Source organism: Argentina anserina, chromosome 4, assembly GCF_933775445.1.
Source record: "Argentina anserina chromosome 4, drPotAnse1.1, whole genome shotgun sequence".
NCBI classification, from domain to species: Eukaryota; Viridiplantae; Streptophyta; class Magnoliopsida; order Rosales; family Rosaceae; genus Argentina; species Argentina anserina.
The window spans coordinates 676,434-819,075 of record NC_065875.1 but is presented as its reverse complement, the minus strand read 5'-3'; the positions used below and the strand labels follow the sequence as shown (position 1 = coordinate 819,075).

The following is a 142,642-nucleotide window of genomic DNA, read 5'->3' as shown; positions in this document are numbered from 1 at the left end:
TGTAGAGTCAGATATCGTACAATGGATCGAAATCGACGAAATGTACTAAACCACCATTAAAAGCCTCCGTATAAAATCCCTACCTTCCATGAGATTACTACTCCATTAACCCAAATGCTATATATTGATCGATATCTCCCACGTACATCTCTCCTTCTCTGATTCCTCCGTTCTAGAATCTAGACTCATTCATTGGAGGCTGATACAAAGATATTTTTCATTCTTATGTGTTCATATCTCTCTTCAACAGTCATTTCTTTGTATAACTAAATACATGGTGGGCCGAATGCAAGATCTTCTAGAGCGAGTATAAATGGAAGCCTAGGAAGAAACCGGAATCAAGCCATGGACGTTTTTCCAAACACTTGGCGATGCCGTGCGGATTCTCAATCGCGCAGGCTTTTTATCAAGAGGGACACTTGAAGTCTTGCATGGCAATGTGTGCTTTGTACGATTGAAGGATTTTACACACCCACCTACCAAAGATAGGGATAATGATTGTTCATGGCACATAACCTTCAAATCCCTGATCTCTTCAGTGTATGCATGGGATCGATGGACATTTATTTTCAGCATAATCTTCAAATCCCTTATCTTTGAGTGTATGCATGGGATGAACTTCTATTTTCATCTCTCATATCGCATTCTGCAACACTTTATACAATTCTCACCTCTACTCTAAGTAGATTTAGGGAGTTTTCAGACGCGCAGACAATGATAGCCGGCCAATTTTCCTAGCAATGCTCTAGCTAGCAGCTTTTTGAGTTATCTGTGTGTAAAACAGTAGTACTGTAATGGACGACGTAATTATGCGTATATATCTTGAGAAGTTATACATTTGTAACCGTTATAAATTGTTTATGCTTATAATTTAACTAGCTTTTATGCATGCCTGAACGTAAGGGTCACGCTCACGCGCGTGTTTGATAATCTTCACTCTTTCAGAGCATCTCTAACAGTTTCTTTATAACCCAAATAATCTCTATCATACAGAAAAAATTTGAATTTTTAGCTCCAACAAGTCATCTAAACCGTCATCTATAATAGAGAAAAGTGAGAAGAGAGAGATACAAAATATCTAAATTTGTAGAATTCTTAAAATCTATATAATTTTGAAAACAATCTCTAAATTTAATTTCTTACAAAACAAAACACTCTCCATCCTAAAAAATAACAAAAAAATAATAATTTATCATTATTTATGTGGTCTTAATATAAATTATAACATTATATGATTTGATTTGATTTTTATTTAATTATACACATTTACATTTAATTTTATACAATAGAGGAGTTGGAGCTGTTGGAGTTGAGGTTTTTTTATTGTTTTTTTAGAGATTTGATGTTGTCATCATCTATAATAGAAAATTAATAGAAAATTTTAAGAGGAGTAACCTAACCCTAATAGACCTCATGATCAGCAACTTATAGATCGAATTCCGTAGAATAAAGTTGTTCCCGTTCCTAACAATCCTCGTCAAAAGACTCCTTATAAATCCTTACCTTCCATGATATTAATTACTACTGTCTACTGATAGAGGAGAATCCTTTGCGCTAACCGCTAGCTCTATCATGGAGGCAGATATAAGGATAGTACTCATTCTTGTGTATTCCAGTTCTCTCCAACAGTTATCTCTTTGTATAATTAAGTACGTGATGATTCGAATGCAAGATGTGCCGATGCATAAGAGAACATCAGAGCAGAGACTTGGACATGTGTGTCCCCAAAAACTATGTCTATTCCTGCAGCCTCTCTAGACTCGAAGAGAGGCTTCGAGTCTTGCATGGAAGTAGGCCACATGAAGAAGAATTGCAGTGCAGCGGCTTTGCTTGATGGATGATAAAGAAGGGTGAGTCTTTTTCAAATTTTATTTTTTAATTGTTTGAAGTTAATTTTGTCGTTGTACTTCACAAATTGAACTTGTAAGATTGAAGCTCACGTATCACTGCTACCTCTTCGCAGGGTATAACAAAGCCTCCTCCGGCCAATGCCAAGTGAAGCTCCAACTCGGTGTTTTTCATTAGTTTGCATTAATGGAAAACATACCCAACATTAACGTGGATTTATATTAATATAGGTCAATGTATTGAATATTGAATTTCTTCTAATTTTATTTGGACTCCAACTAATTGATGACATAGTAGAGTTTTTTTTCTTTATACAGACATCATAGTTGAAATGAGATGTTGGGTTTGTAGACTTCACTACTGATTAATACGTTCATATATATATATATATATATTGGAAGGATTAAGATATGAAATCTTTACTTTAAGAATTTGAGGATTTTTCTTATTCTACAATAGTTACGACTTAATTCGATGATTTCAACTATTCATCATCTAGAGTCTCATGTAAGAATGATACCTAAAAAAAATCAACTAATTCTATAATCATTTAGTTGTTCAAAATTGTGCAAACAAATCTAGACCGTTCGATAAAATATAAAAAAGATTGTGCTAATTAAATGGTTAAACATTTTCGTTTTGACTAATTTTTTATATGATTCATATGTGTATAGGTATCTAGTGAATAGTGGGTTTAAATTGTTGAATTACATTATATAAATAAAAACATCCTCACTTTAGGAGTTTAAGGACATCCTCTCTTGATCCTTCCTACATATATATGATGTCAAACTTTTCTATCAAAAAATGAAAAAATTGAATAAGATTTATATTAGTTAAATTATAATTATACTATATAATAAAATATTTCATATTATATAGATACATGCTAATTTTGGTACTTTGGGGTCTGCATTTAAAGAAGAATTGACATGAAATTTTAGATCAGTAGTGCATTAAGAAGTTGGTGTGTATTTTAAAACTTCTCCTTACTAATTTCATTGCAGGATTGGGTATGCCATTAAGATAAATTGTTACCTAGCCATTAAACTAGGGCTGTCAATTCCGACACGACCCGATAACACGACCCGAAACTCCCACGAAATAAAACGGGTTGAACCCGCATGATTAAATTGCGGGTCAGCGGCGGGTCAACCCGTCATAACACATTTAATAAAGGGTCAACAACGGGTTAACCCACTAACACGAAATAAACCCAAATGACACGTTTAATAAAAAGGTTGAACTAAATTCTATATAAAATATGTATACACAAGCTATATAAAATAACATTATATGTATATAAGGGTTTAGTAAGCCTATCTGATTTTAAACTAGAATTTTGGGTAATAAATTGAAAGTTTTTTGTTTGATTCTTGCTTCAGTTGGTTATTTTATTTAAAACAATATGATATATTTATTAAATGGGTTAAACGGGTAACCCGTTTAATAAATAGGTTGTATTTGTGTTTAAATTTCTGACACGATTATTAAATAGGTTGGGTTTACATTTTATGACACGCCAAACACTTTGACCCGACACGACCCATTAAGAGCCCTACATTAGACTCCATCATAAACTCGTCAAGAAGTACGAGGAAAAATTACAACAAATTGTTAAGGGTGCTGTTAAATGTACCTGGCAAATATCTAAGTATACCCAGCAATATGGCTCATTATTTAGCCCGCGGAGGCCCGCAAGCCAGTTGTGCTTTTACCCGGCCCGGCCCGCGAGTAAGCCCACTTCTGTGGGTCGAGGGCCGAGCTTAGTTTAGAGGTGTGAAACCAGGCCCGGTTCGTGGGCCCGGCCCGTAAAATCCCTCCAAATAAAAAAAATATTATACATACATATTTTATTAATTTTAGAATAAAACTATGGTATTATGAAGCAACTATATGAAAGAAATTTTTCAGGATCGATCGACACTAACCGATATGATCGGTATATATATTTACTGATCCTGTAACAATTTCATCTAGTTCAGACCTCGTATAACCGTCAAAATTTCCGGTAAATCGAAAGCAACACTAATATGTTGTAAGGGATGACCCATTACCAAGATGTGAACGCCAAAAGTCGTTTGCATATCTAAAATCACCTAATTTTTATCACCAATCGTGCATGGTCGCACCGAAAAAACCATTTGGTGAAGCCCCGGTTAATATGGGTTTTAATATGTCAAAATGCATATTTTGTAGTTAACCGTAGGTATAGACGGTCAAACCATGTCCAAAACGGACGAAATGTTTACGGGTTTCCTAAATATATATACCGATCACATCTGCTGGTGTTGATCGACCATAATTCGAATTGGACTTGTCGATTGCCGAAGTGTTAACTAATGTATCATAACGTTTATATTAGGTTTATAAAACTATCGCATTATGAAGCGACTATATGATGGAAACTTCTCGAGATCGATCGACACCATCCGATGTGATCGGTATATATATTTAGTGATCCTATAAAAATTTCATCCAATTCGGACCTCATTTGACCGTTGGAATATTCGGTAAACCAAAAACACCACTAATATGTCCTAAGGGAAGACCCATTACCAAGATGCGAACACCGAAAGCCATTTGCATATCTGTTTTTTTTTTAATCATCTAATTTTTGTTATCGATCGTGCGCGGTCGCACCAAAGAAACCCATTTGACAACGTCCCGGTTAATGGGGGTTTTAATATGTCAAAACGCCTTTTTTTTAATTCACCATAGGTACAGACGGTCAAACCATGTCCAAAACGGGCAAAATTGTTAAGGGTTTCCTAAATATATATACCGATCACATATGCTGGTGTTGATCGACCATATTTCTAAATGGAGTTGTCATTCGTCGAAGTGTCTACTAATGTATCATAACCTTTAATATTATGTTTATAATAAAACTATCGCATTATGAAGCGATTATATGAAGAAAACTTCCGGGGATCAATCAACACTATCCGATGTGATCGGTATATATATATTTAGTGATTCTATAAAAATTTAATTCAATTCGGACCTCGTTTGACTGTCAAAATTTCCAGTAAATCAAAACAGCACTAATATGCCATAAGGGAGGACCCATCAAGATGCCAAGATGCCAATGTCGAAAGCCGTTTACATATTTGAAATCGCGTAAATTTTGTCACCGATCGTGCGCGGTCGCAACAAGGAAACCCATTTTGTAAAGCCCCTTAATGAGGTTTTAATATGTCAAAATGCATTTTTTTATTGACTGTAGGTACGGACAGTCAAACCAAGTTCAAAACGAACGAAATTTTTACATGGTCCCTAAATATATATATCAATCACATCTATTAGTGTCGATCGACAATATTTCGAAACTATAATTTATTTGTGACATTTTTTAGAATGTTTATAATAATTCTTTTATTGTTTCAAACTCTTAAATAAGAGTGTTATTTTTTTTCTAAAACAAGCCCGCAAGGCCCGGCTCGTAAAAGCCCGTAAGACCCGATCCGCAAAAGCACGCAAGACCCGCTTTAGGTGGGCGGCTTGGATGTTCATATTTATGAAAATACCCGGTCCGACCCGTCACTTATTTAAATTTACTAAGTCTCAGCCCGTTGACGAGCCCTGTCCAGTAGAATAAAATTGTTTTACATCTCCATTTTTATCCCTACCATCTTTAATTACTTTCAACTATACCCAGCGTCCTATCCAGTATCCACATTCGTCCCTTCAATGTCCAATATTGCAACTGGTCAAGTTTTGAACTACCATAGCTTCAAGCTTTTAAACAAGATTATTGACGCATCATAAAAAAATGATTCAATGTGTTGGAATCGAAATCAATGAGGCAATGTAAATACGTTATCAGTAGCAAGGCAATAACTTTGGGTGGTTATAGGATGAGTGAACTGAGATCTACGTCCAAGGAATTATGATACAAGTAAGATCCCAAGTAATCCAAATGAAGTAAAAGAGCCCAGTATTATGACATATTAATTGATGCTATTGTAGAACCTCTCAGATGTATTTTGACGCAAAAATGTAGAATTAATCGAAGATTTAAAAAAAAAACAGGGAATATTGCTTCGTGTTTGAGATTGGATGCATGAGCACAGAGCCACATAAGAAGGAATCATATGATAACTATGCAAGAGCCCTCAAAATCTCAGATTCGACATTTCTACTTGTAGTCGTGCCATGGACGCTAGTGACGCTTGATGAACGAAACCTTATAACTGGGTTTTGATAATTAAGGGTAATGTCAGAATTAACTAAATAAATATGTTGTGCTGGGTACTCTTAGATATTTGCCGGATACATTTAGGGGGGTGTATTCAACTAGGATTTCAAATAATTCTGATTGATTTATTATAATCAATGGATTCTGAAAATCCATAGATTATTTCAACTCCATATAGATTCAGCCAGATTTCATTGTATTGTATTTACCAGATTTGTCTTGATTTACTTGGATTTCACAAGTGCATGTATGATTTTTATATTATTATTAAATAATAAAATATAGAACCTAGAGAATTAATAAGTTAGTTTTCTTTTTTAACAAATTACAAAATAATAATGTATTTTACAAAGTAATAAAAATATGGAAAAAAATTATGAATAGTACATGAACTTTGAGTTACTACTAACATATATACATCACATTTAAAAATATATATTTAGGTACACAAATACCAATCTCAACCCCAAATAAGTACAAGACGTTATTGACCCCGTTAAAGAGTGTGCCATTATGAATTTAAAGAAGGATATAATCGGTTTTTTACAGAAAACCCTTGCCCTCAGACCTAATTGGCACCCTATATAACGATAAAGACTTCTAACAATTCATTTCTCTCAGCCTTATCCTAACAGCAGCCACAACTTTGTAAAAAGTAGTTCTCAGATCTGAGAGATCTACTGGAACAGATAAGGCAGAGAAAATACAAAACTTACCATTGTTCCTTTACCCCTCTTAACCCGAAACTGTAGGAGCATATGGCAACCTACTGGAGATATTTCAGGTTGGGTGGAGATCCTGCTGGATTTGGAGGTATCAGATAAAATATTCCTTCCTTTTTACAGATCTCATTATTGTTAGTTGTTTTCATGCAAATAATGTGTTGAATGTGGTCCAACATATTCGTTTGTTTATCTTAGTCAAATAAGAGACTTTTTAGGGTTTGTAGTTATTGTTTATTTATGTATTTTCCTTTTGTCGTCATCTCGAATTTGATAAAAGAAAAACTCTATTGTCGGTGATATTAAATAGAAAATTGGTTGAGAATTGAATATACATGTGATTAAGGTTTTTATTTCGTGGCTGTGAACTGATATTGAAGTTAATGAATTTGTTCACCAACCTAAATGGGTGAAAAGACCTAGCACAATTAATAGAAGTCTTAATGACGCCGAAAAATGAATTTAAGTTTTTATCATGTTTGATGTGATTTTTTTTTACTTGCTCTTTGGTGTATTTATAGCAGCTAACATACAACCTCTTTTGTTTGACAGATCCAAATATGTTTACCGTGAGGATTCATCACGGAGGGAGATTTTATAGTGATGGTGGAGTTAATAGGCAGTACAAAGGTGGTCAAGGAGTTGTGTATGTGGATGAGGTTGATCCAGATAGACTTTCTGTTACAGGGTTTAACCAATGGGCTCATGATTTGGGATACACTCATGGACTTGTCACGTATTGGTATCTAATTCCTGGGAGTGAAGAGGGAAGTGGGTACCTACCAGTAGTTACAGATCTTGATGCTATGGATATGGTGCAGTTTGTTCCCCGTACAACAAGGACACTTGATGTATACATTGTTTGTGTAAGTGGAAGGAAAGAGTTTCAAGAGTGGGAGTTGAATGTATATGATGATGAAGTGGACCACCAAATTTATTGTGGGCATATCATTGATGACTTGCCATTATCACCACTTAGAGAACAACCAAAAGAAGCAGATGGGGTACACAATCCTATCGAGAGAGCTGTTGTGCCAAGTGGACCCGTTCTTGGAAGCTGTGGGCCTAAAGTTACTCACAACAATGGGCCAAGGGTGGATGCAAGTAATAGGCCCAAAAGCATGTCAAATAATCATCCGAGAAGGCAGGCAGGATATCAGAGACCAACAGTTGGGATTTCAATTAGGGAGCCTATTGCCACTCAAGGTTCTCAAGTTCATTCACGACAAACCTCCAACTTTGCAAAAGATAAAGGCAAGCAAAAGGTGGATGAGGCATCATATAAGAAGGCTGGAAAACCTAAAAAGAGTATTCCAAGGAGGTATCAAACAAGAAGGAATGGAGAAAGCTCACATCCTGTCACCAATGATTGTTGGAGCTCTGAGACTTCAGATTCTGATGATCCTAATTTCAATGGCTTTGTTGATAGTGACTATGAGTTATTTGACCAAGATGATGAAACTGAGTTTGAAAGACATGTGGATGGTGATCCTAGTTTGGTAGCTAAGTTTGATCAAATGGGTTATGAAGGTAACATAAGCGATGGAGCATCTGATGGATCAGATGGTTTTGCAAGTTTACATGGTTTTGATAGCGATGATGAAGATCTGGGGCAATTTAGAGTTGGAGGCAAAAAGAGATTTTCTGAGTGGGAAGAGTTCAACCCGAAAACTGACATGAGTAACCCGAAATTTGAGCTTGGAATGGTGTTTCCAAACTCTGTGGTTTTAAAAATGCTGTTCGAAAACATGCTGTATTGACAAGAAAATAGTTGAGGTTTGAAAGAAACACAAAGCACAAGGTGCTCGTTAGATGTAGGACGTCACCAGACTGTCCCTTTTGGCTTTACGCAAGTTCACCTGATGAAGAGACTGCTTCATTAATGGTCAAGGTTTACAAACCAGAGCATAAATGTTCATCGATCGAAGGAAGGGTTTATCACTGCCATGCTCCATTTATCGCTGAAGAGTACATGGATCAATTTATGGCAGATGGAAATTGGTCAAGGGAGGGAATTCAAAATGCTGTTAATAGGGATTTCGGGATGGATATTGGATACCAAATGGCTTACAGGGCTAGGAGAATGGCAAAGCTAAAAGCTCAAGGGACTTATAAAGATCAATACAACTTGTTAGAGAGTTATGCAAGGGAGTTGAAGAAGACGAATCCAGGAACTTCTATTTGGATTCAGACTGAGTTAGATGGCGATGTTGCTGTGTTTAAACGAATTTACATTTGCTTCGATGCTTTAAAGAAGGGTTGGAAGGCAGGATGCCGACCTATAATAGGTTTGGATGGATGTCATCTGAAAGGGGTACACAATGGGCAGTTGTTGTCTGCTATTGGTATTGATGGAAATAATGGTATGTACCCTATTGCTTGGGCAATTGTTGAGACAGAAAATAGGGATTCTTGGACTTGGTTTCTTACAAATTTGAGAGAAGACTTAGACATTTGGGCATCTGTGCATTATGCCTTCATTTCTGACAAGCAAAAAGGTTTAGAGCAGGCAATGAAGGACCTCTTCCCTTATGCTGAGCATAGGCATTGTGTAAGGCACTTACACAATAATTTCAAGGATGATGGTCACACCGGATTGGCATTGAAGCAACTTTTATGGGCAGTGGCAAGGGCTAATACTATAGCTAAGTACAACAAGGAAATAGAGAATTTGCAAAATGCCTCTTATAATGCATGGAAGTGGTGTGTTGACAGACCAGCTTCCCATTGGTCTAGGTCACACTTTAATGACAAGTTTAAGTGTGACATTCTCCTTAATAACCACACTGAGTCATGGAACAAAAGTGCACTAAACGCAAGGAAAAAGCCCATTTTGCCATGTTTGGAGGACCTTAGGATTGCAACAATGGTGAGGATAAACCAAAGGAGGAACTCTGCTGCCAATTGGAAATGCAAAGTAGGACCTAGAATTGAGAAGTTGTTGAAGAAAAACGCTAGTTGGAGCTATGATTACAGAGCACTTGAGTCAAATTCCATGACTTTTGAGTTACAAGGAAGGGGTGCAGCTTGTGAAAGTGGAGTTGTGAGTCAACATTCTGTGCGTCTAGATGCTATGTCATGCACATGCCGAAGATGGGATTTATGTGGACTACCTTGTGGACATGCCATTGCTGCAATTTACAGCAAAGGATGGAGCCCCGATGACTTTGTTTCAGAATGGTACACCCTAAAGAGATATTTGGAGGCTTATGAGGTAGCAATCAATCCCATAGCAGGTGTTGCTGAATGGGATATCATTGAAAGGCCAATAGCACCTCCATTGTATAGGAGGCAACCAGGGAGGCCTAAAACTAAGAGAACAAAGGAACCAGGTGAATTAATTGATATTAGAGTTATGTTATTTAACTTATTTTCAATTACTTTTTGTATTAACCACATTTTATGATAGGTGAAGAGCCCCCAGCAGCTGGAAGTGCTAGGCTTCCTAAGAGCTACTATTCTCAGATCACATGTGGTTTATGTCACAACAAAGGGCATAACAAGAGAACTTGTCTTAGAAGAAACCAGGTATAGTAGCTAAGTTTCAAAGAAGCGTAATTTAAGAAAGTTTTTCGAGACTATTGGTATACTGAATTTTTGTGTGTAATAAAATTGTCTGTATAATGAAATGCAGGGGGTGAATGAAGAGGGTGACCATGCCCAAGCTCAGCCTCAAGCTATTGTGCCTCAAGCTATTGTGAATCAAGAGGCTGCACCTCCAACTGATGCTTTTGCACCAAACCCTCAAGTTGTGCATGAAACAATTGAGAACATTGCCAACTCTCAAGCATCATCTGTTCACCCTAACATGGTTCATAATAATACCAACCAAAATGTGAATTTGAGGTTTAATGCCAATGTCAATCTCAATATTGACTCTAATTCTGTCGAAGGGAATGAAACTCTTCTTGAAAACAATACCAATCTGGTGCATAATGCTTTAGAGGTAACTTTTACTAGTCCATCTACATATGTGATTAATAATTAAGAGGAGTTGTTTGCATCATGAATTTTATACATGCCACCACTAACACACGATCTATTCAATTAATTGCTAGTTCTGCACTTCTACAATTATGTGATTACTAATTAAGATGAGTTGTTTGCATCATGCATTTTATACAGGCCACCACTAACACACTATCTATTTAATTAATTGCTAGTTTGAACCAATGTATGAGACAACATCTAGAAGTGCAAAAGGTTCAAGGAAGAGATCAAAGAAGCCTACTGGAAATGACCTTAGGAAATCACCCAGACTTGATGCAGCATCTAGAACTTCATCAGCATCTGTTCAGGGTCCCAAATCCAAGCTTCATAGGGCTTTGTGGAAACATTAAATCCTACTTAATAGGAACCAAAATATGGTATGTAGAAGGGGCATGGAACACTACCTGTTAATGTGGCATTTGTTTTGTTTTGTTTCTATCTAGGACAAATGCCATGCTATTATAGCTTTTGTGTAACATGTAGTTTTTATTAGACTTTTGATTATGTAATAGCCCTTGAAACAATTCAGCTACCATTATTTGGTCATGTATTTTATGTTATTGAACCACTAATTAAGTACTTAATTATTATTCCTATGATGGTTGTTGCCTGAGAAATTTTTCTCTCATTGTGATGCTTATGATTATGCCGAGATTATATGTCCTTACCATTTTCATTTCATTCAGTTCTTCTTCCCCAGGCCTCATCATTAATCGGCCTTCTTTTTCTATTTTTTCTTAGAAGTCATTTTTGGCGGGAACTAGTGTTACTTAGGGTTGAAAGTCTTGAGTTGGAGGGAAATTCCGTACAGTCTATTTTACCCCTGACAATATGGAAGCAATCCTATCAACTAACGGTGTTAGTAACATCGTGTGCTTATTTTCAATCGAGGATCGAATATGATGTACGGAAATTTATGTTTTTAAACATTGTGTATGGATGTTAGTAGTGGCACAAAATTCATGTACATGTACCAGATTTCCCCCTAAAAATATAAAAACAACTAAATATTATATATTAATAACACCCGTTTTAGGGTTAGAGTAGTGTTACAGCGTTGTAAAAAAAAGTAGTGTTACAGTAAAAAAGTAAATAAAAAAATTGGATTAAAAGTGTAAAACACAACAGTCTTGTATGTGTGGTTGACTGGCTGATGGTTGCTCATTGGAGACTGGGGTTGGTGGAGTAGATGATGATGGAGAGTATCAATGAGATACGGTTAAAAAGAAGAAAAGGAAAGCCAGATAAACCTCCAAGAAGCTTCTCACCCTTTTCCTTTTTCTTATCCAATACAAGTCCCCTGTTCTCATCTTGATAAATAACACAGGTCTGAGTCCTTAGAATCCAGATGGTGAGGGAGGGAGATTAAGGGGACAAAGTGGGTAAGAGATTGAGCCCTTGAGGAAGTTTCTGTCATGGGAAGTTTGGAAAGAAATAACTTTGTTTGTTTTATGAACATCAATTTCTTTCCGATTCCTCCCATGCCTGAGATGTCCCAAGTTCCTCTCTTTCCCTTGTTCCTTGTATCATCAGCCTAATGCCTACTGAAAAGGGTGATGCTTTAACTTCACTGGAGGGAGAGGGAATGGGATAGAAGAGGTGGGAAATAGTGGGGTTGGGTGGTTTTTGGGAAAGGTAAGATCTTGATGTCTTTCGTTTCCAATTCCACCCATACATCTCATTTTCCAGCAATTTCTCCCATTCCTGTTCTTTCTTCCACTGCTTTTCTCCGCTTGTTAATTCTGCACGTATCTGTAATTTTGGTAACTGAGCTTCCCCTCTGTTTTGCTCGTGTCTATAAAAGTTGTGCTCAATTCAAAGTTGAAAGATTTATTCTTGATCTGGTAGCTGCTTAAGTTGGCATTATAGTCTGATTTTCCTCTATCTCTTTTTGTATATACACTTGTAGATCTATGGGAAGTAGGCTGATTTAGTTGCTCAACATTTTGTTAAGATTTCAGATAGACGGACTCAAGCAATGTAGTGCTCTTTTATGTGGAGGGAGCAAACTCTAACTAGATATTAAGATTGGTGTGGAGTTTGGATGAGTATAATCAATGAGAAAAGTGTATTGCTCCAACTGGTTCTATTTCACAAGTAGTAGAGTGATCTTTTTTGTTGTTTTTTGTTACACATACATGACTATATATCGACTTTCCTGTAAGGATGATGCTAATGCTAGGGGTGGCACTTAAGACCGAAAAACCGAAAACCGAACCGAAAAAATCGGACCGAAACCAAAAAAAACTGAACCGAACACAAACCGAACCGAACACACGAAAAACCGAACCGAACCGAATTAATCGGTTTGGTTTCAGTTTGGGCACATAAGAAACCGAACTGAACCGAAAAACCGAATTATTTATAAAATAATGTCGTTTTACGTTTATCTTACCGAATATTTATTTTGATTAATGTGATTTTAGGTTTATATTATATGTTTCTCTTTTGTAGTGTTATATATGTATATATAATCATCTATGTTTTTATGTATGCTCATATATGTATGTTTCAAATAAGTTTGCTAAAACAAACACACATATATATATACAAGCGGATGTGTAATTATTAAATCCGCCTCAATATGAAGCAACTATATGAAGGAAACTTCTCAAGATCGATCGACACCAGTCGATATGATTGATATGTATATATAGTCACCTTGTAAAAATTTCATCCAATTCGGACCTCGTTTAACCGTCGGAATTTTCGGTAAACTGAAAACACTAATATACCCTAAGAGAGGACCCATTACCAAGATGCGAATGAGAAAAGTTGTTTACATATTTGAAGTCACATAATTTTTGTCATCGATCGTGCGTGGTCGAAACAAGGAAACTCATTTGGCAAAGTCCCGTCAATGGGGGTTTTATTATGTGAAAACACATGTTTTTTTGGTTGACCGTTGGTACGGACGGTCAAACCATGTTCAAAACGGATGAAATTTTTACGGGTTCCCTAAATATATATACCGATCACATCTACTGGTGTCGATCGACCATTTTTCAAACTGGAGTTGTCGATCGCTGAAGTGTTCACTAATGTACCATAACCTTTATAGTAGGGTTATAATAAAACTATCACATTATGAAGCGACTATATGAATGAAACTTATCGGAATTGATCGACACCATCCGATGTGATCAGTATATATATTTAGTGACCATTTTAAAATTTCATCCAATTCGGACCTCGTTTGACCGTCGGAATTTCCGGTAAACCGAAAACAACACTAATATACCCTAAGGGAGGACCCATTACCAAGATGCGAATGAGAAAAGTTGTTTACATATTTGAAGTCACATAATTTTTGTCATCGATCGTGCGTGGTCGAAATAAGGAAACTCATTTGGCAAAGTCCCGGTCAATGGGGGTTTTATTATGTGAAAACGCATGTTTTTTTGGTTGACCGTTGGTACGGACGGTCAAACCATGTTCAAAACGGACGAAATTTTTACGGGTTCCCTAAATATATATACCGATCACATCTACTGGTGTTGATCGACCATATTTCAAACTGGAGTTGTCGATCGCCGAAGTGTCCACTAATGTACCATAACCTTTTATATTATGGTTATAATAAAACTATCACATTATGAAACGACTATATGAAAGAAACTTATCGGAATTGATCGACACCATCCGATGTGATCAGTATATATATTTAGTGACCATTTTAAAATTTCATCTAATTCGGACCTCGTTTGACCGTCGGAATTTCCGGTAAACCAAAAACAACACTAATATACCCTAAGGGAGGACCCATTACCAATATGCAAATGAGAAAAGTTATTTACATATTTGAAGTCACATAATTTTTGTCATCGATCGTGCGTGGTCGAAACAAGGAAACTCATTTGGCAAAGTCCCGGTCAATAGGGTTTTATTATGTGAAAACGCCTCTTTTTTGGTTAATCGTTAGTATAGACGATCAAACTATGTTCAAAATGGATGAAATTTTTACATGGTCCCTAAATATATATGTTGATCACATCTATTGGTGTCGATCGACAATATTTTGAAACTAGAATTTTTTAAAAATAAAAAAAAAAATTCAAAAATTTTTTTTTTCAAAAAAAAAAAAACCGAAAAAAACCGAACCGAACCGAACCGTTCGATTCGGTTTTCAGTTTGCATTATTGAAAAACCGAATAGTAAACCGAACCGAACCGAACCGAAATTGAATTTCAGTTTGGTTTACGGTTTGACCCCAAAACCGAACCGTTTAAACCGAATGCCACCCCTAGATGATGCATCATGCACGTGTATACTGTGTAATGTATGAGGTACTTGTATTGTTATTGAAGAACGGTAGTGTGCTTAGCAGACTCATGATAATATAGTAAAGATCTGACAGAATAGATGATCTGTAATTCTGTAAACAGCATTTTCAGTTTGGAGATTTGTGATGGATTAAGTGAGACTTCCTATAGATGATCTATGTTTATTGGAGATTGAATTCTAAGTTTTAGCTGAAATTCACCGCCTCTAACATGAACTAATCCATAAAATTACCATATAAATCCAAATCTGCTTCCATATGTAAAGGATTTGTGAACGTTTATTAATCCAGAGTTATTGTTTAAAATTTTGTATCTTCCTAATCTAAACTCATAATTGGTGATACAAAAGCTTATAGACCTTAGCAGCTTATTCATCTTTGGCTCTCTCATATTGCTTTCTCCTCAATAATTTCCTTCGTTTGCTGTGAGCTGGATATGCATTGAAATTGTAGTAAAAAACTCAGTCTATAGCTTCCGTATAGCTTCCCTACCTTCTATGAGAACTACTCCATTAACCCCTAAAAATCCCCCACATTGATTTCTCACTCCAATCATTCATTCATTTTTCGTTCTTGCTTGTTCCTATATATCTACATTCAGAAGTCATTTCTTTGTATATCTAAGTACATGGTGGATTGAATGGAAGATCTTCATGAGCAAGAAAGGAAGCTCAAGAAATCTTGCGATTCGAGTCCAATCATGCAGGCTCTCTATCAAGAAAGAAAAACTTGGGGTCTTGGGTACTTTTGTTTGACTGAAAATTCACCGCAGCCCCACACCAACGTTAAGGCTAGTGGAGACAAATTGGAGGTGAAAAAATGATTGTTTATGTGACATTCACGCTGAATCAAATATCCATTCGTGAAGAGAGTTCAGCTTCTAAAAGTTTGAGAATTCTTATAAAATCCTCTCATTTGATTATCTTTGGTAGGAGTTCTGTGTGTTGTAGATGTGTTCTCAAATTTTAGCATAATTCTTCTTCATGAATTGTCTAAACTACAAAGAGATGTTTAGTTAAGAGACAGAAGTATTTAACTATTTATTAATAATAAAATTTCAATAATCCAATGATCAAGGAGGAGGCACATTACATAAGCAAGTAGCATCTTATTTTTACTTAAGCTAAGTTTGTGTTGTATAATATGTGGGATATATGGCCATGGTAATACAATTGTTAGCTTGTTCTTAATTGTTGTCATACCAGAACTGTTTCTGGAGATACTGAACGACATTGTTGTCAACCTGGAAGGCCTTAGTGAGAACATCAAGGTTGATTGGAGGTGTGGAGCCGAACACATTATTAGCTATGATGATGAGACCTGGGTTCTGGCTGCTCAGTCCGGCAAAAGCCACAGCTTTGCCCTTTCCTATGTTGAACTGGAAGTGAATAAGACCAACTGGGAAGACAAACACATCTCCCGCGTTCAACACTTTGGTGATGAGGCGGTTTTCAGGGTTGGATGTGACGAAGCCAACCAATAGTGTGCCTTCCATGACCACAAGGATTTCGGAGGCCCGAGGGTGGGTGTGAGGAGGGTTAAGTCCACCATATGGTGCGTAGTCTATGCGAGCAAGGGAGATACCAAGAGTGTTCAGCCCTTCTATTTGCTCCACATTTGCTGGGGTGACCTTGGAACCAAGCGGATTTGTTGTGTTTCCGGGAATCTGGAACCCGGACAAGAAGAAATCATCTGCTTTTACAAGCTTTGGGTCCTTGCAGAATTTCCCATTCACAAACACTGCAATATGCATGGAACAAACACGATATCAGAACATGCATTCATGCAAATACCAACAAGAATCATACATAAAACGTATACATATACTAGTGAGTAGATGCTAGTCTCTACCAGCAGAATCAGTTTCGGTGGTTTTAAGTGCTACACAGAAATCTTGGAGAGAACTAGGATCAGAGGCAGAGACAAGGTGGAAGGTAGCCAGTGCCAGTAGGGCAAAAGCAGCAGCAGCAGCGAAATGAGCACCCTTCATCATCGTGATCTCAATACGCGTATATGTAAAGTGTTTTGTATAAGAGAGAATTGGAGGTGGATGAAAATATTGTCTGGACCAAATGCGTATTTATAGATGGAAGAGATGGAGAGAAATACATATGAACTGGTCTTGATTTGCTTTGTCTGTGGAGGCAGGTAGTAACTTCGAATAATTAATCCCCTTGGTATTCAGATTTCAGAAGCAGGTAAAGACTTGGATTGTGTATCAATTCTTGAGAGCCTAGCTAATTGACCCGCTCCATGTTTTAAAAATATGAACATATTAGAAAAGAGTATATCCATTTTGGAAATATCATTAAGTTTGACCTGATACTTTCAAGGTGATCAAGTGTGAACCGAGGCTAATTGTGACTATATCTCTGAAGCTACAGGAGAAGAGTGGAGGAGCAAGAAATGATCAAAGAAACTGAGTGATACAAGTTAGCTGGTGTACATGGAGTGGAGCTGTTGTGGTTCATATATACATGTGTTAATATCAGCTTCATAGCTTGGTATATTGAAAATGAATGAGAAAGCTGTTGTCAACTTTCCATCACAGAAATTTTTAATTCTCAATGTCTCTCTCATTTGTATTGCAGAATTTCTCTTGCATTTGTTTTCTCATACTGCATTTAGTATTTAAGAATTTCTGCTTACAGAAAGCGGCATAAATAAAAGTCTCCATCTTCTGGTGGCATATAGTAATAGTGGACTTGAGAATCCGAACACGTTGATAACATTTTGAATGAACAAATGATAGATGAGTATTATCAAAGAATAATGAAAATCATATACTCAGGATACTTCAACATATTGTTGATGTTACCATTATGTTTCGTCTGTGTGAAAATGTTAATTTAGGGATGAACAAGAAGAGATACCCAAACATAGGATTCCAATATTAAGAGAGAATGAGGCACAACGAATTTCCAGCTATTCCTTGCTCTCCCTTCATGCTAAGTCTGGTACCCTATTTGCATCAGGTACTGAGGCTTCTCTACATTACTTTAATTATTTGTACGACTGTTATTAAAACTTGTTATGATAGATTCTGGTATTAGCAGGCAGGTTGTAATTGTAGTTTGTTTGCTGATATAACCTGAAGGCTAGTTCCTGGCCCCAATATTGGCATATACATTTGCATAGGTTGCACATTATTGTAATTATGTAGCATTCTTACTTTGCAGATTACACATCTCAAATTGGCTCTGGTTAAGACAACAACGAATACTACACCATTCTAAACAACTTTCATTTTTTTTTTTACCAATCATACAATATCATTTACTATGATTTACTAAATTCATAGTCAACAATATGTTAAGACTTCAGATCGACAGATGACAATGTGTAGTACTCTTCTATGTAGATGGAGCTTGATTTAACTAGATAATGGAAGTATTTTTGTTCACCGAAATTAATATTATACTTTGGATAACCACAATCAATGAGAAACGTGTTTTTGTTCATAGAACAAGTTGATCTCTAGTAGTGTTCAAAATACACACTGACATACATGTAGAACAAGGTGATCTCTAGTTGTGTTTTATTACACATACTGACATACATGTATATCCTTTACTTCGGGGATGCATCGAGTATTCAGACCAGAAAAAAAAAAGGATGCATTTGAGTACCTTAGAGTAGTATGATGCAAATCTTTCAGGCACTTGGAAAGAGATAGTAAAGATAGGTAGTGTGGTGTTCTCAGTTTATTAGTTAGGAGCAATACATGATCTTCAGCGGTCTCAATTAGGAAATTTCATCTATCTCAATTCAATGGAAATCTTATGAAAACCCTGACTTTAACGACCCCAAAATTTCGAGCTTTAAAACTCAAAATTCTAAAGTCGTTAAACACCAAATAATCTCAAATAACTCGAAATCATTAAAGTGTAACAGCGGATCAATTCTGAGTTCTCAATACAACTCAGTCAACCAATTATTACAAACCAAATTTATAATCCATACATAAAATGGAAATGTAATAATCCTCACAAATCACTCACAAATCTCACAAATGAAATTACACAACATCTCACACACAAACCCGGGCTAAAACCTCACCACAAGTAGGATAAGAACGACTTCAAGCCTCTGTAGTCGTCACTCAACTCCCACTAATCAGCACCTGCAGAATGATCCCCTACACCATCGAATTGGTGCACCGGGATTGTAAACACAAACCCGGTAAGCTTATAGCTCGTATGAGTAAAATCACAATACAGTTCGCATATCAAAATATACGAAAGATCACAAAACAACAAATATAAATGCCCCCATGAGCCAATGGTCAGCCCATCTGGTTGACCCAAAGAAATATGAAATAAAAAGCTCATGAGGAAATTAAGTAACCCTTCTGGTTACCCAATGCATTTATAATACGGGTACCAAGAACGCTGGTACACATCTGTTACCCCTCTCGTAATACACCGTTGATATTGGATAGCCACCCGCTACCCAACATCCAAATACACCGAGTACCCATGAGCAGATAACCACCCGTTACCTCGCATGCAGTACTAAGGCAGACAGACTAGAGCTCTAACTGTATCGTAACTTTCGCCCGGCCAAAGGCTAGGTTTCGACTTGCCAAACACGTACAATAATCTCACATCATATTGTACCAAAATCAGGTCCGAAGACAATTCACATTTTAACAATCACAATGTTAAAAATCACGTACAATAATCACACATCATATTGTACGTTTTAAAACTTTCACGATATCACCACAATAAAAATCATAACAGTATATTATATAGCAAACTATATATATTCGTATTTATTACCATTTATACAATATATATATATAGTTCACTATATCCTATACATGTCATATTTCATAAACAACTGAAGAATTACGTACAATATTCTCACATACTCATGCTCAATTTTCCGTCACCGAAATGACTATTTTTAATGCATTAATAACAGTACGTAATTTAATGAACTATATATATATTATGTACCTATTACCATTATACTATATATATGTAGTCCACTAAATTACATACATGTTATAATTCATTTGATAAACACACTTGCAAAATGTTGAATCACCACGAGGGTAGATTCGTAAATTCAGTGAGATTTTACTCACCTTATTGACTTGAGCGTAATCCCACAATTCCGAATATAATTCCGAATATAATTCCTTTCCTCGATTTAACGATCACCTTGAAAAGATAAGAAAAGAATTTAGAATCGTTTCGTAAACCTTTAAATGCCAAAACAGTAATAAACGGTTACTGTTCAGCAATTTGGTTTATACGAAGTTACTGTTTACTGTTCACTATTCACGGTTACTGTACAATACTCAATTAATACGTATTTCTGTACGTATAAATATTATATACGTATTTTTGTACGTATAAATATTAATACGTATTTCTGTATGTATAAATATTAATACGTATTTCTGTACGTATAAATCTTAATACGTATTTCTGTACGTATAAATATTAATACGTATTTCTGTACGTATAAATATTAATACGTATTTCTGTACGTATACGTACGATTTAAATGTAAATACAAATTCAGTAAATAAAATTTACTAAATTACCCTTTTACAAAATTACTTTTTACATTTACTGAAAGTAATTTATATTTACATTTACCGAAGGTAAAATTTAATTACATTTACCGTAGTAAATAAAAATTACATTTACATTTACCGTACACAGTAAATTACCAAAATACCCCTTTCAGTCAAAACTAATTACACCGCCTCACACGGCGGCGCGTGTGGCACACGCACCACCTCCGGCCGGCAGCGCGTGGGGCCCACGCGCCGACGCCAACCAAGGCGCGTGTGATGCCACCGCCGCCGTGATTCTCTCCTCCTCCTCTTCCTCTTCCCTCCCACCACCATAGACCCCTCCTAAACTCGCCCACGCACTCCCACGCGCCGCCTCTAGGCGGCGGTAACCATCTATTCTAACCACCTCCGATTCCACTTCAAAACCTTCCCAATACAAACACAAATACACAACCAACAAATCCAACAATCGAATTTAACCAACCCATACCTAAAACACGATTTGAATCGTTGATTGGATCGGATCGACTGTGTTTGGATCCCGAGAGCCACGCCGAGCTTCACGGTGTCGCCGGGACTGCGCCTTGCTTGTGGGGTGGTCGCATCGTGGTAGTGAAGTCACAGCTGTCGTCGGTGAGGAGCACCGTACTCGGAGGGCGGCGAATCGCAGGTGAGCCGAGAGGATGAGCGAGTGAGCAAATCGGTGTGAGGGAGAGGGAGGAAGTGACAGTGAGAGGGAGAGGGAGAGAGCGATCAGTGAGAGGGAGAGGGAGAGAGCGATCAGTGAGGGGGAGAGGGAGAGCGATCGGCGAGGGCGAGAGAGAACCGAGTGAGGGAGAGAGAAAGAGAAGTCGAGAGAGTGAGAGAGACGAGAGAGCGGCGGGTTGAGAGGGTGAAAGGGTTTCCAAATATGGGAACCCTAGTTGCAACCATTTACTTATATACCCCCTCCCAAAATCGGGAACCAACTCCCGTCGTTAATAACTTTTACGTACGTCGTCCGATTAGAACGCGTCACATATCCACGAACTCGTATCGACGAGCTCTACAACTTTCGTGAAGAAAGTTTTCGCAACCGAGCTACGAAATAAAAGTCGATAAATTCGTTCGGAAACGTAACGTTTTCTTATTAAACGTTCTCGGAACGTTTCCGTTCCCGTTTCGTAACGTTTGCAAGCAATCATATTCGGTTTAAATCAAACTTCACAACTTAATAGAATTTAATTCAATTCAAATAATGTTTGAAAACGAGGGTTATTACAATATACCCCCCTTAAAGGAATTTCGTCCCGAAATTCAAGCTCACTCAACAAACAACTGTGGATATCTGGTCATCATGTCTGACTCTAGCTCCCAAGATGCATCACCCTCATCATGGTGACTCCACAACACCTTGACTAGCCCAACTTCTCTCCTCCGTAGCTTCTTTGTGGATCTATCCAGGATACGAACCGGTTCGACCACAAATGTAGCATTTTCCTTCACCTCAATGGTGCTATGATCAATCACATGTGACTCATCTGGTACATACTTCCTCAACATGGAAATGTGAAAGACATTGTGAACACCCGACATACTAGTAGGCAAGGCTAGTCGATAAGCTAGTTCGCCCACCTTGTCAAGTATCTCAAAGGGCCCAACGTACCTCGGTGCCAACTTTCCTTTCTTGCCGAATCTCACTACACCTCTCATAGGTGAAACTTTCAAGAACACATGATCACCGACCTCAAATTCCACATGTCTCCTCTTCAAGTCTGCATAGCTCTTCTGTCTACTCTGAGCGGTCCGGATTCTATCTCGAATGATCGAGATCTTCTCCGTGGTTTCCTGAACCACCTCTGGACCCATCAGTGCCTCATCACCCACTTCGGCCCAACAGATCGGAGATCGACATGGTCTACCATAAAGTGCCTCATAAGGTGCCATGCCGATGCTAGAATGGTAGCTGTTGTTGTAGGCAAACTCAATCAATCTCAAATGATCTTCCCAGCTACCCTTGAAATCCAACACACATGCTCTCAACATGTCTTCCATCACCTGATTCACCCTCTCTGTCTGTCCATCCGTCTGAGGGTGAAAAGCTGTACTCATATCCAAGGTAGTGCCCATCGCCTTCTGCAAACCACCCCAGAACTTCGAAGTGAAACGTGCATCTCTATCGGAAACAATATAAACTGGAGCACCATGGAGTCTCACTACCTCATCCACATATAGTTTCCCAAGCACGTCCACTGAGTACTTCATCGACACTGGGAGAAAATGAGCCGACTTCGTCAATCGATCGACAATCACCCATATGGCATCGTGACCCTTCTTCGATCTAGGCAACCCGGTCACAAAATCCATAGATATCTGCTCCCACTTCCAAAGAGGAATAGTCAGTGGTTTCAACATGCCAGCTGGTCGTTGATGTTCTGCTTTCACTTGCTGACATGTAAGGCACTTCGATACAAACTCTGCTACATCTTTCTTCATACCGTTCCACCAGAATTGTCTGCATAGGTCCTTGTACATCTTGGTGTTCCCTGGATGGACGGTATAGCGTGAACGATGTGCCATACGAAGAACCTCCTCCCGAAGATCATCACAATCTGGGACACACAATCTTGCCCCAAACCTCAACCCTCCATCGGGTCCAACTCTCCACTCAGAAGGACACCCATCAAGCGTATCAACTACAAGATCCGCCAACTTAGCTCGTGAGAGTCTATCTTGCGCCTGACCCTGTATGATCCTCGTGATCAATGTGGGTTGCACTATGACACTACCAAGAAAGACCCTTGGTTCTCCTCCCGATGGTACCAAGTCAAACTCTGATGCAGCTTCTAGCATGAACCATTCCTGGACCATAAGTGAAGCTACTACGCCTCTCGGTTTTCTGCTCAAGGCATCAGCCACCACATTTGCCTTCCCCGGGTGGTACTCTAATGTGAAGTCATAGTCCTTGAGGAGTTCCATCCATCTCCTCTGCCTCATATTCAGCTCCTTCTGTGAGAACAAGTACTTCAAACTCTTATGATCTGAAAAGAGTTGAAATTTCTCACCATACAAGTAATGTCTCCAAATCTTCAGAGCAAATACAACTGCCGCAAGCTCTAAGTCGTGTGTCGGATAATTCCTCTCATGAATCTTCAGTTGTCTCGAGCCATAAGCAACAACTCCTCCATGCTGCATCAACACACAACCCAACCCTTGGAGCGAAGCATCACTGTAAATGACATAACTACCACCACTAGAAGGAATTGTCAACACTGGAGTTGTGGTCAGTTTAGTCTTCAGTTTGCTGAATGCTTCCTCACATGCATCCGTCCACACGAACGGAGTATCTTTCTTGGTCAACTTGGTCAATGGAGATGCAATACTAGAAAACCCCTCGATAAACCTCCTGTAGTAACCTGCCAACCCGAGGAAACTACGTATCTCTGTAGGGTTCTTTGGACGACTCCAATTCTTCACTGCCTCTACCTTTGCCGGGTCCACTAGTACTCCATCCTTTGAGACAACATGACCAAGGAATTTAACCTCTTCTTTCCAGAACTCACACTTCTCTAGCTTGGCATACAGTCTCGCCTCCTTCAAGGTCTGCAACACTGTTCTCAGATGCACCACATGTTCTTCTTGTGTCTTGGAGTATATCAGAATGTCATCCACAAACACCACAACAAACTCATCCAAGTACGGGCTAAATACTTGGTTCATCAAACTCATGAAGACAGCTGGTGCATTCGTTAGACCAAATGGCATGACGACAAACTCATAATGTCCATACCGGGTCCTGAAGGCTGTCTTCGATATATCTTCTTCCTTCACTCTGAGTTGATGATAACCGGATCTCAAATCAATCTTAGAGAACACCGTAGCACCTATGAGCTGATCGAACAAGTCATCAATCCTAGGTAAGGGATACCTATTCTTGATGGTCACCTTGTTCAGCTCTCTGTAGTCCACACATAACCGCAGAGAACCATCTTTCTTCTTTACGAACAAGACAGGTGCTCCCCAAGGTGAAACACTAGGTCTAATGAACCCTTGGTCTAATAGCTCATCAATCTGCACTTTCAACTCCTTAAGTTCATTCTGCCCCATTCTATATGGCGCCTTTGACACAGGTGCTGTACCGGGTACTACGTCAATGCAGAAATCTACCACTCTTCGAGGAGGTAGCCCCGGTATCTCTTGGAACACTTCACCAAACTCAGATACTACCACAATGTCTGCGATAGTCACCTTCTGATCCACTGACTCCACATGTGCCAAAACTCCTGATCTCATGGCGTTGTCGGACTTGAGGCAACGATAACGAAACACTGGCTCTCCAGGTCTATGAAAGGACACCACCATGTCAAAACAATCAATCACAGCATGCTGTGGTCTCAACCAATCAATCCCCAAGATCACATCATAAGTGTGGTCCGGAATCACAATCAACGAAGCAGAGAACTCTCTACTTCCAATCAATATAGGACAAGCTTTGCAGATTGTCTCTAACTCAAGTGACACTCCAAGGGGTGAAGTGACACATAAGGCGTCCCCGAGAGGTGTAGGAATCAATCCTAGCATCTCCACTACTGAACTAGCAATGAATGAATGCGATGCTCCCGTATCAAACAACACTCTAGCAAGGTAGTCAAAAAGTGATAATGTACCTTCCACCCCTGTGTCTCGCTGACCCACTGCGAACACTCTAGCTTGGCCCGCTGGTAGCTGTCTCTGCGGCCGTTCCTGTCTACCCGGAAGTGGTCGGGTACAATCTCGAGCTATGTGTCCCACTTGCCCGCACCGGTGGCAGCCTGCTCTCTTCGGTTTCGGACATGCTGAGGCGTAATGTCCCATCTCATTGCAGCTATAACACCTTACTGCTGCTAATGGTCTGACTGGTGCTGCTCTGATGGCTAGGGGTGGCGCCCTTGTCGGGGCCTGATAGTGGGGTCTTGGCCTCTTCCATGACCTATCCTTCGGCCCTGAGTGCTCGCTGCCTGCATAGACTGCCTTGCCTTTCCCCTTCGCATCTCTGTTCCCCACATCACCTGCTCGAGTCTTCTCTGCTTGCTCCAGACTCATAGCACTCTCAAATATCTGCTCCCGTGAAGTCAGGCAAAGGACTGATATCATGGTCTTGTACTCTTGTTTCAGCCCACGTAGATACTTCTGAGCTAAAGCAGTCGCACCCATAGGCCTGACATACCGATACAGTTGCGAGAATCGAGCATCATACTCTCTAATGGTCATGTCTCCCTGTACCAATGCCAGAAACTCCAACTCTAAGTCCTCCTGTACTGAGGCTGGAAAATACTTCTCTTGGAATATGGTGGTGAAATCTTCCCATGTGAATGTAGACACATCCACAGTCTGTCTCATGCTCTTCCGCCAATCTAGAGCATCACCCTTGAGAAAGAATGTAGCTATATTTCTCTTCTCAATCTCTGTGCACTCTATCATCTCAAAATAAGTCTCCATACCCTCGATCCAATGGTCAGCTACCATATGATCTAGTCCCCCATGAAATGTCGGAGCTGACAGTGCACTAATATCCTTGATCAGCTTCAACACTCGACCGTCATCTCTAACCGCAGGAGCTGGCTCATCCTGCTCCTCCTGCGGAGCAGCCTCCTCATAGAGGTTCTCCACGTTGCGGACTCGACCTGTGGCCCTACCTCGACCTCGGCCTACCCGCTCTACCTGTGGAACAGCCTCCTCATAAAGATTCTCCACGTTGCGGACTCGGCCCGTGGTCCTACCTCGACCACGTCCTCTCGCCCGTCCTCGGCCCTTATCAGCGTTCATCACCTTCAAACAACGAAACACTTAGTCAATACTTGTGAAATCTCGAATTCAACTAAAACAGATTCAATAGGTATTAACATGAAATTTCAGGATATGATGAATCATCGAAGTATCATCACGATACTTCTCGGAGGACCAAACCATTAGGTATGGCTCCTAAAACACTCTCGCGTACCCGACGACATATCAATACCGAGGAGCATGTGATGGGGGCCCGCCTGCAGTCGGATCATCGCTCCCGGATGATATTGATAATCGCCAAATACGCAACTAGGCTCTGATACCAACTGTAACGACCCCAAAATTTCGAGCTTTAAAACTCAAAATTCTAAAGTCGTTAAACACCAAATAATCTCAAATAACTCGAAATCATTAAAGTGTAACAGCGGATCAATTCTGAGTTCTCAATACAACTCAGTCAACCAATTATTACAAACCAAATTTATAATCCATACATAAAATGGAAATGTAATAATCCTCACAAATCACTCACAAATCTCACAAATGAAATTACACAACATCTCACACACAAACCCGGGCTAAAACCTCACCACAAGTAGGATAAGAACGACTTCAAGCCTCTGTAGTCGTCACTCAACTCCCACTAATCAGCACCTGCAGAATGATCCCCTACACCATCGAATTGGTGCACCGGGATTGTAAACACAAACCCGGTAAGCTTATAGCTCGTATGAGTAAAATCACAATACAGTTCGCATATCAAAATATACGAAAGATCACAAAACAACAAATATAAATGCCCCCATGAGCCAATGGTCAGCCCATCTGGTTGACCCAAAGAAATATGAAATAAAAAGCTCATGAGGAAATTAAGTAACCCTTCTGGTTACCCAATGCATTTATAATACGGGTACCAAGAACGCTGGTACACATCTGTTACCCCTCTCGTAATACACCGTTGATATTGGATAGCCACCCGCTACCCAACATCCAAATACACCGAGTACCCATGAGCAGATAACCACCCGTTACCTCGCATGCAGTACTAAGGCAGACAGACTAGAGCTCTAACTGTATCGTAACTTTCGCCCGGCCAAAGGCTATGTTTCGACTTGCCAAACACGTACAATAATCTCACATCATATTGTACCAAAATCAGGTCCGAAGACAATTCACATTTTAACAATCACAATGTTAAAAATCACGTACAATAATCACACATCATATTGTACGTTTTAAAACTTTCACGATATCACCACAATAAAAATCATAACAGTATATTATATAGCAAACTATATATATTCATATTTATTACCATTTATACAATATATATATATAGTTCACTATATCCTATACATGTCATATTTCATAAACAACTGAAGAATTACGTACAATATTCTCACATACTCATGCTCAATTTTCCGTCACCGAAATGACTATTTTTAATACATTAATAACAGTACGTAATTTAATGAACTATATATATATTATGTACCTATTACCATTATACTATATATATGTAGTCCACTAAATTACATACATGTTATAATTCATTTGATAAACACACTTGCAAAATGTTGAATCACCACGAGGGTAGATTCGTAAATTCAGTGAGATTTTACTCACCTTATTGACTTGAGCGTAATCCCACAATTACGAATATAATTCCTTTCCTCGATTTAACGATCACCTTGAAAAGATAAGAAAAGAATTTAGAATCGTTTCGTAAACCTTTAAATGCCAAAACAGTAATAAACGGTTACTGTTCAGCAATTTGGTTTATACGAAGTTACTGTTCACTGTTCACTATTCACGGTTACTGTACAATACTCAATTAATACGTATTTCTGTATGTATAAATATTATATACGTATTTCTGTACGTATAAATATTAATACGTATTTCTGTATGTATAAATATTAATACGTATTTCTGTACGTATAAATCTTAATACGTATTTCTGTACGTATAAATATTAATACGTATTTCTGTACGTATAAATATTAATACGTATTTCTGTACGTATACGTACGATTTAAATGTAAATACAAATTCAGTAAATAAAATTTACTAAATTACCCTTTTACAAAATTACTTTTTACATTTACTGAAAGTAATTTATATTTACATTTACCGAAGGTAAAATTTAATTACATTTACCGTAGTAAATAAAAATTACATTTACATTTACCGTACACAGTAAATTACCAAAATACCCCTTTCAGTCAAAACTAATTACACCGCCTCACACGGCGGCGCGTGTGGCACACGCACCACCTCCGGCCGGCAGCGCGTGGGGCCCACGCGCCGACGCCAACCAAGGCGCGTGTGATGCCACCGCCGCCGTGATTCTCTCCTCCTCCTCTTCCTCTTCCCTCCCACCACCATAGACCCCTCCTAAACTCGCCCACACACTCCCACGCGCCGCCTCTAGGCGGCGGTAACCATCTATTCTAACCACCTCCGATTCCACTTCAAAACCTTCCCAATACAAACACAAATACACAACCAACAAATCCAACAATCGAATTTAACCAACCCATACCTAAAACACGATTTGAATCGTTGATTGGATCGGATCGACTGTGTTTGGATCCCGAGAGCCACGCCGAGCTTCACGGTGTCGCCGGGACTGCGCCTTGCTTGTGGGGTGGTCGCATCGTGGTAGTGAAGTCACAGCTGTCGTCGGTGAGGAGCATCGTACTCGGAGGGCGGCGAATCGCAGGTGAGCCGAGAGGATGAGCGAGTGAGCAAATCGGTGTGAGGGAGAGGGAGGAAGTGACAGTGAGAGGGAGAGGGAGAGAGCGATCAGTGAGGGGGAGAGGGAGAGCGATCGGCGAGGGCGAGAGAGAACCGAGTGAGGGAGAGAGAAAGAGAAGTCGAGAGAGTGAGAGAGACGAGAGAGCGGCGGGTTGAGAGGGTGAAAGGGTTTCCAAATATGGGAACCCTAGTTGCAACCATTTACTTATATACCCCCTCCCAAAATCGGGAACCAACTCCCGTCGTTAATAACTTTTACGTACGTCGTCCGATTAGAACGCGTCACATATCCACGAACTCGTATCGACGAGCTCTACAACTTTCGTGAAGAAAGTTTTCGCAACCGAGCTACGAAATAAAAGTCGATAAATTCGTTCGGAAACGTAACGTTTTCTTATTAAACGTTCTCGGAACGTTTCCGTTCCCGTTTCGTAACGTTTGCAAGCAATCATATTCGGTTTAAATCAAACTTCACAACTTAATAGAATTTAATTCAATTCAAATAATGTTTGAAAACGAGGGTTATTACACTGACATGTGATTATCTTTGGTAGAAGTTCAATGTTTATTGTAGAATGAATTCTAAATATTAGCCCAAGTCTTCTTTATGAATTGTCTAGACTACAGAAAAATTAGAGACAAAACGCACTTCTATATATATGATGCATAATCAAATTCCAATAATTCACTGATCAATAAAGGAGATTACACAACACACTGACATTTTATGTGTACTCAAACTAAGTTTGAGTTGTATGGTATGGGATATATATGGCCATCGTACGTAATACATTTGTTAGGATGTTGCAATGTTCTTAATTGTTGTCATACCAGAACTGCTTCTGGAGATACTGAACGACATTGTTGTCAACCTGGAAGGCCTTAGTGAGAACATCAAGGTTGATTGGAGGTGTGGAGCCGAACACATTATTAGCTATGATGATGAGACCTGGGTTCTGGCTGCTCAGTCCGGCAAAAGCCACAGCTTTGCCCTTTCCTATGTTGAACTGGAAGTGAATAAGACCAACTGGGAAGACAAACACATCTCCCGCGTTCAACACTTTGGTGATTAGGCGGTTTTCAGGGTTGGATGTGACGAAGCCAACCAATAGTGTGCCTTCCATGACCACAAGGATTTCCGAGCCCCGGGGGTGGGTGTGAGGAGGGTTAAGTCCATATGGTGCGTAGTCTATGCGAGCAAGGGAGATACCAAGAGTGTTCAGTCCTCCTATCTGCTCCACATTCACCGGGGTGACCCTGGAACCAAGCGGGCCTGATGTGTTTCCAGGATTCTGGAGCCCGAAAAAGAAGAAATCATTTGCTGTTACAAGCTTAGGGTCCTTGCAGACTATCCCATTCACAAACACTGCAATATGCATGGAAAAAACACGATATCAGAACATGCATTCATACATATACATATACATATACATATACATATACATATACTAGTGAGTAGACGCTAGTCTCTACCAGCAGTTTCGTTGGGTTTGAGTGCTACACAGAAATCTTGAAGAGAACTAGGATCAGAGGCAGAGACAAGGTGGAAGGTAGCCAGTGCCAGTAGGGCAAAAGCAGCAGCAGCAGGGAAATGAGCACCCTTCATCATCGTGATCTCAATACGCGTATATGTTAAGTGTTTTGTATAAGAGAGAATTGGAGGTGGATGAAAATATTGTCTGGAGCAAATGCGTATTTATAGATGGAAGAGATGGAGAGAAATACATATGAACTGGTCTTCACTTGCTTTGTCTGTGGAGGCAGGTAGTAACTTCGAATAATTAATTCCCTTGGTATTCAGATTTCAGAAGCAGTTAAAGACTTGGATTGTGTACCAATTCTTGAGAGCCTAGCTAATTGACCCGCTCCATGTCTTAAAATAGAGTATATCCATTTTTGAAATATTATTAAGTTTGAGCTGATACTATTCAAGGTAATCAAGTGTGAACCGAGGCTAATTGTGACTATATCTCTGAAGCTACAGGAGAAGAGTGGAGGAGCAAGAAATGATCAGAGAAAACCGAGTGATACAACTCATACAAGTTAGCTGGTGTACATTTGTGTTACCACCATGTTTCGTCTGGTGAAAATGTTGGTGTTACCACCATGTTAGCAAGAAATGACTATATTGTTGATGTTACCATGACTATATTGTTGATGTTACCACGACTATATTGTTGATGTTACCACCATGTTTCGTCTGTGTGAAAAACTGAAAATGTTGATTTAGGGGTGAACAAGACAAATTACCCAAACTTAGGATTCTAATATTAAGAGAGAATGAGGCCTACCGAATGTGTTTGAACAGTAAAAATCAGTTCCTACTTCCTACATAGAAGTCTGAGAAGTCCTTTGTAATTTATAATCCAGCAAATTGCTTTGACTTTCCCAACTGTCACAAACCCTCTGCATAGTAGTAGTAGTAGTATATATATATACACACACAAATGATAATACCAGTTTCATTCACTAGTCATTTATAAAGAAAGAAATCGAGGATGGGTAGAAATCAAGTGACTAGAACAAAGGGAGAGAGAGCCTTGCAGAAAATCTGGGGCGGGAGGTCAAGGAAATTGGAAAGGATACCCACTTAACACTTAATTGGATATTAATCAAGTACATCAAAGGTATCATTCTTTCCTAGACCTCCCGTTCCAATGATTTCCAACGACTCCTTCCTCTCCCTTCGTGCTAAGTCTAGTTTATTTGCATCAGGTACTGAGGCTTCTCTACATCAGTGTTTTAAAACGCGAAGGCGTACCTCAAGGCGTTTTTGCGAGAGCCTTGAGTTTTAACGCTTAAGGCGTAAAAAGCGTAAGCCTTACGACATAAAAATAATAAACAAACCTATTTAAATGTAACAATTACTCTTATACATGTCACTTGAAGAATAATTGTCATGCATAAGAATTGACCTATTTAAATGTTATCTACTCATCATGCATGATAAAAATAATTGTCATCCATGATAAGTGGATAACAAAGATAAAAATAATAAACAAACCTATTTAAAACATAAGAATTGTCATGCATACATATAATAAGTAAAGTAACAAAAGTCTAGAACTATATAATCCAACAAATGCACCAATATAGCTTGAAATCAAAGTTCTAAAGTCTAAAATGTAACAACCAAATATTAAGAACAATTGTTAAACTATGCTTCATGCTTCATGCTTCAAAATCAGCATCCTCATCAACTAGGAGATCTTCATCCAAATTATCATCTTCACCACCATCAACCTCATCAACACCATCACCACCATTACTATCATCATCGCTTTAATTCTTTGTAGGACTTTGTTAACAAAACTTGATATGATAGATTCTGGTATTAGCAGGCAGGTCGTAATTGTAGTTTGTTTGCTGATATAACCTGAAGGCTAGTTCCTGGCCCCAATATTGGCATATACATTTGCATAGGTTGCACATAATTGTAATTATGTAGCATTCTTACTTTGCAGATTACACATCTCAAATTGGCTCTGGTTAAGACAACAACGAATTCAGAATTCTACACCATTCTAAATAACTTTCCTTTTTTTTTTTTTTGACCAACCATACAATATCATTTACTAGGATTTACTAAATTCAGTCAACAATTTATTAAGACTTCAGATCGACAGATCAAAAGTAATGTGCAGTACTCTTCTATGTAGATGAAGCTTTATTTAACTAGATAATGGAAGTATTTTTGTTCACCGAAATTAATATTATGCTTTGGATAACCACAATCAATGAGAAAAGTGTTTTTGTTCATAGAACAAGTTGATCTCTAGTAGTGTTCAAAATACGTACTGACATACATGTAGAACAAGTTGATCTCTAGTTGTGTTTTATTACACATACTGACATACATGTAAATCCTTTACTTCCGGGATGCATCGAGTATTCAGACCAACAAAAAAAAAAAAGGAAGCATTTGAGAATTATGCAGGTTGGTTTGTACTTTGTACTGCTTTGTTTCGATAAATAAACAAGGCAACCATGCCAATTTGCCCACTTTTCTCTTCTTTGGCTTACAAAGAAAGAAAACAAAGTTCCAACAGTGGTCAGCAATTAGAACGATTTTCAAAATATCTCATCTCAATAGCTAGAAGTTCATCTGTACAATAAGATCAAACCCGGAAAAGAAATTAGCATACAATTACCAACTTTGAATCACCAGCTTCTACTTCTCCTTTAGCCATTGGGCCAAAACTTGGCAACACTTCATCGCCATGTTACATATCCTACTACATTCTCACAATACAATCAAAAATGCAATGAAGACAATAAAATTGGCTTCAGAATTTTCACCTGCATCGGGAGTATCTGGAAATTAAAGAAGATAAATAATATGATCTACAATCGAAATAAACAAAGAACTAAAACTGAACTAAATTAGCTTTCCAGTTCACTTCGTATCCAGTCTTGTGCGCACATCAATGCTTGGATAGTAGCAGGTTTCTGTGAACCCCAATCACGATCAAGCACTCTTCCACTGGTGTTGAATGCTGAATCCAATGAAGCTTTCGACATAGGCATTCCCAACACGTTGCGCGCCACCATAGATAAAATAGGATATCTAGGAGTGTGAACTTTCCACCAATTTAACACGTTAAATCCAGGGGCATTACGAGGAAAATGAGGTTCCTCCAAGTACTTGTCCAAATCTGACTTCGAGCCATCACTTTGAGTAGTTTCCTGCAGGTAAGTATCAAAGCCAGTCAGCCTATCCCTTGAGTCCCTTCCAAAACTGGGCAAGCGAGAACCACCACCTACTTGCCAAGCCAACCCTTGATCCAAGGAAGCTAAGCTGATGGAATGTTCGTCATAGAGCTGTTTGACGCACTCATAAACATCAGCAATCCGAGCCGGGGCACCAGTTCCAAAAATTTGCGCATAATAATACTCAACCAATTTCATCTTAAACTGTGGATCTAATACAGCCGCAACTGCTAATCCCAAGCTGCATCTCTGCCAATATTCTTCAAATTTGCTCCTCATCTTAAAGGCTAAAGAACTTATATAATCATCTGGATTCTTGCACCACTCATTCAAGTGCACGTATACACCACAGAGCTCATGAAAATAAAGATTTGCAGTTGGAGACTTGAATCTTGTAAAAGCATTAGTAACCTCAAGAAAGTGCTTCAAATAGCTCGTGATGACAGTGGCTCTATCCCATTCAGTATCAGATGGGCACATTGTGTAGACAGGGTCATTCTCTTGCAACATAGCAAATACAGCTCGGTGCTCCAACACAATTTCAACCATAGCATATGTGGAGTTCCATTGTAATGGATTGTCTAGACATATGCACCTCTCACCCTGGATTCCAACTTCACGAGCTAACTCATCAAATTTTGATTGAATTACTTGCGAACTTCTGACATACCGTACACTTCCTCGAAGCTTAGATGTCATCTCACCTAGAGCTTCAAGAGAATCCTGAACCATCATATTGATAACATTTACTGCACAGCGTACATCAAATAATTGGCCATTGCAATAAAGGAACTTATTTTGGCACTGCCTGTCTCTGACTTTCAAGGCTATATTGTCATTGGTGGAAAAGCTATCAAATGTCATGGAGAACAACTTCCGATCGATATCCCAATCCATAAGAGATCTTATGATAGTCTCTGAAAGCATGTCTTCTGTATGAGAAGAGTCAACCATGATGAAACTCAAAATCTTCTTATTCAACTGCCAAGATTCATCAATGTAGTGTGCAGTCAAACACAAAAACTCAGAACCATCCAAGGAAGCCCACATATCAGCAGCAAGGCTGATTTTACCAGGCAACTTATCCAAGACTTCACTCACCTTCTGCTTCTCTTTGGCATAGATCTCCAGACAATCAGCCTCCACTACTTCAGAAGACACAAGCTCAAAGAATGGCTGTAGATTTTTGACAAATACTCTGAATCCAACCTGCTCAACCATAGCCAATGGATAACCATGTAAAACTATCATTCGAGCAAGATCAAATCTACTTCTTGTTTGATTAAAGTTACTACTCCCATAGTTACCGATGTCATCTTTTGTTTGCTCTTGCTCAAACCTAATATTCACGAGGTTAATAGCTTCATCCTTCTGCTGTTCTTGATCGAAACTTGCAATAGTAAGAGCTCCATCCTTTTTCTTTTCTCTTGTTGTATAAAGAGGAGGTAAGTTGGCTCTTCTCTGACACCTTATCAAATGATTCCTCAAATGTGATGTCCCACTAGTACTTGACCCACTGAGTTTCTTTTTACAATGTCTACAAACAGCAATACATGTATCGCCTTTCTTAATCCTATCAAAGTCATTCCAGACAACAGATTTTAATCTGGTTGACTTCACAATTACAGCATCTGACATATCCATTGCATTGACCTAGTGATTCAACAGAATCTGCACATAACAAACATGCAAACAGATTCATCAATAATGATCACTAACCCATAAGTATACAGGATCACGTCCAAGTTTGGACATGCACAAACAAGACACAAGGATATGACTTCTCTGTACGGCTGAAAACAATGTAGAGGAACGAAAAATAACAAGCACACCAAACTCAAAGATTTTCTAGTAAATCTGCTAACAGATAATCCATGACTAGGCAATTTGCTCTGCTAACAGATAATCCATGACTAGGCAATTTGCCCGCGCTCCGCTGCGGGGTTAATACTGCTAACAAAATAAGAACGGAGCAAAACATGAAGATAGAAATTTGATAGCAAAAGTGAAACCAAAATGACAATTTAAATTAGAAGGATAAATGTACATACAAAGAATATAATAATAAATTGATGTTTACTTCCGTCCCTTCTGGCCTTTTCACATTTAAATTTACGGACAACTTAGGGACCATATCAAGCTTCTTGTTACATACTAAACTCTAGACAGTGAGAACAATGTAACAAATACACTTACAGAATCCTAAAAAGACATGTTTAGACAACTTAACAAGATTAGAAGCTCACAGACAGACAGATTGTAAACCAGACACAATAGTGGAACTCCTTGGGCCATTGACATTCAATTCTTTAAGCAAAAATAAAAACAAAAACAAATGCAGAGAAGGGCAATCAAAAGAAATTCACGCTTGGTGGTAATTGTCAATCGAGGAAGTCCCAGATGCGCAGAAGCTGAGGATTAAGGAAACAAGTAGTAGTGAGAAATGGGATCTGAATGGAAACAGGAGAGGGAGGAGTGTACGGTAAGAATCGTGCAGGTTTTGATTTTGGGGGAAATCTCGGAGATGGGTTTTGCCCCAATTCCTAGTTATATATGTAGTTCAAAACAAAGCAAGAAGAATCCAGAGCAAAGCAGAACAATTCCTAGTGCAGGTGATTCTTGCTAGTTCTTAACCAATTCATCAATGTCAAACTAAATACAGAGCACACTAATCAAAGGAAACTCAATCAAACTACTGAAGAGATGAGTCGTACCTTTTTTTGGTGACGGGAAGAGAGAGAGAGAGAGAGGGAGAGAGAGGGAGGGAGAGAATATGGGGTTTTTCTCGGATTCGAAGACCTGCGAGGGAAGGTATAGAAGATTGCAGATGATTTCGTCTGGGTTCACCTCCCTCGGTCTCCTTCAAAGCAACGAAAGAGATTGTGTGGCTTATACATTTAGCCATTTAGGTTTTATCAACATTAAAAGGATAATTGTACCCTAAAACGTATATAAATCGTATCCCGACAGTATCGTTGAGTTGACTTTGCACTACATAGTTATGATATGTTTTTTCATCCATGGATATACACGTATTCATACCGTATCCGAATCCGACACGGGTATAATACAGACATACTCAATTTTTCTCGTATCCATGTTATATAGATAAATATCAGGCAATTTGCCCGCACTTTACTACGGGGTTAATATTGCTAAAACGGAGCTAAATATGAACATAGAATCCAAAAAAAAAAGATAATGCAAGTTAGATTTCTCTTTAGGTTGTACCTAAATAATAACATTCCAAAAGTGGAATCATAACAATCCAACTTGAGACCAATAGATTTAGGAGGTGTACCAAAAGATTTGAGGCCATTCAGGTTGTATCTTTTCCCTTTAGGATTGAAATTAAAATCACCGTTTTACATTCACAATTAATCTCATAATAAGTATCTATGAAACATGATTCATATATAGAGGTCATTTCGTGTGTTGCAAGGAAATAAAATTATGTGTTGCGAAGAATTAAGATCATGGAAGAATTATTGTAAGCACTATGAAACTTTGCGGTACATAATAGCCTAGAGCTACAAAATTGGCTTGCATATTATGTTTCTATAACATTAATCTCCCACATTCTTACAAAATAACGAACAAAACATTCCTCGTTTTGAATCTTAAAAGTACAAAAACCATGCAAGTTTGAGACGGATATGAGTGATCTTCCGTGGTATGTGCCTCATCAAGAACCACTCTAAACTAACTAACTGAGTAAAGTCCCCCACTTTCCATAGAATTCTAGATGCAGAGGCAAGGAGAAATGAAAAGATGCACAAACTCAGCTTGCATACACAAGAACAGAACTCAAAAACAATGTCAAATAGGAAGTTTTTATACTACCTCTATAGAATATTCTGATGCTAAAACTCCATATGTAGAGTGATCACAACATCGGTTTGAGCTAAAAGATTTGCATCCTTAGATCTACTTGGTCCATAATGAACATACACTGATACGGATCCAGGTTGCACATGAGATTCAGTCTCTGCCTGTAAACACACTCAATTTGTTAAAAGAAGCTCTCATGGAGAGAAATCTTATCCACTGTGTACATGACATCCTGATATTACCAGAACTACCAACCTATAGAAAATGCAGAATACGAACAATATTCATGAAATAGCTTTGATTACCTGAGTGATCTATTCATTATATTCTAAGACATATATATGGTAGAGATAAATTTGACTGAAAAGTGAGTCAAATAACAAAATTTACTCGTAATTTCAAGGTGATTTATAGAGTGAACCTTCATTCTGGATAGAAACTCTTCGAGCTTGCTCTCGTTAGTTAATCTCTCGAAATATCAGATCTTGCATGTCCAAAACAACAAAACTCTAAATCAGCAGAGGCATTGCTCGAATGACATTATATATGTCTCAACGTACGTGTACGTCATCAGTTTCCATGTCAATTTCAACCATTTTATTTCACACTCTATAGATCGAACTCAAGATGAAATTGAGCTCTATTTATGATGGAGTAATAAATTTCATTGTATATTTATATACATATGATCTAATAATGAGCGCATACATGATATATGGCTCGATACCGATTTCCACCTTGTACAGTTGTACGCATAGTGGCATGGATATATATATATATATATATATGCCGTCCAACTATTAACAGTCAGATTTGCATGAAACGTACATAAAATTGAAAAACTAGTGTTACACGTTAGTGACGAATAGAATAATTAAGATCTCTTTCACCTTTCTACTCTTCATCGTCGGCAACGAAATCGTATTATTAAGATCCATAATGATGTTGATAAATGGCTAGTTGGGGATGGTCAGATCAGAGGTGAGTTTGAGCAGCAATTTCAGTTGATGTTTACTAGTAGGGGTAGTAGGGATTGGGGGGATTCCCTATCTGGAGTGTCTCCGATTGTTACCCCAGAGATGAATCTTGATCTTTGTCGATCTGTTACCCTTGAGGAGGTGAAGCTGGCTGCTTTTCAGCTTGGAGCAATCAAGGCTCCAGGACCGGATGGCTTCCCAGGTATTTTTTATCACAAGTATTAGGAGATAGTTAAAGAAATTGTTTGTAGTACTTCCAGGGATTTTACTGTTGGTCGTGTTTCTCTCCAAGATATTAACCAGAGTCATATTGTGCTCATCCCGAAGATTGAAAATCCAGAAAGGACTACTCACTTCCGGCCTATCAGTTTGTGTAACAACTCTTACAAAATTCTCTCCAAGCTCTTGTCCAACAGATTAAAGCCATATTTATCTCAGATTATTTCCCCACACCAAAATGCTTTTGTTCCTGAAAGATTGATACAAGACAATATTTTGTTGGCACATGAGGGGTTTCATTACTTGAGAATGAGAAGAGATGGTGATAAACAGGATATGGGGTTGAAGCTTGACATGAATAAGGCGTATGATAGGGTGGAGTGGGATTTTCTTAAAGCTGTATTGGTTCGTTTTGGTTTCTCTTGTGAGTGGATTTATCTCATTATGGCTTGTATTACTACAGTCTCGTTCTCTATTGTGCTAAATGGATATCCTGGTAAGTTTTTCTTTCCTAGCCGAGGGCTTAGGCAGGGAGATCCACTCTCCCCCTACCTTTTCTTGTTGATTAGTGAGGTTCTTTCCCTCAGACTTACTAAAGCTGTGAGGGAGAAACTCATTATTGGTGTAAAACTCACCCCCACTTGCCCTCCTTTATCCCATCTCTTTTTTGCTGATGATTCCTTGTTTTTCATGAAAGTTACTCTGCTGAATTGTACCAGGCTCTCAAAGTTATTTGTAGAGTACTGTAGAGCTTCTGGTCAAGTGATTAGTGTGGAGAAGTCTAGCATCTATTTTACACTCAACACTCCTGTTCAAATGAGGAGATTAATGTGTCTTATTCTTGGTATTAGTGGTACTACTTCTCCTGGAATTTATTTGGGATTATCTACTATATGGGCTAGATCCAAAAAATGGTGCTTTGGCTTATATTAAAGATCGACTGGGGAGGAAGATTGAAGGGTGGAAACAAAAAATACTATCTCATGCAGGGAAGGAAATACTTATTAAATCAGTGGCTCTGGCTGTTCCTACCTATCCCATGTCATGTTTTAGATTTCCTAAAGGTATTTGTGACGATATGAACTCTATTTTTGGGAAATTCTGGTGGGGGAAGAGTGGCTGTGACAAGAGTATTCATTGGAAGAGCTGGCAATATTTGTGTATGCCTAAGGAAAAATGAGGGTTGGGTTTTAGAGACCTTCATCAATTTAACCTAGCTCTAGTGGCTAAGCAGGCTTAGAGACTCATCACCGAACATGACTCTCTATGGGCTCAAGTTATGAAGACTAGATATTTTCCGAAGTGCTCTTTTTTACAGGCCAAGAAAGGATATCGTGCTTCATGGGGATGGTCGAGTTTGATTGAGGCAAGAGATTTTGTGGCTAATAATGGTCATTGGCAGATCATTAATGGTTCTTATGTTAATATATGGAGAGATAGGTGGATTCCTCTTATGTCCACCACCGGGGGAGTGTCTCATGTTCTACCTATTGGACCAATTCCTTCAGAGGTTCCCTTACTTGTTAATGATTTGATTAATTGGGGTGATCGATCTTGGAGGTTGGATGAGATTACTCAGTACCTACAACCGGAGCTGAAAACTCGTATTCTTCAGATTCCTATTGGGAGAGGGGTTGGCCGAGACAAATTCATTTGGCCACTTACTAAGAATGGTGCCTTCACTGTTAAGAGTGCCTATCATCATCTCCATCTTATTTCCAATACTTATGATGCTAATAAGAGTCATTCCTCTCACATCATCAACAAAGCAACATGGAAGACTATTTGGAAAATGCCCACTCTCCCAAAGATTAGACATTTTCTCTGGAGGGCTATCAACTGTGCTACTCCTACTTTTCTCAACCTATCAATCAAAATGAAATCCAACCCCAAGTGCCCTGTGTGTGGTGGTGAAGATGAATCAATTGAACATGCTCTTTTATTATGTCCGTGGGTCAAGTTAGTGTGGTTTGGTTCCCCATTGGGTATGAAGATCAATATGCAAGCCATTACTACATTTGATTGTTGGTTATTACATAACTATCAATCATATAAGGGGAAGGAGGATCGTGATTGGGCTCTTACCATGATCAGCTTCATTTGTTGGTTTATATGGAAAGCTAGGTGCCGTTTTGTCTACAGGGCCACTCCATGTTCCCCTGAACTTGTGATTTCTCTTAGCTCAGCTGCTGCCTTTGAGTTTCTGAGTACCAAAATTCATATCCATGCATCTATGATTACTTTCTCTGAATCTCCAACCCTCCCTGGTACAGTTGTGGTGTGTACTGATGCTTGTTGGGTAGATGAATTGAAAGGTGGTGTTGGGGTTGTGATATTTGATCATTTGGGTCATCATTTGGGGGGTTTAGCTGTTGTTTTGAAGGCAGAGAACGCTGAGATTGTTGAAGCCTGTGCTGTCTTGACTGGTGTGGACCTTGCCTTACAAAGAGGCTATAAATCAGTGAGATTCCGCTCTGATTCTCAGAATGTTATATCTGAGTTGCAGACAAATCGCACTTGTAATAATTGGAAAACATCAATCATCATGGAAGAAATTACCTGGAGGTGCCGGTTTTTGGATCGGATTGATTGGGAATGGATTCCCCGGGAAGCTAATCGTGCTGCACATGAGGCAGCCAAGCTTGGTTTTCGGACGGTGGGTCTTCGCTGCTGGTCGGAGACTCCCCCACCGTCTCTAACAATGGTACTGAGAAACGATAGACTCCCCTGTCCTCATTGATTTTATTTGTGTCGGAGCATATGCTCCTCTTTTTGTGCGTTGCTTGTCCTGCTTCCTCTCTCATCTGTTGAGCTGAGAATTAGACAACAATGCTTACTGGTTATTTGTATTGGGCTACAGATTATGGCTGAACCTCTGTTTGGGCGTTTGCCCCTTTTCTTATCTTTGAATATTCAGCTTTAACAAAAAAAACGAATAGAATAATTCTTTGGTAGAAGTTCTGTTTTTACTGTAGAATGAATCCTAATTTTCAACCGAATTTTCTAAATATTTATTGTAGAATGAATTCTAAATATTAGCCGAAGTCTTCTTCATGAATTGTCTAGACAGCAAGAAATTTAGAGACAAAACGCACTTCTATATATATGATGAATAATCAAATTCCAATAATCCACTAATCAAGGAAGAGGCACATTACATAAGAAACTACCATTTTATTTTTACTCAAACTAAGTTTGTGTTGTATGGTATGGGATGTATATGGCCATCGTACGTAATACATTTATTAGGATGTTGCGATGTTCTTAATTGTTGTCAAACCAGAACTGTTTCTGGAGATACTGAACGACATTGTTGTCAACCTGGAAGGCCTTAGTGAGAACATCAAGGTTGATTGGAGGTGTGGAGCCGAACACATTATTAGCTATGATGATGAGACCTGGGTTCTGGCTGCTCAGTCCGGCAAAAGCCACAGCTTTGCCCTTTCCTACGTTGAACTGGAAGTGAATAAGACCAACTGGGAAGACAAACACATCTCCCGCGTTCAACACTTTGGTGATGAGGCGGTTTTCAGGGTTGGATGTGACGAAGCCAACCAATAGTGTGCCTTCCATGACCACAAGGATTTCGGAGGCCCGAGGGTGGGTGTGAGGAGGGTTAAGTCCACCATATGGTGCGTAGTCTATGCGAGCAAGGGAGATACCAAGAGTGTTCAGCCCTTCTATTTGCTCCACATTTGCTGGGGTGACCTTGGAACCAAGCGGATTTGTTGTGTTTCCGGGAATCTGGAACCCGGACAAGAAGAAATCATCTGCTTTTACAAGCTTTGGGTCCTTGCAGAATTTCCCATTCACAAACACTGCAATATTCATGGAACAAACACGATATCAGAACATGCATTCATGCAAATACCAACAAGAATCATACATAAAACGTATACATATACTAGTGAGTAGATGCTAGTCTCTACCAGCAGAATCATATTCGGTGGTTTTAAGTGCTACACAGAAATCTTGGAGAGAACTAGGATCAGAGGCAGAGACAAGGTGGAAAGTAGCCAGTGCCAGTAGGGCAAAAGCTGCAGCAGCAGGGAAATGAGCACCCTTCATCATCGTGATTGCAATATTCGTATATGTTACTCTTTTGTATAACAGATAGTTGGAGGTGGATGAAAATCTTGTCTGGAGCAAATGCCTACTTATAGATGGAAGAGACGGACAGAGATACATATGAACTGGTCTTCGATATTGTAACGACCCCAAAATTTCAAGCTTAAAAACTCAAAATTTCAAAGTCGTTAAACACCAAACAATTTCAACGAATCGAAATCATTAAAAATGCCACAGCGGATCATCTCTGAGTTCAAAATACAACTCAGTTAAACCGATTATTACAACCCAAATTATAATTCAATATTATAACAAATGGAATTGCGTAATCCTCACAACAAACTCACAAGATACTCACACAAAATCCACACACAAGCTGGAGATAAATAACTTCAAATCCTCTGAGCGGTCCGTCAATTCCCGCTAATCCACACCTGCGGAGTTATCCACTACACCATCGAATTGGTGCACCGGGATTGTAAACACAAACCCGGTAAGCTTTACAGCTCGTATGAGTAAAATGAAAATATAACTCGCATATTAATATATATACGAAAATCCACAAATCAAACAAATATAAATGCACTCATGAGTCAATGGACGGCCCATCTGGTTGTCCCAAAGAAATATGAAAAGAAGCGCTCATGAGAAATTAAGTAACCCTTCTGGTTACCCAAATGCATTTATAATACGGGTACCAAGAACGCTGGTACACATCTGTTACCCCGCTCGTAATACACCCCCGATATTGGATAGCCACCCGCTACCCAACATCCAAAAAATCTGAGTACTCATGAGCAGATAACCACCCGTTACCTCACATGCAGTACTATGGCAGACAGACTAGAGCTCTAACTGTATCGTAACTTTCGCCCGGCCAAAGGCTAGGTTCCGACTTGCCAAACACGTACAATAATCTCACATCATATTGTACCAATCACGTCCGAAGACAAATCAACATTTTAACAATCTCAATGTTAAAAATCACGTACAATAATCTCACATCATATTGTACCAAAAATCATGTCCGAAGACAAATCAACATTTTAACAATCTCAATGTTAAAATCACGTACAATAATCTCACATCATATTGTACCAAAATCATGTCCGAAGACAAATCAACATTTTAACAAACTCAATGTTAAAATCACGTACAATAATCTCACATCATATTGTACAAATCAAAATCACATGCTCGATATTTAAATCTCGTCATCGAAATGACATAAATCACGATAAAATCATAACAGTATATTATATAGCAAACTATATATATATGTACATATTTACCATTTATACAATATATATATATATATATATAATCCATTATATCGTATACATGTCATATTTCATAAACACGTCCGAAGACAAAAACTCGTCCGAAGACAAAACTCGTCCGAAGATAAAACATTTTAACAAACTCATGTTAAAACCACGTACAATAATCACACCTCATATTGTACAAAAATCACATCACATGCTCAACATTTAATTCTCGTCATTCGAAATGACCAATTCCAATGAATTCATAACAGTATACAATATAGCAAACTATATATATATGTATTTATTACCATTTATACGATATATACGTAATCCACTATATTTTATACGTGTCGTAATTCAATATTAAAAACATTGCAAAAATCTTGAAATCACCGCAAGTTTAGATTCGTAAATAAGTGAGATTTTACTCACCTTCTTTCCTGCGTGCAACTTCCACGACCCTGAAAGTAATTTCCTCACTCGTTTCGTCAGTCACCTAATAGCACGATAAATGCTTAGAAAATGATACTTAAAATATCAGGTGACGAGTTCAGCACAGCTAAATGTTGTTCATAAAACATTGTTCACAGAACACTGTTCATGTTTACAAATCACTGTTTTTACTAAACCACTGTTCACAGTTACGGTTTTACCAAAACACTGTTCACAGTTACTGTTTTACCAAAACACTGTTCACAGTTACTGTTTTACCATGCCACTGTTTACAGTTACTGTTACAGATCACTATTCACAGTCACTGTTACATATCACTATTCATGCGGAGTTACTATTCACAGCCACTATTCATTCGGCGTTACTGTTCACCAACCGCCACCAATCATCACCAAATTTCACCACCACAACCTAAACAACATTTCCAACAACTTCCTAGTTGACACCAAGGTCTAAATCTGAGTCTAAACAGTCCAAACAACGAAGAACACAAAATTGGCACTATTCACAAACCCTAGAAATTGAAATTTTGATTCGGGTACTTACACTTCGATTTGGCTCGATTCCTTTTGTGGGAATGTTGCTGGGACTGAGACAAGCAAAACCCCCCAAGAATCTTGAGCCATGGTGGCCGGAGGAGGCGGCGCCGCCACAGCAGTAACTTCCGGCGGTTGCTACACCGTGTGTGGTTGTCGCCGGAGTGCAAGGCATAGCCCAAAAGATGGAGCTCGTCGAGCCCGTCAGTTTGATAGGTGGCACGACACGAGGCGACGTCGGATGGTGGAGAAATCGGCCGGAGAAGTTTTTTGGGTCGGGTGAACAGTACCGAGCTCGGGTGAACAGTAACCCGAGCTGATTTTTAGAAAAATCTGATTTTTAATCTCCTTTCCTTCATTTTATACTATTTCCAAAATCGGAAACGAACTTCCGACTTTAATAACTTTCGCGTCCGACGTCCGATTCGAACGTGTGACGTGTCCACGAACTCGTATCGATGAGCTCTACGACTTTCGTGAAGGAAGTTTTCGCAACCGAGCGACGGAATAAAAGTCGATCTATACGTTGCGGTAACGTTACGTTTTCTAATTAAACGATCTGAGAACGTTTCCGTTTTCGTTTCGAAATGTCGCAAACCTCCAATTGTCGTCTTGAATTAATTTCACAAGTTTAACACTTTGAAAATACTCGATATTTAGTTTCTAAAAATTCGGGTTATTACAGATATGCCATGTCTATGGGGGCAGGTAGTAACTTCGAACAATTAACTCCCTTGGTATTTCGAAGCAGGTAAAGACTTGGATATTTTTTGTTTTGTTTTAGAGTAGCTAAAGACTTAGATTGTGTACCAATTCTTGAGAGCTTAGCTAATTGACCTGCTCCATGTCTTAATAAAATTAACATAGTATCAAGAGTATATCCGTTTTAGGAAACATTTTTAAGTATGAGCTGCTACTATTCTAGTTAATCAAGTGTGAACAGAGGCTAGTTGTGACTCTACGTCTCTGAAGCTACAAGAGAAGAGTGGAAGAGCAAGAAATGATCAAAGAAACCGGGTGATACAAGTTAGCTGGTATACATTAATTGACCATTTGTCACAGTCAACAGACTTGAGCAGTCTCTATAGTCACTCCGTATCCATTTTCAGCTACAAACTGAAGTTTGACATGGTGAGGAGCTGTTCTGGTTCATACATGTGTTAATTATCAGCTTGGTATATTGAAAAGGTTTGAGAAAGCTGTTGTCATCACAGAAATTTTTAAGTCCTCAATTTTTCTCTTGCATTTGTTTTCTCATACTGCGTTTTTCCATGTATCTGCATTTAGTTTTTTTTTTTTTGTATCTTCATAGCACTGATCTACCAATTTCCATGACTTAGAGTATTTACGGAATTCTGCAAACAGAAGCAGCATAAATAAAAGTCTCCATCTTCTGGTGGTACATAGTAAGTGGACAAGAGAATTCGACCACGTTGACCACATTTTGAATGAACAATGCTTAATGAGTATTCGACATACTGTTGATGTTACCAGAAGGTTTCCTCCGTGTGAAAATGTTGATATCTATGGGTGAACAAGAAAAGATACCCAAACTTATGATTCCAATATTAAGAGAGAAACACGTCTTACACTCTTGAGACTGAGAATGAGGCACAACGAATGTGTGTTTGAACAGTAAAAATTAGTTCCTACTCCCTACAGAGAAGACTGATTGGTAAGTCCCTTGTAATTTGTAATCCAGCAAATTACTTTGACTGTCCCAACTGTCACAAACTCAAAATACACAAACCCTCTGCATAGTAGCAGTATATACACAGATGATAATACCAGTTTCATTCACAAGCCACTCATAAAGAAAGAAATCCAGGATGGGTAGAAAATGAAGTGACTAGAACGGAGGGAGAGAGAAAGAATTTTGCTGGAAATCTTGGGCGGGAGGTCATGGAAAGGATACCTACTTAATACTTTGAATATTTTGATATTAATCAAGTTAATAAGCAGGGTAGCATGCTTTCCTAGACCTCCCCCTCCAATGATTTCTAGATATTCCTTCATCTAATTCTAGTTTATTTGCATCAGCTATTGCTTCAGTTCTTTGTATAGTCGTTAACAAAATTTGATATGATAGTTTGCTGATATAACCTGAAGGCTAGCTCCTGGTCGCAATATATATTCAGGAGTGCCAATACCATATTGGCACATGCATTGCATAGATTGCACATTTTATGTAATTATGTACGTAGCCTTTTTACTTTGCCGATCTCACAACTCAAGTTGGCTCTGGGTAAGACGACAACGAATCCTACACCCTTCTATATAATTTGCATTCTTTCTTGACCAACCGTGCAATATCATTTACTAAGATCTACTAAATTCATAGTCAACAATGTTAAGACTTCAGATCGACAGATCACAAGCAATGTATAGTACTCTTCTATGTAGATGGAACTAACTTTAACTAGATATTGGAAGTATTTTGTTCACCAGAATATTATGCTTTGAATAGATGGGTATAAGTGTGCAACCACAATCAATTTATGAGAAAAATGTTTTTGATCATAGAACAAGTTGATCACTAGTAAATTAAAGGAGTAAAGTATCTTTTTCGTAGTGTTTCATTACACGTACTGACATACATGTATGTATATCCTTTACTACCAGAATGCATTTGACTGATTTGAGTACGTACCTTAGAGGCTTAGAATATAATGCAGCTCTTTCTCAGTGATTTGGAAAGAGAGGTAGTGTGGTGGTATCAGTTTAGCAGCCTCCTGATCGAGAATGATATTACAGAACACATGCTGGTCTGTTCACGACGATCTCCGTTAGAAGATTATAATCTATCTCAATTTATATGATGCATAATCAAATTCCAATAATCCACTAATCAAGGAAGACGCACATTACATTAGAAACTACCATCTTATTTGTACTCAAAGTTTGTATTGTATGCAAAGGCGGATTCAAGAATTAAATTTTGTCGAGGTTAATTTACTCCTTTGTAAGAATTTTTTTTACCAATGTTGTTTTTGGTGTTTACTTGATGATGAAAATGATATATCAGATGGGATGAAGAAAACAAGAAGGTAATAAACTACGAAGCACGAAAGCTTCACCAAACCTCCGATTCCCGCTCCGGAATCTGAATCGGAAGCGGAAGCGTGAGGAAACGCGTTGGAAGCGCGATTCCGGAAAAGTTATTTTTTGGAGCGCATCGGAAGCGCACGTTTCCAATTTGGAAGCGTGTTATCGCAATTAAAGAAGAAGTGTGAGGATAGTTTACTAACTTTATCTCACTTAATTTTCAAACCTTACAATTCAATCACAGAAGTGAGAGAACTCATCTTTCTCACTTTCTTCAAGCCTCCTTTAGTCCCCAAGTCCGAATAGTCGAATAGGAGCCAATTTACCCAAATCCTATCAATGATCCACCAAAACCGAAGAACAATTTGCCATCAATCTTGAAGAATTTCTTTCTGAAGGTATGCTAGTCATTGTTTCTCTTTCTAGTTCTTAAATTTGCATAATGTTGTTTTCTGGGCACTTTCTGCTTAGAATGCTCTACAAACTTCAATACTGATGCGATTGTGCTGATTTGTTTACATGGTTTAGCCGAGACAAGGGCAAACAAGTTTGTTGAACAATGTTTTTCGATTAGAGACTCCGATCAGGGTGTTTTGAGGCTTGCAATCTGACTGACGTGCACAAGACTGAGGTCCTAGTGATGTTTTTGGTCTGTTTTCTAGTGATGTTTAACTGTTTAAGTACTAATTAGGTACTGATAAAGATGAAATGTGGGTTTATTTATGTTGTAAGAAAGCAATAGATTACCCAGTTAAGAACTTAAGATGGCTTCCCCCAAAATAAGCTTTCTAGGCAGTTTTAGCTAGTCATTGTTTCTCTTTCTAGTTCTTAAATTCGCATAGTGTTGTTTTCTGGGCATTTTTTGCTTAGAATGATCTACAAACTTCCATAATGATGCGATTGTGCTGATATTTTACATGTTTTAGAAGAGATAAGGGCGAATAAGTTTGCTGAACAATGTTTTTCGATCAGAGACTCCGATCAAACTGTTTTGAGGCTTGCAATCAGCCTGACGTGCACAAGACTAAGGTACTAGTGATGTTTAACTGTTTAAGTACTAATTAGGTACTGATAAAGATGAAATGTGGGTTTAGTTATGTTGTAAGAAATCAATAGATTACCCAGTTAAGATGGCTTCCCCCAAAATAAGCTTTCTAGGCAGTTTTAGCTAGTCATTGTTTCTCTTTCTAGTTCTTAAATTCGCATAATGTTGTTTTCTGGGCAGTTTCTGCTTATAATGATCTACAAACTTTCATACTGATGCGATTGTGCTGATGTTTTTACATGTTTTAGAAGAGACAAGGGCGAACAAGTTTACTGAACAATGTTTTTCGATTAGAGACTCCGATCAAGGTGTTTTGAGGCTTGCAATCTGACTGACGTGCACAAGACTGAGGTACTAGTGATGTTTTTGGTTTGTTTTCTAGTGATGTTTAATGATAGGAGCACTTTGTGCGACGTTCTTAACATGTTTTTACCTCAATTTGTATTTTTCTTAGCCTTTATTGTTGTACTATTGAGTCATTAAGTCGTAGTAAGAGTCTTGAGCGGTATTTGATGCATTTTTGTGCTTACATGAGTTAAAAATGCATAATTTGTCTAGAGTCCTAGTTTGACTAGGAATCCTTGTTAGGTTTTGAAACTAATTATCTCTTACTTATAATTTTATTTTCTTATTTTCAGATTTGATTGAAGAGATAATTAAAGAAAAAGAGATGGAACCAAGTCATACAACAATTAAAGATGATCATTAAAGGCATAAAACATTGCATGTTTTAGGGAACAAAACATGGCATGTTTTAGGAAACAAAACATGGCATGTTTTAGGAAACAAAACATGGCATGTTTTAAGGAACAAAACATGGCATGATTTAATGGATTAAATCATTGTATTATAATATGAGGAAAGATGCAACTACCCTCATTCTTTCCTCTATATATACATGGCTTCATCTCTCAAATAAGAAGACTTCTGATTAGCATTCAAGAGTCAAAACTCTACCAAAACACCACCATAAATTTCCCTCACAAATTAGTCAAGCCGTCCACCCCAAAACTATCATCATCTCCACCGAGTTTCACTATTGAAGACACACCTCCAAGGTTCCTACAACGTGTGATTCTCGCAACTCATCTTCATGGCTTTGTCTATTTGTGTTAATCTACAATTCTTTATCTATGAAGATTGTAAGTTGTTATTTATGTGGAAATATTGGTTTTGTATTTGTTTTAGAATTTTCAGATTTTATTTGATTTTTTTTAGACTATACCGAATTTATGTTCTTATAATTATTGAAGTTTGTATTTCTATTGTTGTGTTCTAATCATCTTTCTCATACTTTTAGATAATTTTCATATATGTGCATATGAATTTAGTGCTTGTATGTAGTCCCTAAGATTGTGTTTGAGTGCTAGATTCATCAACCATATTGACACATATCGAATCATGCCCTAAGTAGGTTCAGTTTGTGTTGATTAAAAGTGGTAAAAAATTCTGGAAATTTGCATGTGAAACCATGGTGGGTGATGCCACACATGAAACATGTCTCCAACAAAGATTTGGTGCTTAAATGTAATCTTGTTTGATTTCTACTCTAAGTGTTATTGAATTCGATTGCATGCAAATTTAGATTAGGCCCTAAGTCAATCTAAATGTTAATTGAAATCTTGCATGATTAGATGATCCCTTAAGGCTCTAATTGTATTGGTGTCTAAAAAGTATGTAATTGGTCGAATTAGAATGCATGATAGGTTCGAACTTGTAATTATGTGGTGTAATGGTAAATTTGGTTTAAGTTTGTTAAAGAGAAGTCGAACATGTAAATAGTAATTTAGGTTTTATTTTAGTAGTTAATAATCAATCTCAAACCCCCCATTATTTGTTAACACTAAAAGTTTAGAGTTCCCTTCAATTCCCCGGAAAGAACGATCCATGCTTATTCTATACTAACGATGATGTTTTACAGGGTTTATTATAGACGTTTTAACCAACGCTCTATTATTTAACTGTTTAAGTACTAATTAGGTACTGATAAAGATGAAATGTGGGTTTAGTTATGTTGTAAGAAATCAATAGATTACCCAGTTAAGATGGCTTCCCCCAAAATAAGCTTTCTGGGCAGTTTTAGCTAGTCATTGTTTCTCTTTCTAGTTCTTAAATTCGCATAATGTTGTTTTCTAGGAAGTTTCTGCTTATAATGATCTACAAACTTCAATACTGATGTGATTGTGCTGATTGTTTTACATGTTTTAGAAGAGACAAGGGCGAACAAGTTTGCTGAACAATGTTTTTCGATTAGAAACTCCGATCGAGATGTTTTGAGGCTTGCAATCTGACTAACGTGCACAAGACTGAGGTACTAGTGATGTTTTTGGTCTGTTTTGATATTGTTAGTTTGAAATGAGAGGTTTGTGTCACTAGAAATAACTCTTGTTTCTTTGCTAACTCTATAGTACTGAGCATTGGGTTAAATAGTTTAATGAATTTACTTAAAAATTGGGTGGTTAAAGTGTTTTAATTCATTTAGTTGAGAATTGAATTTACTTGGTTATGCGTCTGTTTTTTTTTTTTTGTAGAAATGAGTCAATCTACTACGCCTTTACATAGTTCTGAAAGTAGTGTAAATTCGGCTGAACCATCCAATGTGGATGATAAAGCTCCTTTGTGGATGTATGTTAATAAGATTGCTCCACAAAGAGCGGAAGATGTAACACCAAATCTTCGTCTCTTATCTTGAAAGAGTCAATCTTACAAAGATGGTCCGGAGCAAATGTGGGATATTGAAGGTGATCAATTTGATTCATTGGATGAGACTAATCTTAGGAGGCTTGAGTTTGAGGATCTATCTCTTGACGAACCTGAGTTGGAGGCCGTTTTGTTTGCTGGTGTTGAGGACAATGAGAATGTAGATGATATCCCTAATCTTTGAGTATAATTGTCTTTAATTATATTTGTGTTGTTTAAGATTAAATTATTTGCATTTAAGTTGTATGAGAGAGTATATGAGACTATTTCAATCTTGAACATAAAAGTATTGAGATAATAACTTTGAATTTATTGTGATATTTCATATTTGTTAAATATATTATATATATATTATTTTATTTAAACGTTTCCAATACGCACCCACTTCCAAAATAAATCGAAAAAAACGCTTCTGCGTTTCCAAACGCTTCGCTTTCACGTACCCGTACCCGATTCCATGCAGCTTAGGTAATAAATGCTAATAGAAATTTTCCTACTAGGGGGAAAAAGAAAAAGTAGAAAAAAGAATGTAATAAATGCCTTCTATGACCACAAGGATTTCTGAGGCCTTCTATTTGCTCCACATTTGCCGGGGTGACCTTGGAGGGTTTAGTCCGCCATAAGGTGCATAGTCTATGCGAGCAAGGGAGATACCAGGAGTGTTCAGCCCTTCTATTTGCTCCACATTTGCCGGGGTGACCTTGGAACAAACTGGATTTGATGTGTTTCGGGGAATCTGGAGGCCGGACAAGAAGAAAACATCTGTTGTTACAAGCTTTGGGTCCTTGCAGACTTTCCCATTCAATAATTTTGTTACATCAATAATTAAAATAATGACAAAATGTCATTTTTAAATTGAAAGACAATCATATCCATGTTAATTTAATGACTCTAAATTATTATAAAATGTAATTTTTTTTCTTTATTGTTCCGGGAGAATCACTATTCCACCATTGTGTGTGTCTTAGCCTTATTAGGTTTCCTGTTAGAGATAGATTAACATCTATGTAATAGATTATGACTCTGAATCATACGGGATTGTAGTTTTATAATGTCTATATATAGGGTCTCATATCATTCAATAAAGATACAGTTATTTCATCATGCATCACATTATTACGCACTTTACTCTAAAACCCTGAACTTTTAGAGCCCTATAAATCTTTTTTTTTTCTTCCGCCGGCTGCCCTTGTCTCTGGCTTCTGACAACCTTCCCGTTTATGCTCCTCGTTGGCGACAGTCCCTGCCCGCAGCCCCGCCTGTCACTCCTGCAGTCGGTGAAGACCCTCGCAGCCCCACAGCTCTGTAGGGCCTCATCTGCATTCGCCCCACAAAATCGATTTTTTGCCCCGTAAGACCCCGCATCAAAGCATTCAAGATTGCTCCTCCAGCATATTCACGCAATCAACGTGAACTTAACAAGCAAAGTCTTCACTCAAGAGAAGCTACTCCTGTCTTTTCCACACCTTTAAAGGTAATTTTTCATTAACGTTCCCGTTTTTGAACATATAGATATATTATATCGGGCAATATTCGCCTTACTTCAATCTCCCACCGTTCTTATACCGCGGATGAGACCAAACGAGGGAACTCGCCACTCTTCTCTTTGGTCGATGTTTTTCGTGTGACGGTCCTAGAGGAGTCACGATTGTTTTGAAAAGGAAATTAATCAATTTCGTGTGGTCGCCTGAGTGCACCACTATTTTGGGTGCAATCGTGAGTATCGTCGTTTGCATAGATTTTTCTTGTGACCATATATGTCACCCCTTCTAATTCTTGTTATACTTGAATCTAATCGATTCTGTATTCGTTGATGCATTGATACGTTGGTCACATGTCGCTTTGCTCTCCACACGGATGCTGCAGTTGCTAAGTTATTAGCTGAGATCATCAAACTTAGGGCTCACCACCCTGACTATCATATCAAATCCATTTATTTGGATAATGCTGGAGAATTCACCTCCAAAACTTTTGATGATTACTGCATGTCTATTGGGATCGAAGTTGAACATCTTGTTCCTTAAGTTCATTCACATAACGGTCTAGCAGAGGCTACCATCAAGCGTATTCAGCTTGTTGCTCGGGCTATGGTTATGGGTACTAACATGCCGGTCTCTGCATGGGGATATGGAGTATTGCATGTAGCGACACTTATTCGTTTCAGACCCACGGCTAACCAAGCGCTTAGTGTATACCAGATGATAACTGGTTACGAACCCAATATTTCACACTTATGCATATTTGGTTGCACCGTCTATGTGCCTATTACACCTCCACTGCGTACTAAAATGTTTCCTCAGAGACGGTTAGGTATATATGTTGCCTATAATTCCCCAACGATTGTCCGCTACGTAGAACCAACCACCGGAGATCTCTTTACTGCAAGATTTGCAGATTGTCACTTTGATGAAACATGTTTCCCGTCGTTTGGGGGAGATGGGAATGTTATCATTCCAAATGAACGTCAGGAATTGACGTGGTGTGTCCCCACTATGTCTCATTATGATCCCCGCACTGCTCAAAGTGAGTTAGAAGGCAACGCATTATCGACCTCCAGAAAGTCGCGGATTCGATGCCCGCAGCTTTGTAGATATTGCTAAAGTGACGAGATCAAAAATACCCGCTCCAAATGTACCGGCACGGTTGGATGTCCCAAAATACGGGAGTGAAAGACAAGCTCCTGGACCTAGCAACGTTGGCACCGTCCCTGACAGTGGTCTCGGCTCCTTAAAGAAAAAGGGGGAGAGCAATAAACTCTAAGGATTTAAAGCCTAGAAAGTAGCGAATGAGCAAGGCACAATGCATCATCAACAATGCATCTCCATCGTATGAAGTTGTCTCTAATTACACCTATGTCCATGAATCAACTCAAGTGTTACCGTGGGACGCTATGGAACCTTAGTGAACTACATAAGTGAGCAATTGGTCCAAAACTGAGCCACTACATGCATTGATGACGTTTTCGCTTATTCCGTCGCACATGAGATCATATCTGAAGACAACGTTGAATCTCGCTCTGTAGCTGAATGCAAATGCATAGCAGATTGGCCGAAGTGGAAGGAAGCAATCCAAGCATAACTTGACTCATTAATGAAGAGAGAAGTCTTCAAAAATGTTGAATTGACTCCAAGAGATGTCAAACTAGTTGGACATAAATGGGTCTTTGTTCATAAGCGTAATGAGATGAACAGGATCATACATTATAAGGCAAGACTCGTGGCGCAAGGATTCTCACAACGACCTAGAATTGACTATGAAGAGACTTATTCTCCTGTTATGGACATCATTTCCTTCCGCTACCTCATTAGTTTGGTAGTGTCCGAAAGACTAAACATGCAGCTTATGGATGTGGTCACAACTTATCTCTATTCGGATCTTGACGCAGAAATATACATGAAAGCTCCAGAGGGACTACTTTTACCTCCATCAAGTGCCTCCCATACCACAGAGTGCTCATGTAGTCAAATTACATCATTCGTTGTACGGGTTGAAGCAATCTAGAAGAATGTGGTACAATCGGTTGCACAAGTACTTGAAAGAGAGAGGTTATAAGAATGATGAACTATGCCCATGCGTGTTCATACAAAAGATAAATTTTGGATTCCTCATCGTTACAGTCTACGTTGATGACATGAACATAATTGGTACTCTTGATGAGATTGAAGAGAATGTGTCTCATATAAAGTAAGAATTTGAGATGAAAGATCTAGGGAGGACGAAATTTTATATCGGCCTTGAGCTTGTGCAGAGGGTCGACAACATCTTAGTCCACCAGTCGAATTACACGCAGAAAATGCTTCAACGTTTCAATATGGATCTATGCATTCCATTGTCTACTCCCATGGTCGTCCGAAGTCTAGATATCAAGAATGATCCATTCCGTCTTAAAAAGGATAATGAAGAAGTTCTTGGTCCTAAAGTTCCATATTTTAGTGCAATTGGGGCACTATTGTATCTTGCTCAATGCACTAGACCAGACATATATTTCACAGTGAACTTATTAGCTAGATTTAGCTCTGCGCCTACGCTACATCATTGGAATGGTATCAAGCACTTGTTTCGATACTTGAAAGGTTCCCTTGACATGAGATTGTTCTATCCTTACAACAGAGAGAACACCATGGCCGTGCCACCTCACACCGGCGCCACAAGCAGCCACGACCTGGGAGCAAACCACTGTGCCGAGAGCATTATTCGGTCTCGTCTTGCTCCTTCCCCCGATGCAAAGACTCCAAACAACTCATTAGTTGGTTATACCAACGTAGGGTAAGTCTCTGACCCTCACAAGGCTCGTTCTCAAACCGGTTATGTATTTATCATTGGGAATACAACGATATCTTGGAGATCCACGAAGCAATCTCTTGTTGCTATTTCTTCGAATCATGCGAAGATCATTGCTCTCCATGAAGTAGTTAAAGAATGTATTTGGCTACGGTCACTCGTTCATCAGATTCGTGATTCTTGTGGATTAGTCTCTACAACTGATCAACCTATGTGCATTTATGAAGATAATATTGCTTGCAAAGAGCAGACTAAGTTAGGTTTCATCAAGGGAGACAACAACAAGTATATTTCGGCCAAGTTCTTCTACAATGTTCAACAACAGAAGTTCTTGAATGTTCAGATCAATCAAGTGAGTTCAGAATCCAATGTTGCGGATTTGTTCACTAAGTCTTTGTCTAAATCTACTTTTGTGAAACATGTGAAGCGCATTGGCATGCGTCGCTTATTAGAACTTTAAAGTTTGGTAGACTTCTGGGGGAGTCTACATCACATGTTAAAATCATTAAGTAGTTGGTGCGTTGTGCTCTTTTTCCCTTCGATCAAGCCTTTGTTTTACCCAAGAGGTTTTTGTTTTGCTTGACAAGGTTTTTACCAAGGCCACGTTGTACACCATGTAACCTAGGCATGCAACACAATGTAGAGTATTCCGGGACAATTACTATTCTACATTTGTGTGTGTTTTAGCCTTGTTGGGTTTGTTGTTAAAGATAGATTAGCATCTCTGTAATAAATTATAACTCCGAATCCTACGGGATTGTGGTTTTGTAATACCTATATATAGGCCCACATATCATTCAATAAAGATACAGTTATTTCATTATGCATCATCTATCATTTATTTTTATTTTTTCAGGACAATAATGCTTTCAAAATGTAATTAATTTTTTTTATATTTATGAAAGTATGCTTGTGTGTGTATATATACATATATATATATATACGTGTGTGTGTGCGCGCGCACGCGCGCGTAAAATATATTTTCAAAATAAAATTATTCCATCAGTGTAAAATATAGACGTGTTTGTGTGAAAAATGTTTTAAAATAAAACTATTTCGTTCTAAATAATTTTGTAAGAGCTTTTTCATAAATTCAAATACATGGAAAAAATAATTTGTTACCATACATGTCCCATAAAATCTAATAAATTGTCATAAGATTATAATCTTATTTTCATTACTTGTAAGGTAACTTTTTGAACAAATATCGTAAAATAATTTTTGAATAAATGTAATAAGGTAACTAAATCGTCTAGAGTTTAATTTTTATTTACTAAATATGGTATCCGAATTATGTCCATGAAATATTTTCTTTTTTTATTAAACGAAAATATTTCTTAATTTAATAATCATAATGAATAAATATTAAACAATGATAATATTGTCTTTTTAATTAAAAATGACATTTTATGACTTTTTTAATTACTTACATGACACGATTATGTGGCATGCCACATATGATTGTAGCGCCGAATCTGACGTCATATTATGACGCCCTAACAGTGCTCAAGTGAGAATTGGAGGTGGATGAAAAATATTGTCCGGAGCAAATGCCTATGGAAGAGAAGGATAGAATTTCATATGAACTGGTCTTGGATTTGCCATGTCTATGGAAGCAGGTAGTAACTTCGAATAATTAACTCCCTTGGTATTCAGATGCAGGTAAATACTTAATTTGTATGTACCAATTCTTGAGAGCCAAGCTAATTGACCCGCTCCTTGTCTTAAAAATAGTAACATATTTCTAAAGAGTATATCCGTTTAGGAAACATTTTTTAAGTTTGAGCTGCTACTAGTCAAGTTAATCAAGTGTGAACAGAGGCTAATTGTGACTCTACATCTCTGAAGCTACATGAGAAGAGTGAAGGAGCAAGAAATAATCAAGTTAGCCGGTGAACATTTGTCACAGTCAACAGAACTTGAGCAGTCTCTATAGTCACTCCCTATCCATTTTTAGCTACATGGAGGGGAGCTGTTGTGGTTCATACTTGTTAATATCAGCTTGGTAATTTTCAATAGAGAAAGCTGTTGTCATCACATAAATTTTTTAAGGTGCCAATGTGTCTCTTGCATTTGTTTATTCATACTGCGTTTCCATATTTAGTTTTTTTTTTTCTCGGTATCTTCATGGCACTGATCTATCAACTTCCATTACTTAAAGAGTATTTATGAACTTCTGCAAACAGAAGCAGCATAAATAAAAGTCTGCATCTTCTGGTGGCACATAGTAAGTGGACAAGAGAATTCAAACACGTTGACCACATTTTGAATGAACAATGATAGATGAGTATTATGACTATTATCACAGAATAATGAAGATCATATACTCAGGATATTTCGACATATTGTTGATGTTACCACTAGGTTTCGTCTGTGTGAAAATGTTGATTTAGGGGTCAAAAAGAAAAGATACCCAAACTTAGGATTCCCATATTAAATAGAGAAACTCTTGAGACTGAAAATGAGGCACACCGAATTTGTGTTTGAACAGTAAAAATCAGTTCCTACTTCCTACAGAGAAACTGAGAAGTCCTTTGTAATTTATAATCCAGCAAATTGCTTTGACTTTCCCAACTGTCACAAACCCTCTGCATAGTAGTAGTATATATACAATGATAATACCAGTTTCATTCACAACTCATTTATAAAGAATGAGATCGAGGATGGGTAGAAATGAAGTAACTAGAACAGAGGGGGAGAGAGAGTATTGCAGGAAATCTTGGGCGGGAGGTCATGGAAAGGATACCCACTTAATACTTAATTGGATATTAATCAAGTACATCAAAGGTATCATTCTTTCCTAGACCTCCCGTTCCAATGATTTCCAGCTATTCCTTCCTCTCCCTTCATGCTAAGTCTAGTACCCTATTTGCATATCAGGTACTGAGGCTTCTCTACATTGCTTTAATTCTTTGTATGACTTTGTTAACAAAACTTGATATGATAGATTCTGGTAATTGTAGTTTGTTTACTACTATAACCTGAAGGCTAGCTCCTGGCCCCAATATTGACATATACATTTGCATAGGTTGCACATTAATGTAATTTTGTAGCATTTGTACTTTGCAGATCACACATCTCAAATTGGCTCTGGTTAAGACAACAACGAATTCTACACCATTCTAAATAACTTTCCTTTTTTTTTTACCAACCATACAATATCATTTACTATGATTTACTAAGTTCATAGTCAACAATTTGTTAAGACTTCAGATCGACAGATCACAAGTAATGTGTAGTACTCTTCTATGTAGATGGAGCTTGATTTAACTAGATAATGGAAGTATTTTTGTTCACCGAAATTAATATTATGCTTTGGATAACCACAATCAATGAGAAAAGTGTTTTTGTTCATAGAACAAGTTGATCTCTAGTAGTGTTAAAATACATACAGACATACATGTAGAAAAAGTTAATCTCTAGTTGTGTTTTATTACACATACTGACATACATGTATATCCTTTACTTCCGGGATGCATCGAGTATTCAGACCAAAAAAAAGGATGCATTTGAGTACCTTAGAGTAGTATGATGTAAATCTTTCAGGCACTTGGAAAGAGATAGTAAAGATAGGTAGTGTGGTGTTCTCAGTTTATTAGTTAGCAGCAATACATGATCTACAGCGGTCTCAATTAGGAAATTTCATTCATCTCAATTCAATGAGAATCTTATGAAAACCCTTACATGTGATTATCTTTGGTAGAAATTCTATGTTTATTGGAGAATGAATTCTATATATTAGCCGAAGTCTTCTTCATGAATTGTCTAGACAACAAGAAATTTAGAGACAAAACACACTTCTATATATATGATGAATAATCAAATTCTATTAATCCACTAATCACGGAAGAGGCACATTACATAAGAAACTACCATTTTATTTTTACTCAAACTAAGTTTGTGTTGTATGGTATGGGATGTATATGGCCATCGTACGTAATACATTTATTAGGATGTTGCGATGTTCTTAATTGTTGTCATACCAGAACTGCTTCTGGAGATACTGAACGACATTGTTGTCAACCTGGAAGGCCTTAGTGAGAACATCAAGGTTGATTGGAGGTGTGGAGCCGAACACATTATTAGCTATGATGATGAGACCTGGGTTCTGGCTGCTCAGTCCGGCAAAAGCCACAGCTTTGCCCTTTCCTATGTTGAACTGGAAGTGAATAAGACCAACTGGGAAGACAAACACATCTCCCGCGTTCAACACTTTGGTGATGAGGCGGTTTTCAGGGTTGGATGTGACGAAGCCAACCAATAGTGTGCCTTCCATGACCACAAGGATTTCTGAGCCCCGAGGGTGGGTGTGAGGAGGGTTAAGTCCATATGGTGCGTAGTCTATGCGAGCAAGGGAGATACCAAGAGTGTTCAGTCCTCCTATCTGCTCCACATTCACCGGGGTGACCCTGGAACCAAGCGGACCTGATGTGTTTCCGGGATTCTGGAGCCCGAAAAAGAAGAAATCATTTGCTGTTACAAGCTTAGGGTCCTTGCAGACTTTCCCATTCACAAACACTGCAATATGCATGGAAAAAAACACGATATCAGAACATGCATTCATGCAAATACCAAAAGAAATCATATAGAAAACATATACATATACTAGTGAGTAGATGCTAGTCTCTACCAGCAGTTTCGTTGGGTTTGAGTGCTACACAGAAATCTTGGAGAGAACTAGGATCAGAGGCAGAGACAAGGTGGATGGTAGCCAGTGCCAGTAGGGCAAAAGCAGCAGCAGCAGCAGGGAAATGAGCACCCTTCATCATCTTGATCTCAATACTCGTATATGTTAAGTGTTTTTGTATAAGAGAGAATTGGAGGTGGATGAAAATATTGTCTGGAGCAAATGCCTATTTATAGATGGAAGAGATGGGAGAGAAATACATTAGAACTGGTCTTGATTTGCTTTGTCTATGGAGGCAGGTAGTAACTTCGAATAATTAATCCCCTTGGTAATCAGATTTCAGAAGCAGGTAAAGACTTAATTTGTGTGTACCAATTTTTGAGAGAGCCAAGCTAATTGACCCGCTCCTTGCCTTAAATATTCAACATATAAAGAGAATATCCAATTAGGGAAACATTTTTTAAGCTCATGCTACTAGTCAAGTTTTGATGTGCCAACAAGAAACCTAGGTGGCGTACATATAGGTGACAGACTTGAGCAATCTATATAGTCATTGTCTATCAATTTGTTTAGCTACAAACTGGTCTTATGTGGAGAGGAGATGTTGGGGTTCGTAAATGTGTTAGTATCAGATTAATATATTGAAGATGAATGAGAAAGATGTCAGAAATGTTTATTTTCTCAATGTTTCTCTTGCACGTGTTACGACCATACTGCGTTTCCATTTATCTGCATTTTTTCGAGGTATCTTCAGGGCACCTACTGATCTATCAATTTCCATCGGCATAAATACCGATTTGCACCTCAAATTTGACTGAAATTGTCAATTTGTACCCCGAACTTGCATTTGAGTCAATTTACCTCCTAAACTTGGTAAAAATTGCCGATTTACACCCCGAACTTATATTTGAGTCAATTTACCTCCTAAACTTGATAAAATTTGCCAATTTGCACCTCATCCGTTAAATTTAACTGTTTCTATCCAATTTTGCGTCACATGTCATGCATTTAAGGGGTAGTATTGTCATTATATATTTATATTTTTCTTAAAAATAAATAAAAATATTCTTTAAAATGAGAATTATTTTGTTAATCAAATTATTTACTTCCATCTTTTTTTTACTTACTTAACCCTACTTTGAATTATATATTCAATATACTCACTCATTCAAATATAGTGTGTTGTATATAAATATATTTTTATATGTACACATTGTTGGAGGATGAACAAAACAAGAATAATAACGACGTAATAGAACAAAACGTAACCGTTTATTGATTGATAATGAGGCCAATATATAGGCATTACATAACCACAATCCCGTAGGATTCGGAGTCCTAATCTATTACAGAGATGCGAATCTATCTCTAACAGAAAACCTAATAAGACTAAGACACACACAATACACACAATGGTAGAATAGTAATTCTCTCGGAACACACATTTATTTTTAATTTTTAATGTATTTATTTATTTATATTTTTTCTAATATCTTTTAACATACCATATCACATAAAATAATAAATATATAAATCAATAACATGTTTCGAAAAAACAAACATTGTAGCAAGTGTTCCTCTTAAGTAATTTTATTAATTTATTTCATTATTCAATATAAATAAATATATAATGACAATACTACCCCTTAAATGCATGACATATGACGCAAAATTGGATAGAAACAGTTAAATTTAACGGATGGGGTGAAAATCGGCAATTTTTACCAAGTTTAGAAGGTAAATTGACTCAAATGCAAGTTCATGGTGGAAATTGACAATTTCAGTCAAGTTTGGGGTGCAAATTGGCATTTATGCCATTTCCATCACTTGCCCTCTTTAAGAAATTCTGCAAACAGCAGCAACAAAATGGTTTACAACGTCTCGAACTCTCGCTCTTCTGTGGCACACGGCATGTATACTAGAGACTAGAACACATGGACAACAATAGAAACGATGATAGACGAGTGTTATCAGAGAACAACGAAGATTATGTAAACAGATATTTTACTTGAGCTGTGTTGATAATTACCACTACTTTTCTTCTAGCAGAGAAATGTTGGCCTAGGGTGTACTAGAAAAGATACCCAAACTTTGGATTCCAATATCTAAAAGTCGTGTCTGAGACTTGGAATGAGAGACAAATAATGTGTTTGGACTGTAAATATCAGTTCCAACTTCCAACAGATAAGACTGAGAACTCCAGTTAAATCGAGCGCATTGCTCTGACTGTCCCAAAAATGTTACAACCCGTGTGCATAGCAGTATATATACAACGATATACCAATTTCATTCGCAAGCTATTCATATAGAAAGAAATCAGGGATGGCTATAAATGAATAACTAGAACAAAGGGAAAGAGATTTGCTGGAAATTTTAGGCGGGAGGTCATGGAAGGGACACCTACTTTGATAAAACATCAAAGGCAGCATTCTTTCCTAGACCTCACGTTCCAATGGTTTCCAGCTATTTCTACTTTTCCCTTCAATTCTAGTATATTTGCAGCAGTTACCAAAGCTTCTCTCTATCGTCTCAATTATTTAAAGCCTTTGTTAAGAATGCCTAAAATTATTGTTAACGTGTCCTGATATAACCCACACGCTAGCCCCTGGCCAGGGGTCATTAATTTTCTGTTATTCCGAGCAGCAATATATACATTTACGAGTCATATGGTTGCACATATATGTAACTATGTAGCATTCCTTGCACATCACACAACATAAGCGAACACAACAACATGTCCTACACCATTCTAACACCATTCCAAATCACTCGCATTCTTTCTTGACCAACAGTGCAATAGCATTTGGTTACTGTCAAGGATTAAGTAAGCTGAATATGATGAAGGAAAAGATTTCAGAAGACTGGATTCCATTCCCGCACATAAATTCCAGTAACTTATCTCCCATCTCACATTTTTACACTGCATAATAAAGCAAGTACGAGAAACAAAGGCTTAACTACCTTCTCCTTGATCTTTTTAGCAAGATATCAATCGAAGCCACCACAAAAAACCACAAGAGGAGAAACTATGCAGCAACTTATCTTTATATATAGGTATCGATATATAATAATCCAGTTGATCAACAGTTCAAGATACCAGAAATTTATTGCTTCTACGATAAGCATTATAGGCAACACTATGGAGCCACCAGGCACATTCCACATGAATGACATGATACAGACATATATTTATCAAAGCCAACAGACTAAATTATTTATAAAGAAAAAACGCGGATTTCAGGCTGCAGCATCAACTGTGTGTTCACCACCTTCTTTCTCCACAAAAACTTTGATGTACTCCTTCCTGTCAAGAAAGGTCTCTATGTAAGAGACTCAAAGGGTATCAATTCTATTGACAGACTACACATATGGACACATATCCATACCTTGCTGGAAGATGGTCATGAGGGCGATTGAATGGAGTCCAAATTGGATCACCAATGAAAAGCCGCATTGCCTGCCATATATTTTAAAATTTACATATTTTTCAGAAGGTGTACCCACAAGTTTAAGATATTGACTACTGTAACTATGTAAGGAACATAGGGCGACTCAACTGCCACTATGTCGGCGACAGAGATGTTAGATATGTCCAAGGAAAAGGACATCACGTGCTACACTATTTGTGTAACATTTATGTAGAAAAACTTATGAATTGTCTAGCAATTGCAAGTGCCTGTCACTTAAGAGTCTCACTACCTCGCAGGTGTCATATGTTTCAAGTCAACTACTGGGAAGTTATGAGCATGAAGTACACAGAATTGTTCAATAGGGAAGAATAACAAGATAAAGATCATCTAGTGTTCAAAAATGATGTAAATGAAGACGAGGATAGGTAAACCTCCATCTTGTCTACACATTATGATCATCCCACGATAAAAACTTATTCCAAAGCACTGCATCATGCTTAAGTTGTTTTTTGGTGAAGATAGTGCATCTTAAAACTTCACTTCCTTGGAGATGGCAGAACAAGGAAATGAACAGTGAACTCAAAAAGGTTTGCAAGGAACCAATACCTTTATGTAGTTGTCTGTGTCCAAAGTAAAGCGGTGATAAATTCCAGCAGGCAAAACAATCATTCCACCCTTTTTCACCCATACACGAATCCAACGTTCGTTTCGGTCCCTAACATCAAAATATCCTTCACAAGAAAGTATAAAATCACCTCTCTGAACAGGCAGATAATATGGGACAACAAAACAGGATCAAGCATAATTAATCCTACCACTTCCTGCGACTGCATAACGGATTTCCTCATCAGTGTGAAGATGTTCCTCAAAGAAGTTCTTTATCTTCTCCTCATAGTTTGGAAGCTTTTCAGGGCAAACCTCACAGAAGTCCTAACAAAGGGGAAAACAATATTAAGTTAATCATACGTATAACTGTGAAGAGAGAGCTATAGCCAGTTTGCAAACTATTTTTTGATTTGTCATAATGAGGAAGTCAGAGAAAGCCCCATCACATTTCAAGTTCAGGTTAGGTTGATTACACAATCAACTGGAGAAACAAAACCTCAAGTTAGCGTAACAAACCATGTAGGAGTAACCGCGGTCTGCACGGATTTTCTTCAACTCCTCATCTGTTTCATAGTTATTAGCATCTAAACGCCAGCTGAGAACCCCAAGCTCTGGAAGGCCAACGTTACAAACAGAATTAGTTCTCCACGATTTGAATAGAATAATAACTAGTATCATCTGGTTCGACTTTCTAGATGGTATAAAACATAAAACCAACATTAAATTAAATTATTAACATCAATTTCTGTAAAATACTGGTTTTATTAAATATAATCATAATATTAAGTTATAGCCCAACAATGCTCACCAGCAAGTTGGTCCAGGGACACAAATTCCTTGGGCTCGCGGTGATGGGGGAGTCTTTGGTCCTCATCACTATCATCCATGTACCATGCTTGAATGACATCCTCTCTCGGGTCCTGTATATCTCAAGATAATACAAAACAAATCAAGAAACCGCCTTAGCTTCATTGAAATATAATCTAGTGCTTCAACAATCAGAATATCAATTAATCGAACATGGAAAATCCCAACTGTCAACATAAAGATGTCGAAGGAAATTCCAACCCTAAACTAAAACACCCCAATCTAATCTTATAGACGATGCTCAATACTTTTCCAAAAAATTCTCATAACTAGTTACAGTTCAGCAAAATTACATAAGAAATGAACAACTGAACAAGGGCTATTAATAATCCATTCAGCTTGAATATTCTAACTATAACCATGCATAACATCAAAGCTAAAACCCAGAAACCTCAGTTCGTAAAATGGATAACAATTTAATCATAGCAGTATTCAAAACAATTTCTAAGGGGAAACACATCAATGAAAAGACATAGAATGACTGCTCTGTTTTGCAAATAGAAAGAAAAAAAGATTAAAACTTTGGATTTCCCGGAGAAAACCCAAAATCGAAATCGAGAAGAGGTTTGACCTTTTGGGTGGCAACCATAGCTGCTTTTGGTCAGGCAAACACCAAAGTCGATCCCTGGAAAACAGAACAGGAGTTTGCAATGGCTTCGTGTTCCAGGCCTCTTCTTAAAAATGTGATAGTGGGCTCAAAAGACGAAAATGCCCGTCACATCTTAATGCAAATCAGCCATTTCGTGTCCAGGTGAATTGAATGTACTACTTTATGATAGTTCTAATTTCTAAACAACAGATTTAAATAGTAATTAGATCAATATAATAAATAAATAAGCGGTAATTATAGAAAAGTTTTCCACTACCTTATAAATTCCCTTCACACACACGTTTACGAGGTGTATTGTGCTAGTTTGCTATAAAGATAGTGGAAATGACATGATTTTAATCTATTTCTAAATATCACTTCTATTTTTCAAGTGAATCATGTTTTTACGAAAAAAAATCAAGTGTATATATATATTATGTGGTGATAATCCTAATATAACATGAGAATAATATGACGAGGACGTCAGAGACAAAGCATGAAGATAATTGCCTTCAATATTTGTTCAGAATCTCATTAAATTGAAGTCATTAAACTCTCAATAAGATCCCTTTAAAGTGAAATGAAAGAAATACTAAAATCAATATAATTATGAGAATTACATAAGTATTCTCTCACAAATTCTCATAGTCCATCAAATCAAAGGCATCCTCGCAATCCTTACATGTCGCTAACCACACATTCGTTTACATGTCTCAGTTTTACCAAAGTCCCAAGCATAAACTTATTCAAAAGAGAACTTGACAAGCTAGCCTAACAATTGAACTCCTCCTTCATCTAAATGTCTTGCTCTCGAGCGATACGATGGGGAAAGACGGAAAGTCAATCAACATTTCCTATCCCAAATCTCTCGCTCTTGTTAGATTTGATGAGAAAAAAAATCATTTATGCATCAATTTATCGAAAAATGAAGGGATTTGTACCAACAAAGAGGTACAAATCTTTCATCCAAATGCCTCCATCTTTTTGTTCAATCGAAATACTATTCTTTCTGCATCCATATCTATTGCTCTTGTAGCTTAAGTAAAAATAAATGTCATTTGACTTAAATTCCTCATTTTTGTTCAATTTGACGAAACTAAGACACCATTTTGCATCAATAAATTTAAAGAATGGATGGATGTAAACCAATAAAGAGGTACAAATCTTTTTCCATCCAAATCTCTTCTCTCTTATTGTTCAATTTGATGCAAATTAATCTTTTGTCATGCAAGTTAGAATATTATATATAGTATGTGTCTTTATTGAACACTATGTATGTATTTTACATATCTCGCTTTAACCGAAGTTAAAACATAAACTTATTCAAACGAGGAGCATGTCGGCAAAAGCCTAAGTTTAAGTTTTACTGAAAAGTAAAAACTCTAAAATCGTGATCATGTATAAAATCATGAAGTGCATATCTTGGCGCCCAAACTAGAGACGCCACTACTAGCTAGGCTGTGCCCAGACACCACCCAAACCTCTTATCATCATCACCACCCACAAGAGCGGCTCTCCAAGTCGGAGAACAGGGAGAGTAGGGCCGTAAATCGGCTTGAAATTGGTAGATGGAGGCACAAAGACATCCGCTGTGTTTGTTGAAACAATCGGTGAGGGAGGGCTTGAAATGCCCCCATAACCCCCAATAGAGCTGCCTGGAATTGGCGACGTTAGGGAGTTGAGAAGATGAGTTAAGAGAGAAACAAAGACCAAAACCATGAAAGATACAATTACAAGGCAGAGGCCAATGTTGTATTGAAAATGGTCTGAGATTTTCATTTTAAGTACATTTTCTGATTTTCATACATTTTTCCAAAAGGTAAAAACATATATATAGAGCTTCAACATAAACTACCATACAGTAAGACTTGTAAGAACAGTACAAGAAGCCCTTTAATGAGCTTCTAATGCAACTCCAAGTTTCTTAGTGAAGCTCTCAATGTACTCCTTTCTAGCTGGATGTTCTTCCTGTGGTCGATTGTAAGCAGTCCACACAGGCTCTCCCACAAACAACCTCATCAACTGCATCATACCCCAACAATTTGACCAATTAGATCAATCAAACATCTAGATTTATCTATGTTCTTATAGTGTGATTCAGCTTTTACAAGTATAACCTAGTATAAGGTTTAACCCTAAACATAGTATCAGCTCTCTCGCTCAAGGTTAATCCATACTTCCCATGTCGAGCCTGCTTATATTCAAACTATGCATATTATTTATAACCTTAACACCTCTGATGTGACCATGCTTCAGTTGTTATGTTGTTCCAGAGTCAGATTCTACGTGCTTCGAATTGTTAGGATATTGCCACCATGTAACATCATTCAGTGAACAAATTTCAGCACAGTGATGTCTTACCTTAATATAGTTGCTGGTATCTAGAGTGAACCTGTGGTAAATTCCGGCAGGTAAAATGATAAGATCACCGGCCTTAATCCAGATTCTAATCCAACGATCATCCTTGTCTCGGACATCAAAGTATCCACATCCATCTAAACAATAACGTATCTCTTCATCACCATGAATATGCTCCGTGTAGAAGTTCTTCAGCTTCTCATCATAGTTCTGCAGTTTCTCAGGGCATATATCAAGCAAATCCTATTTCACATCACAACTATCCATTAGCCGAAAAGTAAAGGTTTTCAAATAATCACAATTCAGAGCATGTTATAAACAACTAAATACCATGTAATTATAACCCCTGGTTTCTCTAATCTGGCGCAGCTTTTCATCCTTCTCATAGTCCTTGGGGTTCAAGCGCCAGTAGAGCACACCCAGCTCTGCAACACAATCATTAAATGGTTAGTAACCTATTCACACGATATGAACAATCCTATCTGAAGCTTGAAAGTTCAATCTTTTCTGCTTAACGTGAAGGGAAAGGTATAAAAACTAACCTGCCAAATGGTCCAAAGGAACAAATTCTTTGGGGCTTAGATGGTGAGGAAGCCTTGGGTCTTCAACGCTCTCATCCATGAACCATGCCTGCTTCCATTCAATCAATCATAGTAAAACCGACCCATTATTTGTATATTACGAAGTTCTATGGGAATTGAAATACGGTACCCTAGTAATGTTACGAGGAACTCACCTCCATCGCCATGGTTGACTCAAAATTTTCAGCATCCGCTTCTCGATTGATATCAAAGATTCATAGATTATATAAGAAAAGAGAAATGCCAGTTTGCACTTGATTTTTTAACGTAGTTTTGGACGCTATTGTCACATTGTGCCACTTGTATGGTTAGTTTTCCTTGAGTTGCCCGTGGAGATCATTCTTGGCCAATGTTGTTCACAATTTTATTCTGCCCTGTTTGTATCATCATTCTAGAATGTGCCTTTTGAAAATGAAATTAGAGGTTATACTTGGATATGTACTTATCATAATACCAAACAGCAAAGGCCATGATGTCTAAAGTGGTTGTGAAGGGCAACCGTAAACCATTGAACAATTCTAAGTTTCTAACAGTTGCAGAGACCTTCGGAAAACATTACAATTCTGATAGCTACACCAACTGAACAAGTTGCATCACATTTTTGCCAACTATCATTGGCCACAAATACACAACAGAATAGATTACATGACACATTGATCCGTAGCTACAAAACGTTGAGAGACACTTTCCTTCAACATGTACAATAAACTCTCTCAGATACAAGTTTGGTACCGCATAGACTTCATACATAAGAAGTTGAAAAGGATGAAAAGATGATCCTACAATTTACAAAACTGATCAGTCATACCAGTTCAAAAGGAGAACTCTCCTCCTGAAAGCAAAAGTCAGTGAGAAATATTCATGGTCCTGAGTAGCTCAAACACAAAGTGGGTCTCTTGGAGGCAATTAAATTAAGTTCTTCTCTTCCTTCCTATCAGGTGTTTCAGGTACGCAAGTCTTAACTCTTTGTGACCTTATAGAGTGTCACGTTCAGCATTCCAGGATATCTGCATACAGTGATCAATTTGTAATCGTCAAATTCCATCTGGACAAAATTGTATTCCCTATTTTGTTGGAGAAACTACAATATAAACAGATTGAAAATTCTCAGTCATGAGCGTATTTGATTAGCTTACCATTTTCATTTAGGTCAACAGGAAGACAGCGAAACTTTGTCTGATTGTCAGCTATTTGAAGCAACCCAGGTTGCTGGGGTGGAGAGCCTGTGCTACTCCTACTTGAATTACCATTTGAGGTATGTCTCCCGAGTGGATGATTGAAACAAACCTCCAAGCTAGAAGTTGGTCCCATATTTTTCTTAATCTTTACTCGATCCCTTGTAGGAACATGAGCAATGAAAAAGGAAAGAATAAATGGGTTGAGATTAAAGGATCAAAGAATTTACACGTAATATACAATATACTGATCAATAGCTTCTACCAGATGTACCTGTCTTTTCGCTTTTCACGGTATCTCTGCAACAAGACTTTTCTACTTGCCTGACCATCTGCATTTTTACAATTACTTAGTGAATTACTTATTCCATCAAACACTGCAACGAATCTTACGAGCTTTTTCATCAAAATCTTTAAGGCATGAAAAGGTTCTCATATTATCTCCACTTCAAAAGGCTAATCAGAAATATCTACAGATCAACTCGTTTAAGTTTAAGCTGAATAATATGCTTTGCATGCATTTCAATTGAATCTTTCCATACACTTAAGGACTGTGGAGTTGTCATAAGTAAAAAAATAGAGTAAATGGAAAGGTAATGCTTGCGACTTAAAGCAACAGGGAAGCAAAGTAACCGGACAGTGAAAAAAAATATAAGGTGGAATACACATGGAGAAGTTACGATTAACAACAATTCGAGTTGCAGATGCAAACAATGAAACAATTAGTGTTGGGTTAAGTAAGTGCCTGTAATTCAATCATAAAACTTCTGGATGATGGGTATACCCTTCAAGTTACCTTTATCCCATATTAAGACCATTAAACCACATTATTCCGCCAAGGCACAAAAACTATAGGGCTTACCAGGATCACGAGCGTTGTTACCTTTATCCCAGTACAGCTGAGTGTAGTCAGCAATCCCATCTGAAAAGTTCAGTGAAAACCCCCATTACCAAATATCCAGAGTTCTTTCTCAATACCAACAATTACTAACAAAAACATTACTCCAACTGTTGATCGTCGAAGTCCTTAGGGTACGAAAACTCTTTACCTATTGGCTTCATTGCTGAGCACAGTTTTGGATAACAGCGTCAATCCGCAATTGAGTTAAAGATTAAATTTTTCTGATTCTATTCAAGAGTCTGCCTACTTTTTTTGGTTTTAAGACCTGGATACTCCAAAACAAATAGTAACAATACCTTCTTATTTTTCTTTTTCTTCTATTTCTTCTTTCTTTTTTCGGAAAAGACAATAGTTCTCTATCTAAGAATCTAGCTAAGCTTAATCATTACTGATAAACAATTAAACATAAGGCTCTAAGGAACTCTGTAGCGCTGTTATTATTATGGACAAGAAGTTCAAGGAAGTTGAACACAGAGAACTTTTTTGTTTCATCGTCTGCATATTGACCTTATGTAAAGCCATCTCCTATTTTTTACACAACCATGAGACTGTTTTCAATATAAAAAATTAAGGAAACCATAGTACTTGAAGAAGAAACAAGGGAATGTGGCTGATACAGCGAACTTCAGATGTTATTCTATTTCACATATGCAGTTTTGGTTCAATGCAAGTACAGCTAACTTCATTTTGCCATATAAGTTACAAATAAGCTTGGAAACCTACAGGAAATACCTGTTTGCATAGCCTGAGGGATTGTGGCGTTAGGTGGGAAAGGGCCATCTTTATCACCTGCAATCTGAAATTGGCATCGCAAGGAGCTAGCTGCTGCAGTTCCACTATATTGACTGTCCAGAGGCAAATGATTTGGCCTTGCTGCAAGATGCATGATTTTTTGTGCCTGCAAGTCCATAGATTACTGCATTGCAAAGCTTATCTCCAGTATCCAAGCTGAGAGGAAGCTTCATTTACCTTATCTGGTAGCACTCCATCATACACATTCACCTTGCCACAGTAGAAAATTGTCATTTGACTCACTGATGCTTTGGTTGCACACTGATTTTTGCTGCCACAATATTAGATGCTTCTCTTTAGACTTAGTAATAGGATATCACAAGAAGATTTTTATGGACGAAAGTGACCTAGATCTCATCAATCATATAAGACACATGATATTTCCATAAAACAAAAATAAACAGCAACAGTTCAATAAAAAAAATAGAAAGGTGGACTAGGTTTCATACTCGGAACAAGTTCATCTCTGTCAGAATAGATTACCCTAATTTAGTCTCATATTTTGTGAAACAGAATATCCAACAAAAAGTGTCACCTCCCTTCAAATGCATATTTAACATGTAGCTTACGCACAGTGTGCCGGGCACCATACATGTCAACAAGACATGACCCCTCGAGAAGACACGCCCATAAAATAAAAAGGAATCTCTCAGGGATCCTAGAACGGAAAACTTGGTGCCACTTTCTCATGTAGGACTCCTTTATCACCAAATTCAGCTAGACACTTAAAAAGAATCCACATCTAAATTTCCCCCGCTTATAATCCACATTCGTAAATCAGCAAAATCAATCGCTAGACTCAGTCAAAAGACCCTCGAACGAGTACAAAAATCACTACCAAGGCCAAACCTACTAATTTCGCAAAAGCTCAATTAGTAAAATTCACTGCCACGAGAATCTGCATCCGAAATTCCGCAACTTACAATTTCCAATTAACTCTCTAATACAGACTTAATAAACTCTATACTAGTTTCAACTTTCAACTAAGCTAAAATTACAGTAATTTACCACACACATTGATTTTAACTCGCAATCAAACAACACGAATCACTAAACTCAAAGCAATGCCAGCTTATTAGCCATCAAAAGATCCCGGAAGCGAAGACAAACCTGGGAGCAATGGCTTTTACAGCAGGCTCAGCAGGACTGGTGACTTTTACAGCAGCCGGTTCAGCCGGCCGGTCCTGCCGAACCGGTTTCAGCGGCTCTTTCTCCGGCCCCGGCGCCGGTTCTTCAGCCGACTTAGTGCCGGGGGCTTCAGCACTGGCCTCCTTAGCTGAATCAGTCGAATTTGAAGCCGGCTGCACAGTAACAATTCCGGAATCAAACAACCGCCGCCATGTTTTCCTTCACGTTTTTTTTTACTAGGAAAGTAAAACACAATAAAGAATTACCCGAGGCGCGGCGGCGTGCGGCGGACCTACAATCTTTCTGAGAACTCCGGCGCCGGAGTCGTCGTTGGGCTCGAGCAGCGCCTTGAGTGAGATCACCTGCTGGATCGCCTGCGATTTGTTCCACGACGGCCGCCGCATTCCTGTACGGACACGTGTCACATTTATTTAAATTACAGAAAAATAATTAAAGAGAGAACCGAGCAGATTTCCGGGGCCGGAAAAGCGAGGCGGTTGTTCAGAAAAGGTGAGGGGCAAAATCGGAAATTAGAGAAGTAGAGAGTGGGAAGGTGTGTGACCTTTTTCCTTGAGGTAGTTGCGGCAGTCTTCGCGGGTGAGCTGAGAAATGTCGTCCTCGGTGAGCTGGTTGAGCGGCTTCTCGAGGATGGTCCGAAACGACGTCGTCGCTGTCCCGCCGCTCATGGTGGCTCCCCCCGGCGCGCGCGATCTGGTGCGGTTTCGTAATTTGGGGCGAGTTTTGAGGGCGAAAAGGAGGTGGCGGTGGAGGGAGATGAGAGAGAGCCGCGGCGTCTGAGTGAAGTCAAGTTAATTTAAGGGAGTTTGGGGTGGGGGGCGGAGGGCAGCTGAGGTTTCACCCTAGAGTGCCACGTAAGCAGTGTCCGAATGATTCGGGTCTTAAACTCGGGGGTTATTAATTGCGGTTAATTGTTTAATGGAGGGTTTAGTGGGTTTTGGATTAATAGTTAATGACACTGTGGGAGGGATTAAGGGGACAGATTTGGTTAAGGGGTGAAGGGCGCCCCTATGGGTGTAGGGTGGGGGGAGGTTATTTAGTTTTGTGTTTGATGGAGGACTAGTTGGCAAAGTGAACACCCGTGTTACCACGATTGATTTTGGAAATCACATAATGTGATGTACCATTTTCTATTTGAATTTGAGTCTCACACTCTCACACCATGAATTTTTTTTTTGATTGATTGAAATGCATTTACGCTAGGTCCGGATGAATTTATTTCTCTCTTAATGTTAACAATTTTATAACTTTTTTTGTAAGACTTATCATATACACTGATACAACATCATTTGGTCTAGTGCATAAGTCTCTCCTCGTAAGTGAGAAGTCGTGAGTTTGACTCACAACAAATTTATTATGACATATTAGTTGTTATTTGTAATGTTTGCATGGTTACATGAATTACCTCATATCTTGATTCTTGCAATCTCTATTCATATGATATTTTGACTTTCAAATACGTCTCATAAAACACTTGAAAACTAAGGTGTACAATTATATATACTCAAAGGAAGTGCGTAAGATAGGAGTCATACAATAAGTATCGATCTATTGTGTACAGCCTTGGTGATAGGTCGAACAATATAAGAGTAGATCGCTCCTGTCCCCTAGCCTCCTATCCTGATCGATGCAGTCACCTGATGCTCATTTCATTTTACGGATAGATGCTTAATTATTCTATCCATCAAACACGCCTCGAGTTCCTACCTATACCTTCCACATTAACTCGTAAAGGGATTAGTTCGCACCCTTTTCGCGATCATGAATGATGAATTATTGTTACTCTCAAATCATTTGTGAGAGTTTGTAGTTGCATTTGCAATTTGTACATATTTGATTGCCTCATTAGACTTATTAGACCATTTTAGCATACATCTTCTTGCTTTTGAAGTTTGTAGAATCTGCGTGGCAGCTACTCTTCTTTGAGTACGTAGCTGCGAAGACTATATGTATGATATCTTAATTTTAACTTAATTTGTTTGGGATATGATTTTGTATCTTGTGCAGTTAGCTTTGAGTTAGGATTTTTAATCATTCAGTGTCGGAGTTTAAATTTGAATCACATGGTATCGATTTTTCTTCGACCTCCTTATCGGAGCTGCATGTTGCTGATCGACATTACTCACTTAGAATGATGTCGAGTGGATGTGATTTACCTCTAGTTCTCCATTACTTCGAACTTCAAAGTTACTAGGATATGGGATGATGATGAAACAATGAATCACTGGCATGCACATATCAAGCAAATGATATAGCCATAAAGTTCTTTCACGATGATGATTGAAGGATTTGAAGTAGTTGCTTCAAACAAAACATGACCTATCAAACAACATAGCTAGCTAGCCACATATATGATAAGAGCACTTTATGCGACGTTATTAACATGTTTTTACCTCTATTTTGTACTGTGCTTAGCCCTTATTGTTATAATATTGAGTCATTGAGTCGTAGTAAGAGTCGTGTGCGGTATTAGATGTTTTTTATGCTTACATGAGTTAAAAACGCATAATTAATCTAGAGTCCTAGTTTGAGTAGAAATCCTTGTAGGACTAGGAAACTTAGTTGGATTAGGAGTCTTCATCTTTCTACGTTTTGATCTCATTGGCGATATTTTGAGAGTCTTTCTTGCACTAGGAATCCTTGTTAGGTTTCGAAACTAATTATCTCTTACTTATGATTTTATTTTCTTATTTTTAGATTGGATTTAAGAGATAATACTAGAGGAAAACAAGAGAAGTCATGCACATGGAGTCATATCATCAACAAGTTATGCAACAATTAAATAGAAGAGATAAACAAATGGAGAGAATTAAGAGATGAAGTCATTGTTGTGGGAAGAAGAAAAGAAGAAGGAAGAAATAAATATGAAGATTAATTAAGTGAAAAGAAGATAGATGAAGTCATGCATATGCAACCTAAAAACTAGAAGATGATCATTAAATGAATAAAACATGGCATGATTTAGGAAATAAAACATGACATGATTTAGGGAATAAATTATGGCATGATTTAAGAGATTAAATCATGGCATTATAATAGGAAGAAAGAGGCAAGTTCAAACCAAGTCTACCCTCTCTCTCACCTCTCAAATAATATCACTTCTCATTTGCATTCAAGAACCAAAACTCTAGCAAAATACTACCTCAAACATTCTTCACCAAAAACAGCAAGTCGTTCTCCCCCTATACAAATTTCATCTCCACCGAAATCACTATTGAAGACACACCTCTAAGACTCCTACAACGTGTGATTCTCGTAACTCATCTCCATGGCTTTATTATTTTTTGATTTTCTACAATACTTTGTCTATGAAGATTGTAGTATGATGTTTGTGTAGGATTATTTTTTTGTATTAAAAATCAAAATGTTCAGATTGTTTTATTGGATTTTTGGATCTTTGACGAATTGATGGTTTCCTATAATTATTGAGTTTGTATTTCTATTGTTATGTTCTAATCATCTTTCTCATACTTTTAGATAATTTTCAGATATGTGCATATGAATTTAGTGCTTGGATGTAATCCCTAAGATTGTGTTTGAGTGCTAGATTCATCAACCATATTGACACAAATCGAATCATGCCCTAATTAGATTCGGTTTGTATTGATTAAAAGTGGTAAAAATTCTGGAATTTTGCATGTGAAATCATGATGGGTGACGCCACACATGAAACATGTCTCTAACAAAAATTTGGTGCTTAAATGTAATCTTGTTTGATTTCTACTCTAATTGTTATTGAACTCGATTGCATGCAAATTTAGTTTAGGCCATAAGTTAATCTAAATGTTAAATGAAATCTTGCATGATTAGATGATCTCCTAAAGCTCTAATTGTATTGGTGTCTAAAAAAATATGTAATTGGTCGAATTAGAATGCATGATAGGTTCGAACTTGTAATTATGTGGTGTAATGGTAAATTTGGTTTAAGTTTGTTAAAGAGAAGTCGATCATGTAAATAGTAATTTAGATTTTATTTTAGTAGTTAATAATCAATCTCAAACCCCCTATTATTTGTTAACACTAAAAGTTTAGAGTTCCTTTCAATTCCCCGGACTGAACGATCTCTGCTTATTCTTTACTAACCATGACATTTTATAAGTAACGTCTATCAATATATAAAAACGAATTACTTACACAAATTCATTACTACAGTAGTACGATATATAGCTCCCGGCTCAACTACTCTACATGCTTTGCATAATTGCAGTAGTGCTGCTTCTAGTAGATTAATTTACTTGAGACCCTGATCTAGAGCTAGACTAGCTCTACTCATCACTCATTTCAGTTGCCAGAAATTAATAACTAAGGGAATTGAAAAACTCCTCCAGATTGTAGCTTTGCACAATTGCAGGCACTGTATAACAATCGATATTGCGCTTTTATATTCCTGGCCAAGTTACATAAGTTAATGGAACACGAACCAGCATTGTTAGTACTGATAAGGACGGGTCTCTATGGATCGAAGAAAAATGAAGACTGCCTTCCGCATAGACATGAATGTACGAGCATCATCAGTTATCCACAGGCTAATCGACAAACTCAGATGCATATAATCCATCAATTGCTGCTTCGAATTCGGAAGCCCGTTCAAGATAACATGTTTGATAATGATAGGTCGCAAACCTCAAATAGCTGCCATGCCGGCCACTACAATATCAGAGCGAGCTAGTACACAGTACAAATTAAAAAGATCTTAGAAAAAAGAAGAGAGGCCTTAGCTGATAGACAGTGTACCATTACAGGCCGTATAAAAGTACATGGTTATTACCCTCCTCTAACCATATGGCCTTGCAGAAACCACTTACTCAAGAAGAATTTGCAGGCTTTGTATAAGCAGCCTAAAAGTAAAAAACCAAAGCGTGCATGGAGCCCTAAATGCAGCTGGAGATATTGTAGAATTGTCCAGTAGATTGTATAGCTAGCGCTCTCGGTAGTAATACGTATTCACGTACTGCTATAGACCCGATCGAAAGAAGGACGTGCAATATGTATCATATCTCTGCAAACGTAAGTTAATTATTGACATTACTAATAATTAGATATGTCACTGGACATGCAGGTTGCAAACCCTCACGTTAGTTTTCCATTTTCCTAGCTCTACAGTACTACTCATCGTGTATATAGACCTTTCTGGCCGGCCAACTGAAATTTAAAGCTACTATATCTTTTGCTTGCACCGGCCAACTGAGAAGATCGAGATATCTGATCACATTTACTGCTCGATGAAGACCACGTACACTGTTGCTACATTTGAAGAATCAAAGTTTTGGTGGTTAATTATATATAACTACTTGCTGATAAAAGCATTGCATAAATAATGTAAGAATTGACTACTGAGTACTTGTATAAGTACTCTCCCAAGTGATAAATGAACCACAAGGTAGAATCTAGATGAGTGCTGTCTTCGCAAGCTTTCTGAACGTACTGCAAAGTAGTTAGTAAATGGATCACTGCATATCTTTCATGATCATTATGCATATATAGGAGTGATCGAATTAGTTTAGCAGAGAAGTGCAAGAAAGCTTAGCTATCATCAATCCGGGTTTCGTGATCATTTTTGAGATCTGGAATCTAATTTTTAATGGATCCTATTACTAGCTCAGTGAAGCGTCCCTTTCCATCTAACTAGCTTGTACAGTGTAGTGTAATCATGCATATACAAAACAAGTAAATGGTTGCTTCCTGCCACGGACTACCCCCTTATTAGGTAATCAACAGTCCTACAACTGTTTGAAGTAGGCCGTATCATTATCCCCACTCATTAATTCAGGCCCAATATGCATGTCTAAACTTAAAAGCGTAGCTTGTTTCTCGCAAACAACCTCGATCTCATTAATTAAGCTTCAAGCTTCTACTAACCCAGAAAAGGTTAGCGATGAACATCACCAATATTGGCTAGTTTTGAACTAGGTTACAGAATTACGATATGAGTTTGAAACTTTAAACACGATAATAATATGCATATGGTTTCCGAGTTTGAAAGAAGTGGATAGTTTATAACCACATCTTTATAGGTTTCAAACTTTCAAAGTTCATTGCTATTTTATTTACTTCAAGTTGTGCGTAGGAAAGATGCTTAGTGCGTCCCTGTTTGCTATGCTTTACGATGATAAAACGTGTACATATAATGTACAGAAGGCACTAAAAAAGCTTTTTACTATTTGTGCTCAATTTTAAAACCAGCATTGAATTTGCTTCATCAGCAGATGTATTCTATAATTTCTATGCATGCATTGTAACAATAAAAATGTATTCTATGCATTTGTTTAAAAGACATGTAGTTTATTTTTCTTATCGAGATTTTCACGGTGTTCTTCACATGCAAGATCTAATAATTAACAAGATGAATGTTATAATTAATACAAGATTGACATGTATATTTCATCACGAAAAAAATATATTGTTTTTTTTTAGCAAGAACTTCACCTAGCTATCTCAATAATTAGAAACGCTTTAAAGCGTCCGACAGCACCTTTGAACGCTTTGTAAAGCAAGCGTGACCAAAGATGTCCATTGTACAACCTAAGTGACTTGCCTTGTGCAACCAAAACCAGGACCAGATCGAGAGCCAGCAAATCATTCCAACTCGTCGGAGTGTGGCAGCTACTCCTCATTTCTCCCTTTAATGCAAACCCCAGCTCCCCAAAACCCGTCAAATCACTCACTGACGTCGTCCCAGATCGATTCATCGACTCTTATAGTCTCCTCTTTCTCTTTCCCTCCTCCCCCCTCTGAAACCCTAGGCCCGCACTTACAGAAAGATCATGGGGCTTCCTTTAATACTATATATTCTTCAATTCTTCTCCTCCCTCTGGAACAAAAATAAAGCTCCAGAATATAAAACAACTGCTAGGTGTCCATGCCCCATTGTAGGACCCTGCCCTCTGCATGAAAGGTCCCTCCCTAGAAATTCAATAGAGAGAGCAATAATGGTGTGTATTGAACATAATACTAACTAGTATATAGAGAGGGTTGTGGCCTTGTTACATAGAGTATCGGGTTGAGTGGGGCTGAGGCTTCACCCAGATATATACACACGTTCTGTGTTTCATCCCGTACAAGACAAGCATCCTTCTCCTCCATTCTCTTCTCCACACGGGTGCCTACTACCTTCTATAGTGACTCTCATTTTTACCTGGAAAACCTACCTCCTTGGGTCATATTACATTCAAAGCCACCCTTTCCTTTATTTCCTCATTCCTCGTATCACCCATTAATTAACTCATCCTCTCTTTATGAACCCTAAAGTCGAGTAGCTTGCTTTGTCCTTCCAAATAGATTCATCATTCATAAGTTCATATAGATGACCTGCAGTACATAACCTTCACCAGTATTTGAAAAAAGAAGAAAAGAATTGGTTCGGGACATCAGGGGTTTACCAATTAGTAGCCGGGGCAGTTCATTTAATTATTAAGTAGTGATCACACATCATGACTGTATCTTTAGTGTAGTTAAGTCGGAAAATTGTCAAAGCTAGGTTTCTGAAAGTTCAAACATTTGATCTATGTTCGTCGGAAAAAATAAAGACCATTGAACTATATTACATGAATTAATGTAAAAAAGACTAATGTCTTATAAGATCGACCCGATAATGAATTGCAGTCGCAACGTATGATTCATTTAAAAGATAAAAAAGTGGTTTTGTTTGTCGGAAAAAAAGCCATTGACTTTTGTTAAAACGGATTTGATTTGTATAAAGTTCTCTAACATCTTATATGAGATCGACTCGACAATGAATGACATACGTAACATGTTCCTTATTTGAAAGAATGACTTAACACAATGCACATTATATCGGCACAAGTATATTAATGTGAATTTGAGTGCAAGTCTTAGTCAGAGACTTTGAGTGCTGTACATATAAAAATAGAGCTCTAAATCCTGACTAACAAGTATTTCCCCCATCTCATTGACCATGATTTTTACAGTGGCATTGTGGTGAATGTGAATTCCAAGTTGGTCTGTGTTCAAAAATGCATCACAATCATTCAGGGAGGGAATCGGGGGCCACTATACCACCCCTTAGCCAAGAAATAAAACAAACTCGATGCCATCTCTAGCTTTTGATCGATTTGTGTCTACTGTTTCTTATTTTGACTTGGACTACTCCTCTCAGTCCCTCAAGTCTCAACCCACACGCTCGCTCACACCGCCATAACCAACACCAGCCTCTCTCTCTCTCTCTCTCTCTCTGAATTCTCTAACTTCCTTTCCTGAGATATACAGCCCTGACTTTTCTATTTTTTACATCATCCGATCCATTCCATCAGTCTCAGACCTTCTCCTGCCTCTCTCAGAGTCCCAGGCCATCCAGTTGTAGCTACTTACCAACGTGCGCAGCTCCACATCAGCCATGGGCGTACTGCGCCACCGCCGCCACCATCACCATTCTACCCTCCTCACAGCCTTGGTTTTCATCTTCCTCATCACCTCAGCCTCCGCCATACGTACTACTCCAACCCATCTCGGTAACTAGTTAGTCTAGCACTTTTTCGATAACAACCCAAACTCTGTACCTTCCTAACCCTGCTGTAACTTATTTTTCATTCTCAGGTGAGCAACACGAAGAGAGCAAAGTAAATAGTCGTTCTTCGAAATCGGAAGATGAGACTGTGGCCGAGAAGAGACTGGGAGGGCCCGGCTCTGCGCCGCCGCGATGTAGATCCAAATGTGGAAGATGCTCGCCGTGCAAGGCGGTCCACGTCCCCATTCAGCCAGGTCTGAGCATACCTCTCGAGTATTATCCAGAAGCTTGGCGCTGCAAGTGCGGCAATAAGCTCTTCATGCCTTGATCTTTGATTTTTAGTTAGCTAGCTACGTACTAATTAGTCACAGAGATTAGAGATGGAGGGTGAGCTAGTAACTTCTGTAGAAAAATCAAATCTAGCTAGCTCCCAGTAACTGATTGTTTAGCATTTGATGCTTATATTTTACTCAATTCTTGCTTGAACGTCGTGGGGGACAAGGGAGGTGTTGGGAATGTAAAATTTTGTTTAGATATCCACGCTCTCTATCTCTTATTGTTTATGATCCTCATCATCATCTTCATCATCCTGATAATGATATATATATTTCCTTTTCCTTTTAATTACTGAAAATTTTATATGAGGGAGAGAATGGAATGAAGTTCAGGGCCTGTAATTAATTAAGATGATGAGTTATATATAGGGGATCGGATTTAGCTTGTTTTATTAAATTAATGTACAAACTTTAAATGCAAGAGCAACTTCTTCTTCTTTCTCAGATCCTCTTGCTCTTTCTTCTTCTTCTTCTTCCAGATTTTCTGCTTCTCTCTGTAGTGTAGCTTCAATAGAGAAAGTGATATACTTTGGAAAAGGGTGTAACAGTAGCTATTGTACTGTATCAAACACCCAATACAAGGGTAGCACAGCTGGGAGCTTTAATTACATCTTTCAAAAGTTTCATTGTATTTTAGTTCTGTTTTAGTAAAAATTGAAAGACTACCTTCGTACAAGACTACAGTACTCACACAGCTTTCTTTCTAGCTATGTTGCTACTCTTTGTTTTATCTTATCTGTTGCTTAATTATTTTTAGTATAAAAGAACCTATCTGTGGTCTTTCATTTTAGAGTGGTTCATTGCTGCTATGGTTGATGCATGTGGATTCTGCAATGTGTCTAAGCTCATTGTGTTTCTGAAATTTGAATGGTGAAGTAATGAACAGGAACACTGAATTATTGAGCTTTGAAGCTAGCTAGTAGTAAAAAAAGTAGACACTAGACAGATCAGGGAATAGGTTCACTAATTATGGGTTCCACGTACATGTTGCTTATCATTCTATGGATTAATTATTATGAACTCATAGAGAAAGATAATCAAGATAGTGGTTATGTAATAGATGATTATACGCCATTAATAACTTGTAAGTAGTTATGCTATCGCGTTAATTATATATATATATATATATATATATATATATATAATCTTACCTCCGGAGTTCCGGACCGTTGGATTTGGTCATTCCGGCCACCGGCGAAGCGTAACGACAGCGCCGACCAGCACAGTCACACTCCCTTCCTCCCGGCGCTCATTCATGTGTCGACCGCAGCTCCAACGCCGGCATACTCCTCCAAGAATATGCAGATTTCTGAAACATTTCCCAGAAAAAAACTTGATTTTTACAGAAATTTGCAGATTCAAGGAGAAGTAGGCCGGCACTAGAGCTCCACTCAGCACATGGAGGAGCGCTGGGAGGAGGAGAGTGCGGCTGTGTTGGTCGGCGCTTTCGTTGGCCGTCGCCGATGACCGGAATGGTCAAATCCGGACGGTCCAGACATCCATAACCAATAACGTCTATATATATATTATGTTTGAAAAATAATCATAGACTCGAGACAAGTGGAATATGAGAAGATTAGTGATCGACCAATCCTCATCGATGGTCACTATATATTCAGGAAAGTATACTATGATATATTATATGTGACTGTACGAACCATCCCTGCGTTTAGCTTCATATATACACACGGAAATACAGTGGTAAAAAAATTACCATTGCAATGAATTTGGAGTCTGTCAAATGGATCCAAAAAGCACAGTAAAATTATTCGGTCTCTGGATGTTTGAGAAGGATGTGACAGCATTTATTTCTCTCTACGGAAAATAAAAAGCTTTCTTCTCCGATCCGTACCTACTTGGCTGCATTTCCTTCTTCGATGATTTCCTTCAGTTTTACCCAGATTTTGAAACACAAGTTTACCAGTCTATCCTCGTAAGGTCACTGATGGAGATGAAAGAAGTTGAGATGAAAAGACAGGAAGATAAACCATAGGGTGATGGGCAAATGGGTCAAGTCGACGAATCCGGTTGGTTTAATAATGGTCACTGATGATCTGAGACTGGTGCAGAGACTTGCAGGAGCTGCTGTTTTTCACATGCATGTGTGTTTTTGCAAAGTGCAACACTGTGGATATCATCAGATGGGTCTTGGCCAATTTGGCAATAACTAATGTTTGGGGCTCATTAGGGTTTATTTCTTTTACTTCGATACGAGTTACATGTAGGTTCGAACCCCTTAATTTGTCAAAGTGGTAGAAAAATTCGTAACCCCAATCAACTTTGTGATTCACTAATTTATTACTTGATTTGCAGACTTGTCTGAATTATCATCAACCAGCCAAAATCTCAAACTTGAACCGATAATCGATCACGATTTTTTTTGTGGGCTCAACGGAGCTTGTAAACTCTTTCTGTTTGAATTCAAGTAGAGAAGTAAGTTGAATAACTTAATATTTCAAAAAACAAAAAGGGTTAAACATCTGATCGATAACCCACCGTTGGTGATTTCTAATCTTTTCAAAATTTTATTTGTCTGTTGAAAGAGTAAGAAGTAGGATTAAGAAGTATATGACTCCATACCTATAGATTATGTGATGTCAAGAATAATTTTTAATTTTACAACAATTTGTTGACTTGTTCTCTTCATTTTGTTTGTAAGTTGCAGATGTCGTACCTATTCTTACAATGCTGCAAGCATGCGTGTATCCTGGTCAGACTGTTAACCGGGTCCGATGTAACTGCATGGGGAGTTGAACTATGCTAACTTTGTTTCAAACTTTCAATCAAAATTACACATTCACAAAAGATTTTAAAAATGTTTTCATGACTTGGGGAGTTTTAACGAAGCAATAGACTAACTCATCATGTACGTAGCAGCACGCTAGCTTTAGGGTTAGAGATTCTTTGAAAATAGACACGTCTCTTGTTGCTTGGTTTCATTGTTGTAAACCCAAAGAGAAATGAGGCTTGGGGTTACGTGATTTATTTGAGGCTAATCGTGCTCTTCTAATAAAGAGATGTTAGGAGATGCTCTCCTCTTTCTCTCCAGCCTCTATTTTGCTTAGAGCTCGTTTTTTTAAAAATGATTTCCAACCTATAAAGTCTTATAAGAGATCTTCAATCTGGTTGGGTCTCAAAAAAGTCTGGCCAATGTTTTTGAATTCTTTGCATTTGAGTGTTGGTGATGGTAAGAGGATATCTTTTTGGCAAGATAATTGATTGGGTGAGCCTCTTGCTACTAGTGTTAGAGTAAGTGGTTTTATTCCACTTCATGATAAGGTGAATGATGTTATTGTTGATTCTCATTGGGTTCTCCCATCATATTTTATTTCTTTATTCCCTCAAGCAGCAGAAAAAATTGAGCGCATTGCTCTGCCTGATGCAGACACATCTGACTCTCTTTTATGGCCGCACTCCTCCTCAAGAATTTTGACAGCAAAAGAAGCTTTTGTTTTCTTTTCAAATCATGGTGAACATAATGATTTGGGTAAAGTGATATAGAGTAAAGCAATTCAACCCCGCAAAACTCTTGTTGTTTGGAAGGCTCTTCATGGACGTTTACTAACTGATAATGCTTTACAACAGCGAGGTTTTTCACTTCCATCTCGTTGCTCCTTTTGTGGAAGTCATGCAGAATCGGGTACACATCTTCTTTTGCATTGTTATGAAGTTGTGGCTTTATGAAAATAGGTTTGCCTTATATTTTCTCATTCATTCTCGCCTTGGGGTACCCTTGATGAAGTGTTTAATGGTGTTGGTGTTTTAGCGTTCCCAAAACCTAAACGTCAACTTTGGTTTCTAGTCTCCTGTAATCTAATTTGGTTTATTTGAATCACTAGAAATCTGGTACGTTTCGAATGTAAGATTTTTAATATGTTGGAAGCCCAACATCATCTTTTGGAATTGTTCAGAGAGTCTGCTTTGCATTCTTTTCATCCTTACAAGAAGTATCACGAAATGTCTATTTTTTTTATTCTTGGTATCTCACAACTGTCTGCCAATGCTACCAGCTTCATTCCGTCTTTTGATTAAAGGTTTCTTGGTTGACGGTTTGCTATTTGCTAGGGTTTTTATGTCTATGGTTTTGCATGTGTGAGTGTACACATGTCAGATTGAGTTTTTGTTTATCCTCTTTATTGGAATTTATCAGACATAGGAGGTCAGATTTTTACCCCCCTCTTTTGTTAAATAAATAAATTAATTAAAAAAAAAGTTGATGACCGAATCAGCATCTGCAAAGCAACAAAAAAAAGAAAAAAAAAGCAGCACGGTAGCTCGAAATTGACGGCAATACCGGCTTTCTATGTAGTAGTAGTAGTAGTAAGTTTGATGATTCATGCATTAATCGTAGAAGGTTTTCATAGTTATGATAGTACTGAGAACGGAATTGACGTAGATATATATAATCAGTTTAGGGCACAATCACGAACATATAGCAGAGGAATCGTTCCGGGCTCGAGAAAAACAATGTCGTTTTTTGTATGGCAGAATATGAGGAAGCAGCAGTGCAAATTTAGATGGAGATAATTAGCAAGCGGATTGAGGGGGCCGTACATTATGCTGAAACCATCACTGCACGAGGCCAAGACGACTGACATGAGTTTTGTTTTGGTCTTTCATCGGAAATTATTGCCTTAGTTTCCTGGACTAGGTGAGACAATTTGACAAAGAGATGTGAGAAGGGTTGGGCAGGTGCTCCCAAATAGCTACATGAAATTCAAAAATTACTTAAAGACGTACGTACTCTCGAGCTAACTATTCCCATCACTACGTGGTGAGGTCTAGTCAGGTTTTCCCATTCCCACGCACATGACCATATTCCCTAACCTTCTTTCCTTCTCTTGGTTTCTGAAGCTAGCTGCAGATCGATGACCAGAGAATGAGATAGAGATGGTGAGAAAGTGAGTGAGTGACATGATTAATTTCTAGTTGAGCTGATATTTGATTTGACATTATTAGATTATAGAATGATTCTAGACAGCTTTTGTAACAGGGTCTTCTTTGTTTTGATTACAAGGAGGATCGGTCATGATTTTGACTCCAACGGCTGAGTTAATCATAGAATTATGTGGAGGAAAACTCTATAGTGTTCCGGGACATGCTATGCGTTTTAAAATCTCGTGCTCCGAAATACCATAGACAATCTCGATATGGATGGCAATGTTGTGTATCTATCTTCTGGCCTTGCTCCATAGATTCAAGTTTTCTGCTCTATTTTTCGATTTACACAATGGTAACATGAGAACCCAAACACCCCATTAAGCCAGAATATATATAGAATCACTAGGATGAGTAGCGCTAGACCGTAAACCACAGACGCCAGACCGATTCAATTTCTCATGCATTTTCTTAAGTTAGCACAAACAAGGATCCATTGTAACTCTTCTAAAAAGAAAAAGAAAAAGGAACCATTGTAACTCTCCAGTAATTGCATAACAATTTCAACTCGAATTCCATCAAACTTAAGATAGAGCCTATGGTATAACATTATGTATACTTGCATTGGATAAACACAATTTACTCCGGAAGCAATGTTTTTAAAGTGAATTACTGTATACGTTTGAGCACCCTCAAGTGGTCTGCTACTATTAACAAAATAAGGCTGTTCGGTTTGTTTGACGAAACTTTGCATCGACTTCTCCAAAATTTCTTAATCAGTGAGGCTGGGGGTCTGCAGGGGCCCTGAAACAACGCAGCAGAATTTGATCATAGACAGGAGATCATCTTCCAAAACTTGGGGGCTATACAGCAGGTTCACCATGCACGTTGGATAACGCATGATCATTTCCTGGTAGACACAAACTAGTTTTGGAAGAACAAGAAGAAGATCCTGACTGATTTTAGCAAGCAAAATTTTGCAGCATTAGCTTCAGGGCCTGCACACTCACATAAGTTGCTAATGAACAACTGTGAATGCCACACAAACACAAGCACAACTAAAGGATGATAGCAAAGTAGCGAGTAGCGATATTGCATTCACTCAAACATGACAGAATACTCATGACCAACTTGCTAATCATTTGCAAACCAAGAAAAAAAACATAAAAAGAGGAACAGAGGGTTACAATGTTAACTTGTTAAGTCTATCCTCTCCGTACTCAAAGAAGCTCTATCCTTGGTGTAGTGACATGGTAAGTCTATCGATTCTAAAACAAAGATGAAAACAAAACAACAAATTGAAAACAAAACAACAAATTGAAAACAAAACACGAAAAATGTCTGCCCTCGAGTACCCAATCAAAGTTCTAGAACTGGTGTACAATGAAAACACAAGGCAAAACAAGTAAAGAGCCTCAGTGTACAACCAAAACAAGTAATATCCAAACATTTCAGCTCCCAATTCATCATCTACCAATAAAGCGAACGAAAGATTACCCAAGTCAAATTTTTCATGGAAACACAGATTGAAAACAAATATGAAATTGTAAAGAGCAAACCTTGGGGGCCAAGAAGCACTCATTTCATTTTGGAGCAGGAGGTCTTTGCGTACGGCCATCATGTCAAGCTTCAACAAGCGCCTGAACTTGGAACTTTAAGACTTGCTCCATAAGACCCTCGTTTTTCTGGGCTCTCTTCAAGGCTTGAACGGTCTGAATGGCTTCAATGCTGAGACTTCTTCCCTTCTGCAAAGGCCTTGGGTTCTTGCTTCTGTCTCTCATAGTAATAGTACTCACTACTGAACATCTCTTGGGTTTTGGAAGCTGCAGATATTGAGAATGAGGCTGTGTGTTGTAGGCAACGAAGGTTTTGGGAAGAGAGTTGAATATTGTGACAGTTTGAAGTGCCGAAGAGGGTCTCATTGTGTTTGGCGTTTGCCGGTTGCATTCTGGATTTCCAACCAAACTCCCGACTCTATGCACATTAGTTTTCGGCGACTGTCACTGATACTGACTTACCAAGTTACCAATGATAGACTATACACTTTAGGGTATAGTCACTACAAAATTCATGATGATCATAAGGAATAGGAATACATGATGAGCATTGATTATGAGTGATGTTAATGCTTTGAGAAGTTGATGATGCACGAAAAAAAATCTTCAAACTTGATCGGACATGTTTAGACTTTAGACTCATTGTCAGTGAGAACTAAGAAACAAACAAGTGTTTTTCTATCTAGTTTGGAATAATAGATGCCGAAAGCTATGAGCTTTTCTTCCACTGTCAATTTTGTTTCTAATATAAAATCGTTGGAAATATATCTCTTAGCCAAAGAGCTAGAGATATTAAGGGTATTAGGCATGATAAAAAAAAATCTAGATACTCAACTGGCTTTTCAAAGAATCAGATCATGCTAGTTTCTTCTTGCTAAAATCATCTTCTTCTAGATAATTGATAGATTTATTGAACAAGGAGCAGCTCTCTTCTGATGCAGAATGATATATTTCTTGTGGCTCATCCTTTGAAGTTGAGGATATAGACAGTGGAAGTGGAAGAGCAGCAACACCACCACAATCCTTAAATGTTTCATCCTCCGATTTATAGTCTTGGGGCGGGCGGGGCTGGGGGCCAAATTGGAGAGTAGTCTCTTCATCCTTGGAGTCGTTTTCAACAAATATTGACCGGACAAAATCATCATCCTTGTGCTCATCATCAGAAGATAAATCAAGATCTATACCAGACTCGCGAGCAAGTTGTTGAATGATGCCCAAGAGCGTTTTGCGCATTTTCGATTCCAAGGAAGTATGAACATACTCACTGATGTTGGGAAACCGGCCGCCACCTCCCAACTTACAGTCCAAATGATCATGCTCTGGCTGTTTCTGCTTAGCTTCTTCGTCAAGGTAGTACCATTCACATATCACCCTAGCAGTTTCCATCACATACAAACCACAGTCATAATAATTTTCTTGCTTCGGCATGCATCTCTCTTCCCTAAAACTATCATCTTCCACATGATATGGGTAACCTCGTGGTAAAAAACTACTAAAACCATGATCTCTATCCCATTTTGAATAAGGTTGACGACGATGATAAGAGTACATATAAGGGTCGCGTGCATAACGAGGACCATAGCTCCAGTGAGGCCGATGCATATCCTCTTCCTCCCTAATGTTAGGCCTCCGGTAAAGCCAATGCATATCCTCTTCCTCACTAAAGTTTGGCCTCCGGTAAGCCCAAGGCCTATCCTCTTCCTCCCAAAACTTTGGCATCCTCAGTTTCTTCTGATTATGCTGTTGCAACTGGTTTTCATCACTATCAACACTTGTTAAATGTCCATGTGCTCTACCATCTTCATCGACTCTATTACTACTTGAAGAGACATTGGCATCGGTCATACTAGTATCGTTCGAATCTCCATCGATCATCTTAGAATCCCCATCTCCATTGACTGGACTAATATCATGTGTACTTGTATTGTTAGAGTCCACGTCTCCAATATTGATTATCGTATTATTGTCAGAACCAACAATATTGGTATTGATTGCACTAGTATCTGTGGAACCCAAATCTTGATCTACAATTGTATCAGCCGTGGTTGTCACAAATTTCTTGACTGCCCGGAAAAGCTTTCTAGCAAAAGAACCATTAGTTCCCAAGCTATCATAATGTACGAATGTGTTTGATTTTCTGTAGTACACCAACAAGCTCCAGTGGCTCCCTCCATCGTTCCTACCCCCGTCTGGGTTGTTATTCACCGGAAAAATGACTACTTGCTTGCTAGCTACGCTGTGGGAATCCGTAAAGGCTTTGATTTCAGAGTCATGCTGCAGAAGGTATGAGACGATAGGCTGAACCAGAAGGATGTCATCTAGGAACGACTCATGGGATTGAAGGAAGGTAGTAGTGATATGAAGGAAGTAAAAATCGATGATGTTGTCGTTCAGGAAGTGAGGGCCTTTAAGATCTTCGACCTCTCTGTTTGTCACCTTGACATTCCCGTAATCATTCTTGTAATGCAAGACCGCCTTGTTGAGGTAGGCCTCGCGCTCCTTCTCTGACATAAATATTCTCATACCTACAGGGGTTTTAGGGTATTGAGAGAACTATATGTTTATATGGAAAATAATCAATCAATCGTAAAGCTAATCCTTATTGAAAACGTAAAACTAGACCTAACATATCATGGATTTCAAATCAAGATACTACAAACATAATTACGTATCTAAACAAATTAGGTCAATTACATAACATACATATACCTTAACCAGAGAAGTGAGGTGGTCGTTTTCTCAGTTGACGAAGATAGCCATCTGGAGTCTAGAGTTTTAGTGCTACAGAATTATAGATTACAGAGTTTAGTTTTTTATAGGGTTCAATACATACAGATATTTATGTTTTGTTGGGTTTCTGCGGTAAAGGAGATATCTAGAGATTGATTCCTAGCGGGATTATGTTTCCTTTTTATTTTCGAATAAGATTCACTTTCCTTTATGATGTCTTTCTGCGAAAAATAAGATTTTTTTTCCTCATATGGATGTTTGTTAGTATTACTTCCCCCTTTTAGAGTGTTACATATACTTTATTATCAAGCAAATGCTGTGATGTTCGAAACATCGAATTACTTTGTTCGTGGCCATTAGAAGCAGAGATCTCGCTGACGTTAAAATTTCATACAGATCACACAATGAAGCATGCCATACAATGATACAAAGAAACATGCAGATATAACACAACGAAGTTAGTTCAGAAACAATGTTGCTTCATTGCTGTGTGCCTAGACTGGATACATCGACAGAAGCAGATGCATACTCTGCTAATAACAGATTCACAGAGAAAGTTTTAGGTAGATATATGTGTTGGAATTCCATAGCGTCCGCGATCATTGTAGCAGTTCATAGTGTAATGGCAGTGCAATAGACGAATTGGATGAGATCAAGAGTCACTCTACCTTGCTTAGCCGTATCAAATGATTTGAACAGATTACGAGCAGACTGCAAAACTATACCAAAAAAAAAAATTCGATTCTAACAAGAAAATCTTCAATGCTCATATAGTTCCATTTCTAACAAAATCATATATCCTGATCATTCGCTGATAAACTGAGAGGTAAATTCCAGATTTCCACAGGCGAGAGCTCAACAGTGGAGGAGCAATGCTGCTCCCAATTTTTTCTGAGTTAACGGGCGGAAGCTGGAAGAGTTTCACCAGAGTAGAGCTTAAAACTCCAAAAGTACTTCTTGATGTTAAATTTGTCAGGCAAATACCAACTGTTTAATTGATTAAAAGAAAGAGAAAAGATAGCATCCAAATAGAAGCCCTTGAAACAATGTTTACCCAGATCAAGCTAGCAATTTGAGAAAACCAAACAAAGATGGATTCAACAAAACTAGTGCTGTGGGAAACATATTACAATCCAATTTGAGGTGTCATATCAAATGATCAAATTGATAGAATTGTTCCCCTTTTTTTTCACTAAACAGAGATAAAATTTTAGACAAGGGATGGTAATTCTAGCATCATTTCTAATAACAATCACATAAATGTGACAAGCATTGGGAAGCATTAATGCATCTGTCAACATATAAGATAAACAATAACTGCTCATCATAAACTTTTAGACATAAGTTTGGGTTCAGAATATGACTACACCTCGCATCAACTAGTCTCCATTGGTCCTTTCCCTAGTTCAGGTATTTTCTATATTGTCATCATTTAGTTCAATTTGTTCCACGTTCATGGTCTCTCCATCTATCTCACCATTACCTGCTTCAGGTTTAGGGGATGCTGCTGCAGGATTCAATACCTCTACAACCAGCTCTACTAGCTCATCTGCATTATCCTCTACAATCTGTGAAACATCAAGATGAACAAATTTTGCAAATAAGTTCACAAGTTCTACAAAGTACTCTCTTAAGTTGCACACAGACAACATCAGATTTTCACAAATTTTGAAAATAAGCAAGGTTCCGACAACCAGGTCCTTGGGAAAAGATGGCCTTAATATCTGACAAGAAGGGTGGCACACCACATAGAATGGTTCTTTTTGAGAAATCATCTATTCATTATAGAAATTGGACTTACAGCCAGACTTCACTGATTATCATGCTGGTAAGTGGAACATCACACCCTTTAAAAAAAAAAGAGTAGAAAATCACACTTTTTTTTGGTCAATAATAGAAAATCACACTGGTCGCAGGACACAGGCTTCATCATGTTAAAATATCAATGGGTTATACCATTTCTGCGAGTAATTTAATAGGCATTCAAAGGTGTTATAAAATCATTAAAAATTCCCTAATCTCAGTCTAACGCAGCTCCTATTCCACCCACAATACTGGGTACAGACAAAAACACATTTAAAGCAAGCAAGTCATGTATTAATAAACCCAATCAACGAGCCACCTATGATGCACGAGTACGGGTACGGGACACGGATACGGATACAGTATGACACGGGATACGTTATTTTCTAAAATGTAGTGTTTTGGATACGTTTTGTAAAATAATATTATATATATATATATATTAAATTCTAAAATTTGATCAAACAAACAATTAGAACACCTAAATCTCATCAATTTTACAATAAACATAAGTTCATGAATTAAATACTTAATAAGTTCAAGCAAAACAAAACAATACGACTGAGGGAGGGAGGGTATTAGATTTAAGTTTTATTTACGTGACAATGACAATTATAACCCTAAAATGTATTCAAAACGTACTCTGACCGTATCCACATAGTTGACATATACTACATAGTTTGGGTGTGTATTTTCAGATTTGGAAACGTATATGCAGTGTATCCTAACCGTACACGTATCCGATACGGATACGATACGGGCATTCACTTTTCTGGACGTATCCGTGCATTAGAGCCACACCAGGGGATAATTAAGATTATAAATTTAAGGAAAAACAAAAACAGAGGGAAATATCATATAATGATAAACATCAACAGTGGGAATAAAAAGGATTAATAACACACCGCAATTATTTCAACCACTGAAGCTGGCATAGTGTTAATAATATTGAGGATCTTGTCATTCCCAAGGTCATATTGTTTACACTTTTCCTTGAACTCTTCCACACTCTCTTTTGTTTGAGTGCCAGCAGGAGTATAATCCAAATATTCGAAAACCTAAACACGGAAAATCAACGATACTTTAATTCTCACTGCATCAAGGAATTAAGAATTCAAGATAAGTGATAACTATTAAGTACCACAACCTTATACTCAGATGGTTTTACTTTCAGCCGTCCTATATCATTGTTTGAAGCCCCTCTAGATCTTAGGAAGTCGAGCACTTCAAAATTGTTGAGTGCTCCAACATCAGCCTTTAGGCTGCAAGAAGTACAAAAAATTGAATCTTAGAAAGTTTAGAAACCATCCCACCACTAAGTAATTAAAAATAATAATTAAATGGAGAAATGCAGGCATTGATTTAACCTGATTGGAAGTAATAAAACCAATAGTAATAAAAACTAATACATACATCTTCATTTTTCCAAGTTCAGAGCTTGAGACCAATAACCGATTCTAGCATAACAGGGTGTTCTGATATCCGCAATGAGTCAGAACCCAAATGGTTTGTCCTTACGATCCGTTTGAGCAGTAAAATCAACTGTAAAAGTAAAGTAATCAGATATCAAAATCTGTACTAAAGGAAAAGCTAAACATAAATGTGTATCTTGACAAAAATAAATAAACCATAAATACCAAACCAAGACCAAGCTTTTCATTTTATAGAAACTGATAGGTGTCCACCGTGATTGTCCCTTTGAAAACTATCAATAGGACATATATTTCCTAGTGGGAAATCGAAATACCATTCAAATGCACAAGAACAAATATCCGTGCTTAAATGGCAGAATATAAAAAATCAAACCAAATCCTTGCAATGTTTGTGAAAGTATAAAATTCAACTCTTAGACAAATAGGGTGAGAATACAAATCAAATTCAGCTTAAAAACATTGAATGGTGTTCCAGGAGGCATAAAAGCTGTGATGCTTGTATGAGCAAAACCATTAGTCCACAACAAAAGACTGAACTAGCAACAGGTGCATTTTTTGACATACCATAAATGAACATATTACATGGAGCAAAGAATTAGACAACTCAGTATCAGCATCACATAAGATCAGAGTTACAACCTTCCATAAGTTCACATCTAATAAATGTAATACACCACTCCTTGTGGTTAAAGATACCATAGAAAACAGTGCAAAGGTAACATACTTGAGGAACATTAGACATTTATATGTGAGAATACACTTGAGACACCTCATCTACAGCACCCACTATGATCAAAATCATCAGGTAAGGCTTTATCACAGATCTCTCTCTCTCTCTCTCTCTCTCTCTCTCACACACACACACTATGTTGGTCTACAAATTAATATTTAATAGACAGAAACAGACTAGTGCACTAAGTTTTCTGAGGCTTTTCACCCCAGAGACACCTCTTGTTCCCTACTTGCTTACAACTAGGATTAGACAACTCAGTATCAGCATCACCTAGGATTGCCACCCCGCCGCCGTCTGTGACAGGTAACCAAATCAGTGATGGTGATGATATTGTAGGTTATAAAAGACACTGCAACAGACGGACATTCCAATACAGAAACTTGGTACCATTCACTAATAGTAGTTATAGGTTACAGAACATAAAAATGTAGTTTCATGATCATACAAAAAGTAGAAGTTGTAGGTGATCTTACAAAACACTAGCATATGCGAATTTCACATTGAAATACATCAAAAGATGGTTGATCCTTGGATTTATCTGGCGACCTGGAAGACTCTGAATTTCTACATAATCAATATCTGATGCTTCTGTGTTCTGCTATCTCAGATTATACAATAATAAAACTCATATAACGAAAAATAACAGTGACAGATTGTCTTGATATGCCTTTCATTTATTCACATCTCTGTTCAATCTTCTCCATAATTTCACTGTATACGGAAACTACAGGTATACATCTGCATAATCTCTTTTAAGCAGACAAGACCTCGCGAAGGAGATCATACCTTGCATTCATGTAGATGTCACCTGTTTCCTCATGTTTTCCATTTTTGTTCAACTAACTCATTGAAGGAAAATACTAATAAGTATCAGTAACATTTACAATTACAAAGCAAGATTCACAGAGCTCAACCAAAATTATATTAGCCAGTAGCAAGTGGAATCCTACAAATACCTAATAGCCAAAAATAAAAAAAGGGTAAATTATTCATGAAGAAGCTTATTGTGTTGCTTCTGTTACTCTATTTAGAATTAATTAAAAGAAAAGAACAAGTGGTCTACAACAGAGACACAACAAACTCTATTTCAAAAAAGACAAGGAAAAACAGAAACAAAACAAAGCAAGCTACAAAAAATCTACCTGTATATGAAATAGTTAGCCTGATGATGCAATAAGGTAGAAATGAATAGTGTTATCCTGATGTCTACTTCCAATTGCATTTTATGTGCCAACCAAATGAACAGATAAATAAATGATAAAGGAATAACTAACTAATATCTCATTCAATTGATGCAAACAGACCAACCGTTAGGTAAAAAGGCTCACCTGTTTCGATAGATCTAATGCAATTACTTGGTCAACCTGAGGCAAGATTCTACTTTTCAGAAATCAGAAAGTGTTGGAGTTACTATGCAGTTTTCTTTAACCAGATGGGTCTGAATTAGACTCAAACCCATTGAACCATCAAATTGAATCCACCAAAAGTAGATTAAGCAGCTCATCGTGATTTTAACAAGTTTAAAATGTGTGTACCTGAAATACACAAGATAGATTATGCAACTCGAAGCTCTATTAATACTGAAAAAGAAAAATACTTCCACACAGAGAAGATCCATCACTCATTCTATATCCATCAAGTCACCAACTATACTCTTCATCTCTCTTTTCACCTGTGAAAACCTAAAATTTCCAGCTGAAATCTACAGTAAAAAGATTGAAGCTTGCAAGTGTGGCGTCTCGAATTGGAGCTGTGAGAGCAAATGCAGGCTGTGGGCCTCTGAGTGAAGGAAAAGGCTCGTCTATTACTCGATTAATCCTTGATTGGAGCTTAGCATTCTTAATTAATCCTACTATTCTCGTACCATACCTTATGCAATGGAACTATCAACTATGGACGCAAAAAGCTACATCATGTTCTAATTGTCTAACTGAAAACAAAACAAAAGGGGCTTATAAAACAAAAGCTAACTTATGTCTAAACATGCACTGATGCACAGAGACATGTTCATTCTGCCCTGAAATTGAAACTAGTTCATACAGGAACATGTCCTGTCTTGAACTAAAATGACCATCAGCCATAAAGATCGGACCTGGCCGCCGCCGCCGACGAGGCTATTATAAAACAGATGCGTACAAATCTAATATAACCCAGATGCTGAACAATGGAAAGAAATTAATAAATGCAATCCTAGTCATGAAAACGTACCCTCTGGAGATCCTTGGAGGTTGAGTCTCGTCTCTTCTCTTCTGGGTTGTGGGCTGTGAGTGGCGAATGGAATAAGCTTTCAACTCAAAGGAGTAAAGCTCCGTGTTTTTTTTTTTCGACTTTGACGTATTCCGCTTAGGCGATTTGCTTTGCCATGGTTTCGCCCCGCCTAGCCTGTCTAGGCGCTTGTTTTGCGACTGTTGTGCCCGTCTTGACGCCCGCCTAGGTAATTTGCCTTGAGATCGATTTGCCCGCCTAGACGCTAAACGCTTGTTTTTGCGACTGTTGTTCCCCGACTAGGCGGTTTTTTTTTTCTTTCTTTCAGGTATTAATGCCTGATCTAATTCTTTGGATCATAAACTCATAATGGTTGCACATGTATCATTTTTGTATGAGATTCAATTTCATTAGACTAGCCTCATACCCCTGCGATGCACTTATGTCCAATTTCGCTTCACTTTATAATCACAGCAAACTTATAAATTGAACCAAACGCACCCTAGTATTCTAGCGCTTTTGACGGGTTTGATGTGTATGACAAAATATATGGGTATGATAAGGCATTAGAAGTTAAGAAAACAAGGTACTACATCAACAGATTCAAAACCATATGACAGTTTGAAGCTCAATCGGTGCAGCCTCATGCCCTGCTTCTCTTATAGCCAATAGTTCACTACTATCTCCTCCCAAATAGGCTTTGATGAAAGCAACCACAACTCCACCAACAAATTTTCTCATGGGTTCTCTAGACTTGCCATTTTTGCACAAACAATATGTAGCCTTTCCTCTAACCGCCACAAAGTAACAAGCTGGTTTTCGACATTCATCGAAGAAGTTCTCATGGTTGACACCCTTTGGAGCGCAAGGAGGGAAGCGAGGGTTTCTCTTCACTTCACCCAAACCAGTGCCAATGACCATCACTGCCATGTCGTCGAGATCGAAAGAATGAGGAACATAGTTTAGTACTGGTGGAGGGGTTTGTTTTCCCTTGTCCATTCCATCAACTGGGTCTATGCCAATCAAGGCTGAAAATTTCAAGCTAGTAGTGATGCCTTCTTTTCCTAGTGCTAGTGCAAAAGAAACTTTGCCACCCCGGCTGTGGCCGGCGAGTGCTAACTTGCTTAGATTTGCTTGAACATGAGGTGGAAGAAAGGTTTGTAGTCCTTCAGATAACCAGTTTGTTATTGCAGCTGCCGACTTGATCTCATCACTTGTATCTGATCCAGCTATAGTATACAACTGTTCAAGCACAAATAGTATTCACTTATCAGTACCCACTTCTTGTCGAGAATATTGCTACATGTAACATCATAATCTAAACACAAGCATTCTGGTTTATAGAGGACAAATGAACTTTGGACTTGTATGACCACAGATCGATTAAAAGGGCAGCATTGCGAGCCAAGTATTTTTGACAAGGAAATATTGAGCCACATGGTTCTTTTCAGTTCATACAAAACCGACTGAACATGTCCATATGATAAAAACCTGTTAATTATCCTTTCAATAATTTTGTTTGAGAAACTTACTTTGCTTCTGGTATGTGTTGCCTAAAAGCCTCTATCTTGGAGAGTAAGGAAAATCATTAAGAAGCGAGAGTGACATGAAGGAACTTTACATAAGAAAAATGTCCTTTATGTACTAAGATATAGTTGGACAAACCATAAGACCCTAAAACCTTGAGGGAATGAAAAATACAGAAAAACATTAACATATAGTTTGAATAACAGGATGAACCTCATAGAGCGACAAGGACATTCAGATTGAGGATAAAGGATGGAGGTTTCATACTTGGGAATTTCCTCTTCTGGAAATGAAGTTTATAGGCTTAATACCTTATTCAACAATCACTCGACTCCAAATTATTAAAGCTTAAACAGTTGGAGGATGATGAAGCAACAACGTCCATTAAGAGAAAACATTATTAATGATGTAGATTTCTCAAAACAATTATATATATGCCAGAATGGAGCTATTGAAACTGAAGTCATAGAATTGAAAAAAAAACAGTACAGAAATGAGATATTTAGTGTTCATATCGATTAGTTGGGAGAAAGAGAGTACTGGCCTGAGGAGCAATGACAATGAAGCCATGAGAGGCGATCTGTCGGATAAGCTGAGAGTAGAAAGAGTTGGAGAGAAGGAAACCATGGAGGAGAAGCAGCACTGGGAACTCTCCAGCTTCACAAGGGATGCCAATCAAAAGCGGTTTCGGAGGCCGAAGAGAAACACTTGAAGAAGACTTGGTGCTGCAGCATCCACTATCCTCAGCTGCCTCAACTGTTTGGAACTCTACCCTGTACTTTCCAAGTTCAAAAACTTTGGAACAAGATGATGAAGCAGACATGGCTAGTCTTCCAGTGGCGGCATAAATATCACAGCAAGTGGCATTTATAGCCTCTCTTACTTTTTTTTGATGGGATAGCCTCTCTTACTTTGTAAGCGAAAGTTTGGATAATCATACCCAATCCTACATTACAGCACTGTCCAAATCGATTGGGCCTAAAACCACTAATTCCCATAGTTAAGTTTTTGTTTACTAAAGAAGAAACAATAAATCCAATAAATCAATAATTATAATTATTGATCATAATAGATTCTCTTGTAACTGAAAGATTCTCAACTTGTAACAAAAAAAAAAGGTAAGATTCTCAACTTGCCAAATCAATTTCATTATTATCATGTATTTACAATATCTTGTTATGGGTAGATATGTTTCCTACTGGAGTTGCCGGATGAATGTGAAAATATTCTTTTCTAGATACACATTCACTTTACGTATTTCAAAACAAATTGAACAAGAGCATGCACATTGCTACATGGCCATAAGTCTCTTTTTTCCTTTGTTCAAACGTAAGTCGTACGGAATATGTTCATCAATCATTTCCCAAAACATGCGTGTTTATGAATTAAAATCCATATATGCATAAACTCTCTCTAATTTGAGAGTTTCGGTCATAGCATGTATATATGTATATATATATATACAGTCCTTATTCAGAGTAAAGCTTCACTCTGAAATTTCAGAGTGAAGTTCCAATTTTAGCACACTTTTCGGTCAAATTTTTTCAGCATAAGCGATTCAATATTTAGGTATACTATTCAAGATCATCTTTACAAAATTTCATCCAATTTGACAATGATTTGAGCTTTCAAAATTGAGATTTACACGAACGGTTCACGTTGAACAATTTTAATTAATTCATTCATTTAATCTAATTTTAATACCTTAACGATGTCCGAATTAGATGAAATTTTGTAGAGATGATCTTGAATAGCATACCTAAATATTGAATCGCTTATGGTGAAAAAATTTGACCGAAAAGTGTGTCAAAATTGGAACTTCACTCTGAAATTTCAAAGTGAAGCTTCACTCTAGATAGGAACTGTATATATATATATGTATATATATCATTTGGATTTTTCATATGGTCATATTTATACTATTAATAACTCAAACACAGTTTGTCAACCAAAATGGATGTAAAATTACATTACGACCTTTATACCATATATTAGTTTCAAATTGTCTTAAATATTGGAATGACATTTTAGTAAATGAAAATTTATCAGTAAATATAAAAGAAGTTGGTAGTTACCCACTACTCCATTAACTTCTCATCTATCTATAAGAGCATCTCTAACAGCTCCTCTAAAATCCAAATAATCTCTATTATAAAGAAAAAAATATAAATTTTTAACTCTAACATGTGAACCCCTGAATTTTTTTTTGTCATTTTCCAATATATAGAACACGCTAACTTACATTTTTTTTCGTGAAATCATATTTGTAGTTTAATATTTTTGTTATGCCACACGTCGACACGAGCCGGAGAATATTCGCATAATATTTTTCCAACGTTCGGTATATTTTCTATGAATTCCTAAAGTTTTATTTGGGTTTTGAATTTGGGCCTGAGAGAAGCCCAAGCTATTTCAGCCCAGGCCCACTTTTCTTCTCTCCCTCTCTTTTTTATTTCTTCTCTTCTTCTTTTCTGGCTCTCGGGGGGGGGGGGGGGGGGGGGTTCTCCCTTCTCTCTTGGAAACACAGAGAGCACCGTCGTTCTTTACCTCTCTCTCATCTTCAAAACCTTGTTCTTGCATGTGAAATTTAAGCAACACTCTAAGGAGATCAAGTTGGGAGCAGTCGACGCCGACGGAGCGGTTTGGCGAGATTTCGAGCTCCGGCGAGCTTCCCTCTCTTCTTGTTGGTAAGTTTGGCTTTTAATCTTCAAACCCAACTCAATTTCTTCCTCGATCTCCCGAATTAGAACCTAATCGGAGATTTTTCTATTTTCCCAGTGCCTCCGTTGCATCTCCTCCATCGACCTCGTCCTCCGAAGAAATCTCCAGTTCTCCAGACGAGTTTGAGGAATAATCGAAGCTTCTGGGTAGTGGTAGACCAACGAGGGGCCTGGGAGAACCCGCAACAGCTCGGAATCGCAACAGTTTCGATCGGATTCATTCCGATGTTTTGTAGAGGTATCAAACGAGTTCTAATTTCCTTCATTTTGGTATTGTTGTGATCGTAATGTTGTTTCGATTTGTTTGGTATGGTTGCATGTCGAATTTAGTTGAGTATAGGCTTAGATCTTCGCCGAAAACATTGATCGAAGGAAGAGGGGTTAAAAATCCTAGTTTTTACTGTTACCTTGTTACTGTTTTACCATAGAGTGAAATTACTAGGATACCCGTATTGACTTTTAGTATTTACGATCATACCCCTGACATATTTACTTTGCTGAAATTACCATTATATTGTTTACATTTACCTCTTTTCAGATTTACCATTTTATTATTTCGATAAATCTTTAGTTAACATTTTACCTTTAGGTTTCTCGATTTACATCGGATTAAGGAAAATTAGTAACTTTTCGCTAAACGTAATTTTCACTTTACGGTTAAACGTTAAATTCGATTTCCTCCCGGATCGGAGATTGAAGAACTCTTAAACGTGAGATTTAATGCAGGATAATAAATTAAACATTTTCATCTTTATCGGTAATTCGCGTCTTAAATCTAAGGTATGAATATCTATAAAATAAATTCACACTCACCTTTGGAAAAATCAACCGATCATCCCGAGACCTTGACTCGAATGGTCAAAATTGGTCAACCGTCGATAATTTGTTAAATAAACTATAAGCACAATAAACCTTACTCCCATTTTCCGTTATTCGTTGAGCTATGAGACGAACTCGAGGGACGTGATTCTACACAGAGCATGAGGAGCGAGATCTAGAGCACGGACTTCGGCAATGCTATCTCAGGTAAGGGGTGAGCTGCCCATTAGGGTAAGCCGTTACATTTCCGAGTTAGTGATATTTTTAATTGTGTAATGCACAACTTGATTTAATTTATTTCCTCATTGTCGTATTTATCATTATTCATGCGGTTCTTTAGTCGACGTCTCAGGCACTTTACTCGAGTTAGATAGTAAATTTATCGAGATACTTTATAAACGGTGAATCTAGTCTACGTCTAGACACCCCGCTCGAGACTAGATAATATAGTTATTAATTTAATATTTATTTATGAGTGGTACAATGACTCATAATCAACTAGTAGATAGTACTCGGTTCACCCGGTTAGGTGAGCTGTGGCACCTGTCAGTAGGGATTAGAAACTATATTTATTCACATACGATATTTATCTATATAATATATCGGTGATTCCGTTGTCCTAATGTCCGGTACCATACTGTATTATCGGTGAATCCGTTGTCCTGAAATCCGACACCGTGTCTTTTCTATTAGTGGTGATCTTGTTTCATAATGTCCGGCACCATACTGTATTATCGGTGATTCCGTTATCCTGATATCCGGCACCGTGTCTTATCTAGTAGTGGTGATCCCGTTGTCCTAATGTTCGGCACCATACTGTATTATCGATGATTATGTTGTCCTGATATCCGACACCGTGTCTTATTTAGTATTGGTGATTCGGTTGTCCTGATGTCCAACATCGTATAATTTATCGTGAGTGGTACCGTTGTCCTAATTTCCAGTTCCGTGACTCGTGAATGGGTAGTACTAGATGCATAGTTCACCCGAAGGTGAGCCGAGGTCCCAATTACCAGGGATGTCGATAATCATGTGGTTTTCTTTGTTACATCATCCGACTGTGGTGTTAGCTCCATTTTGCGCATATGGATATCTTCCTACCTATCAATAACCAAAGGTCGTTTTGGTTATTTCTTCACTCCATTTTCTCACTTCCTACTTGAGCGCTCATTTATATGTTCCTACATTTAAGCATTGCACCCTTATCTTATTTTCTTTCGTTTGGTAAGGTATCGGCCTTACTGTGATCTTACTTCATAGTGTTTCAGCTTTCCGATCTTCGAGTTGGATTCAGTTGACGCATTTGACGTACTCTAGTATATCTCGTCTTCTGACCTGGTCATTTACCTTCTTATCAGACCGAGTGGGCCGGTGAGACTTAGACATATTCTTTGTTTGATGTTTGAGTCTTACATTGCTACCTTCCGCATTTGTTATTTGTGTATATTTCATTTGCTACTCATGCCTTATTGCCATTTTGTTCTTATTTTTATCATTAGCCTTGTAGTTTCGAGTTAATAGGTAGTCGACACGTCGGTCTTGATGTGTCAATTGCTTATTAATTCGGGGCTATGGTGAATATTGTTGCATCCCGGTCCTTGAAATGGTCTCTGGGTGTAACACAACAACTCCTCTAAATCATCCTCTATAATAGAGAAAGTGGGAAGAGAGAAACAAAATTTCTAGATTTGTAAAATTTTCAAAATCTCTATAATTTTCAAAACAATCTCTAAACTTAATTTCTTACAAAAAAAAAATCACTCTCCATCCTAAAAAAATAAATGATTTATCATTCCTTCTCTGGTCTATCTTGATATAAATTATGGCACTATTCAATTTGATTTTCATATAATTATACACATTTGCATTTAATTTATACAATAAAATATATGAACTGTTGAAGTTGAGGCATGTTTTTTAGAGATTTGGTGTTTTCATCTTCTATAATAAAAAATTTTAAAATGAGTTGTTGAACATGCTCTGACCACTATATAACTCATGGTTGTTATTAATTATAGAAAGAATGTGGGTTATATGTTCCGCATACTAGATGGGGTGTGTATTCCTAATTTATCTACCCTTGGTCGTCTTTATGAGGATGTGTGGTATATGTTAAGCACTCTTCCTAACTGGAAATTGCTTCATGTTCGTAGGAAGGGGCAATCATGTTGCTCATACCCTACCTACGTCGTCGTAATTCCTCGACTTATTCCAATCTGACCTGAAGCCCTTTCTCTCTTCTCCCTTTGTGTCAATTTGCTTAGACTAATCTTTGATCAATATGGGAATCAAAATACCAGAGTTCATGAAGAGAGGTGGCGACGTAGAGGCCCAAAATGGCCAACTTTACCCTAATCAGATGGAGACGCCTCAGCTCCGCTGGGCCTTCATCCGCAAGGTTTACAGCATCATCTGCTTCCAACTGGCTCTCACCGCCGCAGTCGCCATCGTCGTCGTCACCATCGAGGACATTCCCAGATTCTTTAGAACCATGCCTGGATTTGGAACCCTAATAGCCATCATTATCCTTACCATAGCCAGTAGGTTATTCATGTCACATATTTTTCATGATTTCCATCACCAACAATTTGTAGACCAATTTCTTGATCTTTTGATTGTGTTTCTTGGTGCAGTTCTTATTTCGTTGTGGTGGTTGCACAACAAGCATCCTTGGAATTATGTGCTGCTCGTTTTGTTTACCATTTTTGAGGCGATCACGATCGGGCTATGTTGTTCATATAGAAATGGTAAACGAGTTTCGGTTCACTTGTCAAAATCATTGATTCTAGCTAGTTATGTGTGTGAATAGATAATTAAGTTGCCGATTTGGTTTGTGGTTTTGATAGTTGAAAATGCGACGACCTTGTTAGTAATGGTAATAAGTATAATTGTCACTATTAATCCTCAAATTCCTCCTTGTAATTACATGGAGGAAGAGATGGAGATCATAAGCAAGTTCACAAGCTGTCAACAATAAACACCTATATGGATATCCAGTTTGTCTTCTTAATTTTTCATAGTAAGGAAAGAAAGTGAATATTTTTCATTTTTCAAAGTCTTTATTATACACCTTATATGAATGCAGTCTTTGACATGGATTATCTTGTAGTAAACCATGCAATTTGGAATTGTGGAGTGATTGTTTAAGTTTGTCGGTAACAGGGAAGATCGTTATGCTGGCCCTGATTCTGACGGCGACGGTGGTTATTGGCCTAACTGCATACACATTCTGGGCAGTCAAAAGAGGAGCGGACTTCAACTTCCTTGGGCCATTTTTATTTGCTGCAGGTCTCATGCTGTTCACTTTTGCCATCATTCAGGTGATTACTCCAGTAGCATCTTTGTTAGAAGCACATTCTGATCTTGAATGCTCAAATACTCGAGCAATTGAACGTACGTAATAATCGAAAAAGCACATATTAATCGGTGATATGCTCTCACAACACACATATGCCCTCCCTAGCTTCCATTTTTGTTGAGGCATTAAGCTACTAAGCATGTTCATATGTTTTGCGGCTTTCCTTCAAAGTGCTCGATGAGCTACCTTAAACTGCAAGCTTCAGCACCATGACTGCATTCTTGATTGCGGCATTTTAAACTCGTTTCTTTAGATTTATCTTTAGCTCCATCAGCTCTTGACTAATCGAATCGTCTGTCTAATATCGTGTTCTTAATGTATGCCATCAACAACAGTTCATCATACCCATGGGGCCATTTTGGAAGTGTGCACTTGCAGCCTTATCAGCGATTCTGGCCTGTGCGTACATTGTATACGACACAGACAACATCATCAAGCGCCTGAGCTACGATGAGTACATCCTGGGTGCTGTCTCCATATATACTGATATTGTCATGCTTTTCGTTTCTCTTCTACGTTTGCTCGGTTAATGACTTGACTTCAATTGCAGAGTAGTAATAGTATCAGTTATTAGTTTAAAGTGATTTCCAGAGTAAAGCACAACTGCTGTAACATCTTGGTTGGCCTAATTAAACAATGGCAGTATGCAGTCATTTTTGCTATAATAGCTTACTTGAGTTATATCAATTGCATTCAGTTTAATCTACCATCGCCAATTTCCACCACTCTAGGATTAGCTTTACTTGTGAATATATGAGATATGAATTAGAATCAGAATACGTACGTTAGTTGAAAACTTCTGGTTTGTAGTAACAAGAACTTTGTCGTATCCTTTGATTTCTTTCTTTATGCTGAAACAAGGATTCAAATTTTGGCGAGTACTGAAATATGGAGAATCCGAAAATTGAAAATTTCAATGGAAATTTTGGGAAAATTTCTATTTTAAAAAATAATTAAGTACATTGATGGAAATTTATATAAAAACATGAAAATTTTGAATGAAACTTTGAGAAATGTTTATTTGATCAATTATCTATTATATGTCATAAAAATTATTATATAACTATTAGTTTATAGTGAGTTATAGTAATTTGAGGTGAAATAATCGTCGAATATTATTAAAAATTTATTTTATATATATAGTCTATATCCAGAGTGAAGCTTCACTCTGAAATTACAGAGTGAAGTTCCAATTTTGGCACATTTTGGGGTCAAATTTTTTCACTATAAGCGATTCAATATTTAAGTATGGTATTCAAGATCATCTCTATAAAGTTTCATCCAATTTGACAATGGTTTAAGTTTTCAAAATTGAGATTTACATGAACGGTTCACGTTGAACAATTTTAATTCATTCATTGATTTAATCTAATTTCAATACCTTAACGATATCCGAATTAGATAAAATTTTGTATAGATGATCTTGAATAGCATACCTCAATATTGAATCGCTTATGGTGAAAAAAATTGACCGAAAAGTGTGCCAAAATTGGAACTTCACTCTGTAATTTCAGAGTGAAGCTTCATTCTGGATAGAGACTGTATATATATATATATATATATTTACCCAAATGGAGGCTAGCTTATCACACCTTATTTATATATAATATATTAAACTTGAAATTACATTAGTAATTTAGAACCACATAAAGGATCTATGAGGTACAAAATTTTCACTATTTTCATAATGTTTTTAGTAAAATCTTGAGTTCATTATGAAGAATAGTCATTAAATGATACTTTTCCTTTCTAATTTTGCATATACTGACTTATATGCCAACCATAGTGGTCGTGGGTGATTGACTCTGGGTTGTGTGGTACTGGTAGTTCCCGTTTAGATCAAGTATTTCTCGACTTTGACCATAACCATAGCTTTGTGAAGATTGTGCATCAGATTATGTCCATATGTTTTCACTTGATTGCATCTCATTAGAGAATAAATATGGTGGACAATGCATGTTAAATTTTCCCCATAAGGATAAGATCCATCATTGCTTCCTCTTAGACCAAAAGGGTTTCATTCTCCTCAACAACTAGTTCGGTTTTATTTCAATTTTAGGTGAATGTTGAGACATAAAATGCAATATATAATAAAAAGCCATATATAACAATAAATTGATGTAATAGAGTTGACTATAATTTTGTGTTTGCAAAATGATGTAGTAGTAGACTAGAAGAGACACATACATCATCATTTTGCTCAAATGATGCTTCTGTATGCAAACCACTATTGAATTAGAAATAGAAAATGGAGGGTAACAGGCAAAAAACACCACTCCATCTGCTCTGTTCAGGCATCATATATAGTTCTATACAACTGGTTAGGTCTCATCATTTAGCCCGCGGATCCGAAAAGCCCGCAAAGGACCGCAAGCCCGACGAGCTTTTACCCGGCCCGGCCCGTGAAAAAGTCTGCAAAAGCCCGCTTCCATGGGTAGAGGGCCGGGCTTAAATTAGATGAGTGAAACCCGGCCCGGCCCGCCAAAAGCCCGTCAAATAATAAAATATAATACATACATATTTTATTAGGTTTAGAATAAAACTATTACATTATGAAGCAACTATATGAAGAAAACTTCTCGGGATTGATCAACACCAGTCGATATAATCGGTATATATATTTAGTGACCCTGTAAAAATTTCATCCAATTCGGAACTCGTTTGACCGTCGGAATTTTCGGTAAACCGAAAACAACACTAATATGTCATAAGGGAAGACCCATTACCTAAATGCGAACACCGAAAGTCGTTTGCATATCTGAAATCGCCTAAATTTTGTCACCGATTGCGTGCGGTCGTACCAAGGAAACTCATTTTGCAAAGCCCCAGTCAATGAGGATTTTAATATGTCAAAACGCCTTTTTTTTTGTTTACCGTAGGTACAGACGGTCAAACAATATCCAAAACGGACGAAATTTTTACGGGTTCCCTAAATATATATACCGATCACATCTACTGGTGTCGATCGACCATATTTCGAACAGGAGTTACTGATCACCAAAGCGTCCACTAATGTATCATAACCTTTATATTAGGTTTATACTAAAACTATTGCATTATGAAGCGACTATATGAAAGAAACTTGTCGGGATCGATCTACTCCATCCGATGTGATTGGTATATATATTTAGTGACCCTGTAAAAATTTCATCCAATTCGGACTTCGTTTAACCGTCGGAATTTTCGGTAAATCGAAAACACCACTAATATGCCCTAAGGGATGACCTATTATAAACATGTGAATGCCGAAATTCGTTTGCATATATGAAATCACCTAATTTTTGTTACCTACCGTGCGCGGTCGAATTCAAAAAATCTATTTGGCAAAGCCCTGGTCAATGGGGTTTAAATATGTCAAAACGATTCTTTTTTAGTTGACCGTTTGTACGAACGGTCAAATCATGTCCAAACGGACGAAAATTTTACGGGTACCCTAAATATATATACCAATCACATCTACTGGTGTCGATCGACCATATTTTGACTTGGAATTGTCAATCGCCGAAGTGTCCACTAATGTATTATAACATTTATATTAGGTTTATAATAAAACTATCACATTATGAACGACTATACGAAGGAAACTTCTTGGAATCGATCGACACCATCCGATGTGATCAGTATATATATTTAATGATCATTTTAAAATTTCATCCAATTCGGACCTTGTTTGGCCGTCGGAATTTCCGGTAAACCAAAAACAACACTAATATGTCCTAAGGGGGAACCAATTACCAAGATGCAAATGCGGAAAGTTGTTTACATATTTAAAATCACCTAATTTTTGTCACCGATCGTGCGTGGTCGCAACGAGAAAAACTATTTGGCAAAGCCCCGGTCAATGGGGTTTTACTATGTGAAAACGCCTCTTTTTTTTGTTGACCGAAAATTCCGACGGTTAAACGAAGTTTGAATTGGATGAAATGTTTACATAGTCCCTAAATATATATATCGATCACATCTATTGGTGTCGATTGACAATATTTCGAAACTAGAATTTATTTGTGACTTTTTTTAGAATGTGTTATAATAATTTTTTTATTGTTTCAAACCCTTAAATTAGAGTATTATATTTTTTTCTAATACAAGCCCGTAATGCCCGACCCGTAAAAACCTGCAAGACCCGCTTTAAGTGGGCGGGTTGGATCTTTGTTTTTATGAAAATACCCGACCCGGTCCGGCCCGCCACTTATTTAAATTTATTAAAATCTGGCCCGGACCCGTCAGTCATGGCCGGACCGGGCTGAACCCGGCCCGTTGACGACCCCTATAATCAGCACTAAGCGACTCTATCTATGTGCACTAAAAAGAATGAAACCAATGCTGTTGCTATCATGGAAAGCAGCTAGCATTCTTGTGAAGTATAATTCTTCCGGCGCAGGATCTTGATAAATCTAAGACTTATAATACCCAGGTTTAAGGCCAGACAATCATCTTTTTTAACCACTAGTTTGATCAAGCACATTCTCTGACGACCAGCCTCTTATTCCTCTTTTAGCCAATTAATTAAATATCAAGCTCTCCAACAATCCACTTAATCCAAACAAATTTACTTAATATAGTGCAAGGATTGCTAAGCGACCAAGACAATCATAGATGGATCCACAGCATCTTATAAACCTCAAACAAAGTCCAAAACCTCAGTAGGGTCAAAAGCCAAAAACCCCACAAGAATAAACAAAACCACAAATGAGGACAATGTCTTTATCTTCAATCTTGTTCTTTACTCAAACTGAGATTCTTTTCCATTTGTTTTTTGACTGCCTTCAGTCCAAGAGACTCCTTTTCTTTCCACCAATAATGCCTTAAACAAAGGACTATATTCACATGGTGCTGCTTCCTCTCTCAATCTCATTCCAAATTTCCAATCACTTTCATTTGCACCAAAGAAAAACCATAGAGGGGGAGTCCAAAATATATATACTCCATCCATATTACAAAAGAAGACCAATTTGGATAGTTTATACCTTTCATTTAGCCCTTTTTACAATAATAAGCACTGCCAAAATACCAAAAACATTCAACAGAACACTACTAATACACTACTTCTATTCAAACTCTATGCCTACTGTTCTTCTTTTCTGCAGCAATGGAGATCAGCCTTGAGACTCCCTGAGTCCAGGTATCGTACTCTCTCTGGCTCCGGCATTCAAACTCCACGACCCCACGCATAACTGTCTTCAGACCAAAGTAACGCCGGTGCTCCCCGCCCTCGAGAAGGTGGCGACCCGGCCAGGCGGGCATATCTCTAATCACCTCCAGCACCACATCTGCAAAAATCAAAAGGGGATGGAATTAAAGATGAATCCTTTTGATCTGATAGTGCTACTGATAAGCTAGCTTTTGCAAATCCCAAGATATATACAAGCAGACCCCGACACCTCCATTTTGCTCATCAAATTATTAGCCAAAGACAAAAGCAATTCTCTTACTCTTTTTCTTTTTGGTTATGGTCCCAGCAGCATGCCTGCTCTTCATCTTCAGCATTACCTGCACAAAAAGAAGCTCCAATCTAAATAAAGAGAACACAAAAAGAAAAAAGAGAGACTAGATCCAATTCTTTCATCATACTACTCTTCTTTTTGGCTCAGTATCTTTTGATCCCATCAGGTTCACATTCATGACCATAAAAGTTGTATTGATGCCCAAATTATTGATTCAATTAATGTTAAAAGAACACCTATTAATCACTGATATGTGAGGAGCTTTACCTGACTGCTCCTGTTGATATAAACAGAAACAATTTTCCAATGAAGATCTCCTGCATTAATTACAACAACGACAATACAATTAGTACTAAGTAGCTTCACACTACAGTGATTTAAGAACAATGTAAAGTAATCAAATCTCCAATAGTTGCATACTCATTCTAGTTCACGTGAATTCATTCCAAAAGAAAGCATTTTCTTCAACAACAAGAACAACAAAGTTAGTGCACACTATCTTTAACATTATGTAATTCAAAGACAACCTAGAGTAAAGGTTAGCATCGTTTTAGTTCATCAAAATGACCAATTTTTTTTCAACTTTCAAACCAGAGATGCATGCTCGTACATAAATTTTAGTGAAGAAAAGTTACTGCCTGCAATATACCTTTGCGGGTGCGCTTCAGGAGCTCACAACCTTTAGCAAGTAATTCTCTGTTGCAAATGCCTAGAAAATTCTCTTCAGGAACCAGTTCGCCACTGAAGCTACTGTTAGAATCACCATTACTACCACCATTTCCAGCTACACCAACCCCTTTTTCGACAGGAATAACGGCCGCAATGTTCCAGACTTCCTTCAATGCCCTGGCCTTCAATGTTGCCGCACCACGCAACGCTGCAATCCAACACAACAACCATCAAATGCCATTAGAATCATTCTATGAGACAAAAATTTCCACTTTACTATTATACCGAACAACACAGATCAAAATCAGCAATCTTCACCTGTAGCAGCAGCAGCGGTCAGCGTCATGATATCCCCGGCAGACCTGACATTCACAGCAGAGCTCACAACAGAGTGAAGGTGCTCCCTCTCAGCACCCATAGCCTCAGCCGCCTCCACACACTGAGCAGCTACCAACGTGGCGGCAGACGCCACTGCCATATCAGTCTTAGCCATCTGCTCATCTTTCCCAGACCCGGAAGTAGCCGCCGTGGCGGCAGCAATAGCGGCAATAGCAGAAGCCACCCCGGCAACAGAAACAGCAGCATGGAGCTGTGCATTATGAGCCCTCGCCTCCTCTTTCTTCTTCTCCCTCCTATCCTTCAACCACCTCCCCACCGTCTTTCCCCCCGCAGCCACCGTAACGCCGCCGTTCGCGGCGGCCCTGTATTGATTATTGAGGTGGTGGTTGCTGGAGCGACAGTACTGAATAGAAAAAAATAGCAAAAATCATTCAGAGTCATCATGAATTGATTGAAAGAACCCAAATTGGTTATGACAAGATAAAATCAAAACCACCATAATAGAGACTGGAGTGTGTAACATGAATAGTGTAGTAATCACACACCCACTTCTGGTAATGGGGGTCCATAACCCTATATTACCCCAACCAGAGTAACACCAAGAACTCGGGTCTACAAGTAGATATGGTAGGTTAATAAATTTTTTTGAAACAGATTTTGGTGTCATCTCCAGGCCGTGCGGGTCGGAAGTTGTAACTGAGCCGGGGGGGGAGGGGAGCAATAGGACTACTGGAAGAAGATAAAAGAAGAACAGAGATGAAGACCAGAAGAGTGGTAGTTAAGTAAATAAGAACAAAACCCAACACTGGTTCTGTAATTAAAAAACATTAAAGCTTACAATTTTGATTTGATCAGGTAAAATCTAATTACATTGAGAACAGGGACAAGAGGAATTGATATGATAGGGGCGTTGGTTAATGGGAAAGCTAGGGACTATGTTCGACCGGTTCTGAGTTAGCGTCAGTCTTTCCCATTTTTCGTGCTTTAAACCTAGAACACACAACTGTCCTTGTCTTATAGCCGTGTTCGTGTGACATTCCGGCCACCGTGCACGGTGGTTTCCGGTAAAAAAAGACAGGAAGTTAATGAACTCGTATATGATCATGAAACTATTGAAACACACCTTGATGTCGTCGTTGTCGGAAGGAGAGACCGGTGGGCTGTCGGTTAGAGGGCCGCTGCTGTGAGAGAGCCTGCCTGAAGTTCTGGGAGACACCTCCTGCTGTAGAAGATAGCAAAACAAAAGTTGGGAGTTAATGGTAATTATGAGTAGAACAAGACCCAGAAAAGGAAGGTTGACATTGAAGTGGGTTATTGTTGTCAACAAGAACTAAGAGAAGCACATAAGAACCCAACGGAGCTTAAGATACAGACACAAGAGAAAGTCCAAATTAGAAGTCACTTAGAGATCAAAACAAACAAAGAGAAAAACAAAAGAAGAGAAAGAGAAGACACAGCAAGAAATCGCAATCAGATTAAACAAAACAGAAGCCAAATAACACGAAACTGAGAAATCCACAACGTTGTCTCCACTCTGTTACAGTTCTATGCTCTCTTCTTTCTTAGAACTTACCGACTGTGACATGATACGCTCCATGACGAGCTGGGAAGTCTCGGAGGAAGCGAAGGAAAATGGGTTGCCGGAGACGGCGGCGGCGGGGTCGTCCAGCTCGCCGGCGAAGTCCTCGGGGATAGGGGTGGTGTCGGAGTTGAGGTTGAGCTTGGAGAGTGGGCCAGAGGGAGGAGGGGCGACGGCTTTGGAGACTTCGAGGGCGGAGACGCTCCAGGAGCGGGAGAGGAACTCCATCGGCTCGTGGGGAGTCTCCGGGGGGCGGAAGAGGGAGGAGTGGGCCGGGTCGGGTCGCCACTGTTCTGTCATGGGGTTGAGAGAGAGAGCGAGAGAGAGAGAGAGAGTGAGTGGGTGGTTTTAATGGAAAGAGAGTGAGTAAGTGAGCTATAAAAGGAGGAGAGTTCTTTGCCTAAAAATGGGAAGGTCGTGGCTTCTTTTTTTTTTGGTCAATAAGGTCGTGGCTTTATACGGAGGGAAGCACATAGCTGCCGTATTATGCCAATTTTAACTGTTTTCTTTTTCACTAAATTATAGCTCTGTAAAAACAAAAACGAAGAAGATATTTACTTGTAGGTTTGGTGATCAAGTATAAAAGATTGGGATTATGCATAAAATTCATAATTTGAGAATTACCTAAGCTTTTGGTGTGACCTTTTGAAGAGATGAGTAACAAACATAGTTTTATTTAGTTAACAAAAGTTAAACCTTATAAGATTTAAAGTTGTGATCTGAATTATCATCATCGGTACTGAATTTTCAATTGATCTTAGAATTATTAGAACTCGTATCGATTAATTTCTTGTCTGATGGTATATTAGAGAATTGGTAACTTCAATTAAGAAGTTATGTTAAGCTATTTCCATCTGAGCGACTCTTGGTATAGGTGGCCCATTAGTGGATCATGTTTATACTGTCTTATCCCACCTGTGATTTATTTTACAGGTGTGGACTTGTTTGATTAAAAAAGAAATCCAAAATTATATGAAGTTCTTTTTTGTATAAAGAGGAGAATAAGTAACAAGTGAAAAACTATTTGGGTGGCTAAATTAATATCACGGAAAGAATGAATGATTCAATATAAAGCTACTAAGAAATAAGAATGCATATGCTCGCAAAAGGATGGAACAAATAACCTTTCGGCAAACCAAGAGAAAAACTTCGTGGAAATTCGTTTTAATAAAAAACTATGAAAAACTTAATTAAATTTTGAAAGAAATTATTAGGTTTATAAAAATGAAAATCAATGCCAGAATATCCATTATATATATCTCTAGATAGGCAAGAGACTTGTGAGCATACTCAGAATAATACATAATATATGTCTACTCATTACTAAATTAAGTACGACTTAATCTTCTTACAAACTACGACATATATCATAATTGTAGGACATTACTCAAAACAAAACATTAAATTTTGTCTTTACCCTTAGCAATTAGAACTAGCAAGAGCACTAATGAACAACAAACTAGGAACCAAATCCTTATTTTTTTTTCGCCTTTTGTGCCTTTGAAGAAGCTTTATTCTTGGAGCTAGATGGACGACCCATTTTCCTTTTCGGCATCGTTAGACCTTCAACGTCATCATCTGAACTTGTAGGAGCAAACAGTCCACTATGAACCTCCACCAACCGCAACACTTTATCCGTAAGCTTAAAAGTTGATGGGGTCGGGCGTGCACGCCCCAAACCTTTCACAAGGATCTCAACCAGAGCCTCCATCTCCATAGTTGAACCAATAGAGATATCAGATCCAATAGTAGAAAGCCCAACAACCACTAGATCACCGTGTGCTTTTCGGTGCCTAGATCACCGTGCTGCCGGTTCTCACCCACTACCGCCACCAGCAACTGCTCCATCTGCTCTCCTGGCGGACCCTCCAACTCCATTGGCAAAGGCATACCAACCGGCAGCCCCACCAATACGAGCTTAGACTCAGGCGCCATCGAACTCTCAAACCCTCCCATCTCCGGTGTCTTCCCCACATCACCATCACAAGTCAAGCCACCATGATGGAAAATCCCACACTCCATACACAATCCATGGCACTTTACATAGTGCAAACTCAGATCCACCGAGACCGCCTCTGAGAAATCGAAGATCCGGCGTGTTAAAACCTGACGACTGACATCGTGAGCAATGAGGACACGTTGAATAGCTTCTTTCCGGTTGATAGCCCCAAAATCTGGCTTGGTGAAGATACTGATGGAATCCCCAATGCGATGTAGAGCCTTTTCACTCTGCATCGCCATCGGAAGACCCTGCACTACCACCCACACATTCAAGAAGTTCATATCATCCGCCTTCAGTCTGTTGATACCATCATACTCAGCCAAAATCAACATCGAGTTGTTGAAAAACCAAGGTCCTCCAATGAGCACCTGATCTCTCTCCTTCCTATCCTTGAATTGGAAGACAAAAGCGTCTTCCTCCTACCAACGAATCAAAACCCTCTCCTTGATCGAGACTCCAAACCGATGACATCGCCGCTGCAAACAATGGAATCACCACCTCTTTGTCGCTCAAAATTCTCTCACACAAATAGAAAGGGTCATAAATCACATCCTCACCATCAACCAACCTTATACGCGCCTCCTCTAGCAGCGGCAATGCCATCGAGGGCACAAACACTTTTGCGGCTAGGGAACCCTAGCAGAGAAAAAGTTGGAATTTTTTTTTAAAACCTGAATTAAATGTTTAGTAGTGTCTAATTTTATTACCTGGAAAATGTGTGACTGTGAGAGTGAGTGAGGCAGCGAGCGAGAGTGACAGCAAGTGGAATTGGAAAACAGTGAAAGACACGCAAATCAGCTGCCTAGGCGGTATTTTACTATACGATAAAGTTAAAACACGTAGGGTTGGCATCTTTGTCCAACCAATCAGAAGTCAGTAACAAGGTGGTTAAAAACAAATGATTTGGTTTACGGTGTTAAAACTTAAAACTACGTTTTGCTGTCGGGAAGACCAATGATTCTACTTGTTAATGATTTGATTAATTGGGGTAATCGATCTTGGAGGTTGGATGAGATTACTGAGTACCTACAACCGGAGCTGAAAAATCGTATTCTTCAGATTCCTATTGGGAGAGGGGTTGGCAGAGACAAATTCATTTGGCCACTTACTAAGAATGGTGCCTTCACTGTTAAGAGTGCCTATCATCATCTCCATCTTATTTCCAATACTTATGATGCTAATAAGAGTCATTCCTCTCACATCATCAACAAAGCAACATGGAAGACTATTTGGAAAATGCCCACTCTCCCAAAGATTAGACATTTTCTCTGGAGGGCTATCAACTGTGCTACCCCTACTTTTCTCAACCTATCAATCAAAATGAAATCCAACCCCAAGTGCCCTGTGTGTGGTGGTGAAGATGAATCAATTGAACATGCTCTTTTATTATGTCCGTGGGTCAAGTTAGTGTGGTTTGGTTCCCCATTGGGTATGAAGATCAATATGCAAGCCATTACTACATTTGATTGTTGGTTATTACATAACTATCAATCATATAAGAGTAAGGAGGATCGTGATTGGGCTCTTACCATGATCAGCTTCATTTGTTGGTTTATATGGAAAGCTAGGTGCCGTTTTGTCTACAGGGCCACTCCATGTTCCCCTGAACTTGTGATTTCTCTTAGCTCATATGCTGCCTTTGAGTTTCTGAGTACCAAAATTCATATCCCTGCATCTATGATTACTTTCTCTGAATCTCCAACCCTCCCTGGTACAGTTGTGGTGTGTACTGATGCTTGTTGGGTAGATGAATTGAAAGGTGGTGTTGGGGTTGTGATATTTGATCATTTGGGTCATCATTTGGGGGGTTTAGCTGTTGTTTTGAAGGCAGAGAACGCTGAGATTGCTGAAGCCCGTGCTGTCTTGACTGGTGTGGATCTTGCCTTACAAAGAGGCTATAAATCAGTGAGATTCCGCTCTGATTCTCAGAATGTTATATCTGAGTTGCAGACAAATCGCACTTGTATTAATTGGAAAACATCAATCATCATGGAAGAAATTACCTGGAGGTGCCGGTTTTTTGATCGGATTGATTGGGAATGGATTCCCCGGGAAGCTAATCGCGCTGCACATGAGGCAGCCAAGCTTGGTTTTCGGACGGTGGGTCTTCGCTGCTGGTCGGAGACTCCCCCACCGTCTCTAACAATGGTACTGAGAAACGATGGACTCCCCTGTCCTCACTGATTTTATTTGTGTCGGAGCATATGCTCCTCTTTTTGTGCGTTGCTTGTCCTGCTTCCTCTCTCATCTGTTGAGCTGAGAATTGGACAATAATGCTTACTGGTTATTTGTAATGGGCTACAGCTTATGGCTGAACCTCTGTTTGGGCGTTTGCCCCTTTTCTTGTCTTTGAATTTTCAGCTTTAACCAAAAAAAAAAAGACCAATGATTCTACTCTATAATATTCGGTCTTTGTTTTAAATGCCTCTCTTTGAGATTATGACACCTTCGACACTTCAGTTTCTAATTTTGTTAGGTTTGTCATCTACTTGCTTGTTTTTTGGTACGTGGGGTAACTCCTTATTTATTTCATCCTTCCCCTTCACGAATCAAAACACAAGGCAATACCACCAGTAACAAGAATGATTTCACAATATATATATATATATATATATATATATACTGTTGAAATTGATTTCAACATACTAAATCATATCTTTGGTCGGAGGGGTTTTTGAATTGCTCTGCCGATGTTGAACTTAATTAGCTACAACCACATTCGTTGTGAAGTCACTTATGTTGTTGATGTCCACTAGAAGCGATACTCTTCTTCGTATTCTAAGCAACGGATTGTAGGTAAGCTTAAGTATTCGACTCTATTACGGATGCTACATTTGATCTTTAGAGCTCGAAAGAAAATTGATGAAACATTCATGCGACAGATGTGTGAAGAATATAGAGATAATTAATCGTGTTATTATACGTCTTTGTGTTTTAGTTAAAGTCGTGGTGATAAGTATATATAGTAGCAAGTGAATGAGTTTATTTTGATATGGATTTATTTTTACGATGCACTCTCTCTTTTATTTGCATGATGGATCGATCAAACATTTTCATATCCATTTTATATTTTATTTCTTAGAATGTTCAATGAAAGGCATGAAAAAGATTTGAGGTCAATTACTCAGTTATAGATGGTGACCTTATAGAAATAACTATATATATATATGTATAAGAAATGTGTGACAAGTCGGAAAACATAGATGGCTGGCATGGCATTTGGAGCAGAAAAGGACCCGAAGGGAGCCAGTGAACTGTATCCATCTGGAGAATTGAATGGAATGGGGCCTAAATTACAAATCCGACGAGTGACGAAGAGAGCTTTAGATCCAAGAAGGAACCTGCGATTGAGGTAATCTAATTATATGTGCAGCTTTCACTGATAAATGAATTGATTTGAAAGATAAATGGTAAGGATATTGCCGAATGCCGAAGAAGAAGACGATCACTCATAGGCAGTCAATTTAATTTGCTCGATCTACAGTGTGATTGAGTTTTACATGTTTCTGATCACGCGTAAGTTCAGAATTCTGTTTTGTACTGCTAGCTAGCTGCTACATACTGCTTGACAATTTCGTCATCGAAAAATATGGGACTTGTGATCCCTATCAAGTATTCCTAGTCATTTCTCACATGCCTGAGTCGATATTCTGACCATTATGACTAGTATAGTTTTTTTTTTAAATTTATATATTCATGTGCCTCATAGCTTATAGTGTTCTTGTCGTAAGTTGGTGTTCAATTATGAACTTAAATGTGACAAAGAAAAGACATGAAAAACACAACTGAATTGGAATACCCTAACCTTGATCTTTTACGTCAATCATCTCTAATAAAATGAGTGTAATTGAGAATTAATACCCAAAAAAAGATATGAGAATCAAATTGCAATTGGTTCAGCTATTTAGAAATTAAAACTAAAAGTATGTACATATGGATTCATCATCGCCGTGCTATGCGATCGTTTTTAACGTATGTTTAAAAGTTATTTCTTAAATCAGAAATTAGCAATAATATTCTCAACAATAATCTACCCGAAATGCCTTTCCAAATGTTTACCGAGAGAATGTGGAAGGTGATTTGCATCATATTAAGGTGATAAACTGATAGCATTCATGTAGTCGATCATGAATGATAACTGAACATGATCGAGAATATATAATTGGTTGGTGCATGAGTGGGATCATTTTGGTCAAGTTCATTACTAACTAATTAACTTTAAGCTAAATTCATGCAATCCACTCATTTTATGCAAAACAAAGTTTGAATTGTAGAACGTACAGAGAAGCCATGCATAATAATTGGCCGACCCGATCCAGACATATAGTTCTGTACATACAAATCAAACACCCATCAGAATTCTATCATATCAATCTTTACGTGGTCTTCAACCTTCAACCTTCAACGGCAAAGAATCAAATTTCATATATTGCTCCAGTAAATCTCTGGCCCAGCCTCTTCTATGAGTCTGATCAGAGTCCCCTCCGGTTCTTAACTAGCTAGCTCATCATGCTTGTTCAACAAGACAGAAAGAATTTCAATTTACTAGCTCATCAGGTAGGGTAGAGATTGACCAATTTCAACTACGCCTTTTGGTTATTTGCCTCTTGCTAAATAATCTCTTTCATTGTTGGCCCTAGTTCTAGGCCGTAAATCTATGAGTATAAAACTAAAGATCATACGCATGTATAACAATTTAATCGCATATTTAGTGATTAAGAACAATTTACCATTTTTATAAATAACAACCCCGTGATCCATTGCTCTTTAATCCGAGAATACAAAGTGCTAGGCAATGTCATCTCTTAGTCACTACTATTTTGATTTCTCAATGGACAGAAACTCACGCAATAACTCGTAGTGATAACATGAACTTTTACCATATATATATATATTATACAGAGGATCAATAACACTAAGAGTCATTCCATTAAAGATTTCTTGTAAGTTAAGTCATCTTATTTAGATTCCTGATTCAATATTGATTTGTAGTTTTCTTTCTAGACTTAGATTAGGATCCATTATCATAATGATATAATACACAAATTCATTAGGAACTAGATTTGATATAGTCTTTGTTTTCATGTAGAAATAGATTATGACATTAAGCATGATATCATATAATATGTATGTACAAACCTGATCTAACAGTGCTTTAATTTGATATTCTGTCTAACTAACTTGAGCAAATTTGTACTAGCTAGTTCTTCAGCAATTTATTCATCTGATGTTGCATCCGTCTGCAATTTGGTACATATCGATATTAATGGTGCATTGGTGCTGCATTTAATTAGCAAAATTAGGTTTGAGGATGTTTATGTATCACCATTTATACATTCGATGAGGTTTGATTTTGTAATGGGTCCTTAATTATATTGTGCTACTGTTACATGACTCGCAATTACCTTCTGAATTGCCATAATCGTTCACATGCATGTTTATGCACGCACCTACACATCATGAACAGAACACAATCGATCTATGGAGAAAGTATTTGGTGAAACTACATAGTCAAGAAAGAATTCGAAACGATTAATGGAGAAAGTATATGATGAAACTACCACTACCAAAAAAAAGGTACTTAGACGACAAACATATTTCGTGATCTAAGAATATATTTTCGTCGTCTAAAGTTATAAGATGTCGAAAACATCGTCATCTAAGTTTCGTTAACTAGTTGCTGTTACCCAAGTACTTAGATAACAAAATTAAGTCATTCGTCACCTAAATAAAAGAGTAAGATAACAAATTAACTCTTGTCGTCTACTAAATAAGGTGACAAATGTTAATACTTAAGCGTCAAATTATATTCGTCGCCTTAGTTAGTGAAAATTATAAATTCTTGAATTATATTTCAATATAAATGATTTTCTGATTTTGTTCTTTTATCCTCTATTATTGTTTTATTTCTATTTTCATTATTAATTAATAAATATCAATATAGTGGTTAACTAGATCAATAATTAGGAGATGACACCGCCACCGCCACCTTCACCTCCACCGTCGCTATTATCGACTCCCACCGTTAAAATCACCACCACCACCACCACAATCATATAACCAAACACCATTACCAGCTCCTTCTCTTGTCTTCGAAACCAAATATCACCACCATCATGCCATCGAGCTCGGGAAGACGACAACAACCCAGATCTGGGTTTATTGCAAAAAAATAAACACCACCAGCCCCGAGCTCACCCCAAGTATCACAGCCACCATTGATTTCAGTAACACCCCAAATCGAGTGAAACCTCCATTGTGGAGCCAAACCAAGACTCAATAAAATCAGTAGCCACCAACGAATATTCCATACCAGACTTCAATTCTCGAGTAGTCGGAGTGGTGGTTTTGGGGATCTGAAGGGATCGATCCGCGGTTTTAGAAAAGAAAGATGAATGAAGAAAAAGGATCTCAAATTCGAAGGGAAAAGAAAGAGGAACGAAGAAAATGGATTTGAAATTTTGAAGAGAGATAATTTGGATCGGGCTAGATAAAGGTAGGAGAGAAGAAATATGGTGCTTTGGTGTAGGAGATGATAATAAACCGTTAAATCTGATCGAATCTGACGGTGCATGGTTTTGATCTGCGCTATGTTCTTTCATTGGATGTGAGTGATTCGTTTTTTTATTCCATTTTAATGAAATGAATTAATATTCATACTATATATGGACAGAGGAACATCCCACTTAAATGGAATTCGAAATGTCCACGTTTAATTGTAACGAGAAAAAAAATGTCCATATTTAACCGATTTTAGTCTATATTTTCCTCAAACATCAATGAAATACATATGCTAAATTTCTTTCTGTTGAATCTGGATCAAAAGAGTATAGTTTTCTGTTGGATCGATGGTGTTAATCACCTTAATCTAAATCACATGACAGAATAAGATCCAGATCAAAGAATATGATTTGATCATATATCTAATAATTTGAGTATTCAGAACTTTGACACAAACCTAAAAATCCACGTCAAAATGAACTCTCGATATATCGTCACCGAATACGTGTCAAACTCTCTTTTTTGGTACAAGGCTGGCGGAAATGGGCACAGGTGATGTGCTCCCTTATTTCAACGCATGATTTATTGATTCAAATCACGTACGTCCCCACTCCGATCCCATAGAAAACTGCCAGATCAGAAAATTCCATGTGAAAATTTATCCCGACCCTTTTCTCAGTTCTTGGCTCACAATTCTGGAGACAAAACATGTAGAGAAACCCAGTCCTTGACAATGGAAGTGCATGAAGTGATTCCGGTAATACTATTCTGGCAGTTGGTGTCTGTCTGCCGATTCTGTTTCCCGGGTCCCCAATCCTTCCCTCGCTCTCCTACCAAAACGGTGCGTGGTGGCGTGCCTTTGCCTTTGCATCATCATCTTCTTCCTTTAGGCCTTTCGATTTCGCAGATCATCCAAAGCTTTAGAAAACAAATAGTCGAGAAACAGGAACGCAGGCTTTAACCCTTTTTCTCTTTTACACTTTTGTTTCTTCTTCGCTAAACGAAACAGGCAACACTGCCGAGACGCGGGCTCCTATTTCTCTGAGTTGTCCTTTTGTTTTTTCCAATACTGCCCTTGTGATGATGGATCTTGCATGAACTTTCAGTGGAAATGTAGTGGGAAGAAAAAGGGTCTTGAGGAGTTGAGGTGGTCAAATAATAGGACTGTGGAAGTATGTAAATGACTAAATGGTGGTGGGAGTGTTTGAATCTGGGTGCAGAATATTCCCGCTTTTGTTTAATGGGATATAGCTAATACTTTATTACTGCAGAGCATCTCCGGAGAGTTATTTTTTAAGTAAGAATGAAATATAACTAATTTATTAATGAGTAATGTTCTAAGATACTTAGACTCAAGTAATAGATTGAACCTTAGAAAATTTAGCCAAAAGTTATTTTTCTCTCTCAAAAGCCTAGCAAAATTTAACTATGCATTTTAACTAAATCTAAATTTATGTAGTTTTTAGCTATTTTGTCTGAGATAAAAGTTAGCAAAAATTTGGCTATATTTTAAAATATTTGAAATAGCTAGTTTTTTTGGAGATACTCAGTGAGAACTTAACGGACATCTCCAAGAGACTAGCTATTTTAAAAATATTTTAAAATTTGGCTAGATTTTTGCTAACTTTTCTTTCCAGTAAAATAGTTAAAATGTACCTAATTTTAGCTTTAACTAAAAGGTGTAGCTAACTTTAGCTAGGGTTGAGAGAAAAAAAAATTTTTGACTAAATTTTATAACGTTCAATTTATAACTCAATTTGACTCTAGGTATATGCTGAAGCATAACTCATTAACAAACTAGTTATACTTCATTTTAGCCATATTTAACTATTAAAATAACTCTGACTGTTGGAGATGAAAATGAGAAAGACTATGCATGTAGATATGGAAGTTTGAGCAGACTAGACCAAATCATCATCATATGCAATGCATAAATATAGTGATATAGCTCATAACAATATACGCAGTGCATGCTTAAGTGAGTTAAGTCTCATTCGTCAACCATAGCTAACTTGTTCAGTACTCTTCTTGTTCTACGTACAATGCAGTTAGATATTCTTCTTAACCATTATATAAAGATACCATTTATAGGAGTGTACGTCAGTGGCGGATCCAGAAATTGGAGTTCGGGTGGGCTTGAATTTTTTATAAAAAAAATATATGAAAAATTTCGGCGGTGTGAGACTCATATTAAGTGGGAAAAAAATGCACTTTGAGAGATCCTTACTCATCAATACAAAATAAGAATAAACTAAGTAAATCTAATCATACAGTTCGATAAATTTTCAAAGTCATGGATCGTCATCTCATTGTCAACAAAATCAGCATACTCTTTTTTAGAATCATCCACTGGATTGACTGGAGACTCTAAAGGCAATGGTGCATCATCAAAGTTTGAAAAAGCTACGGAAAGAGTATAAATTAGATTTGAACTTGAAGATGAGGCATTAGTTATTGGATACCATCTAGTAAGGTTTTTACATTGCTTTGACTTCGGCATTGAATCAGACAATTTATTAGAGACTACCTACATATTAAGAAACAATGCTTATATTAGACAAAATGTAGCAAACATGCAAACACAATAACAAGGCAAACACAACAGCAGGGCAAACACAGTAGCAAGGCAAATACAAAACTCCATATTAATTGTGAATTTGTAATAGAAGTAATATAACCTAAAACTAAAATTAAATTACTGTAAATCAATAAGAAGTATAAATTTTAGCAATAATCATTTGACAAAGCTTAGAGTTCATACAAAAAAAAAAGCATAATCAAATTCTCAATTTAGTATTTTAAATCAATACACCATTGTTTGATTTGTCACTCCATGCATGCCTTTGTCCAGCCTTCAGAGACTCTAAGTAAAAACCCAAGTACCCAGTAAGATTAGAAACAAATTAAAACATAATCAAGTCAAATAAGAAAACCTAATTGAAAATAATCTTATATAAACTTACAAATTGTTGATGAAGTATGAGAGAGTGAGGTGTAGAATTAAATGCACAGTAGTGATGGAGAGACTAAGAGGGAGGTGAGACTTTGAATCTTTGATGGAATGAAGGAGATTTGGAGAATGCACTGAAGTGAGCAGTTAATAGAGAGTGGAGGACTGAGATAATTGAGAAAATTGAGAGTTATATCGGGAAGGATAGAGATGAGTGAGAGTATTAGTGATTTAGTGTAGTACCAAACAGTTGATAGAGAGTGAGGGACTAAGAGAACTTAGAGTTATGTCAGGAAGAATATAGAGTGAGAGTGTTAGTGATTTAGTGTAGTACCAAACAGTTAATAAAAAGTGAGAGACTGAGAAAACTTAGAATTATATCGGGAAGAATATAAAGAGTAAAAGTATTAGTGATTTAGTGTAGTACCAAAAACTATATATGTACCTAATTTTTTTTTCCAAAATTCTAGGGTGGGCTTGAGTCCTCAGCTCTTGCCTTGCATCCGCCGCTGGTGTACGTACAAACATTTTCGTCCAAATCAAATAACACTATCTATATTGAAAAAAAAAAGAAGAAGCATTGGATGTTGCTCAAGTTGTGCTCTCTCTCGATCCCTCGATCTGTTTCTTTTATTCTGTCAATATATAGTTTGTTTGAATAGTATATATAATAATACATGTGTTATGTGTATATGTGTACGTAGTGATAGCGGGGCTTGCTGGTTGTTATCAATATATAGTGGTAGATGACTAGCATGGCATGCACTGAGAAGAAAGAACAGAACACCATGCTTCTGATCGAGTTCTGAGGTCTGGCATTTTGCTGGTGCTGCCGGCATTGGTAAGGGTAACTAACAGCAGTGATGATCGGTGATGTAGAGGGTGCAATTATAGCTATACCAACTTTGATGCTCTTGGTAATCATAACTTCGTGAAACATGGTAGAGCAACCTAGTATTTTAATGACTTCGATAACTTGGGCAGAAACATGGGAACTCAGTTCTTACTTCGACACTGTGTGTCAAGTGTGTGCACGTATATATATTGAAGTGAACAACAATTGTATAAAAATACTCCTAGAGTCCAAGGTTACAAGAGAAAGTCATCGATATCACTTCAGTTTAACTTGCACTGCCAAATTACTTAATTGCAAATTAGCAATGCGATGATGTTTTTTTTGATAGAAAAGCAATGCGATGATGTTGTAAACTTGGAATAATTAATAACTACGTACGCAGCAATTTGATCAAAGGAAAAATAGCCTCGTAAGCATTTTGATGAATTGATCGACACGATTCCGCAAAGTGATTTTATGCTTTGATTTTTTAGCGGGAGCGGATTCCACGTATGACGTATTGAGGCACGAATAGTGGGGAGTTAAGTTATGTAAGCACATTGTTAATTTTTTAACTCCATTAGTGTTCTTTGACACCTAAGTCGTATAGTAAAGATTAATTAATTGCTAGCTAGATTCATAATTAACTATACATACTAAATTACTAATTGTTCATGTTAATTAAGATATATTTTGATCTGTTATATAAATGTGATGATGAGATGGGACAGAACCCCCAACCCAAAGAAAGAAAGGATTTTACAGAACATTAAAAGTTTAAAACCCACCACCAACTTAGAAAGCCTTTCCCTTTGTGCGGATGACAGGAGGTCCTATATGTGAGATAGTGAACTAATCATCTAATCCAAATATTGTGATTTCCCTGAAAAATTCAACTTCAGGTTTCATTGGAATCATTGATTATCACCACTAAGCCCACCCTTCTGATGCTTCTAGTCAACAAGCTTCTTCAATACATATACATATATAATTTTACACATATCTATCTTGCACATATAGTTGCGACTTCTGAGTTGGTCCCGATGGGGAGATCTCTATTGTGACTATGACTCGATGAGATATGCCATATTCATTACCAAGTTGCCCCAGCATATTTATGTATTCAACCTGCTTGGCGGAAAATGGGTGAGTGTTGTGTAATCATGACCATATTGGCTCATGAACGAATAGAATTTTGATTAACTAGGTCCAACATCATCAACACAAATATTCCATTGGATATTAACATATATTCCATTTGATTAGTTAAGAAAGGTTGTATATTTGTCATTTCTAGAATTGTACGTTTAATTTAATACTTCACAATATGCAAACACGTTAGTCAAAATACGAAGATCAAGTTGTAGCATCGATCATACGAATTTATGGCATCATGCATTTTGTTAACAATTTGATTAAGGGTCTCATTTGAATGCTAAGCTATAGTATGTGTATGTTTTTATATGTTGTGTTGTCACGTTCAAGAATCGAAACAGTTGAATTCCGCTCTTTTTGTTACTCGATCTACCATCTAAGTAAGCCAGCTGCATGGTTTACAGGTATTCATAAATCATACTTGTAAAAGAGTAAAACATTTTTTTTTGAGGAAGTAGAGTAAAACATTTGAGCATGACTGACTCATCTAAAATTAGATTGCTCAAATCAAGCTCAAATCATACTTGTAGAAGAGTAAAACATTTGAGCGTAAATCCGATCTTTGTTGATTTGCCTAGCTATATGGATAAGAATAGATTGCTTCAATGATATTAATATGTCACACACAAGGTGGGGACTGAGGTCAATAGGCAGGAAATTGACTCATGAAATAGAAACTAGGGCCACGTCCAAAAAAAAAAAGAAACTAGGGCGATGTCTCGTTTATTTAATTGCAGAAAAGAAAAGAAATCCCAGATCTCGCATTTCATATTCCGATGACAGACGAAGACTCCGAATTGATTGACAACGATACAGTACGTAGCAAATGTTGTAAAGATCAGTGATATATTACATATATAATTTAATAAGTTGAATTATAAATAATTATAAATCAGAAATGAAGAACACGAAAGAAATTCAACAAAAATACCGAACGATTTGTGATGGATGAACTAGTCGAGACGTGTGTGATACCACACTGTCCTTAAGACGTTTACGCCTCCTCTACCGGTGCAAGGATGCTTGGCGCTTGTCTCCCAGGATATAACGACTAAACAATTCTAGAAAGTTGCACTACTAACTAGAACCCTCAACGAACTCGAAAGGTACCTCTATCTATCACCAGAGAAGAACTAAGAACTTTGAGAGTGGAAGAGAAATGTGTTTCGAATGGGTGATTTTACAATGAAAGGATGGTGGCTATTTATACTGTGAGGATTTGCAATCAGCAATTAATAAGATGGCTGTTATAGAAATCAAAAAATCATAACATATATGAGTTACATATGTTACAAACATTGATTTCAATTCTGTTATAATTCTCCATAACACACAATAACTCAGTTGTTACAAAAGAAGAATTTGAACAGTCAAGAGAATTTGAAAAATCAAACCCGAATTTTCGGAAATGCAAAAAGAATCTGCGTTCCGACCCTCAATTCGGTGTTGCATTCGTGTCCGCAGGTCGCACGGGCATACACGAGTTCCCTTGCGACCTAGGATTTGCACCCCCCCTGCGCGTGCGCGAGAGGGTATAAGGGGGCTTACACACTTTACAATCCATACACAATGGATTCTATATAAAGGCTTTTCAACACTTCTCTTTTCCAATGTGGGACAATTACATTTCCCTCATTCTAAGTAGCCATCTTTGAGTGACAATTTCTTATTCACCCACAAACCAAATTACACAAACAAACATATGATCTTGTAGCCCTCATTATGGAGAACTCAAATCTATTTCATCTTTGATTAATTATAAGTTTAACTTAATTTAATTAATCAATTAAAATTTGGTTTTAAATGGTTTTTCCAACCATTTTCCAACAGCAAATTAAACATGGACATGACAATGCGCCACTGCTGTAGGGCAGTGAGTCAATGAAATATATATCGAGCTCTTTCACTGCTACAACACCAATTAGGGTTTTCGTGCCCGAAATACGCAAGGGTTCCCGGAAAGAAGAGGTACACAATCAGCAGGAAGAGAACGAAACAAGAATGGAACTTAAGTGACTTGTGAGCACTTGAACGGAAAAATGAGAAATTAAGGAAAGAAAAACATGGGACGGAAAAACATATAGAGATGGTTGGTTAAGTTGGTGAAGAGTGTTAGAGATGGAGGAAAAGCAGCAATAATTCACACATGACATTCAAAGAACATAGCTAAGGGGATTTCAATTCGAACAATTTGAGTACGTGCAATCAAAACATAGGGTCTGTCAGCCTTAATTTCTCTGCAGTACCGAGTACTCTAATGCCGGCCAGTTTGATGATTACAAAGCACCTTAATGGGACGGGGAGGAGCCGTACGCCGCCGCTTCAGGGGGCTGCCGTACTTTAGAGGCGAGTCTGATGAGTATGGGATCGATTCAAAGATTTAGTCCGATGGGATGTGATGACGGTCATAGGTCCGGGGAGACGGATCGATTAGCTTGGTTTTTGTCTTTAAGAGCATCTGCAGCCTAGCTGCTCGAGCAGGAGGAGGGACTGGCCGGAGGAGCTCGAGCAGGAGGAGATGAAGCTCGCTCAGTCAACCGAGTTGATTTGCTCGCCCGATCGCTCGAGCAAGTTTTGTTCCGGCGTTTGCTCGTCCGCCTGGCGGAACCCACCGCTCGTGGGTGACGTCAGGCACGGGCTGATTTTTTTTTTCTGTTAGGCGCGTGCATTGCACGCACCAGTTAAAAAAAATTGCGAGCCAATGAATGACTGACACGTGTCTCACCGAATGGGCCAACGGTTTAATAGATCTGAGCCTTCCATTTTGAATCAGAAATTTCGATCAAATGGCCATAATTAATTGGCAACGGCTACTATTTGATCAAAACGGAAATAAACCCAAAAAATTGTAAAAAAAATCTCAAAAATTTCAAAACTCTCCCAAAAAATTACCTATAAATACTACTTCAATTTGTTATGAACTCACACCAATTTGTGCACAACAAATTTCACATCTTCCTCCATCTCTCTCTCGTTTTGTTTAGCATTTTTTTTCCAAAACAATTGGCACCCATTGGCTTCCTTCCGAAGATTTACAAATGTGCATCTCTTTTGTCCGTCATAGCGTTGATGAATACGATGGTAACAAACAAAAGAGGGAAAAATTGTGGAAGACAATTCATGCAGATTTTATGCAAAATTGAGAGCTAGCACAAGGTGAGAAACCTCCGAAGGAGCCGAGGACCCGAGTCGCTCTCGCTTCTCACTACAACAAGTTCAAGCTACTCTTGCAAAAATGGGGCGAATGTTTGGCGGCGGCACGGCAACGTGTAGCTAGCGGCACTTCGTTAATGGACGAAGTAAGTTTACATTGTTTTATCATATATTATAATTTTTATTCGATTATATATATAATTAAATTATTTAATTTATATATCTAATTTGTTTAAATATGTAGTATTGTTTACATTATTTGTTTTTATCTAATTTATTTAAATTATGTAATTAAATAAGTACCTAATATAAGTTTTTTACATCAAGAACGACAAGCTCAATCATGTTACTATAATGCCAAGAAGAAAAAGTTTACACACTTTGAATGTTGAGAAGTGGTTAAAGATCATCCATCTTTCGTTGCGGTGCTACCTACTACTCTATCTCCATATGCAAGTAGTTACCACGGTACTCCTTCCGCAACTGAATCATCTCCAACCATTAATTTGGATAACGACCAATTGAATGAGACACCTCAAAGCAACACGGCAGCTCCATCGAGTCCACCTAGACCAATGGGAACCAAGGCGGCAAAGGAAGCTAGGCGCCAAAAGAAACAGTGTAAGACTCCTATTGAGCAACAAGTGGAGGTTTTGCATACCATTGCAAGTGACCAAACATCATGGCATACCAAGAGGCTAGCCCATAATGAAAGTGAGCTTAATTATTATGCGGAGTACATAGACATTCAAAAGTGGAAAGAAGCAAGGGCGGAAAAAGAGTTCCGATTGAAGAAACAAGAGAATGACACAAGGATCATGACAATGGATTTGGAGGCTATGACCCCAATCTCGAAAAGGTATTTTACCAAGAAGAAACTAGCAATCCTTAATGAAGGAGAAGCTAGTCAAGATCAAGCTACCGATGAAACATATTCGGATTGTTATCACCCAAGTCGCGTGCTTTTTCCATAGTAGTTATAGTATTGTACTAAGAATAAATTTGGGCTTGGCTCCCAATGCATGCAGTCGATGCTTCCAATCATACCTAGAAAACCTCGGCGTTCGCCTTTAGCTAGTAGTCACGTGAGGTCTGCCAGTGTTGGACTGCGGAGGTATCTTGGACCATAGAGATGAACCACTTGGCTGCAAAACTCCTTCATACATTCCAAGGTAGTCGATTCCCCCATCCTTGTAATTTTAGTACACTGATCTGCGGCTGACCCGTACGCTAGCATTCGTAGAGCCCCGGTGATCTTTTGTTGGGGAAGTAGCCCTAGCAAACCAGTGGCGTCTTCTCTTTGATGCCAAGACATGTCGTGGTTGTAGAGGTCTGTCATGATAATATTGAATCGGTCTCTGCTCATCCTGTACATCCGGCGAAAGTCTTGAGCGTCGAAAATTGGACGTTTGATGAAGTAATCTTCCATGAGATTGCGTCCCCTAGATAGCCTCTGACGTGGCTTATTCAGTTTTTTAACGCGACGTTAACCGCTTGGTCGTGTTGTGCTTCCGCTATGACCACCTGATTCACGAATGATTGCTCCATATCGTCATCCTCTTCTTGTTGACGTTGTCTCCGCCCGAAAAAATTATGGAAGCTGAAAGGATTATCACAGTGATGAACAAGGAAAAATTGCTAAGTATTTAGATTGAAGGATGAGTTATATGCTCGGATTCTTCACAATAGTGTGAGTATAGAATGAGTGATATTAGACGTTTTATAGCAAATTGGTCGAAAATCTTATCAGATTTTTGGTCCAATTATTTTACCGACAGTGACATGTGTCAATTCTCTACTAATCGAAAATCTTATCGGAAATCTGCTCTAATTATTTTACCGACAATGACACGTGGCAGTGACACCTGTCAATTATCTATTAGTCGAAAATCTTATCGGAAATTTTGGATAATATCGAGTCGATAATGACACGTGGCACATTATTATTGGTTGTAAATATATCTGGTAAAAAAATTAATCATTTCACAACAAGACAAAATTGAATTGCTCAAGCAAATTGTAAATGGGTGTGTGAAAAAATCGATTTGCTTGAGCAAAATATGAAATCGATTTTCTTGAAGCAAAATTTGCTTCTGGGACCACCTTTTGCTTGAGCAAAACCATTATATAGGTGTGGATGCTCTAAGCCTCGTTTGGTTCACAGAATGAAAAGGAATTGAAACCAATTCCTTGCTCTTTTTATTGCCTAAGAGGATATTAATTTCTGGTCAAGTTTCATTTCCAATGTTTGGTACTGACGTGGAAAAGAATCAAAAGTTCAGTCCCTTTTCCCATAATACCCCCATATATGGTGAAGAAAACATCGTAATTTAGTCCAAAAATTTAATAATAATTATGGAACTTGGTGGGAAAAATTATGCAGATTTAAGACCCGAGAACCGTTTAAAACTGTCAGAACTACATTAAAATGGTCGATTCGATTCGATTAAAAAAATAAATAAATTACTAACACTGGAGGAACCGCACCGAAACAGCCGATTCGATTCAATTTTGGTTCCTATTTTTGAAAATGATTTTGGAACCGTTAGTACTGAGTATTCACAACTATATAAGAAAAACCCTTAAAAGAAACATCTTTCGTCGCCGCATCTCTCATCACTTTCTTTTCTTTACTTCTTAGACTCTTACTAATCAGTATATAAACTAAAAAAACTATATTCGCTTTGCCTTACACCCTAAATTCTTATATTATTTTGTTACTCCCTACAATTCAAATTATCATAGGTTTGCACACACTCTCTCTCTCTCTCTCTTAAATCTTTTTGAAATAATTGAGTATGTTAATTGTTGATCATTGGGTAATTGTACTAAAGAGGTTGTTGACGTTCTATATTTGCATTTTAAAGTTGGTATTTTATATGGTTATTGTTTAAAGCTTGGAGATAAATATATATTACAGTAAAAATTTTGAACCGTAAAAATCCGGAAACCGACATGATATTTGCGATTCGATTCGATTATGGTTTTAAAAATAATTTGTGCTAAATGTGGACCGTTTTTCTTTTTTCAATTCCGTTTATGAGAAAAAGTTAGTATTTTAAAACTGGTCTCAGGGCCTAGGGGAAATGATTCTATAGGGGGTGGAGAGGAAGCACTTTCCCTTCTATTTTCCAATCATTTTGGAACTAATTTCCTTTCTTTTTCTTTTTCTTGAGCTCCGAATAAATAGAGAAACCAGTTTCCTTCCTCATGCCATAGTTTTCTTGAAACAAACATGGCCTTAGGGATTAGGGGTTGAGAGAGAGAGAGAGAGAGAGTAATCGAAAACCTAGCACTGAGAAGATCGCGATACTCGCATTTCAGCAAGAACCGAAAAGAAAAGAAACAAAAGGAGTGGAGATGACAGGATCAGTGAATTACGAGATGACATACTCCGCCATATACTCTCTTTTCTGGTCACCTTAGATTGTGTCCGGACCACCGTTTTGGCTAAGAGATGGAACAACTTGTGGACTGGTTGTGTTATCAACCTTGAATTCTACGCGGGCAATTTCCGTTCCCCATGGTCATGGTATGATAAAAACCCTAGCAAATTCATCAGGTTCGTTGATCAGGTGCTGGCCTTACGCGACTCTTCCTTAGACATCAGAAGATTGTGTGTTAGCTGGCAGCCATGTAAGGATTTCTCTATTATTGATCGTTGGATACAGGTCGCCGTCGAGGCTAATGTTGTTGAGCTCGATGTTTCTTTTCGAGTGGATTGTGATAATGAGGATTGTTAATGTGAAGGTGAATACGCCGGCTGTGTGCGTCCTTTCAAAATGCCTCAAAGTGTTTTCACCTGCCAATCACTGGTGGCTCTGACGGTGGATACAAATCAAATTAGCTATTCTCTGCCAGAGACAGGTTATTGTTTCCCAAATCTTAAGGTCCTTCATTATTCCTCTGATTATGATCCTAGCCGTGCCTCTAGGGAAAATCTTTTCCGTAGCTGCCCTAGACTTGAAGAGTTGACAATAAAAGCACATCATAACAAACATGTTTTGGCTTTCCATATTTCTGCACCTGAATGAGGACACTAACGACCGTCATTACAGAAGAAAATGATGATGATTCTGATGAATGTGATCAGAAAAACTGTTATGGATGTGCTCAGCGAACTTGGGAACCCTGCACTTTCTTTATCGATGCCCGGAAACTTGAAAAACTATGTGTTGCGGGAGAGGTTGGGTCAAACTATATTTGGGAGACCTCAAGCTCCTTAGTTCAAGCCAAATTTCACACTGAAGATTTTAAAGATGGTTCCATGGACAATTTTCTTGATTTGTTCCAATATAGCACTAACATTTCTAGTGTCGGTCATATATCTATCTCAACTCCTAATTTTCAGCCTCTTTTAAAACATGTTTTTAGTAATCTGATCAAGCTAAAGCTTGTTCTCTGTGATAAATTTTGCTGGGGCTGGTTAAATAAGATGCTTGAGAAATCGCCTAATCTAGAATCTCTTGTATTAGAGTTTGCATACCGTTCATCGGGTTGGCTATGGGATGATCACTTCTATCCACCAGAGTCTGTGCCTACTTGTTTGACTTCACAGCTCAAGACTATCTTCTTAAAGCGATTCAGCGAAGAACCGGATGAGATTAAGGTGGTAAAGTATTTGCTATATTGTGGTGAAGTTCTAAACAAACTGTTAATTCCAGTACTTGTGAATTTGTGATGCAAAGGAGACATGTCAACTTGAATTTATCTCAGAATTATGTCTTTCTAGTCTTCTTTGTTGTTATTTTTTCTTTCTAAGTTGCAAGGGTTAAAGGCTGCAAATTTCGATTTAAACAAGTTATTATTTCTTCATACCGGATAGTATTTATGACTCATGAACAAGTTTGTCTAGAGAATTCAAGAAAATTGCTATATTGCATTGCCTTCCTCATTTTCTGCTGGAGTTCACTATATCGCAAGGTGCCAATCAACCTACATATGTAAAGAAGTACAAAAACCAAGCCCAAATATGATCTTATATCTTCCAGTAGCCAGTAGGTCTTAGTTATTTACAAAAACAGAATCATACTACTCTTCAACGTATCAATGTGAAAGAAAGAGATCACATCACAAAATAGATCTGGTAACTTAATTAGCTAACTAACCTGACTAATTTCATATCCCATGAAGCATCAGAACAAACATTATCAAGATCACCAATGTAATAGAGTTTGCATGTGTGGTCAAGCTACCTGTACATCAGAAAAAAGGCAGAGAAATGGATTAAGCATTGCACTGTCAATAACTCATAATGAAACAGATACTTTACACCCATTAGTATAGCTGTTGGGACTGGCATTCAACTGAAATTTATTGGTAAAATGACTAAAATCAGCCCTAGAATTGTCGTCAAACGACGTCAAGTTACATATGTTTTGTTGTCCCGCTTTCAATAAGCTTTCACTAGATAATCATGATAGGTAACAAGACCGAAGCTAGTCTATATAGTTCACCCAAAAACAGAAGTGCCAAAGATTTCCCCCTATATTTTACAGTACTATTAGTCAATTTTCCCAACAATTATGCTTACCATTTTCAGCCATTGCAGGTGTCGGAGGACTAGTAGATTTATTTGCCAGTGAAATCCCAAGGTTTGCACAATTGACTCCAATTGAACCTTAAACAGTGGAGCAGTCAGAGTTTATGAGATGAGCTCATCTGTATTGCTACATACTCATTTATCATCATTATCAGTATATACAAAGTTTATGTCTTCTTACATTCTTTAAGGCATGGGAAGGTAGTTGTATTGAGCAGATTATAATAACCTTCCCCACATTCACAATTGTATGCCAATTTAGATCTCTTGTTGCAAGTTCCTCCTCCGCAATCTACCCAATAGCAAGCTACATAACCAAAAATATATAACAAATGAGTTCAGTATAAAAGTCGAGCTAAAACTAAAAGCATTGTCAGTATAAGAGTCAATACGATCAAAGACTGATGTGTTGGCCTTGTTCGATTTATCTGAAACTGGGGCTGGTGCATCTGCACAGGAGTAATCCAGGTCACCTGGAAACACCCACAGTTACATATCAGCAACCTCAAAATCATGATATAAGTTAGAAAATTTTCAAGTAACATTATCTACATGGCATGTCTCATGCCTGGAATATCAAGGTTATACAGAAAATTACAGTCGAAAATCTTTGACTTATAGGTAAGATGTATGCACATCTCATAAAGTAAGACAAGATGAGTGTGTGACTAACATGCGCTACCAAACTAAATTATACTGGTCCTCTGGTAATCTGTGAATTGTTCTGCTGTATGCATTTTACTCTACTTGCTCTGTCTTTAGTGCAGAGAACAAAAGACTATCTATATACCAATACCGAAACCTGTGACCAAAGAATACTAACGTCAACAAAAGGCTAAACTAAGAAACCAACACTTAAACATTAAGATTTTTTAAACTAATAACAAACACTCAGAGAAAAATAAAGTGAGCTAGGAAGATATAGTTGACTGATGTTACTGAGTATAGTCCAAAACTAGTAATATCTGAAATTCTGAATTATGAAAAGACAAAGATAGAGAGGCCTTACAATTGGGAATCACACAAGGTAGAAACTTGAAGTGATCAGTACTATTCTCAGAAATGATCTGCTTCCACCCAGGATCACATTGACATTCGAAAAAGAAAGTGCTACTGCTCGAAGGCTTGCAAGTCCCTTTACCACATTCTACGCCTTTGCAAACCTCATCTGGGATAAGAAACCACCGTTCCAACGATCAAAGCGTCAGAGTTCCCAAGCGATAGTGGGATAAAATCGAAAATCAAAGAACGCCCAATAATTTATAAGCAAAAGAATGAACGAGAACGAAACAAACCAATGATTGGAGAGAAAACAGGAGCCAATACATCGCCCAATGACTCGGCAGAGACAGATGCAAGGGAAAGAAACATGGCAAGAAGAACACAGATATAGGGGAAAGCCATATTATCAAGTCTCAAACTTTGCAGATACAAACAGAACGCAGAGCAGAAGCTATAACTGGAAGTGAGTGAGAGAGAAGTTGAGAGACGAGGGGAGGAAAGGGGATGAGGTATGCTTCTGAGCTGCGGATGAGATGAAGATTATCAACTGGAATGGTCGGAAGTACTAGTTAAGATTTGATATAACGTGGCTGAGCAACAAAGGTTTACACGGGCAAAAGTGGGTAGTTGGAGGTTGGGGGTTTGACGTTTGAGACTTTGTGAGGTTTGGGATCTTCCTCTATACATGTAGAGTACGTCTACAAATTTATTACACGCTCTCTTCAAAATTACGTGTGTGTAAACTTCAAGTTAATCGTTCACCGTGACCAAAGTTGGTGTTGGTTAATCCTTTTGCTAGTTAAATACGGTGTTAATTTATCTCATGAACGCATGCTTATAATTTGAATTTTATTGTTACGTAAAATTAATAAAAGATACATCCGTAGTGATTTTTTTAATAATACAGTATGAAAATCGGTACTATACTCTATAAAAGCCGGAGAAACAACTTGATCCAATAACGGATATGCTGACCTAGACATAGGGTTTGGAATTTGAATTCTTAAGAACCGTTAGGCAGAACATTAAAACATATAGGAATTTTGAGGATAATATTGATGGACTTTGAAGAGGAGCTGATATCATTGATGGTGGCAACGAAATTTTCGAAGTGAATAGGCAGGAAACAGTTGGAGAATTAATCCTCATTTATGTTTCAAATACTGTATGCCCAATGCTCATATAGAAACATTTAAATTTTCATGATTGCCAAGAAAGAGACCCATTTCCGAAGCCAAAGGACCACCTTCATGTATGTGATTTTTTACTTGAGGAAACTCAGTAAAAACAAATCTTCCTAGCTTATGCCATTCAATCATTTTGTTTCTGCATTTTTTACCTGATTACCTGAACCTGAATAAATTTCTTACCATTGTAAGCCAATGCTCGTGGTGAAGGAGAAGCAGAATTATTTGACACCGCGGTTTGCATGCAGTTTGCACAGTCCATTCCAATTGCATCTGAAACACATGAAATATAAAACTCAAGTCGATCAGACACTATTATTTATCATGATATCCATGAATCATCAGCTAGCAAAAGTAAAAAGTAGAGGCTTAATATACAATTGGGAATTAAACAAGGGAGAAACTTGAAGTGATCATCATCAGAACTTAAGAAGAGGCCGGTTTGCTTCCACCCGGATCACATTCACATTCAAACAAATAAGTGCCATTGTGCCACTACTTGAAGGCTTGCAAGTCCCTTTTCCAGATTCTACACTTTTGCACCAGAATTCAGACTAGTCATGAACTCAACGTATACATGAATATTAAAGGAAAACCAAAATATGGATGTTAATTAAATCAAGCTAGCTACAAAATCTGAAACAGAAGGACGCATTAACCTATTATTGGTGTGGAGAGAATACAGAGGCCGGTAAGACGCCTAATGGGTCAGCAGCAGTGACAGACTGAAGAGCACGAAACATGGCAAGCAAAACACTGAGGCCGTTCCTCAGTAAAAGATCTGGGAGATTTTGAATCAATAAAGAGATCGATGTGTCATATGTACCTATAATAGGAAAGAGGCCAGGGGAAGTTGCTTGTGATTAGTTTCAATAGTTTGACTTGTGGATGAACTTCAAATTGAAACTTGCTACAGTCTTTGCCATTTTAATGGCCGCTTGGTTTTATGGCCGAATTTAGTTATTGCAAAATGAATTCATCTACCATATATGTTTAGCCGGGAAATTTGGTTACGGCTTGTTTTGATGTCTCATTATAGTAAACAACAAGCACATACTGTATTTGCTCGTCATGTAACTCAGTTCATCTTAAGTAAAAGATCATCTCACACTCCACTCATCCTTGATGCTTCTCATGCATGCATGCATAGGTTTTTATTGATTACATCATATAAGATTATTATTTACGAACGAGCATTACAATAATAAATCAATCTTATATATGCTAGCATTATACAAGATTAAATTCAGTTACAATATATAATAAGGATAGACTGAGAAAACTGCCAACACATTTGTCCACGTACACCACATGAAATTATATATATGTACCAGCGAGTTATATGATGAACGTCTTCCCTTTTCTCTCTCTGAAGCAAATCTATGAACATGTTAATGTGTGCTTTTCATCTAACTTTGATCGGCCATCAATTGTAGCTAGCAAAATCTCATGAAAGTGCCTAACCTACGAATCCACTACGCACAAATTACAAATCAGCAAATAAACATTTGTTACTTAACATTCTAGAGCTAATTAAAGAGATGTCACTGCTTATGCCTTATGGTTGCAAAGTTTATAGTCTAGTGTCTAACAATCCATCAGCAAAAAAACTGCACCTTGAGCAGGGTTTGAAATGGCCGAGTCTTTTCCTTAGTCTTTCCCGATGAACATCCATGTCGATCGTCATCAATGGCTTCAACCATTGATTCCTTTTCGATGGTGATGAGTCTGGTTTGATCTTCTTCTTGGAGGCGGACAACGAACACCAGGCAGGATTGGTAACCTTCAAAACCTAGCCAGTTTTTGCTAACTAATTAACTAGCTAGAAGCCTCGACTAATAATCCTCCTGACACCGGCCATCATCTCCCTAGAGCTTGTGAATTCCTAACAAACTTCATTAAAAAAGAATTGGTCCGAATGAATTCAATTTGAGCACGTCAGGACTTAGTGATTCATAGTACCTTAAATCGATCAGGAGCTGCAAATACAAGCATAACTACAGCAGCGATGCAATAGTAGATGATTGTCACGTACTTGGCTATAGTTTTCGGAAAGGTTCAGGCAATAATCTGCAATAATAATAAGTTCCTATTAAAATTGTTGACCTGCCAACTTATCCACAGAACTTTCAAGGTAAATATAACAGTGAGGTCTGATTAATTATCTATATAGTGCGAAACGGCATGCAGTCCTATATGTGTTCTTAGCTAGGTTGAACTTTTATAGGTTGAAAATTCAAAATTTCACATAAATTCCTAACCCCATTAATTTGAATAGTTCTTCTCGATATAGTCCCTGAAATCTCAGCAACCTGAATTGATGCCCTACTGCCTGCTGGTTAACCTATTACGTGAACATATATCTTAATTAATTTGTGGCTTTCTGCAGCGATGATTTATAATAATCCATCCTTTTGTCCTTGAAATCTTTTTCGCAATTAAGCAAAAACAGAGGTAAGCGTCTCCTTAATTTGCTGCATTCAACTTGATGAAAAACCAAACTAAAACAGCAAGAATTAAGATACCATTTCACTTGTAGGAACTAGAGAACCACCTTATAGCATGTGCTCACAGAAGAAGCTTATTCACATACAAACGAAACAAGATAACTATGCAAGTGCTCTAATTATTTTTGCAATCAACAAAGCATACACATTTCATTACGTCTTACTTCTTAATTAGATTGCCCCATGTGGTGAGCACTTAAGTAAGCAAATTATTATTGTTATCATATTACAAGCTGCCTAGAGTATAAAACTTAATATTGCTTGAATAGCAGAATGTCTTTTTACTTGAGAGATATATATGCTAATATGCATAATGCACTGTTCTCACATGCTTAACAACTCTTAAGTGGATACATGCATGAAGGTTCAGAAAAATAAACTAAGAAACATGGATATCATTGATGTCCCTACCTAATAGATCTTCTAATCAATACTCCAAACTATATTAAAATCCACCCATACAAATTCAGAAGTTTGTTCTATGTATAATATGACTGATTCCAAAAAAATTCTTATCATAATGTATTTAATTTGTTGTCACCTTTCATGATGCTGGTGAATGATAAACAATGATATGGATGGGAAACAATATTTAAAAAGAAATCATTTTCATTTTAAGTTTGGATTTCATGTCGATCAGTTTATATAAGTTTTCCGTATTCAATAAAAGAAAAATATAATTATTTGGAATTTAAAATCTTACTGATATTTTGTTGAAGAACATTTTAAAGTTCGATAAAATGAAAATTGGCACTGCTTTACAAATTATAAAATCTTTTAATTTTAAGAGGCTGCTTGTGTCTACTAGGATCTTGTGTTCAGCATTCCCCTCTAGGGAATAAATAGGCAATTGAATCGGATCTTGGTAAAGAGTAGAGGGATTACAGACTAATTGTGTCTACTAATTTAAAGGATTAAGTGTAAATATATAATTGGACGGATGTATGAGAATAGAAGAGTGAAGGGTGTTTCCATGAAGCAAACACCTAGTCAAACGGGAGCACATAAACACATGCCATGTGATTGCCAACTCTTTGTGATTTTATTATATATGTGTGTGTGTGGATATGCAGTTGAATAATAATGCATGTATAGATGGGTAAAATGGATGAAGACAAAATCACAATTTGTTTTAGTTTATGTGCTAAAACCACCCTTTTCATTTTAAGAAGCTGAAAGGAGAGTCCTCCTTAATTAATCTTTATATTTGATCTTTAGTTTTTGCATCTTGTATCTGTTTGAACTTACTCGTGCATCTCTATGTATTGTAATGGAATTTTTATGCGTATAATTGGTATTATAAAAATTATGAGCTCAAAATCTACTGACATGATCGAGTAAATAGAACAAATAAGATTTTGCTCGTAGACAAAGAGCTTAGGAAGTATTTTGATAGGCATAATCTATCAAGTATTTCATACATGGTCATATTAAATTAGCTACTGAATTGGTTGTAGACTACTGTAGATTCATCACATCCCAGCCCATGGATTCGTTCGAATATGCATTGAAAATACTAAGATTCTAAGTTGACTTTTTATTGATCAAGAAGACACAAAAAAATAGCTAAGGTGGTAAAGTGCACGAAATATCAACTAGATTTTTTTTTAGTTTTGGTCAATTACAGCTAATTTGTCACGTATGTTTGTAATATCGTTACGTGTTAGAAGAAAAAGGGCTATAAAGTGTGATGAATCAAAGTGAATAATTAGATTATGTGTCATGCAAATAGGACTAAATGTGTCGCACTATCTTTGATAAATTTAGAAAAGAAACAAAACTATTCTGATTCTTCAACCTTCCTCCAAGATCAAACATATCAATTCTGCCTGTAATAATCTGATCTAACATACAGCTCTCGCATTAATCAACAAAGAATTATGGATTTCGCATACAATTATATGATGCAGCAATCAAAACCCCTCGCATTTACTAATGCATTTAGTT

The 142,642-nt window shown here is 37.8% G+C and overlaps 16 protein-coding genes across 20 annotated transcripts; 4 read left to right on the top strand and 12 right to left on the bottom strand.

Moving 5' to 3' along the window:
• Positions 1-16,053: 16,053 nt before the first annotated feature.
• On the bottom strand, positions 16,054-17,094 carry LOC126791263 (germin-like protein subfamily 1 member 11). The gene is made up of 2 exons (XM_050517690.1): positions 16,895-17,094; positions 16,054-16,783 (listed from the first exon to the last, which is right to left on the bottom strand). The coding sequence occupies exons 1-2, from the start codon at positions 17,034-17,036 to the stop codon at positions 16,230-16,232; spliced, it is 696 nt and encodes a 231-aa protein (XP_050373647.1). The 5' UTR covers positions 17,037-17,094; the 3' UTR covers positions 16,054-16,229.
• A 12,726-nt stretch (positions 17,095-29,820) lies between these two features.
• Positions 29,821-30,757, bottom strand: LOC126791265 (putative germin-like protein 2-1). Its single transcript, XM_050517692.1, has 2 exons — positions 30,558-30,757; positions 29,821-30,450 (listed from the first exon to the last, which is right to left on the bottom strand). The coding sequence occupies exons 1-2, from the start codon at positions 30,691-30,693 to the stop codon at positions 29,900-29,902; spliced, it is 687 nt and encodes a 228-aa protein (XP_050373649.1). The 5' UTR covers positions 30,694-30,757; the 3' UTR covers positions 29,821-29,899.
• Positions 30,758-33,188: 2,431 nt separating this feature from the next.
• On the bottom strand, positions 33,189-36,656 carry LOC126791260 (zinc finger BED domain-containing protein RICESLEEPER 1-like). Its single transcript, XM_050517686.1, has 2 exons — positions 36,509-36,656; positions 33,189-35,465 (listed from the first exon to the last, which is right to left on the bottom strand). The coding sequence occupies exon 2, from the start codon at positions 35,436-35,438 to the stop codon at positions 33,468-33,470; it is 1,971 nt and encodes a 656-aa protein (XP_050373643.1). The 5' UTR covers positions 35,439-35,465; positions 36,509-36,656; the 3' UTR covers positions 33,189-33,467.
• Positions 36,657-41,898: 5,242 nt separating this feature from the next.
• LOC126791264 (germin-like protein subfamily 1 member 11) lies at positions 41,899-42,920 on the bottom strand. Its single transcript, XM_050517691.1, has 2 exons — positions 42,751-42,920; positions 41,899-42,639 (listed from the first exon to the last, which is right to left on the bottom strand). Exons 1-2 carry the CDS (start codon positions 42,890-42,892, stop codon positions 42,086-42,088), a joined length of 696 nt encoding a protein of 231 aa, XP_050373648.1. The 5' UTR covers positions 42,893-42,920; the 3' UTR covers positions 41,899-42,085.
• A 17,102-nt stretch (positions 42,921-60,022) lies between these two features.
• On the bottom strand, positions 60,023-61,014 carry LOC126792844 (germin-like protein subfamily 1 member 11). The gene is made up of 2 exons (XM_050519321.1): positions 60,848-61,014; positions 60,023-60,735 (listed from the first exon to the last, which is right to left on the bottom strand). Exons 1-2 carry the CDS (start codon positions 60,984-60,986, stop codon positions 60,185-60,187), a joined length of 690 nt encoding a protein of 229 aa, XP_050375278.1. The 5' UTR covers positions 60,987-61,014; the 3' UTR covers positions 60,023-60,184.
• Positions 61,015-63,871: 2,857 nt separating this feature from the next.
• On the bottom strand, positions 63,872-66,457 carry LOC126790356 (acireductone dioxygenase 2). Its single transcript, XM_050516564.1, has 7 exons — positions 66,299-66,457; positions 65,669-65,780; positions 65,377-65,471; positions 65,070-65,184; positions 64,861-64,985; positions 64,231-64,301; positions 63,872-64,148 (listed from the first exon to the last, which is right to left on the bottom strand). Exons 1-7 carry the CDS (start codon positions 66,314-66,316, stop codon positions 64,082-64,084), a joined length of 603 nt encoding a protein of 200 aa, XP_050372521.1. The 5' UTR covers positions 66,317-66,457; the 3' UTR covers positions 63,872-64,081.
• Positions 66,458-68,048: 1,591 nt separating this feature from the next.
• On the bottom strand, positions 68,049-69,479 carry LOC126791154 (acireductone dioxygenase 1). Of its 2 annotated transcripts, none has more exons than XM_050517563.1 (5): positions 69,411-69,479; positions 69,217-69,304; positions 69,005-69,099; positions 68,678-68,884; positions 68,049-68,338 (listed from the first exon to the last, which is right to left on the bottom strand). In XM_050517563.1, exons 1-5 carry the CDS (start codon positions 69,420-69,422, stop codon positions 68,210-68,212), a joined length of 531 nt encoding a protein of 176 aa, XP_050373520.1. In that variant the 5' UTR covers positions 69,423-69,479; the 3' UTR covers positions 68,049-68,209. The 2 variants fall into 2 exon arrangements, with proteins under 2 accessions (XP_050373520.1, XP_050373519.1); XM_050517562.1 differs by having other exon boundaries at positions 68,052-68,338; positions 68,678-68,917; positions 69,411-69,475.
• Positions 69,480-69,730: 251 nt separating this feature from the next.
• LOC126790596 (protein TIFY 4B-like) lies at positions 69,731-74,044 on the bottom strand. 2 transcript variants are annotated; one of them, XM_050516901.1, is made up of 9 exons: positions 73,814-74,044; positions 73,518-73,657; positions 73,234-73,424; positions 72,301-72,394; positions 72,064-72,229; positions 71,293-71,352; positions 70,705-70,762; positions 70,392-70,591; positions 69,731-70,262 (listed from the first exon to the last, which is right to left on the bottom strand). In XM_050516901.1, exons 1-9 carry the CDS (start codon positions 73,935-73,937, stop codon positions 70,246-70,248), a joined length of 1,050 nt encoding a protein of 349 aa, XP_050372858.1. In that variant the 5' UTR covers positions 73,938-74,044; the 3' UTR covers positions 69,731-70,245. The 2 variants fall into 2 exon arrangements, with proteins under 2 accessions (XP_050372858.1, XP_050372859.1); XM_050516902.1 differs by having other exon boundaries at positions 71,314-71,352.
• A 7,407-nt stretch (positions 74,045-81,451) lies between these two features.
• On the top strand, positions 81,452-82,163 carry LOC126791696 (EPIDERMAL PATTERNING FACTOR-like protein 5). Of its 2 annotated transcripts, none has more exons than XM_050518159.1 (2): positions 81,452-81,716; positions 81,823-82,163. In XM_050518159.1, exons 1-2 carry the CDS (start codon positions 81,623-81,625, stop codon positions 82,059-82,061), a joined length of 333 nt encoding a protein of 110 aa, XP_050374116.1. In that variant the 5' UTR covers positions 81,452-81,622; the 3' UTR covers positions 82,062-82,163. The 2 variants fall into 2 exon arrangements, with proteins under 2 accessions (XP_050374116.1, XP_050374115.1); XM_050518158.1 differs by having other exon boundaries at positions 81,452-81,737.
• A 10,289-nt stretch (positions 82,164-92,452) lies between these two features.
• LOC126791113 (uncharacterized) lies at positions 92,453-97,571 on the bottom strand. The gene is made up of 5 exons (XM_050517518.1): positions 97,410-97,571; positions 94,449-94,577; positions 94,183-94,297; positions 93,941-94,093; positions 92,453-92,800 (listed from the first exon to the last, which is right to left on the bottom strand). The coding sequence occupies exons 2-5, from the start codon at positions 94,454-94,456 to the stop codon at positions 92,639-92,641; spliced, it is 438 nt and encodes a 145-aa protein (XP_050373475.1). The 5' UTR covers positions 94,457-94,577; positions 97,410-97,571; the 3' UTR covers positions 92,453-92,638.
• Positions 97,572-98,009: 438 nt separating this feature from the next.
• Positions 98,010-99,756, bottom strand: LOC126791652 (chlorophyllase-2). Its single transcript, XM_050518126.1, has 2 exons — positions 99,478-99,756; positions 98,010-98,648 (listed from the first exon to the last, which is right to left on the bottom strand). Exons 1-2 carry the CDS (start codon positions 99,754-99,756, stop codon positions 98,010-98,012), a joined length of 918 nt encoding a protein of 305 aa, XP_050374083.1.
• A 1,691-nt stretch (positions 99,757-101,447) lies between these two features.
• Positions 101,448-106,511, top strand: LOC126791691 (protein LIFEGUARD 2-like). The gene is made up of 6 exons (XM_050518155.1): positions 101,448-101,620; positions 101,712-101,891; positions 104,773-105,012; positions 105,106-105,219; positions 105,635-105,792; positions 106,166-106,511. The coding sequence occupies exons 2-6, from the start codon at positions 101,879-101,881 to the stop codon at positions 106,358-106,360; spliced, it is 720 nt and encodes a 239-aa protein (XP_050374112.1). The 5' UTR covers positions 101,448-101,620; positions 101,712-101,878; the 3' UTR covers positions 106,361-106,511.
• Positions 106,512-110,684: 4,173 nt separating this feature from the next.
• LOC126790287 (VAN3-binding protein-like) lies at positions 110,685-114,195 on the bottom strand. 2 transcript variants are annotated; one of them, XM_050516474.1, is made up of 7 exons: positions 113,856-114,195; positions 113,406-113,504; positions 112,262-112,685; positions 111,924-112,151; positions 111,542-111,591; positions 111,263-111,320; positions 110,685-111,100 (listed from the first exon to the last, which is right to left on the bottom strand). In XM_050516474.1, exons 1-7 carry the CDS (start codon positions 114,159-114,161, stop codon positions 110,883-110,885), a joined length of 1,383 nt encoding a protein of 460 aa, XP_050372431.1. In that variant the 5' UTR covers positions 114,162-114,195; the 3' UTR covers positions 110,685-110,882. The 2 variants fall into 2 exon arrangements, with proteins under 2 accessions (XP_050372431.1, XP_050372432.1); XM_050516475.1 differs by having other exon boundaries at positions 113,406-113,501.
• A 2,622-nt stretch (positions 114,196-116,817) lies between these two features.
• Positions 116,818-118,047, top strand: LOC126790807 (uncharacterized). The gene has a single exon (XM_050517156.1). The coding sequence runs from the start codon at positions 116,818-116,820 to the stop codon at positions 118,045-118,047; it is 1,230 nt and encodes a 409-aa protein (XP_050373113.1).
• Positions 118,048-119,066: 1,019 nt separating this feature from the next.
• Positions 119,067-135,138, top strand: LOC126790805 (putative F-box/FBD/LRR-repeat protein At3g49040). The gene is made up of 4 exons (XM_050517155.1): positions 119,067-119,215; positions 133,786-134,019; positions 134,129-134,207; positions 134,809-135,138. Exons 1-4 carry the CDS (start codon positions 119,067-119,069, stop codon positions 135,136-135,138), a joined length of 792 nt encoding a protein of 263 aa, XP_050373112.1.
• A 282-nt stretch (positions 135,139-135,420) lies between these two features.
• On the bottom strand, positions 135,421-137,639 carry LOC126791707 (uncharacterized). Its single transcript, XM_050518169.1, has 6 exons — positions 137,295-137,639; positions 137,009-137,167; positions 136,392-136,472; positions 136,181-136,306; positions 135,991-136,077; positions 135,421-135,652 (listed from the first exon to the last, which is right to left on the bottom strand). Exons 1-6 carry the CDS (start codon positions 137,401-137,403, stop codon positions 135,576-135,578), a joined length of 639 nt encoding a protein of 212 aa, XP_050374126.1. The 5' UTR covers positions 137,404-137,639; the 3' UTR covers positions 135,421-135,575.
• Positions 137,640-142,642: the final 5,003 nt, after the last annotated feature.

Coding starts and splice junctions, on each gene's coding strand:
- LOC126790807 (XM_050517156.1), top strand. CDS start 116,818: ATGATTCTACTTGTTAATGATTTGATTAATTGGGGTAATCGATCTTGG.
- LOC126790805 (XM_050517155.1), top strand. CDS start 119,067: ATGGCTGGCATGGCATTTGGAGCAGAAAAGGACCCGAAGGGAGCCAGT. Junction 119,216..133,785: donor AGAAGGAACCTGCGATTGAG/GTAATCTAATTA, acceptor CATTTCAGCAAG/AACCGAAAAGAAAAGAAACA. Junction 134,208..134,808: donor TGAGGATTGTTAATGTGAAG/GTGAATACGCCG, acceptor CCTAATTTTCAG/CCTCTTTTAAAACATGTTTT.
- LOC126790356 (XM_050516564.1), bottom strand. Junction 65,185..65,376: donor ACCGCGGTTACTCCTACATG/GTTTGTTACGCT, acceptor CCCCTTTGTTAG/GACTTCTGTGAGGTTTGCCC. Junction 64,149..64,230: donor CATGACCATCTTCCAGCAAG/GTATGGATATGT, acceptor CTTTCTTGACAG/GAAGGAGTACATCAAAGTTT.
- LOC126790287 (XM_050516474.1), bottom strand. CDS start 114,161: ATGACAGAACAGTGGCGACCCGACCCGGCCCACTCCTCCCTCTTCCGC. Junction 113,505..113,855: donor AGCGTATCATGTCACAGTCG/GTAAGTTCTAAG, acceptor TATCTTCTACAG/CAGGAGGTGTCTCCCAGAAC. Junction 111,101..111,262: donor CATAACCAAAAAGAAAAAGA/GTAAGAGAATTG, acceptor TGATTTTTGCAG/ATGTGGTGCTGGAGGTGATT.
- LOC126791696 (XM_050518158.1), top strand. CDS start 81,623: ATGGGCGTACTGCGCCACCGCCGCCACCATCACCATTCTACCCTCCTC. Junction 81,738..81,822: donor TACTACTCCAACCCATCTCG/GTAACTAGTTAG, acceptor TTTCATTCTCAG/GTGAGCAACACGAAGAGAGC.
- LOC126791652 (XM_050518126.1), bottom strand. CDS start 99,756: ATGTCTGCTTCATCATCTTGTTCCAAAGTTTTTGAACTTGGAAAGTAC. Junction 98,649..99,477: donor TCATTGTCATTGCTCCTCAG/GCCAGTACTCTC, acceptor GTGCTTGAACAG/TTGTATACTATAGCTGGATC.
- LOC126791263 (XM_050517690.1), bottom strand. CDS start 17,036: ATGATGAAGGGTGCTCATTTCGCTGCTGCTGCTGCTTTTGCCCTACTG. Junction 16,784..16,894: donor CACCGAAACTGATTCTGCTG/GTAGAGACTAGC, acceptor TGCATATTGCAG/TGTTTGTGAATGGGAAATTC.
- LOC126791691 (XM_050518155.1), top strand. Junction 105,013..105,105: donor CATTATCCTTACCATAGCCA/GTAGGTTATTCA, acceptor TTCTTGGTGCAG/TTCTTATTTCGTTGTGGTGG. Junction 105,793..106,165: donor TCACTTTTGCCATCATTCAG/GTGATTACTCCA, acceptor CATCAACAACAG/TTCATCATACCCATGGGGCC.
- LOC126791113 (XM_050517518.1), bottom strand. Junction 94,094..94,182: donor TAAAACCATCTGAGTATAAG/GTTGTGGTACTT, acceptor TTCCGTGTTTAG/GTTTTCGAATATTTGGATTA. Junction 92,801..93,940: donor CAGTGGTTGAAATAATTGCG/GTGTGTTATTAA, acceptor GATGTTTCACAG/ATTGTAGAGGATAATGCAGA.
- LOC126791707 (XM_050518169.1), bottom strand. CDS start 137,403: ATGGCTTTCCCCTATATCTGTGTTCTTCTTGCCATGTTTCTTTCCCTT. Junction 137,168..137,294: donor TGTTTTCTCTCCAATCATTG/GTTTGTTTCGTT, acceptor TTCTTATCCCAG/ATGAGGTTTGCAAAGGCGTA. Junction 135,653..135,990: donor ACCTGCAATGGCTGAAAATG/GTAAGCATAATT, acceptor TCTGATGTACAG/GTAGCTTGACCACACATGCA.
- LOC126791264 (XM_050517691.1), bottom strand. CDS start 42,892: ATGATGAAGGGTGCTCATTTCCCTGCTGCTGCAGCTTTTGCCCTACTG. Junction 42,640..42,750: donor CACCGAATATGATTCTGCTG/GTAGAGACTAGC, acceptor TGAATATTGCAG/TGTTTGTGAATGGGAAATTC.
- LOC126791260 (XM_050517686.1), bottom strand. CDS start 35,438: ATGGATATGTCAGATGCTGTAATTGTGAAGTCAACCAGATTAAAATCT.
- LOC126791265 (XM_050517692.1), bottom strand. CDS start 30,693: ATGATGAAGGGTGCTCATTTCCCTGCTGCTGCTGCTTTTGCCCTACTG. Junction 30,451..30,557: donor CAAACCCAACGAAACTGCTG/GTAGAGACTAGC, acceptor TGCATATTGCAG/TGTTTGTGAATGGGATAGTC.
- LOC126792844 (XM_050519321.1), bottom strand. CDS start 60,986: ATGATGAAGGGTGCTCATTTCCCTGCTGCTGCTGCTGCTTTTGCCCTA. Junction 60,736..60,847: donor CAAACCCAACGAAACTGCTG/GTAGAGACTAGC, acceptor TGCATATTGCAG/TGTTTGTGAATGGGAAAGTC.
- LOC126790596 (XM_050516901.1), bottom strand. CDS start 73,937: ATGAGCGGCGGGACAGCGACGACGTCGTTTCGGACCATCCTCGAGAAG. Junction 71,353..72,063: donor CCCTCAGGCTATGCAAACAG/GTATTTCCTGTA, acceptor TGAACTTTTCAG/ATGGGATTGCTGACTACACT. Junction 70,763..71,292: donor TAACAACGCTCGTGATCCTG/GTAAGCCCTATA, acceptor GTAAAAATGCAG/ATGGTCAGGCAAGTAGAAAA.
- LOC126791154 (XM_050517562.1), bottom strand. Junction 69,100..69,216: donor TCCTTTGGACCATTTGGCAG/GTTAGTTTTTAT, acceptor ATTGTGTTGCAG/AGCTGGGTGTGCTCTACTGG. Junction 68,339..68,677: donor ATACCAGCAACTATATTAAG/GTAAGACATCAC, acceptor GGTATGATGCAG/TTGATGAGGTTGTTTGTGGG.